This window comes from Pecten maximus, chromosome 5, assembly GCF_902652985.1.
Source record: "Pecten maximus chromosome 5, xPecMax1.1, whole genome shotgun sequence".
In the NCBI taxonomy this organism is placed as follows: domain Eukaryota; kingdom Metazoa; phylum Mollusca; class Bivalvia; order Pectinida; family Pectinidae; genus Pecten; species Pecten maximus.
This window is the reverse complement of record NC_047019.1, coordinates 26,164,870-26,279,826: the sequence shown is the minus strand read 5'-3', so window position 1 is coordinate 26,279,826 and position 114,957 is coordinate 26,164,870. Positions and strand designations below refer to the sequence as shown.

The following is a 114,957-nucleotide window of genomic DNA, read 5'->3' as shown; positions in this document are numbered from 1 at the left end:
CTGGCCATCTAACTGTGATTTACTTTTGGTGTGAACCCACTGGTGGTTTTTGACAAGATCACAAAGTAGATGATATATTCTTATTCTAGACTTATTCAGCTTTTTAGCCCACCATCATCAGATGGTGGGCTATTCAAATCGCCCTGCGTCCGTGGTCCGTGGTCCGTCCGTCCCTCCGTCCGTCCCTCTGTCCGTAAACAATTCTTGTTATCGCTATTTCTCAGAAAGTGCTGAAGGGATCTTTCTCAAATTTCATATATAGGTTCCCCTTGGTTCTAGTTATGCATATTGCATTTTGAGACCGGTCGGAAAACAACATGGCCAACAGGCAGCCATCTTGGATTTTGACAAGTGAAGTTTATCGCTATTTCTCAGAAAGCACCAAAGGAATCTTTCTCAAATTTCATATGTAGGTTCCCCTCGGTGCCTAGTTATGCATATTGCATTTTGAGACCAATCGGAAAGCAACATGGCCGACTGGCAGCCATCTTGGATTTTGACAATTGAAGTTTGTTATCGCTATTTCTCAGAAAGTGTTGAAGGGATCTTTCTCAAATTTCATATGTAGGTTCCCCTCGGTGCCTAGTTATGCATATTGCATTTTGGGACCAATCAGAAAACAACATGGCCGACAGGCAGCCATCTTGGATTTTGATAATTGAAGTTTGTTATCGCTATTTCTGGGAAAGTACTGAAGGGATCTTTCTAAAATTTCATATGTAGGTTCCGCTTGGTGCCTAGTTATGCATATTGCATTTTGAGACCGATCGGAAAACAACATGGCCGACAGGCAGCCATCTTGGATTTTGATAATTGAAGTTTGTTATCACTATTTCTGAGAAAGTACTGAAGGGATCTTTCTCAGATTTCATATGTATGCTCCCCTTGGTACTTAGTTATGCATATTGCATTTTGAGACCAATCGGAAAACAACATGGCCGACAGGCAGCCATCTTGGATTTTGATAATTGAAGTTTGTTATCGCTATTTCTGAGAAAGTACTGAAGGGATCTTTCTCAAACTTCATATGTAGATTCCCCTTGGTGCCTAGTCATGCATATTGCATTTTGAGACCAATCGGAAAACAACATGGCCGACAGGCAGCCATCTTGGATTTTGATAATTGAAGTTTGTTATCGCTATTTCTGAGAAAGTATTGAAGGGATCTTTCTCAAATTTCATATGTGGGTTCCCCTTGGTGCCTAGGTATGCATATTGCATTTTGAGACCAATCGAAAAACAACATGGCCGACAGGCAGCCATCTTGGATTTTGACAATTGAAGTTTGTTATCGCTATTTCTCTGAAAGTAGTGAAAGGATCTTTCTCAAATTTCATAAATAGGTTCCCCTTGGTGCCTGGTTATGCATATTACATTTTGAGACCTATCGGAAAACAACATGGTCGACAGGCAGCCATCTTAGATTTTGACAATTGAAGTTTGTTATCGCTATTTATCAGAAATTGCTGAAGGGATCTTTCTGAAATTTCATTTGTAGGTTGCCCTCTGTGCCTAGTTATGCATATTGGATTTTGAGACCAGTCAGAAAACAACCTGCCCGACAGGCAGTCATCTTGTATTTTGACAATTGAAGTTTGTTATCGCTATTTTACAGAAGGTACTGAAGGGATCTTTCTGAAATTTCATATGTAGGTTCCCCTTGGTCCCTGGTGTTGCATTTTGGGACCAATCCGAAAACAACAGACAGCCATTATCGCTAAATCTTAAATTCTATGTATAGGTTACCGTTGTTTGAAAAGCACTAGAGGGCTGTTTCTGAATTTACACAGATTAGTAAGACTTAGAGGAAGGGAAAAGTAGAGAAAAGATCAATCTAACATGGAACCTATAAAGATCATTCAATGGTGGGCGCCAAGATCCCTCTGGGATCTCTTGTTCTTATTCTTGAGGAAATATAATCATGTCAGACTGCAATAATCAAGAAAAAAAAATGATTACATAAGTATATTGATTTTTAATTTTGTTTCTCATTGGAGACCATTAGAATTTAGTTTTTTCACGCCAGTTGTTATGAATGTATACTGTTTATGAATTTCATTTCACATCTGTAAAAATTGTTGTTGGAATTTTGTATTGACCATCGGTCAAATTGTCATTTATCAAAATTCTTTTATATAATGCAATGAAGTACATGCAAAAAGTCAAAAAAACAAAAAAAAACAGTTTCAAGAAAGTATGTACAGTACATGTATTTCAAAAATTCACAGTTTACTTTCAAATCCATACATGTCTGTAATAACTTAATCTTTTTGTCAATGAACTGTAATACCAGAGTGTTTGAACTCCCGAATGCAATTGTCCAGAATGTCTGTCTCAATGTGCTGAAAGCCCCTAAATCAATTTATTTATTAATGTTATACAAGTATAGGTACCGATGTACAAGGCTAGCTAACTACACACATGCCTTGGTGGTACCTATTATCATACATTTTGATGTCCAGTGCTTCTGATCTGTGATGTAATTCCCAAATTTTTTTCTATGTCGTCAATGTTTTTGTATTTAAACTCTAAAAAGTGCAAAAATATTAAAAATCCAAATTTATGAAAACTGTTTTTAAGTTGTTTTTACGGTCACCTTTAAAAGGCTTGTTTACCTATTCAAACAATACCCACATAGTCTAAGGATTTCTGGCCATCTAACTGTGATTTACTTTTGGTGTGAACCCACTGGTGGTTTTTGACAAGATCACAAAGTAGATGATATATTCTTATTCTAGACTTATTCAGCTTTTTAGCCCACCATCATCAGATGGTGGGCTATTCAAATCGCCCTGCGTCCGTGGTCCGTGGTCCGTCCGTCCCTCCGTCCGTCCCTCTGTCCGTAAACAATTCTTGTTATCGCTATTTCTCAGAAAGTGCTGAAGGGATCTTTCTCAAATTTCATATATAGGTTCCCCTTGGTTCTAGTTATGCATATTGCATTTTGAGACCGGTCGGAAAACAACATGGCCAACAGGCAGCCATCTTGGATTTTGACAAGTGAAGTTTATCGCTATTTCTCAGAAAGCACCAAAGGAATCTTTCTCAAATTTCATATGTAGGTTCCCCTCGGTGCCTAGTTATGCATATTGCATTTTGAGACCAATCGGAAAGCAACATGGCCGACTGGCAGCCATCTTGGATTTTGACAATTGAAGTTTGTTATCGCTATTTCTCAGAAAGTGTTGAAGGGATCTTTCTCAAATTTCATATGTAGGTTCCCCTCGGTGCCTAGTTATGCATATTGCATTTTGAGACTAATGGGAAAACAACATGGCCGACAGGCAGCCATCTTGGATTTTGACAATTGAAGTTTGTTATCACTATTTCTCAGAAAGCACTAAAGGGATCTTTCTCAAATTTCACATGTAGGTTCCTCTTAGTGCTTAGTTATGCATATTGCATTTTGAGACCGATAGGAAAACAACATGGCCGACAGGCAGCCATCTTGGATTTTGACAATTGAAGTTTGTTATCGCTATTTCTCAGAAAGTGCTGAAGGGATCTTTCTCAAATTTCATATGTAGGTTCCTCTTGGTGCCTAGTTATGCATATTGCATTTTGAGACAAATCAGAAAACAACATGGCCAACAGGCAGCCATCTTGGATTTTGACAATTGAAGTTTGTTATCGCTATTTCTCAGAAAGTAATGAAGGGATCTTTCTCAAATTTCATATGTAGGTTCCCCTCGGTGCCTCGTTATGCATATTGCATTTTAGGACCAATAGGAAAACAACATGGCAGACAGGCAGACATCTTGGATTTTGACAATTGAAGTTTGTTATCACTATTTCTCAGAAAGCACTAAAGGGATCTTTCTCAAATTTCACAAGTAGGTTCCTCTTGGTGCTTAGTTATGCATATTGCATTTTGAGACCGATCGGAAAACAACATGGCCGACAGGCAGCCATCTTGGATTTTGAAAATTGAAGTTTGTTATCACTATTTCTCAGAAAGCACTAAAGGGATCTTTCTCAAATTTCACATGTAGGTTCCTCTTGGTGCTTAGTTGTGCATATTGCATTTTGAGACCGATAGGAAAACAACATGGCCGACAGGCAGCCATCTTGGATTTTGACAATTGAAGTTTGTTATCGCTATTTCTCAGAAAGTGCTGAACGGATCTTTCTCAAATTTCATATTTAGGTTCCTCTTGGTGCCTAGTTATGCATATTGCGTTTTGAGACAAATCAGAAAACAACATGGCCAACAGGCAGCCATCTTGGATTTTGAAAATTGAAGTTTGTTATCGCTATTTCTCAGAAAGTAATGAAGGGATCATTCTCAAATTTCATATGTAGGTTCCCCTTGGTGCCTCGTTATGCATATTGCATTTTAGGACCAATAGGAAAACAACATGGCAGACAGGCAGCCATCTTGGATTTTGACAATTGAAGTTTGTTATCGCTATTTCTCAGAAAGTACTGAAGGGATCTTTCTCAAATTTCATTTGTAGGTTCCTCTTGGTTTCTTATTATGCATATTGCATTTTGGGACCGATCAGAAAACAACATGGCCGAGAGGCAGCCATCTTTGATTTTGACTTTTGAAGTTTGTTATCGCTATATTTCTCAGAAATTGCTGAAAGGATCTTTCTCAAATTTCATTCGTAGGTTCCCCTTGGTCCCTGGTATTGCATTTTTGGACCAATCTGAAAACAACATGGCCGACAGACAGCCATTATCGCTAAATCTTAAATTTGTTATATAGGTTCCCTTTGTTTGAAAAGTACTAGAGGGCTGTTTCTGAATTTACACAGATTAGTAAGACTTAGAGGAAGGGAAAAGTATAGAAAAGATCAATCCGACATGGAACCTATAAAGATCATTCAATGGTGGGCGCCAAGATCCCTCTGGGATCTCTTGTTCGATTTTTAAATGGTGCATTAAATGTTGCACACTGGAAGTCTATCTCTGGCCTGGCCTTGATCTACAGTTCTTGATCATGTAATGGTAAATTTCTTATCAAGTTCTTTTACTTCTAACCTCAGCTTGGTTCCTTTATTAAACGGTCAAAGTTTCTTCACAGGCCTACGTGTATGTTATCAATCTGTCCATCCAGATCCTCGGCGGTACCCCAACTGACAAGTGTTCAAAGTGTTATCACTATTTCTCAGAAAGCACTAAAGGGATCTTTCTCAAATTTCACATGTAGGTTCCTCTTAGTGCTTAGTTATGCATATTGCATTTTGAGACCGATAGGAAAACAACATGGCCGACAGGCAGCCATCTTGGATTTTGACAATTGAAGTTTGTTATCGCTATTTCTCAGAAAGTGCTGAAGGGATCTTTCTCAAATTTCATATGTAGGTTCCTCTTGGTGCCTAGTTATGCATATTGCGTTTTGAGACAAATCAGAAAACAACATGGCCAACAGACAGCCATCTTGGATTTTGACAATTGAAGTTTGTTATCGCTATTTCTCAGAAAGTAATGAAGGGATCATTCTCAAATTTCATATGTAGGTTCCCCTTGGTGCCTCGTTATGCATATTGCATTTTAGGACCAATAGGAAAACAACATGGCAGACAGGCAGCCATCTTGGATTTTGACAATTGAAGTTTGTTATCGCTATTTCTGAGAAAGTACTGAAGGGATCTTTCTCAAATTTCATATGTAGGTTCCTCTCGGTGCTTAGTTATGCATATTGCATTTTGAGACTAATGGGAAAACAACATGGCCGACAGGCAGCCATCTTGGATTTTGACAATTGAAGTTTGTTATCACTATTTCTCAGAAAGCACTAAAGGGATCTTTCTCAAATTTCACAAGTAGGTTCCTCTTGGTGCTTAGTTATGCATATTGCATTTTGAGACCGATAGGAAAACAACATGGCCGACAGGCAGCCATCTTGGATTTTGACAATTGAAGTTTGTTATCACTATTTCTCAGAAAGCACTAAAGGGATCTTTCTCAAATTTCACATGTAGGTTCCTCTTGGTGCTTAGTTATGCATATTGCATTTTGAGACCGATAGGAAAACAACATGGCCGACAGGCAGCCATCTTGGATTTTGACAATTGAAGTTTGTTATCGCTATTTCTCAGAAAGCACTGAAGGGATCTTTCTCAAATTTCATATGTAGGTTCCTCTTGGTGCCTAGTTATGCATATTGCGTTTTGAGACAAATCAGAAAACAACATGGCCAACAGGCAGCCATCTTGGATTTTGACAATTGAAGTTTGTTATCGCTATTTCTCAGAAAGTAATGAAGGGATCATTCTCAAATTTCATATGTAGGTTCCCCTTGGTGCCTCGTTATGCATATTGCATTTTAGGACCAATAGGAAAACAACATGGCAGACAGGCAGCCATCTTGGATTTTGACAATTGAAGTTTGTTATCGCTATTTCTCAGAATGTGTTGAAGGGATCTTTCTCAAATTTCATATGTAGGTTTCCCTCGGTGCCTAGTTATGCATATTGCATTTTGAGACCGATCGGAAAACAACATGGCCGACAGGCAGCCATCTTGGATTTTGACAATTGAAGTTTGTTATCGCTATTTCTGAGAAAGTACTGAAGGGATCTTTCTCAAATTTCATATGTAGGTTCCTCTCGGTGCTTAGTTATGCATATTGCATTTTGAGACTAATGGGAAAACAACATGGCCGACAGGCAGCCATCTTGGATTTTGACAATTGAAGTTTGTTATCACTATTTCTCAGAAAGCACTAAAGGGATCTTTCTCAAATTTCACAAGTAGGTTCCTCTTGGTGCTTAGTTATGCATATTGCATTTTGAGACCGATAGGAAAACAACATGGCCGACAGGCAGCCATCTTGGATTTTGACAATTGAAGTTTGTTATCGCTATTTCTCAGAAAGCACTGAAGGGATCTTTCTCAAATTTCATATGTAGGTTCCTCTTGGTGCCTAGTTATGCATATTGCGTTTTGAGACAAATCAGAAAACAACATGGCCAACAGGCAGCCATCTTGGATTTTGACAATTGAAGTTTGTTATCGCTATTTCTCAGAAAGTAATGAAGGGATCTTTCTCAAATTTCATATGTAGGTTCCCCTTGGTGCCTCGTTATGCATATTGCATTTTAGGACCAATAGGAAAACAACATGGCAGACAGGCAGCCATCTTGGATTTTGACAATTGAAGTTTGTTATCGCTATTTCTCAGAAAGTACTGAAGGGATCTTTCTCAAATTTCATTTGTAGGTTCCTCTTGGTTTCTTATTATGCATATTGCATTTTGGGACCGATCAGAAAACAACATGGCCGAGAGGCAGCCATCTTTGATTTTGACTTTTGAAGTTTGTTATCGCTATATTTCTCAGAAATTGCTGAAAGGATCTTTCTCAAATTTCATATGTAGGTTCCCCTTGGTCCCTGGTATTGCATTTTTGGACCAATCTGAAAACAACATGGCCGACAGACAGCCATTATCGCTAAATCTTAAATTTGTTATATAGGTTCCCTTTGTTTGAAAAGTACTAGAGGTCTGTTTCTGAATTTACACAGATTAGTAAGACTTAGAGGAAGGGAAAAATATAGAAAAGATCAATCCGACATGGAACCTATAAAGATCATTCAATGGTGGGCGCCAAGATCCCTCTGGGATCTCTTGTTCGATTTTTAAATGGTGCATTAAATGTTGCACACTGGAAGTCTATCTCTGGCCTGGCCTTGATCTACAGTTCTTGATCATGTAATGGTAAATTTCTTATCAAGTTCTTTTACTTCTAACCTCAGCTTGGTTCCTTTATTAAACGGTCAAAGTTTCTTCACAGGCCTACGTGTATGTTATCAATCTGTCCATCCAGATCCTCGGCGGTACCCCAACTGACAAGTGTTCAAAGTGTTATCACTATTTCTCAGAAAGCACTAAAGGGATCTTTCTCAAATTTCACATGTAGGTTCCTCTTAGTGCTTAGTTATGCATATTGCATTTTGAGACCGATAGGAAAACAACATGGCCGACAGGCAGCCATCTTGGATTTTGACAATTGAAGTTTGTTATCGCTATTTCTCAGAAAGTGCTGAAGGGATCTTTCTCAAATTTCATATGTAGGTTCCTCTTGGTGCCTAGTTATGCATATTGCGTTTTGAGACAAATCAGAAAACAACATGGCCAACAGGCAGCCATCTTGGATTTTGACAATTGAAGTTTGTTATCGCTATTTCTCAGAAAGTAATGAAGGGATCATTCTCAAATTTCATATGTAGGTTCCCCTTGGTGCCTCGTTATGCATATTGCATTTTAGGACCAATAGGAAAACAACATGGCAGACAGGCAGCCATCTTGGATTTTGACAATTGAAGTTTGTTATCGCTATTTCTCAGAAAGTGTTGAAGGGATCTTTCTCAAATTTCATATGTAGGTTCCCCTCGGTGCCTAGTTATGCATATTGCATTTTGAGACCGATCGGAAAACAACATGGCCGACAGGCAGCCATCTTGAATTTTGACAATTGAAGATTGTTATCGCTATTTCTGAGAAAGTACTGAAGGGATCTTTCTCAAATTTCATATGTAGGTTCCTCTCGGTGCTTAGTTATGCATATTGCATTTTGAGACTAATGGGAAAACAACATGGCCGACAGGCAGCCATCTTGGATTTTGACAATTGAAGTTTGTTATCACTATTTCTCAGAAAGCACTAAAGGGATCTTTCTCAAATTTCACAAGTAGGTTCCTCTTGGTGCTTAGTTATGCATATTGCATTTTGAGACCGATAGGAAAACAACATGGCCGACAGGCAGCCATCTTGGATTTTGAAAATTGAAGTTTGTTATCACTATTTCTCAGAAAGCACTAAAGGGATCTTTCTCAAATTTCACATGTAGGTTCCTCTTGGTGCTTAGTTATGCATATTGCATTTTGAGACCGATAGGAAAACAACATGGCCGACAGGCAGCCATCTTGGATTTTGACAATTGAAGTTTGTTATCGCTATTTCTCAGAAAGCACTGAAGGGATCTTTCTCAAATTTCATATGTAGGTTCCTCTTGGTGCCTAGTTATGCATATTGCGTTTTGAGACAAATCAGAAAACAACATGGCCAACAGGCAGCCATCTTGGATTTTGACAATTGAAGTTTGTTATCGCTATTTCTCAGAAAGTAATGAAGGGATCATTCTCAAATTTCATATGTAGGTTCCCCTTGGTGCCTCGTTATGCATATTGCATTTTGGGACCAATAGGAAAACAACATGGCAGACAGGCAGCCATCTTGGATTTTGACAATTGAAGTTTGTTATCGCTATTTCTCAGAAAGTACTGAAGGGATCTTTCTCAAATTTCATTTGTAGGTTCCTCTTGGTTTCTTATTATGCATATTGCATTTTGGGACCGATCAGAAAACAACATGGCCGAGAGGCAGCCATCTTTGATTTTGACTTTTGAAGTTTGTTATCGCTATATTTCTCAGAAATTGCTGAAAGGATCTTTCTCAAATTTCATATGTAGGTTCCCCTTGGTCCCTGGTATTGCATTTTTGGACCAATCTGAAAACAACATGGCCGACAGACAGCCATTATCGCTAAATCTTAAATTTGTTATATAGGTTCCCTTTGTTTGAAAAGTACTAGAGGTCTGTTTCTGAATTTACACAGATTAGTAAGACTTAGAGGAAGGGAAAAATATAGAAAAGATCAATCCGACATGGAACCTATAAAGATCATTCAATGGTGGGCGCCAAGATCCCTCTGGGATCTCTTGTTCGATTTTTAAATGGTGCATTAAATGTTGCACACTGGAAGTCTATCTCTGGCCTGGCCTTGATCTACAGTTCTTGATCATGTAATGGTAAATTTCTTATCAAGTTCTTTTACTTCTAACCTCAGCTTGGTTCCTTTATTAAACGGTCAAAGTTTCTTCACAGGCCTACGTGTATGTTATCAATCTGTCCATCCAGATCCTCGGCGGTACCCCAACTGACAAGTGTTCAAAGTGTTATCACTATTTCTCAGAAAGCACTAAAGGGATCTTTCTCAAATTTCACATGTAGGTTCCTCTTAGTGCTTAGTTATGCATATTGCATTTTGAGACCGATAGGAAAACAACATGGCCGACAGGCAGCCATCTTGGATTTTGACAATTGAAGTTTGTTATCGCTATTTCTCAGAAAGTGCTGAAGGGATCTTTCTCAAATTTCATATGTAGGTTCCTCTTGGTGCCTAGTTATGCATATTGCGTTTTGAGACAAATCAGAAAACAACATGGCCAACAGACAGCCATCTTGGATTTTGACAATTGAAGTTTGTTATCGCTATTTCTCAGAAAGTAATGAAGGGATCATTCTCAAATTTCATATGTAGGTTCCCCTCGGTGCCTAGTTATGCATATTGCATTTTGAGACCGATCGGAAAACAACATGGCCGACAGGCAGCCATCTTGAATTTTGACAATTGAAGATTGTTATCGCTATTTCTGAGAAAGTACTGAAGGGATCTTTCTCAAATTTCATATGTAGGTTCCTCTCGGTGCTTAGTTATGCATATTGCATTTTGAGACTAATGGGAAAACAACATGGCCGACAGGCAGCCATCTTGGATTTTGACAATTGAAGTTTGTTATCACTATTTCTCAGAAAGCACTAAAGGGATCTTTCTCAAATTTCACATGTAGGTTCCTCTTGGTGCTTAGTTATGCATATTGCATTTTGAGACCGATAGGAAAACAACATGGCCGACAGGCAGCCATCTTGGATTTTGACAATTGAAGTTTGTTATCGCTATTTCTCAGAAAGCACTGAAGGGATCTTTCTCAAATTTCATATGTAGGTTCCTCTTGGTGCCTAGTTATGCATATTGCGTTTTGAGACAAATCAGAAAACAACATGGCCAACAGGCAGCCATCTTGGATTTTGACAATTGAAGTTTGTTATCGCTATTTCTCAGAAAGTACTGAAGGGATCTTTCTCAAATTTCATTTGTAGGTTCCTCTTGGTTTCTTATTATGCATATTGCATTTTGGGACCGATCAGAAAACAACATGGCCGAGAGGCAGCCATCTTTGATTTTGACTTTTGAAGTTTGTTATCGCTATATTTCTCAGAAATTGCTGAAAGGATCTTTCTCAAATTTCATATGTAGGTTCCCCTTGGTCCCTGGTATTGCATTTTTGGACCAATCTGAAAACAACATGGCCGACAGACAGCCATTATCGCTAAATCTTAAATTTGTTATATAGGTTCCCTTTGTTTGAAAAGTACTAGAGGTCTGTTTCTGAATTTACACAGATTAGTAAGACTTAGAGGAAGGGAAAAATATAGAAAAGATCAATCCGACATGGAACCTATAAAGATCATTCAATGGTGGGCGCCAAGATCCCTCTGGGATCTCTTGTTCGATTTTTAAATGGTGCATTAAATGTTGCACACTGGAAGTCTATCTCTGGCCTGGCCTTGATCTACAGTTCTTGATCATGTAATGGTAAATTTCTTATCAAGTTCTTTTACTTCTAACCTCAGCTTGGTTCCTTTATTAAACGGTCAAAGTTTCTTCACAGGCCTACGTGTATGTTATCAATCTGTCCATCCAGATCCTCGGCGGTACCCCAACTGACAAGTGTTCAAAGTGTTATCACTATTTCTCAGAAAGCACTAAAGGGATCTTTCTCAAATTTCACATGTAGGTTCCTCTTAGTGCTTAGTTATGCATATTGCATTTTGAGACCGATAGGAAAACAACATGGCCGACAGGCAGCCATCTTGGATTTTGACAATTGAAGTTTGTTATCGCTATTTCTCAGAAAGTGCTGAAGGGATCTTTCTCAAATTTCATATGTAGGTTCCTCTTGGTGCCTAGTTATGCATATTGCGTTTTGAGACAAATCAGAAAACAACATGGCCAACAGACAGCCATCTTGGATTTTGACAATTGAAGTTTGTTATCGCTATTTCTCAGAAAGTAATGAAGGGATCATTCTCAAATTTCATATGTAGGTTCCCCTCGGTGCCTAGTTATGCATATTGCATTTTGAGACCGATCGGAAAACAACATGGCCGACAGGCAGCCATCTTGAATTTTGACAATTGAAGATTGTTATCGCTATTTCTGAGAAAGTACTGAAGGGATCTTTCTCAAATTTCATATGTAGGTTCCTCTCGGTGCTTAGTTATGCATATTGCATTTTGAGACTAATGGGAAAACAACATGGCCGACAGGCAGCCATCTTGGATTTTGACAATTGAAGTTTGTTATCACTATTTCTCAGAAAGCACTAAAGGGATCTTTCTCAAATTTCACAAGTAGGTTCCTCTTGGTGCTTAGTTATGCATATTGCATTTTGAGACCGATAGGAAAACAACATGGCCGACAGGCAGCCATCTTGGATTTTGAAAATTGAAGTTTGTTATCACTATTTCTCAGAAAGCACTTAAGGGATCTTTCTCAAATTTCACATGTAGGTTCCTCTTGGTGCTTAGTTATGCATATTGCATTTTGAGACCGATAGGAAAACAACATGGCCGACAGGCAGCCATCTTGGATTTTGAAAATTGAAGTTTGTTATCACTATTTCTCAGAAAGCACTTAAGGGATCTTTCTCAAATTTCACATGTAGGTTCCTCTTGGTGCTTAGTTATGCATATTGCATTTTGAGACCGATAGGAAAACAACATGGCCGACAGGCAGCCATCTTGGATTTTGACAATTGAAGTTTGTTATCGCTATTTCTCAGAAAGCACTGAAGGGATCTTTCTCAAATTTCATATGTAGGTTCCTCTTGGTGCCTAGTTATGCATATTGCGTTTTGAGACAAATCAGAAAACAACATGGCCAACAGGCAGCCATCTTGGATTTTGACAATTGAAGTTTGTTATCGCTATTTCTCAGAAAGTAATGAAGGGATCTTTCTCAAATTTCATATGTAGGTTCCCCTTGGTGCCTCGTTATGCATATTGCATTTTGGGACCAATAGGAAAACAACATGGCAGACAGGCAGCCATCTTTGATTTTGACAATTGAAGTTTGTTATCGCTATTTCTCAGAAAGTACTGAAGGGATCTTTCTCAAATTTCATTTGTAGGTTCCTCTTGGTTTCTTATTATGCATATTGCATTTTGGGACCGATCAGAAAACAACATGGCCGAGAGGCAGCCATCTTTGATTTTGACTATTGAAGTTTGTTATCGCTATATTTCTCAGAAATTGCTGAAAGGATCTTTCTCAAATTTCATATGTAGGTTCCCCTTGGTCCCTGGTATTGCATTTTTGGACCAATCTGAAAACAACATGGCCGACAGACAGCCATTATCGCTAAATCTTAAATTTGTTATATAGGTTCCCTTTGTTTGAAAAGTACTAGAGGTCTGTTTCTGAATTTACACAGATTAGTAAGACTTAGAGGAAGGGAAAAATATAGAAAAGATCAATCCGACATGGAACCTATAAAGATCATTCAATGGTGGGCGCCAAGATCCCTCTGGGATCTCTTGTTCGATTTTTAAATGGTGCATTAAATGTTGCACACTGGAAGTCTATCTCTGGCCTGGCCTTGATCTACAGTTCTTGATCATGTAATGGTAAATTTCTTATCAAGTTCTTTTACTTCTAACCTCAGCTTGGTTCCTTTATTAAACGGTCAAAGTTTCTTCACAGGCCTACGTGTATGTTATCAATCTGTCCATCCAGATCCTCTGCGGTACCCCAACTGACAAGTATTCAAAGTGACCCATATTTATGTGGATTTTGACGTGACCGCCAAAATTTGATGGCTAGCCAACTTTACCATGGGTGTCCAATTATTCCCATTTTATTTAGTTCCAGACATTCTGGTACCAAGTGTCTAATCAAAATACAGTACCTGCATTTTGACCACACCTAATGAAAGATGCCATGTATGGGATTTAATCTTTTAACCTTATAAACAAGACTCATCGGTGAATTCAGTCACATTTGTCAACACCTTTTAAATTATCTATTACGCAATTTATGATGATGACTAATATGAAAGCCTGACAAAATTACTACCAATATAACAACGTAATGCTACATGAATTTATTTTTTCGTGTGTTTGTATAATACATATTATATTAGAAATATACAAAGCCACAGTTACATTTTGGAATACAATTTGCCCTAATACAAGGTCTTACTCTACGAGCTTCTCTGTAACACACCTTTCATTGCATTACATCACACTAAATAAAACCATTATTTAATATTATATATTTAAACATAAAAGTATTACCTAGTAAAATATCCATGGTGCATTGTATTCAAATATATCTATAACTGTACATTCTTGGGGGAACAATAGGCTGTCGAGCTAATGCTATGCCATCCGAACTGTCACTGTGAAACAAAGGGAAGCAACTCTGATAGAACGGGGCACATTAAACTACAGATAACCAATATCCTGCATAGCGTTACACCAGTCTCTGGCCCAACCATCAAGTCATCGGAGAAAAACTTGAGAGAGAAACGGAGATATGAATTAGAGAAAGAATCGGTGACGTAGAGTATAAAGTACAGAGGGGGAAACTGAGATGTAGAGTATAAAGTACAGAGGGGGAAACTGAGATGTAGAGAATAAAGTACAGACGGGGAAACTGAGATGTAGAGTATAAAGTAGAGACAGGAAACTGAGATGTAGAGTATAAAGTATAGAAGGGGAAACTGAGATGTAGAGTATAAAGTACAGACAGGAAAACTGAGATGTAGAGTATAAAGTACAGACGGGGAAACTGAGATGTAGAGTATAAAGTAGAGACAGGAAACTGAGATGTAGAGTATAAAGTAGAGACAGGAAACTGAGATGTAGAGTATAAAGTAGAGATGGAGAAACTAAGATGTAGAGTATAAAGTACAGAGGGGGAAACTGAGATGTAGAGTATAAAGTACAGAGGGGGAAACTGAGATGTAGAGTATAAAGTAGAGATGGAGAAACTAAGATGTAGAGTATAAAGTACAGAGGGGGAAACTGAGATGTAGAGTATAAAGTACAGACGGGGAAACTGAGATGTAGAGTATAAAGTACAGAGGGGGAAACTGAGATGTAGAGTATAAAGTACAGAGGGGGAAACTGAGATGTAGAGCATAAAGTACAGAGGGGGAAACTGAGATGTAGAGTATAAAGTACAGAGGGGGAAACTGAGATGTAGAGTATAAAGTACAGAGGGGGAAACTGAGATGTAGAGTATAAAGTACAGACGGGGAAACTGAGATGTAGAGTATAAAGTACAGAGGGGGAAACTGAGATGTAGAGTATAAAGTACTGACGGGGAAACTGAGATGTAGAGTGTAAGTACAAAGGAAGAAACTAAGATGAAGAGTATAAGTACAGAGGGAAAACTAAGATGTAGAGTATAAAGTACAGAGGAAGAAACTGAGATGTAGAGTATAAAGTACAGAGGGGGAAACTGAGATGTAGAGTATAAAGTACAGAGGGGGAAACTGAGATGTAGAGTATAAAGTACAGAGGGGGAAACTGAGATGTAGAGTATAAAGTACAGACGGGGAAACTGAGATGTAGAGTATAAAGTACTGAGGGAAAACTAAGATGTAGAGTATAAAGTACAGAGGAAGAAACTGAGATGTAGAGTATAAAGTACTGAGGGAAAACTAAGATGTAGAGTATAAGTACAGAAAGGGAAACTGAGATGTAGAGTATAAAGTACAGAGGGGAAACTGAGATGTAGAGTATAAGTACAGAGGGGAAACTGAGATGTAGAGTATAAAGTACAGACGGGGAAACTGAGATGTAGAGTATAAAGTACTGAGGGAAAACTAAGATGTAGAGTATAAGTACAGAAAGGGAAACTGAGATGTAGAGTATAAAGTACTGAGGGAAAACTAAGATGTAGAGTATAAGTACAGAGGGGAAACTGAGATGTAGAGTATAAAGTACAGAGGGGAAACTGAGATGTAGAGTATAAAGTACAGAGGGGAAACTGAGATGTAGAGTATAAAGTACAGACGGGGAAACTGAGATGTAGAGTATAAAGTACTGAGGGAAAACTAAGATGTAGAGTATAAAGTACAGAGGAAGAAACTGAGATGTAGAGTATAAAGTACTGAGGGAAAACTAAGATGTAGAGTATAAGTACAGAAAGGGAAACTGAGATGTAGAGTATAAAGTACAGAGGGAAAACTAAGATGTAGAGTATAAAGTACAGAGGAAGAAACTGAGATGTAGAGTATAAAGTACAGAGGGAAAACTAAGATGTAGAGTATAAAGTACAGAGGAAGAAACTGAGATGTAGAGTATAAAGTACTGAGGGAAAACTAAGATGTAGAGTATAAGTACAGAAAGGGAAACTGAGATGTAGAGTATAAAATACAGAGGAAGAAACTGAGATGTAGAGTATAAAGTACAGAGGGGAAACTGAGATGTAGAGTATAAAGTACAGAGGAAGAAACTGAGATGTAGAGTATAAAGTACAGACAAGAAACTGAGATGTAGAGTATAAAATACAGAGGAAGAAACTGAGATGTAGAGTATAAAGTACAGAGGGAAAACTGAGATGTAGAGTATAAAGTACAGAGGGGGAAACTGAGATATAGAGTATAAAGTACAGAGGGAAAACTGAGATATAGAGTATAAAGTACAGAGGAAGAAACTGAGATGTAGAGTATAAAGTACAGAGGGAAAACTAAGATGTAGAGTATAAGTACAGACGGGGAAACTGATATGTAGAGTGTAAAGTACAGAGGGGGAAACTGAGATGTAGAGTATAAAAAAACAGAGGGAAAACTAAGATGTAGAGTATAAAGTACAGAGGGGAAACTGAGATGTAGAGTATAAAGTACAGAGGGGAAACTAAGATGTAGAGTATAAGTACAGAGGAAGAAGCTGAGATGTAGAGTATAAAAAAACAGAGGGAAAACTAAGATGTAGAGTATAAAGTACAGAGGGGAAACTGAGATGTAGAGTATAAAGTACAGAGGGGGAAACTGAGATATAGAGTATAAAGTACAGAGGAAGAAACTGAGATGTAGAGTATAAAGTACAGACAGGGAAACTGAGATGTAGAGTATAAAGTACAGAGGAAGAAACTGAGATGTAGAGTATAAAGTACTGAGGGAAAACTAAGATGTAGAGTATGAAGTACAGAAAGGGAAACTGAGATGTAGAGTATAAAATACAGAGGAAGAAACTGAGATGTAGAGTATAAAGTACAGAGGGGAAACTGAGATGTAGAGTATAAAGTACAGAGGGGAAACTGAGATGTAGAGTATAAAGTACAGAGGAAGAAACTGAGATGTAGAGTATAAATACAAACGGGGAAACTTGGATTTAGAGTATAAAGTACAGACAAGAAACTGAGATGTAGAGTATAAAGTACAGACAAGAAACTGAGATGTAGAGTGTAAAGTACAGAGGGGGAAACTGAGATGTAGAGTATAAGTACAGAGGAAGAAACTGAGATGTAGAGTATAAGTACAGAGGGGGAAACTGAGATATAGAGTATAAAGTACAGAGGAAGAAACTGAGATGTAGAGTATAAAGTACTGAGGGAAAACTAAGATGTAGAGTATAAGTACAGAAAGGGAAACTGAGATGTAGAGTATAAAATACAGAGGAAGACACTGAGATGTAGAGTATAAAGTACAGACGGGGAAACTGAGATGTAGAGTATAAAGTACAGAGGGGGAAACTGAGATGTAGAGTATAAAGTACAGAGGAAGAAACTGAGATGTAGAGTATAAAGTACAGAGGGGAAACTGAGATGTAGAGTATAAAGTACAGAGGGGGAAACTGAGATGTAGAGTATAAAGTACAGAGGAAGAAACTGAGATGTAGAGTATAAAGTACAGAGGAAGAAACTGAGATGTAGAGTATAAAGTACTGAGGGAAAACTAAGATGTAGAGTATAAGTACAGAAAGGGAAACTGAGATGTAGAGTATAAAATACAGAGGAAGACACTGAGATGTAGAGTATAAAGTACAGACGGGGAAACTGAGATGTAGAGTATAAAGTACAGAGGGGGAAACTGAGATGTAGAGTATAAAGTACAGAGGAAGAAACTGAGATGTAGAGTATAAAGTACAGAGGGGAAACTGAGATGTAGAGTATAAAGTACAGACGGGGAAACTGAGATGTAGAGTATAAAGTACAGACGGGGAAACTGATGTAGAGTGTAAAGTACAGAGGGGGAAACAGATGTAGAGTGTAAAGTACAGAGGGGGAAACCAAGATGTAGAGTATAAAGTAGAGACAGGAAACTGAGATGTAGAGTATAAAGTACAGACGGGGAAACAGATGTAGAGTGTAAAGTACAGAGGGGGAAACCAAGATGTAGAGTATAAAGTAGAGACAGGAAACTGAGATGTAGAGAATAAAGTACAGACGGGGAAACTGAGATGTAGAGTATAAAATACAGACGGGGAAACTGAGATGTAAAGTATAAAGTACAGACGGGGAAACTGAGATGTAAAGTATAAAGTACAGACAGGAAAACTGAGATGTAGAGTATAAGTACAGAGGGGGAAACTGAGATATAGAGTATAAAGTACAGAGGAAGAAACTGAGATGTAGAGTATAAAGTACAGAGGGGAAACTAAGATGTAGAGTATAAGTACAGAGGGGGAAACTGAGATATAGAGTATAAAGTACAGAGGAAGAAACTGAGATGTAGAGTATAAAGTACTGAGGGAAAACTAAGATGTAGAGTATAAAGTACAGAGGAAGAAACTGAGATGTAGAGTATAAATACAAACGGGGAAACTTGGATTTAGAGTATAAAGTACAGACGGGGAAAACTGAGATGTAGAGTATAAAGTACAGAGGAAGAAACTGAGATGTAGAGTATAAAGTATAGAAAGGGAAACTGAGATGTAGAGTATAAAATACAGAGGGAAAAACTGAGATGTAGAGTATAAAGTACAGAGGAAGAAACTGAGATGTAGAGTATAAAGTACTGAGGGAAAACTAAGATGTAAAGTATAAAGTACAGAGGAAGAAACTGAGATGTAGAGTATAAATACAAACGGGGAAACTTGGATTTAGAGTATAAAGTACAGACGGGGAAAACTGAGATGAAGAGTATAAAGTACAGAGGAAGAAACTGAGATGTAGAGTATAAAGTACAGACAGGGAAACTGAGATGTAGAGTATAAAGTACAGAGGGAAAACTGAGATGTAGAGAATAAAGTACAGACGGGAAACTGAGATGTAAAGTATAAAGTACAGACAGGAAAACTGAGATGTAGAGTATAAAGTACAGACAGGGAAACTGAGATGTAGAGTATAAAGTACAGAGGAAGAAACTGAGATGTAGAGTATAAAGTACAGACAGGGAAACTGAGATGTAGAGTATAAAGTACAGAGGGAAAACTGAGATGTAGAGTATAAAGTACAGACGGGGAAACTGAGATGTAGAGTATAAAGTACAGAGGAAGAAACTGAGATGTAGAGTATAAAGTACAGACGGGGAAACTGAGATGTAGAGTATAAGTACAGAGGGGGAAACTGAGATGTAGAGTATAAAGTACAGAGGGGGAAACTGAGATGTAGAGTATAAAGTACAGAGGAGAAAACTGAGATGTAGAGTATAAAGTACAGAGGGGGAAACTGACATGCAGAGTATAAGTACAGAGGAGAAAACTGAGATGTAGAGTATAAAGTACTGAGGGAAAACTAAGATGTAGAGTATAAGTACAGAAAGGGAAACTGAGATGTAGAGTATAAAATACAGAGGAAGAAACTGAGATGTAGAGTATAAAGTACAGAGGGGGAAACCAAGATGTAGAGTATAAGTACAGAGGGAAAACTAAGATGTAGAGTATAAGTACAGAGGAAGAAACTGAGATGTAGAGTATAAAGTACAGAGGGAAAACTAAGATGTAGAGTATAAGTACAGAGGAAGAAACTGAGATGTAGAGTATAAATACAAACGGGGAAACTTGGATTTAGAGTATAAAGTACAGACGGGGAAAACTGATATGTAGAGTATAAAGTACAGAGGAAGAAACTGAGATGTAGAGTATAAAGTATAGAAAGGGAAACTGAGATGTAGAGTATAAAATACAGAGGGGGAAACTGAGATGTAGAGTATAAAGTACAGAGGAAGAAACTGAGATGTAGAGTATAAATACAAACGGGGAAACTTGGATTTAGAGTATAAAGTACAGAGGGGAAACTTGGATTTAGAGTATAAAGTACAGAGGGGGAAACTGAGATGTAGAGTATAAAGTACAGACGGGGAAACTGAGATGTAGAGAATAAAGTACAGAGGGGGAAACTGAGATGTAGAGTATAAAGTACAGAGGGGGAAACTGAGATGTAGAGTATAAAGTACAGAGGGGGAAACTGAGATGTAGAGTATAAAGTACAGACAGGGAAACTGAGATGTAGAGTATAAAGTACAGAGGGGGAAACTGAGATGTAGAGTATAAAGTACAGAGGGGGAAACTGAGATGTAGAGTATAAAGTACAGACGGGGAAACTGATACTTGATGCATTAGTTTCTTCTTTTGTACTTCTATGAAGCATAAAGTGCAGGGGGGAAATTGATGCATCATGGTTTAAAAAACAAAGGGCGGACAAAGATATGCCGGTACGGGTTGGCAGCTAGGTATTTTCCTCTGGTAATGATATAATCGTGATTGTGATTGTGATATACAAAAATATCGAAATATTCTGTCATACTCGTGAAATATTTGTTATATTAAACGGGGAACCTTTCAATATCCTATATTCATAATAATACTAATATGCCATCGTCTACTTCCAAATGATACCACGGATATCACTTGATCCGGATGATAAACAGTTAGCCCAAAGTTATCCTAGACCCACATTTTATTGCTTTTTATTTCCATGTCTATTTTATGCATCTCTACAGACCCGATCTTTCTTTTACAGCAAAAATGCATCCCTTTCGTCCCTATTGAAACAAGAGATCCCAGAGGGATCTTGGCGCCCACCATTGAACGATCTTTATAGGTTCCATGTCAGATTGATCTTTTCTCTATTTTTCCCTTCCTTTTACTTATCTTTGTAAATTGAGAAACATCCCTCTAGTACTTTTCAAACAAGGGGAAGCTATATATGAAATTTGAGAAAGATCCCTTCAGTACTTTCTCAGAAATAGCGATAACAATCTTCAATTGTCAAAATCCAAGATGGCTGCCTGTCGGCCATGTTGTTTTCCAATTGGTCTCAAAATGCAATATGCATAACTAGGCACCATGGGGAACCTACATATGAAATTTGAGAAAGATCCCTTCAGTACTTTCTGAGAAATAGCGATAACAATATTCAATTGTCAAAATCCAAGATGGCTGCCTGTCGGCCATGTTGTTTTCTGATTGGTCTCAAAATGCAATATGCATAAGTAGGCACCAAGGGGAACCTACATATGAAATTTTAGAAAGATCCCTTCAGTGCTTTCTGAGAAATAGCGATAACAAACTTCAATTGTCAAAATCCAACATGGCTGCCTGTCGGCCATGTTGTTTTCCAAATGGACTCAAAATGCAATATGCATAACTAGGAACCAAGGGGAACCTACATACGAAATTTGACAAAGGTCCCTTCAGTGCTTTCTCAGAAATAGCGATAACAAACTTCAATTGTCAAAATCCAAGATGGCTACCTGTCGGCCATGTTGTTTTTCGATTGGTCTCAAAATGCAATGTGCATAACTTGGCACCAAGGGGAACCTACATATGAAATTTGAGAAAGGTCCCTTCAGTACTTTTTCAGAAATAGCGATAACAAACTTCAATTGTCAAAATCAAAGATGGCTGCCTGTCGGCCATGTTGTTTTCCGATTGGTCTCAAAATGCAATGTGCATAACTTGGCACCAAGGGGAACCTACATATGAAATTTGAGAAAGATCCCTTCAGTACTTTCTCAGAAATAGCGATAACAATCTTCAATTGTCAAAATCTAAGATGGCTGCCTGTCGGCCATGTTGTTTTCCGATTGGTCTCAAAATGCAATATACATAACTAGGCACCAAGGGGAAACTACAGTTGAGTGTAGACTAAAGGTTACACAAAGTGCACTCCGAGTGCACTCCGTTTGGACTCGGAGTGCACTCCGTTTGGACTCCAGGTAAACTTGGAGTGCACTCCAAGTGCACTCCAAGTTTACCTGGAGTCCTATCAGGCCCCAATCCTACCTGGGTCCACATGTATCACATGTACATATATACATAATACTTATAGATAGATGTATACTCTTATACATTTTGACTCCTTAAACATGTAACAATAAGATATTTGTTACTTTTTTATCTTTGTATATATCATCTTATTATTTTGTTGGTTCATTTTTAGTTGGTTAACTAACAATATCTAATATAATTGATTTTTTTCTAATATAAAATTATATAAAATGAATAAATCTGGCACTTCATTGAAAAATGTATGATAGCATTCCTTTTATTTGAAGTTTTAACAAGCCACGTCAATTAGTAGAAAATTGGCAATAAACAAAAATGTAGTTGTTTGTGGTCTCTCAAAAGGACTGTTTTTAATATATTTCAAATACTTTTCTTCTAACAGTTTATATTTATCTTAACATACAACAAAAAAGAAAGGTTTTTTTTATCACATTGATAGCGTATTCCAGATCTAATGTCTAATTTTGATTTACAGTTTAACATCAGACTTACATTCCTATTTGGTAAACCAACGTTTTTTTGTTACCCCTGCCTCATCATCCTCCCTCCTCCCCCCCCCCCCCCCCCCCCCCAACTTCCAGGTCATTATTTACCTGTATATCATGCGTGAATATTTACCTGTATATCAAGCGTGAGTGATTACAGGGGTGTGGAGAAAAGACAGACTTACACTGTCTGTGATAAAAATGACGTAGAGGATGAAGTGCATTTTGTACTTCTCTGTCCGGCATATTCCGAATTAAGGGCGACATACATCAAAAAGTATTTTTATTGTCGACCAAGTGTGTATAAGTATATTGAATTATTCTCGAGTAAAACTGTTAAAATTTTGAATATGTTGGGTAAGTATTTGTTTCGTGCTACAGCGAAAAGAAAAGCCCTGCTTGCAAGTAATTAAATTGATCTTAGTTTGTTGCTATTATTGATTCATCATTTTTCATCAGTGTCACTGTTGCTTCTGTAGCTTTTTATATAGTATGACGTCATCCGTTATGACGTGTCGTTACTATGTATGATGTCACGGTTTTGTCATATTAATTCAATAAGTTGAAACTGGTGAGTTTACAGTGTATATTGATAACACAATGTAGTTACAACATGTCTTGTACATCTCATTACAGTAGTATTGATGGTAATATTGTCCTCCGCCATCTTATACTTGTCTATGTCATGATAATTATGAAAATGTTTGTACTGTTCCCTATATGCTTGTTTTGCATTTGGATGAAATAAAAACTTAACTTGTTTCGACCCCAATAATGACCCCTTCCTCCAAGTTTACCTCATAAGGTGTGAAGATCTGGACAGGTGTACACACAGTCATCTAGCTAACTAGATAAAGACCCCTTAATTGTTAGATGGAAACTGGTCATCACACCTTACCTTAACATAGCCCGAGTTTCCTCTGGCATTGACACCATGTCTGGTATGGTGTCAGGGCTAGAGGAAACTCAGGCTGACCTATACCAAGGTCATAAAGAATATAGGTACATACTTGTGACGGTCGATATCTGACACTTTTGAAATTATATGATTGTCCATTCCTATTACAGTATTATAATATTAAAACAGTTATAAGTCATTAATATAAAAAAAAAAATATTTCAAACTGGGTGTACTTTTACTTTATGTCTTTGATATTATAATGGAAGCATGTATAGATTATTAGAGGTCAATATGTAAATCAACATAGATTAACATAATTTTCATGTTTGAGTTAAGTAAATACAATGTAATTCCATACACAAACTGCAGCGGGCCTTATGCAATTTTTTTTTAAAGTTTGAACATTTAACTTTATTATTTTATAATTGGCTTGAACAACCATTGTACATTCATGACCTGTATCTGTTACATATAATGAATGAGTGACACATATCATGATAGATATTGACTGAATGGGAACAAACTTCAACAGGTCAGTTTTACAGGTAAATGGTACATAGGTTGCTGTGTCCAACTGCCCTGAGGCAAATTTTACCTCAGGCTCTATAATCTTATTTCCTGGATGAGAACAATGTGTACTAATTACGGGTATAAGGCTATAGGTTGGTTTTGGGAAATGGTGAATTTACATTCATTATACCATTTTGAATTACACTGAAATATTTTTTTTTATTTTAATCTCTTTCTTTACAATTAATTTTTTAAAGCAATGTTTTTATATTTTTGAACATAACAAAATAAGAACTGCATCATTTCTTAATTTGATTTGCATTAATTTTTTGGAACTTATATCATTCAACATTGTACCTCTACATACCGGACACCTGCATAAACCAGCCAATACGTTTGATCTCAATGACTTACAGTTTAGACAGGTTACAGTGTAATAAGAAACAGCTTATTTTTACTTTCTAATTTCAGTAAAGAATGACTTCATTTCAATAGAGTTTGTCTTCTTAAACCTGTTAACCAATTTGTTAATGGTTTTACAACTTATCTTGACATTTCCATCTTAATTACACTGGTATTTAGTTTATACATGTAATTTTGGTCTGATGAAGGTCTCTCAAATGGAGAGCTACAATCCTTTCCTTCAAGTCAGGAGATAATCTTACTGTCCTGTTAATTGGCCTGAGGTTATAACACACCCTGCTTTGCACAGCTTCATCATTTGAAGCCATACAGTGACAAAATTGACACAGGTATTTCGGTGAACCCAGGACAGTACCTGTAGCTGGCTCCTAAAACTCACCTGGCACAGTACCAGGGGTGTCAGGCCAGAGTCAGTCATGCATGGCCAATAATAATAGCAATTAAACGGATACTGTCATTTATTATGGGTAGTCCAGAACTACATACTTGTGTGTATGTTATGTCAGAATATTAATTTAACTAGGTAATGCTTGTAAATATGTACAGTTGTAAATATATATTTTTCTAATGATACATTTAAATATATAACCTATATAAACTAAAATGATTGTTTATTGTATAATTACCTGCCTGAATTGAGTACATATATGTAGAGAATGTCTTATATAATAATAAAAATTCATTAAATACTGTAAACTTTCAATATTATGAATAATCAATAACATAATATAGATATATTATCTGAACTTCCTTTACAGTCATGATATGTGTACAGTAATAAATATTCTAATGGAAATAATTTTCAATTCCTTAATAAAATGAAATACAATTTACTTAATCTTAATGAAATATGAAATAATAAGCAATTAACTTTCATAGAAACCTGATTATAGCATAAATTGTATAACTGTCTTTTATGGATCTTAATAAAGATAAATTTAACACGTAGGCATTATAACCATGTATTAACAATAAAAGAAATATTCCTAGTAGACTAAACAAATGTTAATAGTAATATTAACAGAACAAAAGTAATTTGTAAATATCTATTTATTTATATGTAAATTATATTAAAAGCATCAAAGTATTAATATATATATATGATATACATATGTAGTCTGATTATAGAACTGGGGTAGGCATGGTGTCTTATAGGACTCCAGGTAGACTCGGAGTCCACTTGGAGTGCACTCCAAGTTTACCTGGAGTCCAAACGGAGTGCACTCCAAGTCCAAATGGAGTGCACTCGGAGTGCACTTGGGTGTAACCTTTAGTCTACACTCAACTGTACATATCAAATTTGAGAAAGATCCCTTCAGTACTTTCTCAGAAATAAAGATAACAAACTTCAATTGTCAAAATCCAAGATGGCTGCCTGTCGGCCATGTTGTTTTCCGATTGGTCTCAAAATGCAATATGGATAACCAGAGACCTATATACTAGTATATAGGTCTCTGGGATAACTAGGCACCAAGGGGAACCTACATATGAAATTTGAGAAAGATCCTCATGATGGTGGGCTAAAAAAACAAAGGCAGTCTGCTAGGGTCTGCTAGATTGCCTATCGATCGTAGCATCGAAGGATCGCTAGTTCGAGGCTCAGCACGTGTGCTGGCAGGTTTTTTTCACAACTTCGTTTTATATTCAATATGTAACAAAAATAAAGCTTTAGCCTAGATAGGCCTAGATTATCTACTTTCATTTTTAGGTAGCTTATAAATCTACCTGCAGTCGATCACCTCTATAAATAGAAAATACACCTGCAATATTTTTGTTCACGGACGTTATCATCTTCAGGTAACGAAAGATTGCGAGTACTTCCGGAAAGAAAGAAAACCCAGGAAAGGCGCCACCTATCGCCAAAGTGCGAACTTTCTTCACACGGGCAGGGTGTGAACGAAGAACCTGTTTGGACTTTTAATGTTTGATTTAGGAAAATGGTTGAAAATGCGGCCAACGCGATAGCAAAATCCAGGGAGATGTGATTCGTATAATTAACTCGATATTTGGCGTCCACAAACGTGTTAACCACATTCAACGTTCCAGTCACAGAACAGGCGTCGGGTGTGTCTGTTGCTGAGTCTGAAAATCCGCAACCTCTCAAACAAGCTCTGTCACTCAGTGTATGTTTTGGGTGTGACTTCGGGATATTAGCCACTCTGCCGAGACGCCATGGAGCCGATAGGGTTTGAAATGCACACTGGTCAACAGGGTAAGTTACTAGTTTGTTAATGTCGGTCAAGTTACTTAGACCTAGTTCAGTAAACATGCGATGAACATTATTGTTTTCAGTGTCTATTGGACCGTGACATACTGTAACGTTTTGTATAATTTTAGCCTACAGCGGTACACGGAGACATGCCTACATATATTGTATATTACTTCATGCTTAATTTTGGTCGTTATTACTCTAAATATATTCCGATACAAAAGAGTTTTATGAACAATCATTTGCCAGGAAATAGAATAACAACAACTATATTACCTAGAAATTCTTGTAGAATATAAAGTTAAATTCTTGTAAAGTTTGGTGCCAAGATTGTATTTGTCACACAATCATTGTGAAATACATCACAGACAGTGCATAGCAGACGTATATTTCTGAACTGTTTTGTACTGAACTTGTCACAAGTCATCCATGGAGAATCTGCGACACATTATTTCATGAGGAGTTAAAACAAATTTAAACTTAACTAATTACAGGCTCATCAATTCTATACTGTACCAAGTCTCAGCACTTCTGGAGCTTTGTATCTTGGGATTTAAGTGTGTGTTTTTTAAGTCTTTCAAACATTTGAACAAATGATATATAATTTCATATCTATTGTTCTGAAATAGAAAAAAAACAAAACAATAAGACATGTGTACTATAATAAAATGCAATGACTTTGTCATGTTGTGATGTCATATGTCTCAATATAGAATTGTGCATGACATTCAGCTATTGGTCTTGATCTATGTAGGGGAATGACATGTCGTCACGATGTCAATGACTGGAGAAGGATTGGCAATGTACTTATCATTATGTCAATGTACATAGTGTTGATTTCAACAAGAGTTTATTTGATTTGCATGAACGTTAATAATTTCCAAAGGTTCATTTTGTATAAAATTGATAAACATATCTTCGGCAGTATGCTTCAATGAGGTAGCACTATATGACGTCAGCATCAGTTCCACATTGTTACAAGGAGACAAATGCACGAACAAACCTCAGCCTTGAAAAAACCCAAAACACACTGTCACAGATGCTCTAACCACATGCATTTATATACTGTACATCTTTCACACAGGGGAGGATGTCCTTATTAAATGACCATAGCTATTTTGATAGAACATTAAACAATAAAAACCAAACATTACATGAACTTTCATGCTAAATCCTCTGTGATATGGACAGTTTCTGTTCGTCTTTTTTGTATAATGGACATTTTACAAATTGTTTCACTAAAAAATCTACTTCCATATTGATGATATCATGTTATTGTGGTTAATTGGGTTCAACACTTGAATCTGAAGTATATATATGCTTTCTTCTTCCTGGCGTTAGCTTGAATCAGCATTTAATTGACAATAGTTGTGGGTGGAGAACGACAAATGTCATCAACCACTTTTCCTTGTTATTGTGGTGCAGAATCCTGTATTCCTGTGTAATTATATTTGTATCAACATGTTGCCAATACAGGTTACCAGATTTACAAAGTGCAATGAGATTAATTCATCATATTCAGAACGTTAGATAATTTACCAAATTATGCAATTATTAAACACATAGGATCTAATGTATGTCATCACAAAAAACATTGTCTGTTAATTGATATGAACTATGTATAATGACTATAGAAAAAAGTCTGAAGGTTCATTTTATCTTTTGTATTAGCAATAATTATGCAAGAACATGTTTAAGTTTATATTCTACTTATTAGGTCATTTGACCCGTGTGTTAGTATGGTCATCTTGCTTCGCCTGTCTTTGTTTGTTAATTGTCCGCTATATGCATAAATGATCCTGATGACGAATTGTTGTTATTTTTGGATCATTCAGTAATCCAAGATGGTGCCATGGCCAACATACAGTATATATACATTGCACAATCCCTGCACAATCCCAATTGTTGTCTACCACTATGCTCCTAGTGAGTATGCATAAACTACAAAAGTAATAGGGTCTATTTAAATCAGTTGACTGTTAAGGCCCATAGCTATATATAGGCCTCTTGTTTATTTAACCAAGTAAGTTGATATAAAACTCACTCTGTCTTTTCAAATACTAAGACATAACGTGTACCTTAAAAAAAACAGGAAATGCTTTCTGTGTTAAAAGTTTAAAAAAAAATGATATCATTGTTTGATTAAAATGTGATATTGATCGAACTGTCTTTTTGTTATTTATATGTATAAATTTCCTTTATACATATATTTTTGTTATTTATATGTATAAATTTCCTTTATACATACATATATGTATAAAAGAAATTTATACATATAAATAACAAAAAGATAGTTTTATATATAGTACTGTTTAATATTGATAAAATAAATACAGATAATACTTTGAACTGTCAATTTATCAAATGTCATTCAGGAAATGTGACTTCCATATGCACACTTGTGAATTTAATGACTCATTATCAACTTTTTAAATAACTGACTATGTATATATACTGTACAGTGTTAATCATTCATGTAAGAAGTCTGTAATGCCATATTTGTTCTTTAAAACACAGTCCATGTAAAGCTATAGAGCCAAAAACACCATGTCTTACCTTTCTATATTTTGTCGTTATATAAATACCTTAAAAGAAGACACAGATTTTATCAGACAGCCATAACAGGTCTAGCAAGTTTAACAGAGATTGTTTAAAAATGGAGGAAAATTAATTTTTAAGTTGTAGTCTTCAATCACATTTTGGTGGTACACATGCATGCTACCTTCTTTTGTCAATTTATTATACATGTATTTATAAAGGCAGGGTAATTTTTTCACATGGATGAGCTGATGTAAATATATACAGTGTAAATTATTAGAATACTATTGAAATGTTCATTACTTATGTCTAAGCTTGTATTCAAATTATAGAAACTTTTGCTTATGATATTTGTTGTATATTTCAAAGTGTGTTTGTGATGTTAAGATTCAAATCTTGAAATATTTTAGGGTTTCAAATTACATGGCCAAATATGAACATTAATTGTGTATATATATAAATGTTATGTTAGTTTCAGAGTAATTTGTTGTTATTTATGGGCTTATAACACTAATAAGATCGTAAAGTTTAAATTTTGTACAAGCCAGATTTGGGATGATATCATGTTTGGTTTCCATATGTTGTTGTAAATTGTCTCTTTGATAAGTTATAGATTTCTATCCTCTTACTTATGCTGGGGTATTCAGCTCCATTTTTTTTTCTGAAAATGAACTTTAAAAATGTACCCGTGCACTTTACACACAAATTTACGGTAATAAAAGCCAAAATGGCTAAATGATTTCAGTCATTTCTGAATAGTGTTTGTCTGATGTGTACTGTTTTTATCATCCAGTGTAATAATGGACATTTTATGAAATCCAAAATCGAAAATCTAAATAAAGATTTTTTTGTCACAAACCTTGGAATAATTTACCCTCTTTTAGTCAGCTTATATTTATATACCGTATTTGACCTAATAAGGGCGCCTGCCCTAATAAGGGCACCTGCCCTAATAAGGGCACCCCTACCTTTTTTCAAGGAAATAAATCTTCGACTGAGTGTCAAAATGGTTTCAAAATAGTGTTCAAAAGTAATAATTCATGTGAAATATTTTGCTACTTTATGTGTTCAATTTTCTTCAGCAAATTAAGTAACTGGAACACATGTTTTCACCACATTTTGTGTATTCCTACAGGCTACAGATGACATGTCAGTGCAAAGAGCACCCAAAACTAAACACACATACAAATAATAACTTACCATCTTTATTTGAAGATAAAGTAAAGACTTCATTCTTGTTGATAAATAACTTTTGTCCAGAACAGAAAGCTAGTAAAAGACATTGTAAATCAATTATTAGGTCAAAGAAAACGATGTCTGATATGATCTGGGAAATCACCTGTTTCTATAAATAGAACACAAAAGAGTTCCATTTGAACATAAATGGTGGAACACACATTCTCTGGTCTAAAGATCAGCTGGCATGGTTTACAAGTATTCAAGTGATGTTTAAGCTTAATACATGTATATGATAATGAATAGATATCTTCATCTGGGATATTTTTATGACTGAATATTTTACCGTTTCCACAACCTTTGGTACATTGTATTCTGCTATAAGGTATAGTCTGTTTTATAAAACTTCAGAATAACTCATCTTAATAAGGGCGCCCCCACTGTCAATTACCCGCGCCCTGCGCCCTTATTAGGTCAAATACGGTATATAGTTTCTATGAGAAAACCGTGACAGCTACAGCTAATTATCTACGAGCCGCCAGGACTTGTAGATCTCTTTATAATGGCAACCCTGTACATGTACAATGTCACACAGCATACATATATTCATGTATTATTAATCATTGAATAACTGATTTGGACATCTATATGACTATGACATTTTCTCTGTATCTCTACCATCAAAATATTTGTATTGGGAATATATAGTCATAGAGTAACTGAAAACTGTAGGAAATTATTTATTTATGATCATGAAATCGGATTGATATTACTTATTGTAAAATGATTAAGCAAGATTCATATGCAGGTTTTAATTGATTACATAAAAAAATGTTGATACCAGTATTTCACCAATATTCATTTACTACATTAATTGTTCCATATCATAGAATTTTAAAGTAACCAAGAAAATGTAAGCAAGTGGCCTGCATTCTTTTTGCCCCAAATATTTATGACTTTATCTGCAAAATAACAAAAATTTGTACAAAATACTGTTCTCTAATATCTATAGTATTGATTTCAAAATGTATTGAATGAATTCTTGCTGAAAATGCAAAGATTTATATGTAGTAGGAGTGGAAAAATGCACTGCCAGACCGGGGTTCGAACCCGGGACCTCCGAACACTAGCCGGATGTTCTACCGATTGAGCTACCTGGTCGCCGACGATCGACATGGTCCAGTTCCGCTACATATATACATGTACATTTAAAATTGTGATAAAATATCAGGCATAAGGGGAGATAATTCAGCATCAGGGAATGAGTACCACTAAAAATACCAATGATTTGAACTAGGAATTTCTATATACATATATAATAAAAAAAAAAAACCAACAGAATGTTAACACACATTTTAAAGGGTCAGCATGGATTAACATTAGGTCAAAACGTTCAACAATTATAAAGCCTCATACACTGTATGTATTTTCCATTTGCTGAAAACATAAGTTTGTAAGAAACCTGTATTGATACCAGGCCTTGATTCAGGAATAAGACCCGTCCTTTAAAATTCCTTTATTTCTTAATAGGGGATGGGGGTGGGGCTACAAAGTACAAAGGAATTTAGAGATAAGTAACATTTAGGTAAATGCTTTAGTGATGGATAGAACAGGTAAAAATATAATGAACTAAGGGGATATAACTCTTCTAAAACAGAGGAATTATGGCTATTGAATGTGTATTGGAGTATAATACACCCTTATAAGTGTGTATGGATGTATACAATTGTGGATGGTGATGGTCATATTGCCTGATCATTTGGAATGTCCACTGACCAGAACACTGGTCACTTGAGCTGTAATGGCATTGATTTGTGTACATGGCACTGCCATGCCTGAAGGTCAGCTACAGAACTATTGTACTGGTCATCAGGTTTATAAAGGTCAGTGTGTAAATGTGACATATCACTGCATTAGGACACTTACTATTAGTGGGAAGGTCAGTTTGTCATAAAAATGTCATTGGAAGTGTACAGCTTAATATTTCTTCGCTATGAAATGTCGAAAGGTTATGACAGCTGCCGTAAATATCCTGTATAGGCTAGCTATTAACATTATAATAATGATATGAAAATATAATTTTATGTTAGTGGTTATCTAATACTGATATTTAATTTGTATGGTATTCACTATGTGTTTTGTACACTTAAATGAACAATGATTCTGTAATTTTGTTTGTTTTGTTTGCTGTTATCATGATCAAAACAAGACACTGTTAGCATGATCAAAACAAGACACTGTTAGCATGATCAAAACAAGACATTGTTAACATGATCAAAACAAGACATTGTTATCATGATCAAAACAAGACATTGTTAATATGATCAAAACAAGACATTGTTAACATGATCAAAACAAGACATTGTTAACATGATCAAAACAAGACACTGTTAGCATGATCAAAACAAGACACTGTTAGCATGATCAAAACAAAACATTGTAAGCATGATCAAAAGAAGACACTGTTATCATGATCAAAACAAGACACTGTTATCATGATCAAAACAAGACATTGTTAGCATGGCAGGATTGGAATATCAATGTGACATGACAATGGTTTTTTTTGCCTTCAGACATAACATCATTCATAGTTACAACAGTTGGGAATCCCCCTTCTCAACCCAAGATAAAGAAATCTCACACTGTGTATATGCCTGTTCTGACAGGGTATAGCTATACAGGAGTGAGCATGCACATCTCCTACAATGAAACGTAAAAAACTATGTATCAGTACACCTAGCCTGTCCATGGTAAAAATAACCTTGTCCAAAACCTATTCAATGCTTATGTAATTTTATTGATTTTGAAAGTATTTGAAATTATATTGACAATATATGTAGTAGCTCTACTGTGTGTGTTGCTTTAAGTACAAGCAATCTTGGAAATCTACAGTGTACATGAAAATCTAGTAGGAATACAGATAGTGGTATATGGTTTTGATGTGTTTCTGGAATTTGTATTTTTTGTATGTACACACACATGTATTTTAAACTTGATTTAAGATATTTTAAACTATGATTCAGCATCTAGCAATATCAAACATGGTCTATAGCTATGTGATGATAAGCTAAGGTTTAAGCCTGATGCTATTTTAGAAAGATAACAATGCTTTATATAACATACATATAAACAGATGATGATTTAGGAGTGTTAAAGGTTCCACAGGATGCCTGCAGCTTTATCTATAGTATATACACATTGGTGTCAGTAGAAGTGCTAACAGAATAAGCATAATCTGTTTACACAGAATCTGGCTAACATACAATGTTTATTATTAATCTAGGTCCACACATTAGCCCTGAGGCTATCAGTATTGCTCATGACAATGCCTTGTGTGGAGAACACCACTGGAAACATATTTATGACTTCTGACAATGGACTTTTAGTTTTACTATAATTTTCAAGAACAAGCCAACATTGATTCTAGAATAAAACTAACTGTTTCATATTCTTCAATAACTAGCTATATAGCTTCAACACTGTTTTGTACATTTACTTCCTAGACAATTTCTGTATGGCTAGTTAGGTTTAGGATAGTTTGAAAGTACGTGGTACATTGACATTGTATGTATGATGCTTTAAGGCTGGTTATATTTGAGGGATGCATATAACTCATGTATTATGAAGATACATGTACTTTTATTCATTAAATGTAAATTGTTATGTACAATTATGTAATGTACGTACTTTCGAAGCAAAACTATCATCAGTCTATGTTGCTATACTATCTAGGTAGGGTCAGCCTCCATCAAACACCAGCTGAACTTGTGTATCGCCTGTTTCGTGTGTATCACCTGTTTCAGGAATTAATTCAGAGGTCTATACTACATAAACATATATATATATGTCTTTGATATTGAGAGATGGTTGCTGTTTTACATATTTTTATCTGCCATCCCGTATGAGGCTTTCCAGTATATACCTGTATACCACTACGAAATGTATCCATAAGACTATAAACTCAGTGGGATATATATGTAGGTATCACTTTAATGCTTCTCAGAATTCCTGCTGCCTCGAATATTACAAGTTGATTTGGTATATAATTAGGTTGTTCAAGAATATTGTTTGTATTAATAGTACATGTATACTGTTCAATAAGATAATAACATTTATATCTTCGTTCTCCAATACCTGATCATGCTAATTAAGCCTTGTAACATTTTAAATCTCTCAGCTAGGCCATAGATTAATTTCCTAACTTATGGAAATTCCTTAATTTTAAATTTTACTTGGGAATGCATTACAAAAAACTTACCAGAAAAAAAGAAAGTTTAAGAGTTTTCCCTTAATTAACTCCTGCAATAGTTCACAGTTTACAAATTACGTACAATAATGATAAAAAAAAATCAATTTAATTATGATTTTTCTTGAAATTAAGCAATGTTGATGAAACCGGGGGCCAGGGAACATGTTGTGTGACTTTAAAGTGACTATATAACTATATATAAATTTAAAATCATTGTTGGAGAATATTATCAAGCTTGATTTAAAAAGAAATATATAAGAAACTATGAAAAATAGAAGTGTCTGTAACCATTCATTTTAAATGCTTATATCAGTGCCAAACAGTAACATTACAATACTGAAGATCCTACAAGAATGCATATATATGTTAACACTTATAAGCAGAAAGCTGTGTAAACTTGTCACTTACACCAGCACCTTGTATGTTACTCCATTTGGTTTGTTTACAAACATCAATCCATAGGTAAACAGTGTTTTAAAACCCATAAACATATATTTATAGATAATGTTTTTGATATACCGGTAGGCTTGTGTATGACTATGCAGAAAAAGAAATCACTTTTTAAAGATTGTGAAATTTAGTTATGAATGCATTATTTGCAACCACTGTGTTTTAGAAACAACTATACTAGTAATGAAGTATAATTTAATATTAATCTGTAGTTTATATATCAGTAACGTTAATTATGTTGTGATAGTAAATGGAGTATGCTTTCCTCTTCAGATCAGCCTACCCATGTGTCCCAAGTAAACGTGGAATACCCGATGAACTCACCAGCTGGTAAGTCTAAATGATGGAACGCCCTTTTATATCAATAATACAGCCAAACAATAAGGTGTTGCGATCATACAGGTGGATTTATCAGGTATGAGTGCCATTCAACGCCCTCTGTGAATATGAACGTGGAACGAAGCGAAGGTTACTGTTTGTAAATCACAAGTGCATAATTGGCCTACGCCTCAATTTTTTATCAGTGTTCATGTTGGGTGTCAAAGCGGAATGGCAACTGGACCAAAACAGTTGTTCAGATTTGACAGGGTTTAAATTATTCAGGTTAGTTTTACATTGGCATTTCTACAGGATTGGTTTAAATAAATCATACAGGTATGCATGGGGCCCAGCATATTTAAATTAAAATTCATATATTCACAATGTTGTTTTTTACCTGGTAAATATGATATAAAGTGACAAATAAATTACTTATTCATGGATTGTTATGTAATTACCATGCAAAATGTTCTTATTAAAATTTCAATCACATGACAATTTAAACAAGGAATTTTAGTTCAGCTTCTTTATAAATGTATATACATTTGATGTGTACATGTGAATATATATATTTGAATAGATTTGTACGTCCATATGTAATAAATCTTGATTGAATATGAAACATAAATGTTCAGATATTAGTAAAATGTACATTGAAATCATAAAAACTCACAAATTGACTTGATTTTACTGAACATACTTATTTATCAATTAGTTCCAGGTTAAAGTAACAATGGTTATTTGTTCACATCAAACCTGTCATTGATTGAATGATGTAATTGTCAATCAGCTTCAGGCAATTAATTATCCAAAAAGATTTCAGATTGCTTGAAGCAGTATAAACATGTAGTGTGTATCAACTGTAAAAATGAAATTGGCCAGCTTTTGAAATTATTAATCTGTCTGAATGTAAACAAACCTCCCGATATGATTTTACATGCAATATCAGTATAGGGAGTTACAGCCCTCGAATTCCTGTTATCAGTCAGACAGTTGTTAGGCAGGCACAGGTATAAGTCAGCAATGTTTATAGTGACCATCGTGTTATCTACATTGTATATTACCTCTTATCCTACTCTTGTACTCCACAGAAATATATCTTGCAACGAAATATGTCTTGCAACTTTGGTATGTCCTAATACTACTAAAAATAGTTACATCTGTGTGTCCGTGGGAGTCAAGTATAGTGGATAATTGACGCAAAAAATATTGATATTGTGGTAGATTTTATTACAAATGATCACTTTAGACAGGTATTTATATATCTGATGATGAAAGTTGACAAAGTTTCCAGGGGCCGGTTCTTGTTATCTATGCAAATGAGTTGACTTTATAACATGTTGATGGTTTTGAAGGAGTTTGTTCTGACAGCGAGATATTTCATTTTCTGTGAAATTGGTCCATTAAATTAATTCTGGACTGTTTGATACCGTGGAAATGTATCATAGTTTAACATAACATTGTTGGATGCTATTGGATATTGGCGTGTGTGGACTATTTTCTCCTGTTCTGTGTGTGGTGTTCTTTGACATGCTTGGAATTCTCAGTACAATTTTGTGTTAAGGAGTGTACATCAGATAAAAACTATGTGATAATCATAATAGGAAAATTCTGGTGTGAGTTTTGGACAATTTTAGTATGTCACGTAAGTATTTTGATTTATATATTAGGTAATTGAATGTTGTACCAGAAAATGGTTGTGATTTAAAAATAGATTTAGGTTTGAAAATGTTCGACTGTCAAAGAGGGTGTCATAAAAGACTTAATCTCACTTATTCAGGCCTAAATGATTGCTGATATACTAAAAAAGAAAAGATACATAGTTGCAAATGATAATGATATGGGTATTAAAGCGATGTGAATCCAAATTTCATTTTAACAATTCTATTACATCTTTATATCCTGTTTGGAAAGTCATATAAGTCACTGAGACGAAAAAGAAATTTAAACATACATGTTTAATTAAATATTTGTACAAAAATAGGTAAACAGGTTTCAACTGCAGTGGGAATAACAGAATACACTTATTGGCTGACAGAATTTGGTCAATGTGTGATTGGAGTTTTACAAGCTGATTATTTGAATACAAGCTAACAAAGCTGATGAAATGTGTAAATTCTACCTATAATACATATTTTAGTGATACACAACACAAGTTCAAAAGGTGATGGCAGTGACAAAATGACAGATTATAAACTTATGTAGTGCAAGGGCGGGGTCACAGTTTGAAAATACATGATGTACCTATACAGGTACACTGCATGTATATATAGATTTGTTTACATTTGATAGAGAATTAAATGTGAATCATTGACTCTAATCACCTAGTGATCATGTACGTATGTCAAATGTAATATAGTATATACTGGAAAAAGTAAGGATGGTAAAGACTGACGTTTGTTTACAATCAAGAAATTAAATGTCTTAATCAATAAAAAAATTCATGCAGACCTTCTTTACCACATGGCTTGCGTGGGATTATTTTTCAAATCCAAAGGTCGAAGGTCAAGGTAAATTTTCTTATAATAGAAAATTTGTTTCCATGGGATAACTGAAGTTCCCTTTGGCTGATCAAACTGGGACTTCCTGTAGGTTTTTCTTACCAAAAGTGCTTGCTTGGGATTGCTTTTCAGGTCAGAAGGTAAAAATAATTTTTTTTTTCCCTTTTGTTAACTTTTGTTAAGTTCTTTTCGGCCTACCAAACTCAATTTTCATTGCTGGTTTTTCTTATCATATGTCCTTGCTTGGGAGTGTTTGTGACTGGTCCAAAGGTTAAATATTAAGGTTACTGTTACTAAAAATTAGTAAAAAAAATCTGTGCAATAACTCTTGTAAACATCCACTTGTATGGAATTCTTGTATTATATAAGAACAAAGATGGTGTAGTGGTATAAGATGCAGGTATTTCTAGCTAGGCAATTAGGTGCAGTAGATGGTGACTGCGAGTTTGAGGTCCAGGTCATGAAATTGTCTTCCTTTGTCATCTGTGTTTCCATGTTATGTACCTAAATGTGGAATACAAAGACGAAACAGAAGCAAACATGGATGGAAAAATGAACCATAAAGTATAGACAGCAGGATTGAGCTGTGTAGCATTATCAATAGGCTTGTTGTCCTCTACATGTGGCACTCACAGAGATTTCATGGTTATGCATAGGATTGTGGAACGATTTTGCAGATACCAGGAGCTGTATGATGTAGTCTATACCCCCGGTAATTAGATTGACATGAACCGCTTAAGGACACAAAAATGAACAAAAAAAGCAATTCTGGAGAAATAGGTTTGCAGGATGGAGAGGAGGCAGCAGACATATATATGAGTCATGATTTTATCATCATCATCATCTAAACGTGATTTTATTTTATTAAAGCAAAACTGGCTTACCAGAGAAAAGTAGCTACATATGAGGGTAATTCTGTTCTAGGGGTCTGAATGTTCCTTATTGTAGACTGGCACTCAATAAACCTTAAGGTCATATTAAGGAATTAAGTATTTTTAATGAAATTATAGTTCACTGCTGCCGAAATCTTTCATAGAGATTAAAGGGCATAAAGAAATTTCTTGTCATTTTGAAAATAAACTACAGAAGGTCAATCTTTTATTTTCTTGATGGGTTTTAGAGGTTTCATTTTTCATTATTGTCCAGGGAAAAAAAAATGAAATATAGATAGTCACACCTTAAAAGTGAAAAATTATAGAGGAAATTATAGTCAGTTTCACAATTTCCATTAAATATGTTTTGTTTCATATGTTTAGTAAAAGAACGAAAGTTTGAATCATTGAAAAAGTTTTTGCAATATATGAATATTTTAAACATCTTAAAACGTCAGATAAAATATACGACTTTCTTCATGGCGGTACATTTTAGTAGTGTCCAGTATGAGGAATAATTCCCTCATTAGGGTAAACAAACTGTGCTGTAATGGTGTTGATAGTAGAAGATGGGTATGTAAGTTATCTGAGGTATTTAGTCTATGGTTAGAATGTAGTAGATTACCAGCCTGTACTGAAAACAAATGGTGAAGTACTTGTATGACACTACAATTGTAGTTCACGGGAAACATGCTGGTAGTATATAGTAGGCCACACTTACTACAGTAGGTAGTGTGTTACATGTACACAAGACTAACAATATATTGTACACTTTTGCTGTCTGTGAGTTTTCTGATGGAAAGGGATAACACATCAAGTTTCATGGCGACAAGCTGCTAGATTTAACTTTGTAGATTGTGGTACCATGGCTCTGCCCTGTACCTTGGTGATTAACCCTTTTGTCCTTAAGTACTGTATGACCCAGCATCTCCTGCATGACACTGCAATGATTGTTACTAAGATACAGTGTCAAGGTCAAAGAGATTTTGATTGTTATGTGTAGGTTTTGGTACGTGACCTTCTGAGAAAGCTGAATGATATTCATCTGTCTGCTTTTGTGTAGACATTTTCTTTTTTTATGACATTTGTTTGTTGTGTTATATGTTGCACAAGATTAGCACACATCACTCTCACTATAGTTAAATGTCAGCTGCTCTCTACCAATTATAACTTGGCAAGGAAGAATTTCTATTTAGCTCTATGGGTGGAACACTATGGTGGAAAGCCTAAATAGATCTATGGGTGGAACACTGTGGTGGAAAGTCTTAGATCTATGGGTGGAACACTGTGGTGGAAAGTCTTAGATCCATGGGTGGAACACTGTGGTGGAAAGTCTTAGATCCATGGGTGGAATACTGTGGTGGAAAGTCTTAGATCCATGGGTGGAACACTATGGTGGAAAGTCTTAGATCCATGGGTGGAACACTGTGGTGGAAAGCCTTAGATCCATGGGTGGAACACTGTGGTGGAAAGCCTTAGATCCATGGGTGGAACACTGTAGTGGAAAGTCTTAGATCCATGGGTGGAGCACTGTAGTGGAAAGTCTTAGATCCATGGGTGGAATACTGTGGTGGAAAGCCTTAGATCCATGGGTGGAACACTGTAGTGGAAAGTCTTAGATCTATGGGTGGAACACTGTGGTGGAAAGCCCTTACTCCATGGGTGGAACACTGTGGTGGAAAGTCTTATATCCATGGGTGGAACACTGTGGTGGAAAGCCTTAGATCCATGGGTGGAACACTGTGGTGGAAAGCCTTAGATCCATGGATAGAACACTGTGGTGGAAAGTCTTAGATCCATGGGTGGAACACTATGGTGGAAAGTCTTCGCTCCATGGGTGGAACACTATGGTGGAAAGTCTTAGATCCATGGGTGGAACACTATGGTGGAAAGTCTTCGCTCCATGGATAGAACACTGTGGTGGAAAGTCTTAGATCCATGGGTGGAACACTGTGGTAGAAAGCCCTTACTCCATGGGTGCACGTGGAACACTGTGGTGGAAAGTCTTAGATCCATGGGTGGAACACTGTGGTGGAAAGCCTTAGATCCATGGGTGGAACACTGTGGTGGAAAGTCTTAGATCCATGGGTGGAACACTGTGGTGGAAAGCCTTAGATCCATGGGTGGAACACTGTGGTGGAAAGTCTTAGATCCATGGGTGGAACACTGTAGTGGAAAGGAACACTGTGGTGGAAAGGAACACTGTGGTGGAAAGGAACACTGTGGTGGAAAGGAACACTGTGGTGGAAAGGAACACTGTGATGGAAAGTCTTAGATCTATGGGTGGAACACTGTAGTGGAAAGTCTTAGATCCATGGGTGGAACACTGTAGTGGAAAGTCTTAGATCCATGGGTGGAACACTGTGGTGGAAAGTCTTAGATCCATGGGTGGAACACTGTGGTGGAAAGACTTAGATCCATGGGTGGAACACTGTGGTGGAAAGTCTTAGATCCATGGATAGAACACTGTGGTGGAAAGTCTTAGATCCATGGGTGGAACACTGTGGTGGAAAGTCTTAGATCCATGGGTGGAACACTGTGGTGGAAAGTCTTAGATCCATGGGTGGAATACTGTGGTGGAAAGTCTTAGATCCATGGGTGGAACACTATGGTGGAAAGTCTTAGATCCATGGGTGGAACACTGTGGTGGAAAGCCTTAGATCCATGGGTGGAACACTGTGGTGGAAAGCCTTAGATCCATGGGTGGAACACTGTAGTGGAAAGTCTTAGATCCATGGGTGGAGCACTGTAGTGGAAAGTCTTAGATCCATGGGTGGAATACTGTGGTGGAAAGCCTTAGATCCATGGGTGGAACACTGTAGTGGAAAGTCTTAGATCCATGGGTGGAACACTGTGGTGGAAAGCCCTTACTCCATGGGTGGAACACTGTGGTGGAAAGTCTTAGATCCATGGGTGGAACACTGTGGTGGAAAGCCTTAGATCCATGGGTGGAACACTGTGGTGGAAAGCCTTAGATCCATGGATAGAACACTGTGGTGGAAAGTCTTAGATCCATGGGTGGAACACTATGGTGGAAAGTCTTCGCTCCATGGGTGGAACACTATGGTGGAAAGTCTTAGATCCATGGGTGGAACACTATGGTGGAAAGTCTTCGCTCCATGGATAGAACACTGTGGTGGAAAGTCTTAGATCCATGGGTGGAACACTGTGGTAGAAAGCCCTTACTCCATGGGTGCACGTGGAACACTGTGGTGGAAAGTCTTAGATCCATGGGTGGAACACTGTGGTGGAAAGCCTTAGATCCATGGGGGGAACACTGTGGTGGAAAGTCTTAGATCCATGGGTGGAACACTGTGGTGGAAAGCCTTAGATCCATGGGTGGAACACTGTGGTGGAAAGTCTTAGATCCATGGGTGGAACACTGTAGTGGAAAGGAACACTGTGGTGGAAAGGAACACTGTGGTGGAAAGGAACACTGTGATGGAAAGTCTTAGATCTATGGGTGGAACACTGTAGTGGAAAGTCTTAGATCCATGGGTGGAACACTGTAGTGGAAAGTCTTAGATCCATGGGTGGAACACTGTGGTGGAAAGTCTTAGATCCATGGGTGGAACACTGTGGTGGAAAGACTTAGATCCATGGGTGGAACACTGTGGTGGAAAGTCTTAGATCCATGGATAGAACACTGTGGTGGAAAGTCTTAGATCCATGGGTGGAACACTGTGGTGGAAAGACAAGGGTTTTGTGGTTTTATCCTTAGTGGAGGCATTGAATCATGATGTCCTATGCTGTATCAATACCCGTGTAGGGACTCCAAAGGAAATATTCACAAAAAAGTATACAAAACATTGAGCATAATTATTAATACTTACAGTGCAGAAAACTTGAGAATGTACTGTTAAACCATAAAGGATAGAAACATTGCCATAGTGTAAAGTACTATAGCTGCTATGTACCAAATTAGCTATAGGAAACTTTCTCTTTAGCACAGTCAGTGAGTCTAGTAAAAAGTCAGAGGTCAAGCCCTTGATCAGTGCATGTGATGGCACCGACAGCATTGCAAGGACCTGTATTTTTCATGTCACAGGATGGCATAACAAATGACAATTGTAATTGACATAGTACTCAAAGATATAAGATCATTTTCATTTGAATCACATGCATAAGTGATTACAGTATATGCACAACACACTCTACACTGTGTTGAACTTGAAATTGGAAAAAATAATGAAATAAACAAGCTTTAGAAAAAACAATATATAGATAATGTTTTCAATATTATTGAATTTTAGTAAACAATTAAAGAAGCTTGATGACCTCCCAATTTACTAGGTCTGAATATAATGTGTATCCAAATCAGTTAACAAAATGTTACACGACAGATTTATTTTCCACAGGTGTGAGTCCTGCTGATCCTAACGAGGGCAGTCTATATCCCACCATGGATAAGGAACCAAGTGGCCCAGCGCCCATTGGATTTGAAGGTCATGGTAAGTACTATCACTGAGCTGCCTATCTGATGTCAGTCACTTACCTCATATTGTCTCGAATTCCTTATGATGTACATCTGTATAATTGCTGTTTGTTATATTAATTGTCTCCTTGCCCATAGTCATGCTTTTCAATACATGCCTGTACTCTATAGATATTTTTGAACAAAAATTGAACTGTTCGTTTATGTAATTACTGTAGAAACAGCAATATAAAATGAAATGCAGAATAACTACAAAACAAATGAGAGAATGTGAATTAGCTGTCTTGTATTCATACTATAAAGTTCAGTTAAAAACCTGGTCAGTTTAGGAAGCAATTGTGTTGTGATTTTCTTCATTTGTAAGAGTGGACTAAAACGAATTGGTTTTACATTGTTCAACCAACTCCAATTATTAAATGTATTATAACTTGAAAGACTCTGATTCTGGCTGTCTATTTCAAGAGCTTCAAACTTACAATGCATTGCATGCAGTGCGTGTCTAAGATTCAATCCTATTCTTCCATGTTAACATAAGTCCATATTTATATATATATGTATATCCATATATTTATTAACCTCTTCCTCTTTTCTCCCTTGCTTACTCTCCCTTTCATATGGACATTATCAAAATAGAAAGTATCGGAACTGGAGTAGGTTGTTTAGATAATGGAACAGAATTTGTAGGAAATGGAGGACAGTTTGTAGTGGGAGGTGGAGCAGAAATTGTAGAGGATGAACCAGAATTTGTAGAAAGTAGGATAGATTATGTCGAAAATGGAGCAGAATGTGCCGAAATTGAAGTGGAGCAACAGAATGGAATGGCTTTACCGAACGTGGACAAACAGGAAAATGGCATTGTGAACTTTGATTTCCCAGGACTCACTAAATTAGGTCAATAGATATTCATTGTTGAAAAAAAACTATGCATGCTTCAAATTATAGCATTAAATGTTTTGCAGTATGATTTTTTTTATGTATGCATGGTTGTCAGATTAATGTCAAACATACATTTATTTTGGGAAACATTGTAAAACTAGTTTAAATTCTGTTTGTGTTAATATAGATGGCTATAATAATGATTAAAATAGAATACAACGTTTCGTACTTCTGAGAATTACTCACTGCAAATTTAACATAAAACCTATGTCGAGAAAACCAGAGAGAGCAAATTGATATGTCCTATTTTACTCTGTTTAGGCATCAGTCAAACAAGATAATATTGTAATTTGAGTTTATTTGAAGACAAAAATATGATGGAAATCAAAAGGCAGGTGGTTTTGAACAATTTTTTTGCTGAATTATACTGATTTATAAGATAAGGGACACATTCATCTGTACCTGGAAAGCTTATTACATTATTAATGTTTACATGACCATAGACTTGACAGTTTAATGTTGCTGGTCAATAGTATATATCCATAGTGACAAGATTATAAATAACCTCTCTATGTAACAGCTGTACTACAATTTTACTACAAACTCACTAACAAGCTAAAAGGACAGAAAAACTGTGATTTGTCATCATTTTCTGTCCCACATATCCCCAAACCTTCCAACTCCCGAAAACTTAAGGTCATATATATTTTATCATTGTTGTAAGTGATTCCAGTACTGATGCATGAAACCTGTAAACAAAATCAATCGGTCAGAAATCAGAATGGCCTAGCCTGGGTAATGGCTGAATGTTGACTGCCAGACAGTTGTGTCAACAAAGCAATACAGTGGAACTGTTTGTTCTTTTGATCGCAATTTAAAATCACCTGTCTACCACTAGGGATTAGAAAAGTGGAAATTCGCTCGCCAAAGTGGAAATTCCTACCACTTTTGGCTTAACCTACCAGAGGTTTTTAGTAGTTTCCACTTTATTTTTTATATTTCCGCAAAATGTTTCCTATTACCACTGCTTTAATAGTCTTTCCACGGATTTATCATTCTTACCACTAGCTGTTTATTCTTTCCAGTACAATTTAGTAATTACCACTAATTATATATAATTTGGTTTAATTGGTAAAAGTAGACCGCTAGTAACTATAAATCGTTCATCTGTTTCAGAATACTTGCCGATGGCCTCGTCACGGCTGAGCGCGTTCACCTGTGTGTCAAACGTGCCCCGTGACGATGGCAAGTAAAGGCTTCATACAGTGAACGCGCTGTAAGTTTAGCTGAACCATAGCTCTTGACGACCATGGAATTATTAAATGTATATGAACCAACTGATTTATGGTTGTTTTGTTTTCATTTCCATCCACTATTTTTACAGTTGAAATCAAAATCCTTTGATGTACAGCCGGGGACGTCGTCCCCGATTCAGCGCTGCGTTTGCTGTGGGTACATATCGGTAGGTATCTAGATGTGCTGCTAAGTGAATTAAAATCACCTTGTAAAACCATATGACTATCTTCTGAGAGATGTATTTACCTGAATTATTAAAATGTCACACACAAAGTTGTATTACGGTGTTTGTTTTCACTTCCAACGGAGAGATCTCGACATATGTGTCTGTGTATTGATAGCAGGTCGAGAGCACCAACACTGTTACGTAGGTGTGACACGTGGGAACACACTGTAAGTTTAGCTGAACCATAGCTCTTGACGACCATGGAATTATTAAATGTACATGAACCAACTGATTTATGGCTGTTTTGTTTTCATTTCCATCCATTATTATTTTAGTTGAAATCAAAATCCATTGATGTACAGCCGGGGACGTCGTCCCCGATTCCGCGCTGCGTTTGCTGTGGGTACATATCGGTAGGTATCTAGATGTGCTGCTAAGTGAATTAAAATCACCTTGTAAAACCGTATGACTATCTTCTGAGAGATGTATTTACTGGAATTATTAAATGTCCCACACAAAGTTGTATTACGGTGTTTGTTTTCACTTACAACGGAGAAATCTCGGCATATGTGTCTGTGTATTGATAGCAGATCGAGAGCACCAAAACTGTTACGTAGGTGTGACACGTGAATCTCGGCCGAGTTGTGTGCGCTAGACTTTATATTTTGCTGAAACTGTAATAGATTCTACTGGATTATTCGATTTTAAACGACAATACATTGTAGATATGTTTTTACCGTTTTGCATGACTTCTGCATGTACGGACTATCCGCGTTGTCTTTGATGACCTTTCACCTTCAATAGACGGCGCTGTGTTTAATAACTTCAGGAAGTCTACACAACGGTCACGTTTATAAGGCAAGATTTGGTTTTTTGATATTTGTAGATTACAGCAATTCGACTGCTAGGCCTCCAACCACGGACTTGGTATTTAGTCCTTGAAAAATACGGCCAGCGACAGCGAGGATGGGATATCTTACGATATTTGTTCTCAATTCATTTCAGAAGGATCGTCAAACTAGAGACCTGTTATTACACGTGATTAACTGATATATGCACGTCGATGGTCAAATAAGTGAAAACAATAGTTTGTCTTCATTACATCCATGGGTTAAGTCATTTCGTAGATCATATGGGTGTCGGACCTAAAGTGTATATAGGTCCTATATCACATGTGATGATTTTGGTAAAAGTAGGCGTCTGAAAGTTTACCCGCGGCGACTCGATTTTCAAGATGGGTTATAAGTTATCAAGAAAGTTTTTTGTTTTAATAACAAAACGATTATTGTTTTTGTTTGTTCTCTTTTAGCGTTTTAACTATGTAAAAAGCGGAATACATTCCTCATTCACCCATTAAATATTTGAAATAAATTGTGTATCAAATAATGTATAGTCGGTTTTTAGCAAGTTTTCTCCAGAAGTATTCTATATCTATGTCCCTGGTATAACTAAATAATAACCCTGCTATAGTCCTATTACACACGTATCTTGCTCGGTCGGGTACGGACTCGTCTTATAAAAGTGTCAGCTGTCAATCAAGTTAACTGATAAACGTGTGATAGTCCGTTATGAACCAAGATTCGTAAGTCTACCAAATTAACTATTACGGTGGGTTGACAGACATATTTTCAAAGATAGTATTATTGCAATCTTTTTACATGTTACAAAATAATTTGATTGTTGAAATTTGGATACACCGAAGTAACCAAGTGACCATAAACTCGTCAAAAAATAAAAACACGATTTAAATCACATTACAGTGGACCCGCGATAATCCGGACGCCGATAGTCCGGAAAACTCACAGCCCGGACGGAAATGCACGGGAACGGATTTCCGTAACGTTATTTGTACTCACCAGTGGGAAGGGAACGTACTTTTCATTAGTAAATTTCCCTCAACATATGCATTATACAGAAAAATTAGAAATATTATATTACCAATAGACCTTCAGTTGAAATTGTTTGATGCTTTAATCTCCCCCATACTTTTATACTCGTCTGAGATTTGGGGGTTTGAAAATGCTAAGGTGTGTGAGAAGTTGCATGTACAATTCTGTAAAAAAGTTTTAAATGTTCGTAGTTCCACAGAAAATATAATGGTATATGGTGAAACGGGTAGATATCCTCTAAATGTTGAAATTAAGTCTAGAATGATAATGTTCTGGTATAAATTAATTACAGGTGAAAATAAATTATCAAGTCTAATGTACAAGCTTATACTGAATTTACATGTAAATGATTTTTCTGGTTTCAAATGGATTTCTTATATAAAGGATATACTTAATAGTACAGGGCTAAGTTACGTTTGGTTACATCAAAATAGCTGCACTATGAATAAAAATTACCTCAAATTACGGTTCAAAACTATCCTGCACGATCAATTTATACAACAGTGGTATACTGATATTGACAAATCTTCCCGTGGTAAAACATATGCAGTATTTAAAAATCAGTTCCAGATTGAAAAATATTTAACCATGCTTAAACAAAAAGATAGAATAACAGTATGTAAATTCAGAACTAGTAATATATTTCTTCCGGTAGAGACAGGGCGATGGACCGGAACGTCTCGTCAAAATAGGATTTGTCCGCTATGTTTTACTGGGGTTGGATGCGAGTACCATTATTTATTTTTATGTTCTAGTATATATGTAAATCAAATTCGTAGAAAGTATATACCTAGTTATTATACATGTAACCCATCTATTCATAAAATGAAAGGATTATTATCATTATGCAATATTAGAGTATTATCAAATCTATCTATGTTCATCCAATTACTAGAAAAACATCTAAAAAATAATATGTGAATTTCCAACATCAAATTCTAAAATTTATATAGTGTATACAGTATTGTAAAAATATTGAAATTATATGTTTTAAAACATAATGTTATATAATAAGTACTACTGTATGGTTAAATATACCATCCTGTATTGAACGAACGTTTCATGCAGTGTACACTACAAACTTTGTCTCAATGTATGTTTCACTACTCTGTATAGAATATTATATATTGTATTATGATGTTGTAATTTTTGTTGACCTCTTGTCGCACACAATAGTGTGCCTGAGTGCTAATAAAGATCTCTCTCTCTCAATAATCCGGACGATTTTTTCACCACGAGGAGAAAAAAATGTCGGGCCAAGTCACCCGTGTCGACAGCTGTACAAACTATCGCTTGACACTGTGCGTAGTCATAGCGACCGCTGCCAGGTCATAGCCCCGGGTGTTTACCTGTGTTACAATGTGTAGCTTTTGTTTTTATAACGGTACATTGCTTTTTCTCTACGACCTAAATGTTACAGAATTTATGCACAATCATACATTACGTGATACGATAATTGATTAATCTCAAATACATGTAATAAATTTATGATCGGAAATTAAACACGGATATCGGCTTTGTAACACCGTTACGTGAAACGACGACTCATTGAAAGATGCATGTTATTAATTACATACAAATTTACGTATTAAGCAGTGATCACAAGAACTGGGTTGATTACACACAAATTAGTCAAAAGTCGTCTGATACTTAACTAAGCGTCACATTGTTAAGTGAATACGGGTTTAATAATTATCGGACATACCTAGGAAATCAGATATCCAAACACATGCATTCTGTTGTCCACGTTATATTGCAAGGTTCCCGCCATTAAAAAATAGTCGGCTGCTTTAGTGGATTTCATTTTTTTTTTTTTTTTTCTAATTTTCAAAATGCATCGTCTTAAATTTTATCATTGGTTTAAAAATGATCTCTCCATTGGATTTAATGTACAGTACCAGCAGAGACCTATATACTAAATATATAGGTCCCTGGTACCAGGGTATACATAAACGACCTATTATAATTAACGCAACGGAACTTTTCTAGTAATTTCATGATGTTATTACTTACCATTATAGGGTACAAAAAAATGGCGACGTCAGTCATTTTCATCATCCCACGAAAGATAACAATGAGTTCTTACCTTTCTGTTTTCACAAGATGTCTGGTAGCGACTTGTGGGCAGATAGGTCTACGAAATTAAATGAACTGAAGTGACACTGATTTGTTAATACCGCTGGAATTGATATTTTTGGTTTTATTAACATTCATTTAACTTTAAAGGTAAACACCATCATTTGTACCAGGTCCATAGACGTAGAAATGTATTCACTTGTTTAACGCCTGTCGATTTCAACAACTTATACTATGACCAGTATACAAATCTCGCGTGGACCCACCGTCACCTGTTAATAAAAAAGATCTCCAGAAGAACCGTCTAATCACAATGAATTACAACGAAAGACAGAGTCCGCAATCAAAATGGGATTATCAAGAGGCTTATTATCATTGGTACCCACTTTTATCAATTATTGCAAGCAAAGAAGTGTTCGGTGACCAACTAAGGTAAGATGATTTGACCTATATTGTTTCTACTGGAAAGGCTTGAGTGATCGGATTTGAATTGGTCCCATGTGTTTATCAGTATTTTTTTGTTCTAAACTGTCATTCTGTAGCAATATTTAAATTGCTGTAGTTAAAACAAAACATGTACTAGAAGGACGGGTACGTGATTAATACTCCAGCATATATTAAAAAACTACAATCAGTTGTCATATCGTCATGCCCAGAAACGTAAATGTGTCCATAACGTCACGTGTAGATCATTCATCAGCGCATTTCGCAATTTTAATATATTGTACCATTCATTGTGATGCGATAATGGCAGAAAGATTTATCAAATGATTCATATCCTAGATAGCCAAATTACATTGAAGTACTTATATCCTTGCACTAAGCATGCACCCGTCGTCTTGAGCTACGACATCGCAACTTATGTAGGTCCCTCAGTTGCGGTGGATTGATTTGAGAAAGAAAAAAAATCTTTTAAGAACCTCCTAGGTTGATATCATAAGGATGAATGATTGTCAATGAAACACGTGGCCATTAAAATGACGATTGCCTTCGGTTGTTAGTTCATTTGTTTATTACAGCGCTGTCGGTCGACTGCTAATCAGCGTATCGGTCAGTCACGCTGATTTTGAAGTCTATGACGCCACAGGTTTAACAGTAACTGAAATGGTGGCCAGCAGTATATAGACGAACAGTAACAACACAGCATGTCTGAATACGATCTGGACACGAGATTTGAGGTTGATGATTTCGGCGAATATTGCCGACAAGAAGTCGAAATCCAGTAATATCAGTTTGAGCGTTCAAAAAGAAGAAGATTTTAGTGAAATCGACTCTCAAAATGACCGCTTGGGTAACAAAGAATAATGTATCATACCAGGGGCAAACAGATGCCATACACGACCCAATAATCGGTCAATCACCAATAAAGGTATATTAGTTATGTGTTTACCATTTCTTCCTCGTTACTATAAAAGGAACACGGCATCAATATTTCTTTTAATAAAATAATGTGCTATTTTATTCGCAAATTAATATTCAAATAAGCATACCACAAAAATACAACAGTTCTGGATACTCTGGTTTGTGAGAAAAGACGAAATACAAAGGTACAGTAAACTTATGCGTTGTATTCTATACAAAACCCTCTTTTAGTCATGAAGGATACTTCATTCAGAGAGTAATATATTGTATAGATCATGATCTACAATAGACTAAATCTCTCCCGAATGAAAACCCGTGTTGAAGCCTCCAACACACTTCTAAATAATTATACAGATTTTATCCCTTATTTTACATGTCACTGTCTCATGGATTATCGACGATTAAATGCTTGAGAAAGATATAATCTATGAATTCGCAATGGTTAAAGTGTATGACTTTTTGTAATTGTGTAATAATCGTGAATTGATTGAGATCCTTGTAATTTTACTTTCAATTCGTGTGTCGCAAGTCAACAGACTTTAATAAATAAACAAACATGCTCAGAGAAACAATTGCCAGGTGTGAGATTACGCTCGTCACACCTGTCTCTTACACCACAGGTGTCTGTGATTTCTGGCGTTCTAATTGGCACGCGCCGATAATTACTTGTGAGTTGACGCGTTTGGTTTCCGTGCACTTCAAAAAATTCCGAAAATATGCTTATACAGGTTGTGCGTAAATTTAACTTGAATTCTGTTAAGAATTGCGTTTATACTATAGGGAATTCATGTTGATGAAATCAAACGAATTTTTTTTTTTTCTTTGTATAAAATATGCATGTCTTTGTACAGACACTACAGTACCATGATCAAGAACATCTATCATACACTTCCTGATAAAAAGTCATTGAGAGACTAACCCGTTAGCACACTCAGCTAAAGTAACCGTATTACCAATATTGGGTGAATATTACAGCCTTGACTTTCGAGCTTGTATTAGTTGAAAATAATACATGGTTTTAAACGAATCAAAACTGGCGTTGCATAGTAAACATAGTAGAATCAAATGTTACAAGTTATAAACAACCTGTTATGATAAGAAATTAGTAAGATGATACTCGTTGTATTTGGCCCGTTATAATAGAATATTAGTAAGATGTTACATGTTATATTAATATGGCCCGTTATAATAGAAACTTATATATGTCCCTGGTTTCGGTAGCACTTGTTAATTCACAAAAGTTTATTCAGCACTTACATTATTGTTGTCTAATTCGCATTTATTGTTTCTATATTTTCCTATATGGCGTCTCTGATGTAATGTCACCGAATCAGTCCGTGTTTTTTTTTTCGTTTTGTTGTTGTTGATTTTGTTTACATTAGTTTACTTACGATCAGTCCATGATTTTATGATTCTTACGTAAGTTAAAAACCTGAAATAAAAGACCCGGTAAAGAAGCTAACATTGTCACACAGGTAAACACCCGGGGCTATGATCTGGCAGCGGTCGCTATGACTACGCACAGTGTCAAGCGATAGTCTATACAGCTGTCGACACGGTTGACTTAACCGGGCATCGTCCGGATTACTGGGTGAATTTACTAATGAAAAGTACGTTCCATTCCCAAAGTAGGGTTCCGGAAACGGAATCCGAATTTCCAGACTGGTGAGTACAAATAACATTACGGAAATCCGTTCCCGTGCTATTCCGTCCGGACTGTGAGTTTTCCAGACTATCGGCGTCCGGATTATCGCGGGTCCACTGTACCCTGATTGAAAATAGTGGCAAAATGGGATCCATTGATTTTATTCACACGATAACTTAGCATAAAAGTCGAAAGGGAAAGTGTTTTTCTCTTAATGAAGATATTTTAACTAGAATCTTGATACCTATTAACGCATACTTATTACAAAACCTGAATTTTGCAAATTAATCTATATCTGACATAACATCTTGTGAATATTGTTTTTTTTTTTTTTTTTTTGTATTTTTGGTTTTTCAATCTCTATCACTGTGTGTGCATGTACACTATTGGACAATACATGAAGTAGCACACACCATAGAGACTCCCCGGACGGTCAAAGCTTCCGACAAAACCTTACAAATACTGTATACTGTACCTCGTGGGAACAGTGATATCCTTTACTGTCTGTCCAGTGTAACCGGTTGCTTAGACCCGGGGCAGTAAACGGACAACCATAGGAACACATATCAACACATACACATTTTTTTTTCTCTCACTCCTTTTATTTTTTTTTAATATGCACAAAATATATTTCTATACTACATCTTGTTGATCTTCTTAGCCCTGATCGCCCTCCCACGACAGTAACACACTAACATGTTTTTGGGGGCCGATTTTGGGTAGAATTTTGGCCCCATTTCCCATGGTAAAATTGGATATTTTTCCCAATCCGACCAGTTAAAATTCCCAATCGAATGATCTATAAAACAATTGTCTTTATGAATGCGGATGGTGCCGTCCCGTTTTTTTATTTACCAAAAGCCCTAAGGCCTTCAGGTATACAAGATATATAACATTAAACAAATACTGAGGTGTACAGGAGAGTGTTGCATACATGTACATGAAAATTGTTCGATATATAATCAACACTAATCAATTTTGTCTTTTGCTAGCCAAGTAGAGATATTTACCTTTTGACAACTCTCTAACATTATTAACAGATAAGAGTTGGATTAATTAATAAAAACGGTGGTCTTTTGTAGTAACATTGCTTTATATATTTTACCCTCAGATCTGTATATAATGGACATACCAAAATAAAATGAAACTATGGACCCGTCGTCATCCAATTTCCAGTTCCTGAAGTAAAATCTATGACACTTCTGATTATCAACCATACCTTTTTTTCCCCGGTGGCATATTTCATTCAAAATAATAATAAGAAACTATCAATAATCATTGGATTGCATGTCCGTCGCAGATAATCCTATTACCCGTACACTTCGTATCCGAGAGGATGATGTAGACTAACCTACAATAAAAGTACCAATCTGTAGTTACTGCTAACCACATTTACCTCAATCCGGGACGTAGAATCTAGTTCACTTTTATCATGGAATTCTTTACAATACCGTTAATGTAGTAGTCTGATTGTTGTACCAAACAAATTTCAATACAATATCGCGCTACCGCACTATTTCACAAAATATAACTCGAGAAAAAAGCACACAAACGTTCCCAATCACAGCGCCATCTATTGAAGGTGAAAGGTCATCCAAGACAACACGGATAGTCCGTACATGCAGAAGTCATGCAAAACGGTAAAATGATATCTACAATGTATTGTCGTTTAAAATCGAATAATCCAGTAGAATCTATTACAGTTTCAGCAAAATATAAAGTCTAGCGCACACAACTCGGCCGAGATTCACGTGTCACACCTACGTAACAGTTTTGGTGCTCTCGATCTGCTATCAATACACAGACACATATGTCGAGATCTCTCCGTTGGAAGTGAAAACAAAAACCGTAATAAAACTTTGTGTGGGACTTTTTAATAATTCCGGTAAATACATCTCTCAGAAGATAGTCATACGGTTTTACAAGGTGATTTTAATTCACTTAGCAGCACATCTAGATACCTACCGATATGTACCCACAGCAAACGCAGCGCTGAATCGGGGACGACGTCCCCGGCTGCACATCAAAGGATTTTGATTTCAACTAAAAAAATAATGGATGGAAATGAAAACAAAACAACCATAAAACAGTTGGTTCATATACATTTAATAATTCCATGGTCGTCAAGAGCTATGGCTCAGCTAAACTTACAGTGTGTTCCCACGTGTCACACCTACGTAACAGTGTTGGTGCTCTCGATCTGCTATCAACACACAGACACATATGTCGAGATCTCTCCGTTGGAAGTGAAAACAAACACCGTAATACAACTTTGTGTGGGACATTTTAATAATTTCGGTAAATACATCACTCAGAAGATAGTCATATGGTTTTACATGGTAATTTTGATTCACTTAGCAGCACATCTAGATACCTACCGTCAGATATGTACGCAGCAAACGCAGCGCTGTATCATCAAAGGATTTTGATTTCAACTGTAAAAATAGTGGATGGAAATGAAAACAAAACAACCATAAATCAGTTGGTTCATATACATTTAATAATTCCATGGTCGTCAAGAGCTATGGTTCAGCTAAACTTACAGCGCGTTCACTGTATGAAGCCTTTACTTGCCATCGTCACGGGGCACGTTTGACACACAGGTGAACGCGCTCAGCCGTGACGAGGCCATCGGCAAGTATTCTGAAACAGATGAACGATTTATAGTTACTAGCGGTCTACTTTTACCAATTAAACCAAATTATATATAATTAGTGGTAATTACTAAATTGTACTGGAAAGAATAAACAGCTAGTGGTAAGAATGATAAATCCGTGGAAAGACTATTAAAGCAGTGGTAATAGGAAACATTTTGCGGAAATATAAAAAATAAAGTGGAAACTACTAAAAACCTCTGGTAGGTTAAGCCAAAAGTGGTAGGAATTTCCACTTTGGCGAGCGAATTTCCACTTTTCTAATCCCTAGTGTACTCTTTCACACCCCAGTGATTTCCTGATTATTAGTATAAGGACACATTTTTAAAATTGATTCAATGACAAAAATGTTCATAGTATGAAAAGTCCATCAGAGCAGCTACAGCTCTATAAATGGTCTTTTCCACCCATAGAATTTGTAGTGGTATTCAACTTGTAGCAAACATGTGATATTTGGAAAATTTCATATCACCTTCTTAAAATTGTTGTTTCTGGAAGATTTGTGGTAAGCGATTGAATTTTACTAGCTGATGTACTGGCCATTTTTTGTGAATCCCTTGCTTGAAACATGTTCCAGATGCTTAATATAACCGTGAATGGGCGTGTCATCTCAACATGTCTGCTAAGTGGAGGGATATTGATTGCATTGTCATTAAGTTTTAAATCATACACGGCCATGTCTGTTGACAAAATAAACTGACAACCAAAGGCGGCCCTGCAGGTAGGGCCTAATAATTGTGCCTGCTGTCCCCTTCGCATGATCGTAAAAAGCAACTAAATTGGGGATCTTATCTTTCTCGTCTTTGTAGCAACTTCATTCTTCCTAATGTCTCCTTTGTCACTGCCTCACTTTTGCCCCTAAGTTGAGCATTCACCTCTGTGAGGAAGGCTTGGGTTTCTGTTCCCTGGTCGAGACATACCAGAGTCTATAATAAATGGTAGTTACTACTCCTGCTTAGCGCTCAGCATTTGAGGATAGGACAGTTGGTTCACACATTGTCAGTATAATGTGACCGGGTGGGGTGTCCTGCTGGGTGACTGTCAGTATAATGTGACCGGGTGGGGTGTCCTGCTGGGTGACTTTTGCAGTATGTTCCAGTGAGGCAGTACTACAGAGTTGACATCATTTGAACATACTGCAGCTTCCCAAAATACACAAACATACATCTCATACACAGGGGAGACTATCCTGACATGACCTTAGCTGTTAATAGGACAGTAAGCAATACCAAACCATCCAAAGGCATTTAACAGAGTTTAAATCTTCAATCCATGTTTCTATTTGATAAAATATTATGTTTTTGAATAAAATACATTTGAAAAAATTTTGACACAGCAATGACCTAAAATATTGAGTTTGTAAAGTATAGTAAAGTTTGGTTTGAAGTACGCATAATCTATAAAAAAAAAAAAAAACCACAACTAGCTTTGTGCAAAAACTCCATGAATCTTTTTTTTTTTTTTTTTTTAATCTCTTAAAAAAAATATATAATCGGTTGTAATAGTTGTTACAATTGATCAGATGTATCAATTAAGTAAGACTAGTGTTCTAATCAATCTTGACTTCCTTTGATGGATCATTTAAGTTTGACTAGAACCTAAAAACATGTAAGAGTTGAATTATTGAGGTTTGGAGAAGATTTCAAGTAATGATTAAATGGACAACTCCCTTATATGTATAAATGTTCCCCTGCACTGTGACAATATTTATTTTATTCTGTTCATTATTTAAGTAGTGACTGTTTATCACTGCGGATGTTTTGAGTGATTTACAACATTTCTTGGAAGTGTGATATTGTGTATGGTATTGTTTGAAATTATCTTTATTTAAAGTGCATGTACAACCGTCACATCTCAATAAATGTAATTCACTTCACGTAGCGATTGATCATTAAAATGCGTATCACTTCAATGAAATATGCTTCCCACACGTTATAACTATTGGTATTAATGCTGTAGGGAAAACCTGTAGAGGCTGTCTGGTTTTTGATACTAATTGATAAACAGATTACTCTCTGGTTTACATTGGACAGCTGCCTTTTGTTTAAAAGCAGATATGTACATGTTTGTTACACTGAAGCCTTTGAAGCACAGATATTTTATATTAATGACATACCCAGAATTAAAAACATAAACTTGTTTTACAACAACAACAAAAAACAAAAAAAATGAATTTGTCAAATAATTATTTTGTTTTTGGTTCAGTTAGTAGTCACAGGTCAGCTACATGCTACGATCCAATTTTGTTTATTAGTATCACTATGGTATGAAGGTTTATATAGGTGCCTTGTAGCTTGGATGTGTATTTACTAGGTAGAGTCAGTCGTGCATGAATTTGAACTTTGCGTTTCTCATCATATGTTGTTGTATAGATTTACCTGTGTGTTTCTTATCATGTGAGCCCGCATATACTCCAATGTAAAAAGTAGATCGACCTTCGTGTATTTATATATCGGAGAGTCTGTATATATACAAATCACAGAGGAATGTCTGACACTGTACCACTGAATCCGTCTAACCAGGGGTACGGAGCCATCTACCCCGACCCTCAGTCCCAGGAGGGCGGGGCAGGGTATGAGGATGCGGTGGATATGCCTAGCGGTATGGGTATATTTTTGCAGGTTTTTAAGATATCTACCACGGTAAATCTTGTAAAGATTTCTGTCACAGATGTTTTGTTACCTTGGTGTTGGTTCATATGATAGGTGTATATTATCTAGTACAGTTGCTTATATAATATATTTATGTCAGTTAAAACTTGTCTAGTACATTAAATAAGAGACCATATGTGGAAAGATTAACTGAACAATTATTGTCAGATTTAATGAAGGGTCAGTAAATATTATCATCAGATACTTCTATTACAAGGTATTAAATTGTAAGGAAACTGTTGGTGTACTAATTACATTCTGAGAAAGAAAATCATCAGTTTGCATTGAGTTTTAGGTTGAAACATATCAACATTTAAATCACAATACACAAGATAACTATTCATGGGTTTTGAAGCATTTAGTTTCAAGTATAATCAGAAAAACTGTTTGAAAACTGATTTTACACAATTTTGAAAAGTATGCACTGTCAAATTGTTGTCTACATACTGATGAAAACAGGTCATGAAGCACAGTTTGTCAAAGTGGTTCAGTCTACTGTCAAGTAGGAGATAATTTGTCTCCATTTTGTTTTAATTATATAGGCAGTCAGACCTCTGATGCTTCCTGTTTCACCCAACATAAAGGGGATAATTATAATCACTATTACAAAGTCCTCCCTGTGTCAATTAAATGTTGTCACTAACATTTATTACCAAGCTTCCTTTTGGGCGTGGTTACTTCCATATTTTGCAATGATACAGTTTAAGCCACAAAGTATATTTAAAACATGATATACAAACTCAAATTTTAGGTCACTGGTACGAAGTCCAAGCGAGCTATTGCTATTCCCCTGGCATTGTCAGTAGACAGCTAGGTTAAAGTTATATAAAGCAGTGTTGTGTCAAGACCTTTCCATTGGTCCTAGGTTTGCAGTCCTTCTGACTTTGAATGTGACCTTTGACCTAGTTTTGATAAACATCCTTGGCCAGGGTATATTAACTATACGAGATAGAGCTTTGATATTTGTCATTTGTGAAAAGACATTTCAATTGATAATACATTAGCAGACTTGCTGGCATCGACCGTGACCTTTAATAAACTTTCAAAAATCCAATTCCAAATTTCAACCAAGTCAATGAGCGATGATGCATGTTGGGTCACCATGATATAAGTTTGAGTGACATCATACCAAGTTTAATGATATATGGTGCCGTAAGGACCTGGAAACATCTTAAAATACCAGAAAAAAATAAATATTTAGGGCAAAACAGTCCGAACAGAGGTGTCTTGTTCAATGCTCCTTTCGACCTGTGTTGAAGCTCGGTATCAGAAACTGAGAAACAGGCTGGTCTGTACATGTGCTACTGCTGTTATGGTTGTGTTCTTGGGCTTTACTGTAATTGCTCTAGATGGCATCATAATAAAAAGACATGTTGCTTTCCACAAAACTGTACTTACTAGTATGAAATGTGTATGAATGTAATTGTGGAATGAATAGTCACATGTAGATAAATCTCTTCTATAAAGAATTTTTGCATGTTAACGTTATTGTCTTCTATTTTCTCTGTCCTGGCTGGACAGTCGAACATTGCAGCAAGATTTCTAGGCACTGATCATGACTGAAAGTCAGCTCTGAAAAGAAATGTACATTTAATGATTATTTTGTTATTAAACTGATAGGAAGAATCAGAGTAAGGAAGAATCGGAGTAAAAACTATTATGACCTTCAGAAAGTTAAAAGTTTTGGTTTTGGATGTTTAAGTCACAATGATTGTAGTGTATTTTTCACGGGCATGAATTGTTTTATCATACCACATTTACTTCAATATAATGTGATTCTGCTGTATACTTTTTTTGAAAAATTCTTTTGAGGAAATTTTTCCTATTGTTATTTACCAAGAAGGAGATTACATGCAATGTACATATTTGAGGCTCTCTCTATATATATGTATTAGTTTGGTGAAGGTATGGATTGCTTAGCCTTTTATGTTGTTTTTGTCATAGGTTGTTGACATATATAATCTTTTATTACTGTGGAATAATCAATAAAGTTTTTATTGTTCTAGCCAATGGCGGCCCTGAAGATGGAAGAGAAGAGAGTACAGCTGTAGATATAGAGAAAAGTCCCGAGGTAAACATCTCCTGATGATTAGTCACAAAAAAGTTATTTATTATGCTTCCGTAAAGAATCATATATGCCTTAGTATGTTATTTTGTAAACTGAATTTAGGTTTTGATAATTTATATATCAGAGCCATTTTTTTCGCTTATCCTGGTTGACTGCGATTGTCGATGGGCAGTAAGACAATTTGTAATACAAAAATCAAATCTTTAAAATCATTCAGGTTTCATGAAGCTTGATTTTTACTTAGATTATATTGATTTAACGAAGAAAAAAAATAACGAAAACAATTGTTTGGTTTGTATGTTGTAAATTTCAGAAAGATGTAGTGGAATTTGGATTTTTATATCGACACCCAACAAAGGGAGGTGATATTTAACCTTTCAGCAATTACATCTAGGATTTGAAATAACAGGTTGTCTTAAGAGATGTTTTCTTTAAAAAATAAAAACAAAACAATATATAAGATGCACATGTTGCCATATCTTGTTCATGTTCACGTGTTGTGATAGTTGATTATTCAGAAATGATACATAACCCGGCAATAAGTTTGATCAATATTACAACATAGGAATTCCTTCTTCTCCCACAATTTGAAGTAACTGACATGCAAAACAGAAATTGTTAGCATGTATAACATTACAAATAATGATATGGATCGAAGTAAACAATATAGAGAATGATATTATAAGTAAGCAGCTAGGCTTAATATAGAGTGGTAAGGAGATATGGGGCTTTAAATATCGTGGTTACATTCTGATGGGGAATACATTTTGGAAAATGTAAATCTTACATCTTCATCTGTCTTATGATATAATAAACTAAAAAATATCTTTCCAAATTAATTCAAAACTTTTATTAACAAAAGCACACTTTTGAATTTTCTAACTGCTTGATTTTAAATATTGGTTCTTTTTTAATTCTTTATCATAGGAAAGACAACTTGTAAGTTTTACTGAAGAGATTTTTTTTAACATTTAGAATTCTTGCTTCCTAATAAAAAAGGCACATGCTATATCCCATACTAACCCAACCAAACTGAGATATTATCATCTGTTTTGATATAGTACTAATAATAAGGGTTTTCAGAAGCTACTTCTGTCTGCATGGTTGTGTGAAAAAGAGTGTGACTTTGGATTATACATCAATCAAAAATATGTCATTAGAAATAAAAAATAATAATTTTTGTAATAATTTAAAATAAAAAAGAATTAATTAGAATAAAAATAGATTGATATTCATTTCATTATGAAAACAATATGTAGAAATTTTGTGATACAAAATTTGCAAGTCATTTTTGATAATTCAGTCATATAGAATTACTTTATATCGGTCAGTGGTAACCAGTATATTATAAAATGTTATGCTCTGATGTATATTGTAGTATATATGTCATAGTTTCTGGAGTAGGAATTCTATGACTTACTGGTACTTAATTGGGTTTTGCTCCTTTATTTGCTATCAATAGGAGGGTGAAGGTGTGGAGGAGGTAGGTGGTCACGCCTTGTGCTTCTTCTGTGTTGTGATTGTTCACTGTGTGTAAACTGTTACACACACATTCGAGTAGCTCTCAATATATAGATATACTACACTTTATAAACTGTTATACAAATCTGGATATATATATTTATATTTCCCTATAAACAATCATATATATTATATACTGCGGATTAAGTATATTAATACACAGTGTGAAAACTGTTACACATAGATTTGGATAGCTCTTTCTTTTAACTAAACTTCATGTATATATACTTTATACTGTCAATCTTATATATTAGACATTGTAATCCCAAAAAGTATTGTTATTAATGTTTCATATGCTATTGCTGTCACACTACTTTAACCAACCTTGAATCATGCTGTCATAGTTTCCAGCAGGTACAGGTATATTTTGGGGTTAATTCAAAATCAAAATCTTATGACTGAGAAACTTTTGTAATACTTTACAATCATGTCTCTTCAATTTCATTACCCTAACCCATGTATAAGTATTTAAAATCTTTGATTGATTTAACAGCCTTAAACAGCTACTAGGTTTATAAAATGTTGTTATAAACTTGTTTAGCCTTTTGTCTAGATCAAACAGTAAAGATACAGATGACAGTATGACTGTGTGCATACACAGGCCCAGTGGGACTTTTGTCCTGAAATAGTTTTTCCATGTCAACTATAGTCATAATTCAGTGCTTAACTGTTGGCATTAAAATTAACTTACAGAAAAAACATATATTTTGAACAGTAATTATAAATCTACACTTTCAATACAGCTTGTTACATTAGTTTGTAGACATCCTTTTGTATGAATAATAGTTCTCTTGGATATGTTTATTTCTACTATGGTTCCTTTCTAATACTGAATTAAAATTACAAACTATTGCCTCCACGTCTCCCATTGATTCTCTAGGTGAATTTGCAGTGTAGTGATATACAGTGTCAACAGGTCTATCTCACTGTTGTCAGATTTCAGGAAGTTCTGCATTGGGCGGTAAATCAATACTCTTCTGGCTCCTGAATATTTCTGTGTAGAGACCCAGTCTCACTAGTTACTACAAAATGTTAAGTACCATTTACTGGACAGCATCTATAGGACAGACTCGCTGTCTTTCATGGGATTTTGTATTTCCCTATTGGGGATATTTTTAGGCAGCTTTACATTTGCATTCTCTGTCCATAAGTCTGCCTGACTATCGTTAAAGTCATTTTGTCTAAGTGAGTCTTATTTAATGTTTGACCTGATATTGACAATATATTACCCAATTTGAGTACTTCTTTGTGATGGCAGATGATGTTGCATATTGAAATGGGTCTTGTGTCACATGTTATACAGAGTTGTGGCCCTTCATTAAAGTTCTGAACAACCCAATTTGTTGTTTCCTCAAGACATGTAACCTTTAACCTTAATTAGTTACCCGAGTGCACATGATTAGTGGAAACCCCTGAAGATAATCATGTAATTTTGTATGAACACATTGTATTGAGTTGACATCATGTATGTTATGATTATCATGAACTGATCAATTGAAATTCTCAGTGATAATAATAGGGAATATTTGTTCATAAAGATTGAGTTTTAGATGCAACACTTCCATAAAAATGAATTGATTCACAGTCACAAAGGAGACAGACTGTTATTCAGAGCCAGATTCATGGCAATCCTTGGCCATAAAAAGGTATAGAACCAGCAAATATAACCTTATAGCCTTAGCAACATGATACCTATATGATTCCTTGTTTCAAAATATGACTACAATAAATCCCTAGCAACAGTATATATGATCCCTGGTATCAATAAATGACTACAATATTAAATTTGATAATAAATCCCTAGCAACAGGATATATGATCCCTGGTAACAAAAACCTGGCATCATTGATTCCTATTAATTTCATTCTCCCTATCAATATAAGTGGCATCTACCAACATATCACATAGCAGAGAAATACACACAGGCTTACATACTATTGGGAACAAACTCAACCAGGGGCAATAAATTATTTGTTAAAATTCACTGATGGGAAAACTTTTTTACCACAAATTGATACTTCATTGCTGCAGATATAAGATAATCTGATGATAGTTTTTCCCTGTGGACTGATAATTTCCTGAAAAAAGGTCTGTGGTATTATGAAAGGCAGATGTAGTTCATTTTGAATCTCATTTAGTATTTGTAGTTTTGGATTTGTTTTGTATAAAATTCTAAGCTAAAATTTCAGTTATGCTTTAAATAGATTTTTCTGTTTGTATTAGGACTTTTCCTACCTATATTTTTGTTTTATTTGTAAACACAATTTTAGCTGGCTGCTCATGATCAAGGAGAAAGTCTGAGAGTAATACAATTTCTCAAGAAAAACTATCGTGAATTGCCTTTTATTTCATGTTTTATCCTGTCTCGTTTACTAGATTTACCAGGTAGATCTTGGATCTAAGATTCTGTGAAGTACTACAACTGCCATTAATTTGCATGGAGCCATTTTCTATGCCCACAAGGTTGCTAATTATGAGCTGTGCAGACATTTGTCCAAAGATTCTTGTTATGGCATGGAGTGTTTACATGTTTTTGGGGCAGTTTGGCTTATTTAACAGAACATGTGATGTGTTATATGCCTATCTTAATTTATCTGATTTGGTATAAAAGCTCATAATCTGTAGAAGTTTGAAGCTGATCTTGATTAAGGATATTAATAAACCAATGTTAGACAACAAAGTGTAGCACAGAAATTAATACACCAATGTCAATGTAAGTGATATTTCCAATTATACCCCTATTGGAACAAAATTGGAGGTATCTGGTATATGCAGTGTTCACTTTGTTGATGTTCAAAATTAGATCAAACATTAAAATGAAAGTAAAAAACCCGTTGCTATTTAAAGCATGACCGTAATTATTGTGGAAATAAATTAAACCTACTTAAGTGTAATGGTAAATGTTGTACACATTTAAAGCAGGCAGACACCTCACTGGGAAGGGAGGATATATCTAAGGAGGAGGCAAAATTGCTGCTTGAGCAACAGAAGGTGAAAGTGAAAGTAGATCAAATCTATTTATAGCATCATCTCAATGTTGTTAAAATATATGTTGATGGACAGTGAAATGAACATGGTGTTTGTACATTTGTAGATAGTAGTAGAACCTGTCTTATCATATACAGATATTTGATCAAATTTCTTTTCAAAAGTTTTGATACCCAATTGGTAGTGTGTTTGTCTTGATAAAACCATTCTGCATGTTTATAGAAGTGTTTTTGTTAAATGTTGTTAATTATAAGTGTAACCAGTGTGTGGTTTATGAATATCAGTATTTAAGATATTGTTGTGATTAAATTTCCAAAAAGTTTATTTATAAACAGAAATAATAAATAACAATACAGGAAAATAGAAAAAGAAACATGATGATCAGAAAATTAGAATAACTATCAAATTAAGATAATTACATTTATCATCTCTCATGAAATCTTCTCTAATTTCATATTTTGCCATATTAAACAGAACTACATGACATGCAGAAAAAACATTCATATTATTAAATTCCTTTGTTTAATTATATTTACATTAATTAACTGGTCTTAACTTGTCATAATATGTGTACCATGAAATCAAAATAGGTTATAAATATCTGAAAATTTAAAAAAATGAAACTGAAGAAAATTAATGAAATCATGTAATGATATAAAAAGTAAAAACATGTTGAAAACATTTTTTTCTGTAAAGTATGACTAAGACAGGGTTCTACATGGCTTGCTTATTGTCCCAAATAACTACCTGCATGCTGAGAACACAGCTCCATGTTGACTTTGTTTTTACAAGCTGTGGAGCTAATGGTGTTTTTGTGTGTGCTGAATATGTAAATGATAAAATTATATAATTTAACATGCATGTATGAGCAGTCAGCACAGCCCCATTGCCGCATTGTGACAGTGATATTTGTTATTGTAGACAGATTTATGGCTTGAATATGAATCCCAGATGTTGTATTGTCTGTATTTATTACTTTTTGTTTTTTGTGGTTACCTTCATTGGTTATTGTGACATTCTCTTGTTAAAATTTCTTTTTTAAACCATAAGATTATACAAACTAATTATATCACCTTGCAATAGTGATAAACACTTCTTAAATTTGCTTTCAATGGTTTACTTTTGTCTTCACTAGCTCCATCTTATTAGAATGTGTCGTAAATGCCATATGTTTGCATGTTTGATATTTCTCTGACCCTTTGTCATAGGCATTACAGAGTTATGGCCCTTTGTTTACGTGTGTTTGGGATTTGGTTTTATATTATTTAATTTTCTATCAGCAACTAAGGTCATTTAAGGACAGCTTGTATTATAATATACAACTTGATTTGGCCAAGTATTGGCGTCCTAAAATAAAGCCACTCTGCGTCTTAAATGAAGAGATATGTCCATTTTTTATTTTTCTTACATGTAAAGTAAAAAAATATTTTTGCAGATAGTGTTATACCAAACATTATAAACATAATTCAATATTGACAGAACTATTGCCCTTTCTTTAGGGGACATGCAGTTCCTTTATTGTTAGACATTACTAGGATCAGTACCATTGACACAACGCCTGCTCATCTGAACTCCAGCTCTCATCCTTTCTGAGTTGTTGATGAATATCATCCTTTACCATTGCTGCCTTTGTATAATACATTTGTATCTGATTCTTATTAACATTCTTTAATGAACAAGTATTTACACTGAAAGGAAATTACCTGGTTTATTATTGAAAAGATGTTATAGACCTGGTTTATTATTGAAAAGATGTTATAGAATGCAATGATGGTGTTATTGAAAGATAGGGAACCACTCTGTCGTCTATGAAAATTTCAAATGTTATTACATATATTATTACATTCTATAACATCTTTTTATTTCTCATAAACTGGGCAATTTCTAATTGTGTTTCTTTTTTCTTTTGGTATTTCTATATCTAATGAGTTCAGATAATTTTTATCAGTAATCACCTTTAAGTAAAATGTTGTATACTTTATATCCATGTTTCATTTCATTGTTTTGCCTTACTTGTGGCTTTACGTCTGTTGTCTATCAAATCCAGTTTAATGCATATATATACATGTAAAACAAATTACAATGTGTATTCTGAAGCTATAATCCTACTGAACAGCCAAGGTATATGTTTGTATGTTTATAATAGTCTCAAACAGGATGTCAGTAGACATTCTACTTCCCCAGCTTCTCTGTATAGTGTTGATAAATAGGTATCATTAATTAAGTTTTAATACATTTGTATCAAAGTATTAGAAAATTTACTAAAGTAGCAAAGTAGAATTTTATATAGAGGCCAAACGTACCAAATATGGAGGAAGATGAAGGGTTAAAAAGGGAGATCTGTAATGCTATAGAAGATGGATTTAACTTCAGTTCAGTCATAGACAACAGTTCAATAACAGATGAAGGCATCGACAAAGAGTCAAATACTGAAGACAGAGATAGTGACAATGTAGAGACTAAGGATGTAAAGTTGTCAGGATTGATATCGGAGAAGGATCTCACAAATCTGAGAGTGGATCCCCATGAAGACATTTTGACAGCTGATCAGTTAGAAACACATGGAGATCCTAGTAGTGAGAGTAGACAGGAACTGCTGACAAGCTCGCAGGTAGAGGTGGATAATCGTCGCCGATGATAATGTATTTAATCCAGCAATAAGCCAATGTCTGGTAATAAGCCCACTCATGTCTGCCGAGTTCAGTAAGAAGTTAAAAAATCCTGATTCAGATTTCCCTGCATTAAGTGCACTGTTAACCATGTAAAGAGTTTGTGTTAACTTTGTTGCTGGATCGATTGACTGGTAATATTAGAGGATAAATTTCAATAACATGTGAAAACAAGTTTATTTCCTGATTGTGAGGCTCTCGCCGTTGACCTCTGAATTCTCTCTTCAAAAACCCAGTCTCTTGGACTCGATTGGCTTGAATTTCTTTTTAGCTCTTATGATTTTAAAACCTTTATTATTTTAAACTTATATTGTTACAGATATTATCAATACATTCAAGCTCTTGTTCGTAGAATGTATTCAAGGATTGGCTTGAATTTCTTTTTAGCTCTTATGATTTTAAAACCTTTATTATTTTAAACTTATATTGTTACAGATATTATCAATACATTCAAGCTCTTGTTCGTAGAATGTATTCAAGGATTTTTATTTTTTAAAAAGAGGGTGAAAAATGCACTCAGTTTAAAAATTTTGAAATTACTTTATTTTTATTAGTTTTCTGTTATTAGTACTTTCAGACGAATCATCACAAGATTTTGTTATGTTAAGTTTGCACCTATATATCTTATTTACGGCTTGAACAAGCATGAAGCATAAGCAACAAAGGGAACCCATATCTATATCTTCTTGTTACATGTACTAATGTCTGTATCCAAGGCTCAGGATGATTAAGTTTGCATGATTCATACAGCATAACTATTTAACATGAACTTTAATGTTGGCCAGTAAAAACCTGAAGTTTATATGTTGTGCTTTAGGCAAGCTCTGAAAGACCTAATAAACTGTAAATGTAGGATGTAAATGTAATGTACGTATGTACCTAACGCCAAAGTTTGTCAGCACTCAGCGGCTTCATTCCTTAAGGGATTTTGATCAAACTTCACACAATGATAAAGGACCATAATATCTCAGACAAGTTTAAGGTTCAGGGATTTTGGGTCAAGATCAAGGTCACTATAACTATTTTTAGTGGGGGCTGGAAGTGGGACATGTGTTGCTTTAGCAATACCCAGTATGCTTGTTAACTATTAAAATTATCTGTTTTTGATGAATTTCTAAAGGCAAGCAAGTTGTTAAAAGTTGAGCTTGATTAATTCAGACAGATTATTTCAATAAAATAATGATGAGGTTGAAGTATTCATGAAAACTTTCCTTTATTTAAAAGTCAAGGTTAGGGCCACTGAAGTTTTTTAATATTTTTTTTTGCAAGGTTCTGCAGTATGTGTCCACATAAGAACCCAAATTAATATGCATGCTAATTACAACATTTAAATGTTAACACAGATTTGCTGTACTTATAGTGTAAATACATGGAATGAAATGCATGAAAAACATTGGTTGTGTGTCTTCTATTTTCAGCAGGTTTTTTTCCTCAATGAGGCTTTATCAATATTAATACTCTATTGTTTTAGTCATATGGAAATTAATCAAATAATGCTTTAGTAGGTATTAAATCAAATTTTGTAACTTGATTAATTTTTCTGTGTTTTGCTTTGACCTGCTCATTAAAAACAATCTTCTAATTCCCTTCTTTATAACAGATTAACAGACACTGCCCATGCATCCTCTACCTGCTTAAAATCAGAAATATTAAGAATGTACGTTTTTCCTCAAGATCATGTAAAGTTTGTTTTCTCACCTTACAGATTGCTAATGAGGATGCCACACTGTTTTTCCGAGATGGCAAGAGAAAGATAGATTATGTACTGGCCTATGAACCAGGCTCAGCCTCGGAGCATGAAGAAAAGAAAAGGGAACGTAGGAAAAATTTTGAAGATAATTTGCGAAAGGAAGGTCTAGAACTGGAATATGAAGGAAAAGAGGTACCAAAATTTCTTTAAAAACTGAATTGGAAAATGTTCCTGTAGATATATAGTGTATTTTCTCTTACACTTTGTGTGTTCATTGTTACTTTCATATTTCATGTATTATACATAGAGGTTGTGTTCTGTAATGATATTCAAAATAACACTACAATGACATAAGGATAATTTGCAGTGTTATGTTTCAGTGACTGATCAACTATTCAAATGGGAACCATCTTTTCAGGAAGTAGAAACAATAATATTAAATGTCTAATGTATGATCCTTTCATTGTCGAAAAGTTTATCTGACTTATGTCAATGACTGCTGTTTTTTAGTTTGATTTTCTAAAACATTCAGCTTTCTTAAAATATCAAATTACCTGGTATATTCAAGTAAGCATGCAAATTTTTGTAAATCAATGGAAAGTATTAGCTTTTCTTGCATTAGATATGATACAAGTGTTTAGCCTTATATAAAACTATGAAGCTATTTGAATTCAATTCCAGAAGTCGTCCAAGGTATAGTGTCTGTATGTCCATCACTATGGCCAATATGGATGGCATTTTGTCTCCTTGCTTTTACTGTACAATGCTGTATATATTTTGTATTGTTGACCTGGCTTCGTTGTGTAAATAGCCTCATTTGTAATAAACAGCACTTTTTGAGTTAAAGAAGTATGAAGTGGTAAAAAAAAGGCAGATTAAAAAAAATATATCCATAACAGAACATTATGTTTTACCAAACTTTTTTTTATATATCTATACATATACATGTAATATATACATGTATATTGGAATAGTCAATGATCTTTAAAAAGTTTAAATCAAACAAAATAATGGAGAGTTTTAAAAACCATATATAGTTAAGGCTGATTGAATTTACTTTCTCTAAGTTCAGATTACAATTAGGAAAATCAACAGGATATTTACTTTCTCTTAGTTCAGATTACAATTAGGAAAATCATCAGGATTTTGGCATTGTTTGTAAATAAACATATATACAGCTTATGGGTGTGGATTGGGCAATTACTGAAAAGCAATGCTGGGAGTTTCTATTCGTTTTGTTTTGGAAGACACCATCCCATGCCTACATGGTCAATATCACTAAGGCCAAACCCTTCACCAACCAGAAATCCTTGTTTTATTGTAGGGAGCACATTACTAAATAGTACTCAGAAATAAGTTGAGAAATTTTCAGGCTAAACTCTTATGTGTTTTACCAAATTTTATAACTTATAATAGCAGGCTTTTAATGCTGTTATCCTGATGAACATTTGAACGTACTGTATGGTAATGTACAGAATATCCCACAAATGTTTAAAATTCAGTTCGGAAAGAGATGTATATATATTGTTTGTAGATTATAGATATAATCTGTAATTAAAAAACTTATACTTTGTAAAAAAAGGAAAAGAAAAGCCAAGCTGATAATGCTACAATTCAAATTTAGATAAAACATTTCAGCTGAGTGATGCCATTTAGTGATGTGCAACCCCATTGTTCCTTATCCTTTTGTTAGAATTATCCCCCTTTTCAGTGTGTTATCTCCCTTGATTTAACCCCCTTATCACAGTGAGTTATCTCTCTTATCACAGTGTGTTATCTCCCTTGATTTAACCCCCTTATCACAGTGAGTTATCTCCCTTGAATGATAATTCACAAATCAACAAAATTGTAACTGTTTACAGATTAAACTTGTTTTCGTTTGTTTAACTTATACATGTTAGGTCCCTGAATCATAAAATCACATGTCTAAATAACAAGCATACAAAATGTTGATGGGAAGAATGACCCAAGTTACTTATTTGACTATTATATATGTGGCTGGTGGCTGGTAGCTGGCAGCATGGGGTTAACATATTTATTGTAATTAATGCCAATGGGGTTTTACTTTTAACGATTACAAGAAAAATAAATCATGAACTAGGGAATTGGTTATACTTGTATATACACAGGAACAATGCATTGATGAGAAAAAGAAGTTAAAGCTGTTAAACTGTGCAGGAATTCAGAATGTGCTATTTATAGATGATTAACTCCATGGAAACTGTGTTTACTTCTATGAATTGTTGCTTGGATTTGCCTTCGGATCAGATACCCTAATGAGTCAACTTAGTATTAATGTGGAGTAGTCAGATTTTCTGCCATGGGTTTATGTTAAGTATATTTGAAAAGTATATTCTGCTCCAAGTGTCTTTGAAAGTGAATGTGAAATTAGGATGAAGAGAAAAGAAATTTAGATCATGGCAGTAATAGCAGTGAATAGGTTGAAATAATGACTTGCTGTCAGTGACAAAAGAAAATAGTTGTCAAGTTATGCTTTGTGTTGTTTGGTTGTGACCAGATAACTGTTTTTAGTTGGAATACATAGGCAATAAGAATGACAGGGGCAAAGGCAAATTCTATAAAGTACATTGATATGCTATTAGGTCTAGCTGTTTAGCAGTGCAATTTTTGTAACATAAATTTAGGGAAAACCTCTTTAATATTACCTTAGTTTCAGTTAAATTCAGGATATTCAATATTAACAAGAATATTGTAAGTTCCCAAACATGGGCCTTTGTGTAGAATGTGTCTCTCCCTGTTCTCTATCCTACTTACTTGGTTTGATATTGATCCCAAATGTCAGGAAGACTTTCTGGTGATAAGAGACTGAAATTGTTGTTTGTTTCTGTTCATACTAATCAATAACTTTTGAAATAACAGCATGATGAAATTGAATTAATAGAAATAATTGAACTTTTATCCAATTCAGGATCTGAAAGTCTCCTGCTTTGAATGCACTATGAACATTTATATTGACTTTAAATTAAAAAAACTACTCCGGATAACATTTCCATTTCCTCGAACTAACAGTGATATTTTTTTGATATTGATTTTTTTTTTCTGATCTGAAAACAATTATATCATACTTACATAGCTAACAGGCAGAACTTTACACTAAGATATAGTAATCTCTCAACCTATTGTTTATATTTTATGAATTGAAAAAAAAAATACTATAAAAATTATATAAAATATATGCTGATGTTTTATTACTCTGGCCCTGATTTCAATATTGATCCCTAAAAATTAAATGTAAAGTATAAAGAAACTTATGGATGGATTTATCCTATGATAACTAAAAAGTTACAGCTTATAAAAGCAAGATTGTGAAACAATTCTGAGGATACATTTATAATGGTAAGACATTCCTCATGATGTATAACATATAATATCAGTGTCCACTATAGAGGAGTTGTATATGACAGTCTGGCTCAAGGATCGTGAAAGTTTTAAAGGGACATCACGGTAAACCAATTTTTATTTTGTATTTTTTCATATTATTGGGTATATCTTTAAAAAAAATATCCTTATGAACAATAACCATTCGAATTTGATGATATATGTATATAAAAAACATCAATTAATAATTATAAAAAGGTTATCACAATTCGTTGATCAATAGTCTGAATATGCAAATTTTGTGACATATACGATAACACGCATGCGCACAACACACTAAAACACCTGAAAACAAAAATGGCTTCCAATGTGAATCGACTGCGGTTGAAAACAATAACAGCTTCCGCAATGAAGAGAATAATTGGAAAATGGGTCAAACACAATCCTAGAATTAAACTGGGGAAGCAGTACAATACAGTTCAAACATGAAAACAGCAGTAATACGGACGCTGCTCGTATTCTGCTTGATTGCTGGATAGTAGGTCATGTCAATCTCGGTAATATTTACACAAACTCGGTAATATTTATACAGTCTGTACCAGTACATCGCTACTGTCACTATACTATACGTACAGTGTTTACACTTATTTACACATAAATATATGTGCCGGAATATATACAGAACGTGTTATTTAACATTTAAACCACTGTATAATATCGTTGTCCAACTAATCCAATTCGCCTTGTAAACTATCGTGTGTTTGTGTTGCCTCGATTTCAAAACAGTTACGTGATGATTTAAAAATAATTTCCGCGCTAAATTTAGAGGGGGATTCCCAACTAAATCAAGTGGTCAAGCTGGACATGAGGATCGACTGTGAACATTGGGACAGCACAGAAACATAACTGGAAAGGAACAAAACACGTACATTCATTGAAAATTACAACGTTTTTACCGTGATGTCCCTTTAAGTTTTGTCTCAGCCAATCACAGGAAAATAACAGTATGAAAAGTGAAGTTACATGAATGAATAAGCCAAAACCATAGTTATTTCCTGGTTCTAGAGACTACATGGGCTGTAATTCATTTTTGCAAATCATCATAAGCCAAATATTATTGTAATTGTTTGAAACCTCTCCGGTAAAAATGAAGTCCTCTTCAGTTAAGGTCCTCATAATCAGATTTAACTGTAATTATTTTGTATACATTTCTTATCCAATTATCATGAAAATTAATATTCAAAACCTACTTTGTGCAAGATTTGTTAGTTCACTAAAGAAACTGAACTAAGTAGGCATTTACAAACCTTCTATCTCTTCTACAAATATATGTATAGGTTATTGAGAGGTGAAAATCAAGTACATTTTCATTTTAGAATATTTCTTGTAAAGATGAAAGAAATTGAGTAATTATGGCAAGAGGCTGTACAATACCCTCATATCCATGAAGTCACTATTACTTCAAATATCATTTTGATGTCTTTGCTGTAACAGAAAGACTAGGAACTGGAAGTATGAAGTACAGTGCATTCCACTTAATCGGGTAACGCTTAATCGGGTATTTCGTTTAATTGGGTAAAATTTCAAAAACCAAAACCATTTTCTCTTAAATCATGTTAAAAAAATTCGTTTAATTGGGTTGGAAAAGTCGTATTTTTCGGTTATTCGAATAGAACAATCGGGACAAAAAATAGAAATGCTCCGATTTTCACGAAAGTCATCGCGTATTTCTTTAAGTTTTAGACATTTATCAACAAATAGTTTAATTTTGATGGTTCAAATGTCAAAAAACAGTTAAATATTACCTTAAACGGTAATGTTATGTCGGAGTTTTGTCATGTTCAGAACTGTTGTTGTTGATTCTGCCTCGTGTGGTTTTTCCCCAACAGGAAGTCGACTAAGAATTGTGGGTAAAATTAAATGTTATTTTTAGAGTCAGCAGCAGGCAAAACGTAATGGGGTTTTAAAAGCATAATTAAGCGACTAGACAATTAAACTTTTACGTCTGGGATGTAAAATCTTCGAAGCAAAAACCAAAACAATAGGTTTTTACCTGGGTCTGATATTGCTACAGATCGATTGATATCACCGCTTACTGTATGTGGCGAATCCAAAGTGAGGGGTTCGCCACGGGGAAATGTGACGACACCGATACACAGGTGAGTTAAAAATCAGTAGCGAGCAGTAAAAGGACAGACGCCCGACGTTAGCTCATAATTCCTATTCAGGTTAGGATTAGAACTGGTTAATAAAAAACATTACATTGGATTTCGTGTTGTTTTATCAGTGACTGCCAGTGTCAAGTTCGTATAAATTTATACCACAGGAAGCAACCTAAATAAACTTGGTTTCTCCGATCTCTGTGCTTTGGTAATTGGAAATAATATGGAATATTTTAAACTTCAAAGCGAACATAAGAATGTCTCTATGATAAACATAAATGATTTTAGATGTAATTGTCGGCGAGTCCTTAGATCGTATGTCAAATTAGGAACACACGGATGAAACAGGGATGTATGACCCCCCGATTTGAGGTGCTACGATTGTACTGTGCCGCGAATAAGAAAATCATTAAGGTTTTGTTATTTTAATACACACATTTTTATACAATTAGTAATAGTAATCTGACAATTTGACATCAGTAAAAGCACAAACAAAAACACCGTTTATTAACAATAATAACGCAAATATTTTCATCCAAAATCGACCCAAGTCTGACTACCATTACGGACCAAATCCAAGATGGCGACGTGCATTTCGGCTTATCGGGTAAGTCGGTTAATCGGGTAAAAAGTCCCCGCAAATAGGCAACCCGATTAAGCGGAATGCACTGTATACCAATATTTGTCTCTCCTATAACAGAAAACATTGACGATTAGATACTGCACCACATGAAATTACTAGAACTATTGACCAGAGGTGTAGTAAAACCAACATATGATACAAAAAGTTACTTGTGCTGTTTTTGTCTTATCCATTGTCACATTGCAAATTATATAAGCTGTATCCAATGAAAGGATGCTACGACTGACCAGTTAAATATATAGGACAGAGTCCAGAGATGGGGCATGATGTTAAGTGTATACTGTAAAAACAGTCCTTGTGATTGACCACCAATTTCGTTTTACAGGCATCCAGAAGTGGAAAGACCTGTTTTGTGAAGATCCACGCTCCTTGGGATGTCATGACCAAATATGCTGAACTTACTAACCTCAAGATGCCCTTAGCGGTCAGTATGGGTCATCATGCAGAATATGTTGACCAGTGTTGAAAATATATCTACTGGCATAGCTTTCAATAGCTTCTGTTTGGTTATCATCTTATAATAAGCTGATACCCTCTACTTTGTATGAAAGTTGATGTGTTGGCCCCCAGGGGCAATTACAGGATGAATATAGTAATATACAAATAGTTCAATAAATATCTAATCAGATTTATTAGCTCACCTGCATTGATCTTCTGTCCTTCGCCAACTATTGTCCTTTAAATATCTTCATTTTCAATGGCTGAAAGGCTTTGAATCATTAAGGAAGTGAATAACAGGGAAGTAATGCAGGCCCATTGGACCTGTTATATTATTAAAGTATAGTCATCTGGCTGTTTTTATTAACAGGAAAACGACTTGGAGTTGGAGCTTGAATCTTACATGGAATACTGCTGGAACATGTTCCCATCTGTCTTTGAACTTGATGAGGATATCGTCAAACCAGAGCCGAATTACTTTACAGCTCCATTTAACAGAGAGAGACAAGATCAGTAAGTAATTCGGGTACTGTAAGTTATCAACAATAACTATATGGGGATTTTTTTTTTTACAGATTTTGAAATTTTAAACCTAATTGTCTACACCAGATTAATTACCTGAAATTTGGATTTTTCATCTTAACTATTAAAACATTATTGCATATTGTCCAGTATATAAAAAGTAATCAATGAATTTTAAATATTTTGTTTTGTAGTGAACGATGTTCACTTATAAAGTATTCTTGCCAGATGTGGAATTCATGTGGAAAAATGAAAAAAAAAAATTCATGAGATTTTGAATCCAGTTAAATTACAGTTAATTAATGTTGGTGAAGTTGTGTGGTATAATGGTTTTCATTTTATATGGAAGTTGGGATTTTATTTTTGTATCTGAAAGTAGAGATTTATATCCATAAAAAGTAGGTTAGTTGTTCTATCTATTGATCATTGAATTGCTTAGCTGTGTCAACAAGATTATTGTTTATTTAATACATTAAATTAACGTTAAAAGTGAACATGAGCATTTCAATTATAAGAATACTTTGCAGTACGACGTAGTCATTAATTGATCGATGTCTCCTTTTATACAATTTTAAACTCTGGTGTCCTGGAAGGTTGATATCACAATTTTAACAACAGTTGATGCCAGTAGTAATTTCGAAGACTTTTTTCCCCAAATAAATCTTACATATACTGTGTAACATTTGGAATAAACATATAGACTAACTATATAGATTATTGATAACGATATTCCTGAAACTACAGTGATATTTTCATTTTCACTCATAGTCTAGTACTATTACATATGTAAGGTGTTGTGCACTTGGTGGTTTGTAACTTTTAATATTTGTTTATTTTGTTGAACTGTCTAATAACTTGCACTATCATCACCTACTTCAGAGATTTTATTGTTGGTTAACACAATTTCAGTTTGGAGATATTCCAATTTTTTCTTCACCGCAGAAAATGTATAATGCTTATTCGTCTTTATCCTGTTTGTAAAAATGTTGATGATAGAACTGCTTTAAATTGCCCTTTAATATTAAGATGTACATCACCTTCCAAATTTCCCCTGATTGATTTTGTTATATAGTTCATAGACTTTTTCTGTAGTTTGTAAACTCAATGAATTTTATTATTTTTCCCCTTTTTAAGTCCACCTATAAGACTATGACTTCAGTAGTCTCCAGAGAGATCATACTTTAGAACAGAAAAACATTTTCTAAATTGTGGGGCTCAGAAAAAACATTTTAGAATTGTGGATTTTAGGGCTCCTGTCCTTCTTCAGTCCAGCTTATGTTGTTTAGAATTTAAAAAACAAACAAGGGAGTCAATCTTGATTTCCCCAACTTTTTCATTCAGTTTTTTTAAATGATTTCTTTAACTATCAGATTTCTTAAGACCTTTAAGAAGATTGAAGCTGTCGATCACGATGACCCAGCGTTGGTATTTTTGTTTGCATGATAAGTTTATGTTTCAGAAATTGTTTTAAAGCTTTGATCCTGTGTTCTGTTTTGTTGTCACATGTTCCTCCTTAACGAATGATGTTTTACAAATTGGCTGCCATAGATCTTGCTCCTCATTTTAATCTTAGAAGTGTTCATAGTATTTAAACAGACTTTGTTTAAATCTGTGCATGTTGAATATTTGTACCTAAGATTATAAAAAAAATCACTTTCAAATAAGAACAGAATGTAGCATTTCCCCCTAGAAATATATTATGTAATACATTTATTTTAAAGCCAGAATCAGAATTTTTAAGTGATATCTCGTAAAGTGTGCAGACTTTTCAAATTTCCAGTTTTTATTTTATAAAATGAGAGAATATATTGCATGATGGTGCACATTGAGAAAAGATAATATGATGCTTTATTACATGCACTTGCAGTACTGCTGGCTGTCTGCACGACATAAAAATTGGCATTTGCATGGCTTTCAGTGGTCAGTATCATGCTATCAACATGCCATTGTTCTGGAGAAGTTGTTCAGTTCTGAACCCCTTAAGACAAGCTGAAGATAGAAAATATTTAATGCATGTGCAAGGAATTTTCAAATTTCAATTGCAGGGATTATATTTTCATTAAAATATTAGACCAGAAATAAAGGCTCATCTCCATTGTTTGGTAATTCTGCCAGGAAGGTCAACAAGAACTTGTGATTTTAACCAAACATTAGTACCTCATAAAAAAATTATTTCCTTAAATTTTTTATAATTTTTATTTTGTTATATAACAAGGTATGGTAATGTACAGAATGGAAAGACAAAAATTAACATAAATGAACGACATATTTCATGAAAATGTGAGCAGATCCATGTTGTGTTATTATTTTAAGTGTGAATAAAAGGTTCAAGGAATGTAAGACAGATCTCAATTCAAATCTAAATGTTTACAAATTTTGATGTATCAGAATTTGATTGGATCTGTATGATATATAACATCATGATTTGACTATTTCTAAAAAAAACTTCAAATGATTTTCAGCAATACTTTAAACTTGTATAAAAATGACAAGATTTTCATTATCCTGGAATCTTATGTCACTTAACATTTGTTTTAGAAATATTTTTACACAATATGGATTTGCACAGTCACCTATAAGCAAATTTAATTTTGCAATTTCAAATATTTGGAAAAAAATGAATCCTTTTTATGCCTACCATCATCAGATGGCGAGCTTTTCAAATTGCCCTTCATCCAGATATTTCTCAAAAATTTGTCAGCCATTTTGTTTTCCTGATCGGTCTCGAAATTAAGTGAGCACAACTTAGGACCAGGAAGAACTATTGGTTTATTTATTAGAATTTACCTTACCTTGTCTATCGGTTTATTTGTTAAATTCATTTTCAGGTTCATCAATAGTTACTCTGAGAACAAAAAGATTGTTATTAAACAGATCATCACAGTGTAAAAAATCCTTTACATGTTATACAGCAGTTGGTGAAATATTGGTACACTTGTACATAAAGTATGTATATCAGAAACAAATTGATATAACAATATTTCAATTTTGAAGATTAATTAAACTTCTTGATTTGAATATAAGAGAAAAGGTAAATTAAACCATACCAAACAAAAATTTTCAGGTGTGATGGCTTGATTAATGATAATTTTAAATTTCATTTCATTTTATGTGATCTTATTTTTAAAATATATACATTGTATATGTATATAAATAAAATTCTAATATATTTTCAATTTCTTTTTTCCCCACGAATTTCATCAACTCACAATCAATACTACAGAGGCCTGTAAGAAGCTTTGCTTTTTTTTGCATATTGGACGAGAAAATTCCACAGTATATTATATATGCATAGCTCTGCCTGCATATGAGGTGTTGGTGGCAAGTTATTACTAACCCGAGCACAATCTAGTATCATAAAAGAATATCGACCTGGCTGATATTTCAGAAACTTGTGTCACACACTTTCCTGTTGGTGGCAATTCAATTGGATATTCCTATGAAGTGGGAAAAATGTCCATATTTAATCCATTCAAAATTTGTATCATTTATGTTTTCTTCAGTTTTTTTTTTTTTTTTTTACTTTATTGTACGTAAATTGCAAAAGTCATTATCATTACAATGAAGAAATGAGTTTAAAGTATTTTAAACATATTTAGATACACTTTAGATACAATGTGTAATTTACAAGAACTAGACTAAAACAATCAGATAAAGATACATTTAGACACAGAATGATATATTTATATAGTACAGATTGTATCAACCAGCATACAGAATGACTTAGAATGACTTGTTTAAAAGCATATTGTCAGATATACATTGATGTTATATTGAGAATGACATTGAGCAATTGACAATGCTTGCTCCTTGACATGTATGATTTACATAACGCAGAAGTGTCAAGTTACTTGCTTTTTGAAAAATGGAAAATGCCATTCTTAGATTAAGATTTGTATTTGTAAGAACTATAATGGCCTCCAGCTGGTTAGTGTCCTGTTTGCTTCAAGTGTGAACACTTTTAATTAATATTTCTTTTATTTTAGTCATCAAACTGTGGCAGCATAGTCATTCTTCTGTAAAGCACATTTCAGTTTGTAAAAGGAAACTAAAACTTTTCTCCTTACTTTAGACTGGCGATAATGAACCAGCTTTACTCTGCTTTAGTCAAGGAATAAAGATATTTCTGCAATTCTGTACCTAAACTAGAACCCCTTTTATAGGCAATCATTTCTTTTTATGCTATTTTCATTGGATCTTTTTCCCCCATTAGATGATAGTTTAGAATAAACAGAACCAAAGGAAAACTCTTACTTTTAATCTGTCTATAAGGTTCTCAAAGTTACGCAGAAATCTTTAAACATGTGTGAGTTTAACTATCTTAAGGAATATTGAAGAAATTAGACATTGGTATCATATAGTTTTTAAACAATCCATTAATTGAGTTAATTTATTTTATTTCAATAAAATGATAATACTATTTTCCAGAATTAGTTTGCATATGTTGTATCATTCATTGCATAAAGTATGCAGTAGAGGGTTGTATAGTAGGTCAACGTTTACCAAGAAATGTTGGTGATGCTGCCTGAAAAGTAGGTCATGCTGCCTGAAAAGTAGGTCATGCTGTCTGCAAAGTAGGTCATGCATGATGAATGCTATTTTAAAATCCTTATTAAGGAATCATGCAAAATATTGTAGTCTATATATATATATGTATTATACCAGCATTATTTGGTTTTAACTATGCTGAGCTAGGGAGGGGAATTAATAGTTTTAAAAAGGGGAGGTAATAAGGGATTTAAGCTTGATTTATGAAAATAACCTTTTTTGATGTCATTTGCTATGTCAACAATCAGCATAGAGCTCTATATCGTTTTACTGTGATGCCACAAAGGAAACAAATGCCATTTTGAATGTTGGAGGAAAAGTCCCGAGGAAACCAACGTGCCTTCATTAGTGAAAACAACCAATGCATCAAACATTATCCCCTGTCATGATAGTAAACTGTTAAGGCATCACAGCTAAAGAGGCACCCAAAAGATCATATTCCAAAAGGGACTTTGTCTGATAGCGGTGTTCAAGAAAGGATGGTCTGATTAATGAATATCGCTTACAAGGGCCATTTTCTTTTTTGCTGTCCAAACGGTTAGACTACTTGGCCTTGGACCGGTGTTGTTCATTTATGAAATAAAGACGGACCTGGTGATTTTATACTGTTTTCAGACAAGCCTTGACAAAGACTTCCAAGGCCTGTATTAACATTAGAAGGTCTGTCAAGATATATATGTTTGAAATATTATATTTAAAAACTGACGAACCGGTTTGTCCACATAAACGAACAGGCCCCTAATGTGAAGGGCTGACTGGTTTTCAGGAAAGGGAGATAACGAGTTTTAAGTTATATTGGAATGATTCATATAAAAATCTTTCCTGCATGTGATATAGCTGTCAATAAAGGCGGCTGAGTTTATCACAGGACATGGGCTATATAATGTGGCTGGGGATGACAATATGACAGTTTCATCACATGGTTTATTAAGAATGGGACGTAATGAAATAAATAGTGGGTTTGTTACTGAACTTTGATTTATTCTGGATAAAATTAAACACTATTTCCAGAATTTAAAACAGTTGCTTTTGGGGAAATCAACATTTAAAGATTTGAAATAGATTCTGACCCCTTTTGGGTTTTTTTTTTTTTTTTTCTAAATTTGCATCTGAAGCATCTTGCATGAGAAGAATATGGTTGATATTGTTATAAACTATACAATATCCTCGTCCCTGTTACCTTTAACTCCCTCCCAAATCCCTGAGAACTAATGATACTGTATCTTGTTTTGTTGGATACAGAATGATGGATCTGTAAGTTTTAATGTATTACCAGTGATAAGCAGGCTTTCCTCATGTGGTCTTGTGAGCTGAAATTGATCAACGCAATTAAAACTGCTCAAATTAAAGTGTCAGTGATAATGGCTTAGAATTTATGAAAATATTGGTTTAAATGTATTTTTGGAAACAATTAAATTGTCCAAAATTGTCATAAATTATCTTGCTGTTGCACTTTTACGATTACAATGTTGTCAATGACAGAGCTATTCCAATTTTCTGTTTCATTTGCTGTTTTATCAGATTTTACTAAAAGAGAAGGCTTTATTTGGCAACAAAATGCAGAAAAATATGATCATACACTACAAATGAAGAAGCATAACAATTCAATATTTCTTTAGAATCACTGAATGACTTAACAGATGGAAAGCCTGTATGATATTAATGTTACAAATCTAATATCATTTACATTTTCAATACCGGTACATAATTGGGATTTCACTGGATAATCTTTGAAGATATACACTTTTATATTATGATACCTATATTAGGGTTTTGTACAACTTATACAAGTGGCTGGTATGATATGCATTGTTCTGTTAGTGATATCAGTTACATGGTATGCATCTAATTATGTTTTGTGATTTTGTTTCCATGGCAATTTAAGGTTACTATTCCTTCACATTGATACCTTATTTGTTGTCTTCTTGGGAGATTTTCTATTTTCTGCTTAATTTCTCGAATCTGCTTTCATATCTATCTCAGAACAACAAAAATTATTTGGAAATATTGAATTTTAAGTTTATATATCTGATTTGTTGGTGGAATGTACAAGCAGAGAAACATTGTCTTGTAATTTATTCTATTTGTTATAAATCATATTAGAGACAGTTTTTGTGTTAAAGTAATTGAAGGGGGAGGATCTAAAGCATATTTGATTCTCCAGTATTAATACAAAGAGACTATGTGAGAATTAATTTGATCAAATATCATTAAATTGAATAGTTTTAGAATTAATGGGTAGAAATATTTCATATGCAGCCAATATGATACCGTTAAGTAGAAAAGAAAAAATAATAATATTTAAAAAAAAAATGAAAGACTTTTGGTTTTCAAATCTTATCAGAAGATTATTTCAAACATATTTCAGTTGTTGATTTTTCAGTATATAAATTTGTAGATTTTAGAAATGTTCTGTACAAAAATTTGAGAATCCATGTCCTTCATTGTTGAATAATATAAAATGCTGAGAGTTTGAAATACCTTATAGTAGCTAAGGGATAAATATGGACCATTTCTGTAGAGGACCATAATTAGCTCATTGTTGTGTAAATATCATTATGTCATATTCCGACAAAATAGGCCACCATATATAAAGTCATTTCACAGCACAAAAAAGTTAAGCCAGACATCTTTTTAAACTTGCTAGAGACCAAGGATCTTCATCATAGTCTGTGGAGCTAGAATATGATAAAATATGTATTGAATGAAAAAAATGGAAAAGAAAAATGAATGATGCTTGAATTCATTTATTCATGATTTTTAAAAGGCTAGTCTTTAACATGAAAGTAGATTGGCAAGTGCGTAATTTAAATTGGTAAAGCTGAAAGTTCAATTAATTGATAACCTATAGATTTACAAACTTTGATAATTCAAAGATATAAGGTTTCCATTAATTTTAAGGGTATTGTTCAGTATTGACTGAAAGTTCTTAAAGCATTAAGGATAGATTTATAGCCTACAGATTGTTATGTGTTGTATCAGTCAAGCCCTCCATCAAATACTAGGGTTTCTACCCTGCCTTATTCTATGTAGATAATTATATAAATTATTAGATTCATACAATAAGTGTGTTTAATTGTGAAATATTGCCAAAAATTTGTGGCATTAAATGTAAAACTTAATTGTAGGTAAGCTTGGAAATATCATTCAATAATCTTTAAATATGCATGCTCTCGAAAGTTATTATAGTATTATAAGTATGTAATAATTGACATGAAATTCATCTTTTTCTGTTTGTCTCACACAGATTTGTCATCACAGATAAGAATACATTCTTTACAAACGCTCAGAGGAGTCGGATGGTACATGAAATTCTGGTTCGTACAGTGTTTGACAGAGAAGAGAGTGATAAGGCAAAACACAGATTTGGTAAGTTGTTACAAATGTTTTCTTTTAAAAATATTGTCTGTACAATGAAAAGAATCCTAAATTAATTTTTACATCTGTACATTTTAAAGTAATTGTCTTTGTGAATAGTGGGTTATCTTTTGGCATAAAACAATTTTCACAGTTTATTTGAAAATGGTTTTTGTGATTTTTTTTTTTTAAAGTTAAATGAGACGAGTTATACACCAGTCCCTGATATTAGAATGTGTACATTTGTTTGTTATGTTGAAAATTTCTGTTTTTACCTGTCCAGGTGTAACAAAGATGATTAATGGCGGGATCTACTCAGCTGCATTCCCTCTGCATGATGTAAGTGGTTGATAAAAAAATTACTTTAAGTTAGTGTTGGGTTATTGTTATCAATCCTCCTCATTCAGGTTGTTCTTGATTAAAAAATGTGATTGTGGTACTATTTCTCTGAAGATTTTATTATACAGACAATTAACCTACATTGATATGGCCATAGAATGTTGTGTAGGTATCCAATTCCTAACACATAAAAAAGGCTGAAACTCTTTATTGGGAAAGTATTCTCTGTGAAAAAGGCTGAAACAGACCTGATTCTCTGTGAAAAAGGCTGAAACAGACCTGTTTCTCTATGAAAAGGGCTGAACATGACCTTATTCTCTGTGAAAAGGGCTGAAACAGACCTGTTTCTCTGCGAAAAGGGCTAAAACAGACCTGTTTCTCTGTGAAAAGGGTTGAAATAGACCTGATTCTCTGAAAATAGCTGAAACCTAGACTCATTATTGGGAAAGTATTCTTTGTGAAAATAGCTGAAATCTAGACTCATCTTTGGGAAAATATTCTCTGTGAAAATAGCTGAAAACTAGACTCTTCATCGGGAAAGTGTTCTCTGTGAAAATAGCTGAAATCTAGACTCATTATTGGGAAAATACTCCCTGTAAAAAGGCTGAAACCTTAGTATCTTCTTTGGGAAAGTATTCTCTGTGAAAAAGGGTTGAAAACTAGACTCTTAATTACTAGATACTTGCATGAGTAATCTTTCTGGTTTACCCATTCATCACCCATTTCACTTACACATATTTGAGTTGTTATACAAATGTATATTTTTTGTGCACTCCAATTGCAGTGCTTTATCACATATTGTCATAAATTTTCTCAATGAAGTATTGGAGTACCAGATACTTGCTGTACAACCAAACATCCAGAAATTGCAATAAGTGTTATCATAGTTTAACTCAGAGTTTTGAATTTAGTGCAAGAACTACCAAAATGAGCTTACGAGTAAAGAGGCACATTCACAGTAATTGAAGCTGTTACCTGGATACTTACATGTTCTTTGTTTAAACATTGCCAATATTTATGTTTCTCTAAAACACTAAGAGATGGATTTTGTTAATTATCGTTATCTTTGTTACAGGGTCGATACTCAAGTGAACATTCCTTGCTGACCAGAGGCAAAGCAAATGACCGACACGTAAATATGCTTAATTAGTATGGATTGATCTCCATAACAAGGATATTTATCTTGATAAGGTTTTATGGAAATTACTTCAGTTTTATACATATTAAGACACACAATGTAAGGAACCTTTCAATAGTATAAGAGCATCACATTGATGCAAATTATCACAGCTGTTTTTAGAATTTTGGAACTTGTGTAAGACTTGTTATCCTGTTAACTGTCTCTTTAGATAGGTTTGACTGTAGAAGATGTCCTTTATAGACAGGATTGACTGTAGACTATATATATTAGTATGGGTTTGACCATTTCCAATCTCATTGTTTCAATACTTTTTAATATGTTGTTGCAGCTGCTGTACGAGGTCTGGGCAAGACCAGGAGCATGGTACAAATACCAGCCTTTAGACGAAATAAGGTAAACAATACATTTAGATTTGGTCATTGGTCTACCCATGTGGTATAGACTTGGTTATCGGTCTACCCATGTGGTATAGGCTTGGTTATGGGTCTACCCATGTGGTATAGATGCGTCAACTTGGTTATGGGTCTACCCATGTGGTATAGATGCGTCAACTTGGTTATCGGTCTACCCATGTGGTATAGGCTTGGTTATGGGTCTACCCATGTGGTATAGACTTGGTCATTGGTCTACCCATGTGGTATAGACTTGGTTATGGGTCTACCCATGTGGTATAGGTTGTGTTATGGGTCTACCCATGTGGTATAGGCTTGGTTATGGGTCTACCCATGTGGTATAGACTTGGTTATGGGTCTACCCATGTGGTCTAGACTTGGTTATGGGTCTACCCATGTGGTATAGGATTGGCTATGGGTCTACCCATGTGGTATAGACTTGGTTATGGGTCTACCCATGTGGTATAGGATTGGCTATGGGTCTACCCATGTGGTATAGGATTGGCTATGGGTCTACCCATGTGGTATAGGTTTGGTTATCGATCTACCCATGTGGTATAGGTTTGGTTATCGGTCTACCCATGTGGTATAGACTTGGTTATGGGTCTACCCATGTGGTATAGGATTGGCTATGGGTCTACCCATGTGGTATAGGTTTGGTTATCGATCTACCCATGTGGTATAGACTTGGTTATCGGTCTACCCATGTGGTATAGACTTGGTTATCGGTCTACCCATGTGGTATAGGCTTGGTTATCGGTCTACCCATGTGGTATAGGTTTGGTTATCGATCTACCCATGTGGTATAGACTTGGTTATCGGTCTACCCATGTGGTATAGGCTTGGTTATCGGTCTACCCATGTGGTATAGGCTTGGTTATCGGTCTAACCATGTGGTATAGACTTGGTTATCGGTCTACCCATGTGGTATAGGCTTGATTATCGGTCTACCCATGTGGTATAGGCAAAACAATTCTATTTCACTGTCCTGCAAGAAGGCTACCCCCTTACTTAAGTATAATTTTTTGTTTTTACCCCATTGGCTTGTATATTGCTGGATAAATATTAAATGAAGAAATAATTTATAAGACACCTGTATGAATTGTTAAATATGATATTTCAGATCTTACTTTGGTGAGAAGGTTGGTATCTACTTTGCCTGGTTGGGTTACTATACCTCAGTCCTGATCCCTGTAGCCATCTTAGGTGTGGTCGCCTTCATCTACGGCCTCGCTACATTCTTCAATGATGAATACAGGTACGTTTATTCATTTTATAAACAGTAAAATTTCATTATATTGTACAAATTGTTCAGTGGAATCACTTACAACATTGTGTAATGAGTGGCAGCACTGGAAAACTATACTCCATAATATCATGACAGAATGAATCTTAACATTGATCGTCTCTGTACATATGTACTCGGATATAACAGAGAGATGAATGGGGAAATGTTTGTATATGTCAGGTAAAATCTGTACATAGTATGAAAGTTGTAGTTAAAATTAAATTTCTTTTCAATTGTTATTAAGATCTTTTATGGGTTGTTTTCAATTCAGCTGTGATTCACAAGAGTTTTGTAAAAGATGGTATAGTTTATGGGTTGTTTTCTATTCAGCTGTGATTGACAAGAGTTTTGTAAAAGATGGTATAGTTTATTATATATTTTTTAGAGATTTATTCCTTAATTGTTATTAGGTCTCGACCAGTGTAATATATGACCAAACCTCTTTAACCCAGTCTCCACAGCTTTAGTTTTACCCTAAGAGATCAGCCTTACTTATACGATCATTCTTTGCATATTTCAGTTCCCAGATTTGTGACAAGTCTGGGTTTGGAAACCTGACCATGTGTCCACTGTGTGACAAGCGATGTTCCTACTGGAAACTCTATGACAGTTGTAATTACTCGCGAGCAACCTACCTGTTTGACAACTATGCTACTGTTGCCTTTGCTCTTGTCATGGCATTATGGGGTGTGTAATTTGTCCTTAACATTTTAAAATTAAAACCTGTATAAACCAGACCCTGTATAATATGTAAACCTGTATAAACCAGACCCTGTATAATATGTAAACTTTTATAAACCAGACACTGTATAATCTGTAAACCTGTATAAACCAGACTCTGTATAATCTGTAAACCTATATAAACAAGATACTGTATAATTAGTTACATGTATAAAACAGACCTTGTATCATCTGTTAACCTGAATAAACAGGACCCTGTATAATTTGTAAATCTTTGTAAACTTGTAGTGAATTTACATTCATATTCTGTTTTACACTTTGCAGTATAGATAGCTCCAATTTAGAAAATAATGTGACAAATTTGAACTCTTCTCCATCAGATATCAAACATTGAAAGCTGTGACATTCCACCTTTAAAAATGTATATAAGAACATGTGTCTTGTTTGTAGCCTCATTTTTCCAAGAGTTCTGGAAGAGGAAGGCCGCAGAACTGGAATATGAATGGGATGTGGCAGACTTTGAGCTTGAAGAGGTTTGTAATGATCATGTGATACAGAACAGGTTTTTAATTATGATTTATAATAGGTTTGGTGTAAAATAGTGAACATATCACAGAGGCGTTCATGTTGCTGTGGGTACTGATGATTCTGAAACTTTACAGACTAGTGTTTTAGATTTTTTCTAGAAAACAAATTCTAGAAAACATATTGATTAAAGATTTGATTAAAGATGAAATTGACTGCATTTCTCTCAATTCATTGTAAAACCTTGATGGAACATTTCTCTTGTCACTTATCTTACCACTCGATATTTCAAGATCCATATTTTATAACCTTTAGTATAGCCGGAGAAATCACAGCAGTAAATCAAAGTTTCACTGTTTCCTAAGGTTACATTTTTACTTAGTTATTATTTTATTTTTATAAAATCACATTCATTGACTAATGATAAGTTTAATTAAATATTTATATGGAACTTTGATGATCTTTTTAAGGAAACGGTCAGACCAGAATTTGAAGCTGGAGTTCAACACAGAAAAACTAATCCTGTCACTAAGGTAACAAAATAGGTTCCACTTACAGCACTGGTTAATGTAACACTTCACTTTATATCACTTTTAATAATGTAAAATTTCCTTAATATCACTATGGTTAATGTAACATTTCACTTGAAATGCCCTTTTCCTCTGACAAGTGCATTGGAGTATACTTACTTGTTAAAAGATGTATATTATTTTCCAATAAATACTCACTGATGGCTGTGACAAGAATTGTTGTCCTCTTTATTCTTTCATTAATACACCACCAGAAAAAAAGGCTACAAGTGTGCTATTAGTATCAAATCATATGGAAAGCAATCGTAAAAGCTGTTTTATGCTTTGAAAGCTCCATACTTCGCCATCATTTTTATCCTGTTGTCAAACTCTTCACGCCGTTTTTTGTTCTTTTTTTTTTGTTCAGAAAGATGAACCATTCCTACCGGCCTGGAGCAAATGCTGTCGCTACAGTACCACTTTTACGATTTTACTGTTTTTCGTGAGTAAATACAACATTTTACAGACAATTCTCCTTTGAAGACCACCTCCATCAGGAGCCCACTTCCATGAAGACACCATCTCCATTCAGACACTACCTGTGTTAAGAGACCACTTTGAAAACTCTCCGTTAATTTCATGTTTATTAGGGCCCCGCATCGAGAGATGCGGGTGCCCTATAGTAATCAGGTTGTCCGTCTGTCTGTCCGTCCGTCCGGCCGGCCGTCCGTCTGTCCGTTTTTTTTCTTCTGCACAAAAATGATTGAAAGAGATGAAGGATTTGTATCAAATTGGAACTGATGATTCCTCATGCATCCTAGATCAGATGTGTAGTATTTCATGCAAATCGGATTCAAAATGGCTGTTAGGCGGCCATATTGGATTTTAACATTAACATGAAAATACTGGATCTTTGTTGTTTTTAACTGTTCACTATTCGATTATGCAAAGTTGTCAAGAAATAAACCAAGAGTTAACTGACAGAATGATCAAACTCATAGTTCAAGGTCACAAGTTCAAAGGTCAACGGTCAAGGTCATCCTGGGTCGGCTTCAAAATGCCAGTAATCGACCCTTTTGGATTTTAGCAGTCAAAACAATTTTGACATTTTCTTATCAATGAATGATCTTGTTTTTGATATGCTTTTATATAAATTTGAAACATTAGTTATAGCAGGTTGTCCGTCTCAGTCCGTCTGTCTGTCCGTCTGTCCGTTTTTTTCTTTTGCGCCAAATTATTGACAAGAGTTGGAGGATTTCGGTGAAAATTGGTACATAGTGGTATTTAGGGAAGCCAAACACAATGGTACCACTTACAAAATCGTCTGTTGCCATGGTAACAAATAGAGGTTTCTGATTGGTTGAAATTTCGATATTGTTCCATTTCGGTGAAAATTGGTACATAGTGGTATTTAGGGAAGCCAAACACAATGGTACCACTTATGAAACCGTCTGTTACCATGGTAACAAATGGAGGTTTCTGATTGGTTGAAATTTCGATATTGTTCGATTTCGGTGAAAATTGGTACATAGTGGTATTTAGGGAAGCCAAACACAATGGTACCACTTACGAAACCGTCTGTTGCCATGGTAACAAATGGAGGTTTCTGATTGGTCAAAATTTAGTTATTGTTCGATTTTGGTGAGAGAATTGGTATATAGGGGTTTTGAGGGAACAATGGTTCACCTTTCCAAAACCTGTGTTGTCATGGGAATGAAACAGAGGCTTCTGATTGGTAGAAATTTTGATATTATTTGATTGCGGCAAAAATTGGTACATACAGGTATTGAGGGAAGCCGATTTTCAATACACACATACATATACAATACTATTACAGTCTTCCATTAGCATAATTTATGACTTATGCAAAGTTGGTCACAATCAAACAAGATATCAACTGACCAAAGTTCAAAGTCAATGGGTCATATGTTAAGGTCGGATTGACATTTTTTAAATGGTAAATCTTAAGTTGGTCACAATCAAACAAGGTATCAACTGACCAAAGTTCAAAGTCAATGGGTCATATGTTAAGGTCGGATTGACATTTTTTAAATGGTATTAAAGATTTTGTTATGACATTATGAAGGTAAGTTGGTGTCAAGCAACCAAATTTTGAAGTTGATTGGGTCTAAATATAAAAAGTTTTAAAACAAAAAAAGGTGAAAAAAGTACTGGTTTGAATTTCTTATACCTCAAATGACAAAAAAAGGACATGATTAAAATATTTAAAAAAATCCTTTTTTTCTCCCCTTTTCTTCACATTTGGTATGTTTTGTTTGTCAGAAAACCCTCTCAAGTTTACCTTATTAGAATAACTGCATTGAGTTTATATCAGTTTGTGTGCTCCTTGATATTAGATTTGAAACAAATTTGAAAAGTGTAATGCTTGTAGATTTCTTTTAGCTAGCTTTTCCATACAATAATAATAAGCAGTATTGTCAGTGGCCCTATTAATGCTAACATTAATGAAACAATAGCAAAGGTTAATCAAAAACATATATCTAATAGTTTCATGTCAATATATTACAATCAGTGTTTTTCCTGGGTATTTTGGGAAAACTTCAATATGCCAAATTGGGAAAATTTGAGCGCAAACTGTAAATTACACCCAAACACACACATTGAATTTTCTATGCTAACCAATTTTACAGTGCACAGTGTATTCCTAAAAACAAAACTGGGAATTTTTTCATTGATAGTGAAAAGTCGTCATACAAATGTTATTTGGAATTTTCGAGTTGATTTTGGGAAAAAATCAGGCTAAAACGCATTGAGAATGGGGTCGTTTGGCGCACCCAGTTATATAGGCAGGAAAAACACTGACAATAATTATTACATTTACCCTGAAGGGTCAGACACATAGCGGGGCCCTTTCTGACGTGTCAGTGTTCTAGTTGAACCTGTATTAAGAGACTGTTTATATACAACCCCTGAATATTTAACAGACAGGAATATATATTGACAGTGTTATGGGGATCAGGCCTTACTTACAGTACATAGGAAATCTGAAGCTGAGCTAAATCCTAACTATCACAAATAAATTTATGAAACATGTTTCAGTATTCATAACAAATAAAATGAGATGAAAACAATTTTCCTTTTAACACAGCTTATGAAATAGTTTAAATTAATATCATAAATATTTATAGATTATGATAATGATATATAATAAATTTAATACATATTGTTTAAATATTTATTTAAGAACCAAAGGAGAAATGCTGCTAGTCAATCGTGATGTCATATATACCTTATGATGTGACAACAGTTGTCAGTGCACAAGTTTTAGGAAGAAGAAATGATTTAATTTATTGTGTTTATAAAAGATGGATTACATTAAGGTTTTCTAGTCTATGATTAATATGCTGAGATGTCAAATTCGGTTAAAGCAGATAACACATCATGGAAGCAATAAGTTTGGGAATTGTAAACAAATCTTATCAAAGTACATGGTTTTTGTTGTAGCTGTGCATCGTATTAGGAGCAGTGTTTGGCGTCATCTTATACCGAATTGTCATTGTCTCAATCCTGTACGCCAACCAGGAGGGAATCATCAAGTCCAGAGCCAGCTTCATTGCGACCACAACAGCAGCCTGTATCAACTTGGTCATCATTCTCATCCTCAGTTTTGTAAGTAACCATGGCAATACTACACTGTCATCATTCTCATCCTCAGTTTTGTAAGTAACCATGACAATATGAAATAATTATTAGCATATTATTCTTGCATGTGACCATGTTTTTTTGTCTTAGTGAAATTAGTCCTTGTTTGCTATAAACAAAATTGGTCCATTGCATAATACAAGTATTGTGTTACATTACCATCACAGAAAATGAATCATGATTATTTTCAAATTTGAACAAAGGGTGTAGATCTATTTAATCATGACTAAAAATCTTTATAAAAGATTTCAACACTTTAAAACCTGAATATATATTTGTTTGTAGATCTACCAAAGAATTGCTCTGTTCTTGACAAACCTTGGTAAGTACATTGTAATAAAATCAACAATATTTTGTAGAGATGCAAATTCCGCAATTGATGGCTGATTCTGCAGCAGGATACTTCCACTATAAAACATTTCTCGGCCTCATCTCTTTAGCAACCGCTAAATAAATTATTTCATTCCTCTCTAACCAGTGGGTTTTGGGGAGAAATGGTTCTAAATTCTTTTCAAAATACTTTTCAAAATATTCACCTTGCAATCCAAGTACTGTAGCTTGGGACAAATCTAGTTAGTTTAACAAAATTAGGTCCTTGTTTGAATTCAGCTGAAAGATAGACTCTTGAGAAGTTTATTTTCATACATCTGTATTAAGATATTATCAGGGTGAATTATTAGAAGACAAATTTTGCAACAATCTGATTTCACAGCATCACTCTAATGTTTGAAATGCATATTAAAATAAATATCTGCTTGAATTACATTTTGTGTTTGGATAATTGATAGCATCAGTCTGGAGTTAAAACATTCTACATTTCCAGAACAACATCGTACCCAGACAGAATGGGAAGACGGCTTCACTTTTAAGATGTTCTTGTTCCAGTTTGTTAACTACTATTCCTCAATCTTCTACATTGCTTTCTTCAAGGGCAAGTAAGTATTTGGTTCATCTGAGGTGTCAGTCACATCACATTTACAAAGTTCTCATGGGAAAAGGTCACATACTAATTACAGGTCTTAGTGACAGTCTTGGTAAGGAATTGACAACCTACTGATAACCTTAGAAAAAAAGGTCACAACCACTGTACAGATGACAAAATATTAATACAAGGTCACAACCCCTGTACATAGGTCACAGCTTGATATCAAGGTCACAACCCCTGTATAGAGGTCACAGCATTAATACAAAGGTCATAACTCCTGTACAGAGGTCACAGCCTTGGTACAAATGTCACAACACCTGTACAGAGGTCACAGCCTTGGTACAAAGGTCACAACCCCTGTACAGAGGTCACAGCCTTGGTACAAATGTCACAACCCCTGTACAGAGGTCACAGCCTTGGTACAAAGGTCACAACCCCTGTATTGATAGGTCACTGATAGGATATCAGTGATATGAATGGTTTACATATAATGAATGAATTGCACAAGAAGCTGTCCAAATGAGATGGTATCATGCTTATGGTTGATTATTACAAGGAAATAATGCAGTGCTGTCATCAGTGAGACATAGTAATAAATGTTGATTTTCTTACCTCTCCTCTGTTAGCCCACGCTCATGATCAGCAGAGATATATTTGCCAGGGTGTATATACCTCCTTAATTTTTCATTGCGACAAATACATCAAGTTACCTAGTATGTTGCGGGTATTTATAATCGGATAGCTGTGACAAAAATCTGTTCACAATAACTGTTTCTCTTGTGTTTCAGGTTTGTTGGTCGCCCAGGTGACTATAACTACAGCCTACTGGATAGGAGACAAGAGGAGGTGAGACAAGGATTGGTTTGGTTGTCATAGTAACATAATAAACTGTTCACAGTGGACAGTTAGGGGAATTTTACCAACTTGATAGTTGCTTGATATTTTGTCATTTTTTCTCAAAGCATACTTGTGGAGTTGTTTGTCTCCGGTGTATTTTGCAGCTGTGATGGTTTAAGTCAGCATGAAAACCAAACACAAACTGCTTCTGTCCGAGGAGTGGATCACTTGTCACTTTGACCACCACAGGTTTTGGCAAATGTGATTTACGTCATTGTAATGTTTGATTTGCATGCACTAACAAGTAAAGGTTTAAGTATTTTCGAGATTCAGATTAATTAAATTTATAGCACAATGTCAAGACAGATGATCTGTAGTAGGTCCACAATGTCGTGTCAGATGATCTGTAGGTCCACAATGTCATGTCAGTTGATCTGTAGTACATCCACAATGTCGTGTCGGATGACCTGTAGTAGGTCCACAATGTCGTGTCAGATGATCTGTAGTAGGTCCACAATGTCGTGTCGGATGACCTGTAGTAGGTCCACAATGTCATGTCAGATGATCTGTAGTAGGTCCAAAATGTCATGTCATGATCTGTAGTAGGTCCACAATGCCATGTCAGATGACCTGTAGTAGGTCCACAATGTCATGTCAGATGATCTGTAGTAGGCCCACAATGTCATGTCAGATGATCTGTAGTAGGTAATACCGGTTCTTTGATAAAAAAAGACAATATTTCTTTAAACAAAACATTACAATTTTTTAAGTGTTTCTATGATCTCAATGCTTCAAATAGTTATGGAATTTCTATGATGTACTTATGTCAACAAACATTTGTATATAGCTGCGATGACATAAATCTGAGACGATCTGACATTTTGTATATGTTTTGCAAGCATTTCGTAATTACAAAGTGTCGCTTCTTGTGTATTGAATGAATAATGAACAATGAATAAGAACTAGAAAAAGTCATCACTTTCAATTTTCTGCTCTAGCATTTTCTTTCTATGTTTTTCTTTTACTTCTTAACCGATGTGATGATTTGAAAAACACTTTCAAGAGAGGGATTCAGCTTCCAGTATAGAAGTAGACAGAATTATACACACGCACCAAAAACGTCTTGTCTATCTATGGTGGGCGGCTTTAATGTCACACTGACATGTAAAAGTAAAACACTAACTAGTGTGATATTTTCTGTTCTCATTTTGATTCTTTATAGTAAATGTGATGTCTATTTTCAGTGCGACCCGTCTGGTTGCCTGATAGAACTGTGTATTCAGCTGGCAGTAGTTATGATAGGCAAACAGGCCTTTAACAACTTCAAAGAGATTATCCTACCGTAAGTCAACAATATAGAAATTATTGTAAAATTATTTTCTATCATTTACGCTATCTTTTACCTTATCTATGAAATAAATTTGAGTTGTGAAAAGGAATATAGAATGTTCAATTAGAACAGAACCAGTAAAATAAAATAATTAGTTGATTATTATTAAAGACAACTTTCAATCCCTTATTGTTTACAAAGGTTTTGATCTGTCACAGGAAAATGATGGTGTGGTTTAAGTCTCGGTCAGTGAAGAAAGACCCCAATGAGGAGAAAGTGTACTCTAGGTGGGAGCAGGACTTTAATCTGGCCGACATGCCAAACCTTGGACTGTTCGATGAATACCTGGAAATGGGTAAAATCAGTTTAATGTGTTGTTTAAATTGGGATTAAACAGTGTTATTCCGTCCATTTATAGATACAATATATAACATCACTGTGCTAGCATTAGCCAACCATTTAGTTTGGTTTGGATTGTTTAACGTCCTATTAACAGCCAGGGTCATTTAAGGACGTGCCAGGTTTTGGAGGTGGAGGAAAGCCGGAGTACCTGGAGAAAAACCACCTGCCTACAGTCAGTATCTGGCAACTGCCCCACATAGGTTTAGAACTCGCAACCCAGAGGTGGAGGGCTAGTGATGAAGTGTTGGAACACCTTATTCACTCGGCCACTGGGGCCCCTACTGCTGTGGCAAAGATCATAGATGTAAGGAAGTTTGGTCTGGAACAACAACCGAGTGATTTTATTAATTTTTTCAATATCCTTGCCAATGGAAGTGTGTTGGCTATAACTAAGGTAACAGATTTACCTGTGTGTAAGCTGTAACTAAGGTAACAAATTAACCTGTGTGTAAGCTATAACTAAGATAACAGATTTACCTGTGTGTAAGCTATAACTAAGGTAACAGATTTACCTGTGTGTAAGCTGTAACTAAGGTAACAGATTTACCTGTGTGTAAGCTATAACTAAGATAACAGATTTACCTGTGTGTAAGCTATAACTAAGATAACAGATTTACCTGTGTGTAAGCTATAACTAAGATAACATATTTACCTGTGTGTAAGCTATAACTAAGGTAACAGATTTACCTGTGTGTAAGCTGTAACTAAGATAACAGATTTACCTGTGTGTAAGCTATAACTAAGATAACAGATTTACCTGTGTGTAAGCTATAACTAAGATAACAGATTTACCTGTGTGTAAGCTATAACTAAGGTAACAGATTTACCTGTGTGTAAGCTATAACTAAGGTAACAGATTTACCTGTGTGTAAGCTGTAACTAAGGTAACATATTTACCTGGTTGTAAGCTATAACTAAGGTAACAGATTTACCTGGTTGTAAGCTATAACTAAGGTAACAGATTTACCTGTGTGTAAGCTATAACTAAGGTAACAGATTTACCTGTGTGTAAGCTATAACTAAGGTAACAGATTTACCTGTGTGTAAGCTGTAACTAAGGTAACAGATTTACCTGTGTGTAAACTATAACTAAGGTAACAGATTTACTGGTGTGTAAGCTGTAACTAAGGTAACAGATTAACCTGTGTGTAAGCTATACTACGGTAACAGATTTACCTGTGTGTAAGCTATAACTAAGATAACAGATTTACCTGTGTGTAAGCTGTAACTAAGGTAACAGATTTACCTGTGTGTAAGCTATAACTAAGATAACAGATTAACCTGTGTGTAAGCTATAACTAAGGCAACACATTTACCTGTGTGTTAGCTGTAACTAAGGTAACAGATTTACCTGTGTGTAAGCTATAACTAAGGTAACAGATTTACCTGTGTGTAAGCTGTAACTAAGGTAACAGATTTACCTGTGTGTAAGCTATAACTAAGGTAACAGATTTACCTGTGTGTAAGCTGTAACTAAGGTAACAGATTTACCTGTGTGTAAGCTATAACTAAGATAACAGATTTACCTGTGTGTAAGCTATAACTAAGGTGACAGATTTACCTGTGTATAAGCTATAACTAAGGTAACAGATTTACCTGTGTGTAAGCTATAACTAAGGTGACACATTTACCTGTGTGTTAGCTGTAACTAAGGTAACAGATTTACCTGTGTGAAAGCTTACAGGGGAACACATTTACCTGTATTTACATCAATCACATCTTGTCTGTACAACAGGTAGTAAGACTTACACACTTACTTGTGTATATATACAGTTGTACCTGTAGACTTGTGTGACCTTTCTCACCTGCATCAATCATCAGAGTGTAGTTAAGTTGTAAAAGGCTGTACTTTGGTGTTAAAGAAAAAGTGGATGTAAGGCAGATTGTACACTTCTTATAGTGAAAACTGAGGAAATCAAAGCCCTGTTGATAGAAATATCTGTTTATGTTTGATCATATATTTATCATCATCATAGTGTATTGATATGTTTGTTTATGAATGTCACTATGACCTTGAGATTGCTGCAATGTCGATTCTGTCGATACATTGTCAGAATACAGTTATAAATGCTATTTTCTGGTCTGCTGTAACAAGTTTGCCTGTCATTTCCATCTACTGTTATGTTAGAGTAACAACTATGATTATTAAAATGCTATAGTGGAACCTGGGTAAACTGGCAGCCTGCTAAAGACAATTGCTATTTTCACTACATTTTCAGCCAACATGGCAAAGTACAATAAAGCATTTCATGTGTTTTGGCTGGCACTTCCTAAAGCTAATAAGTTTCCAATCAGTTGGTGCATATTTATACCAAACTGATGTGTCTCATTCTGAACACTATAAATGACTGGTTGTTTTTAGGTGCTTTGAAGTGCTGTGAAACAGCAACCTTAAGCGGTCATCGCCAAATTTCGCTAGAAATGTTCATTCAGAACTCTCGGGGGAATCAAAATGTCGCTTATTTCTATGATAAATCCTGTTGAGTTCAGGATGGGACTGGAAATAATTCTTCCCAAAATACGTTAACAACACACTAGACAATCTTTAGTATTCTCAAGTATTTGTTTGTGATTAAGTAATATGATTTATGCTTTCATATGTTTGAAGACATTTGTTGAATTTAGATAAATTATAGAAAAACAGCTTAAATGGTACACAAAGACCTGTTTTAGGGCTGAGTATTCCAAACTATTTTCTGTGCAAATTATTACGCTTGCTTCCTGGTTTGTACGAGGGGAGGTATACACTCTAGTTGATGGAACATTGGAAAGTCACCTCAAGCTCTTGGGTTGATAAAAATGTAGTCTTGGATTTTCCGATCGGAAATTGATAATTCAATTTCTGCGATTGTTTTTATGTTCGATAAGAAAATGAAAGAAGAATACTTCCAGTTGGTTCATCATTTCCGAGAAATATGCCACACAAAAAATGGCTGTGCTTGTTTAGTTGGTTAAAGTGATTATGAGGCGAAACCTAATGTTATCTTGTTTCCGCAACAGAGATTCCGATAGCAATAAAGAGGTTACATGCTTTAAATCAGTTGATAGTGAAATGCTTGCACAAAGTATATAACATGAACATGCTATTTAAAAAAAATGTAACCAGAACAGATACGGTAGACCAATTCATCGTCCAGGAACAAATTTCCATGATGAGTTTCTTCTAACAAAAGTTGTCAGATCTCTAATCAGGATACAGATCAGTTATAACACGTAGAGAAGTCGATTGAGTACACTTTAAAAACCTAGGAACCAAAATAAACTGTGAGAGTAATTTATAGGAATCTAATATGTAGGGAGTCGCGATGTGGTTTATCAAGAAATATGACAGACAACACAGATTAATCGTTCAAAGAATTAAACTTAATCATAGAATACCAATTCAAGTGCGGTTTAAAAATGTAATTCTTCACTGTTCATCACAACTTTAACGCAACCACAGTCTTTTTAAAGTAAATACAATTCCTTAAAATGACATAGGATAATTGTCAGTAAAACATTCAGGAAGACACTTAAAAAACGATCAAAATGTCTTCTTATTACATGCCATTACTTAAAAAACGATCAAAATGTCTTCTTATTACATGCCATTTTATATTTATATAATGTTTGCTTTTCTCCTGTATTTCAATCCCTCATGCACAGCACCTATAAGTTGACACTTTTTTTACAGTGATCCAATATGGCTTTGTCACCATCTTCGTGGCTGCCTTCCCGTTAGCTCCTCTGTTTGCCCTTATCAACAACATCTTCGAGATCAGGTTGGATGCCTACAAATTTGTTACACAGTGGAAGCGACCAATGGCAGCTAGAGCACAAGACATAGGTATGTTATCAATACTATCGTTGACTCTTACAAACATGGAAGTTTTCTAATTGATGTTTTTCTTGGGGCTGCAATATCTAAGTTTGTTAGAGCATTGACCTAGGTAACCACAAATAAAGATCTGAGGTGTGTGGTTCGATGCTCCTGTCCCCTGGCAGTTTGTGTTTCTCGGGAAGCTGAAAAACAGGCGGGTCCGTGGTGCCGTGGCTGTGTCCTCAGGCAAGACACTCAACCCCAATTGCTTTGGATGTCATGTGAAAATTTTTGTATATCTTCCTTTTCAATATTTTTAAATCATTCTGAATCACAACTGTCAGTGAGGTTTACTGCACAGCTTAATTCTACATTAAGATTTTGTTTGTTGTAAACATATGATCAGTGACCTACCTAACGATCTGTGACTAATCTCTGACATCTTAAGTACCTTGTACTTCTCCAACTACTGACATGGTCTCTTGGCGTTAGAGTCGGCAGGTTTTAATGTAGACACATATATTTGGTGCTGAATGTTTTCTTTTCTTTACAGGGATATGGTTTGGGATTCTCAGGGGGATATCGGCCATAGCAGTGATCTCTAACGTAAGTTCAAAACAGGCTATCTTTGTATCATACATAATTAGCTCAGGTGAAATTTTCTAGGTCAATGACTTGTAAATAAGGAAAATTAAGTTCATTATCAAATTTTAAATCAACCAATGTTTGAAATTTTGGTTTAACTGTGCATTTACCTCAATTTATGTTTCATAAACATTCATAACAGCATATAATAATCACCTTTATATCAGACCTATTCCCCTATAACAGGGTGTGGTAATCACCTTTACATCAGACCTATTCCCCTATAACCGGGTGTAATATCACCATCATATTCGACTTGTTCTCTTATAACAAGGAGTGATAATCAACTTTACATCAGACCTATTCCCCTATAACAGGGTGTGGTAATCACCTTTACATCAGACTTGTTCCCCTATAACCGGGTGTAATATCACCATCATATTCGACTTGTTCTCTTATAACAAGGAGTGATAATCAACTTTACATCAGACCTATTCCCCTATAACAGGGTGTGGTAATCACCTTTACATCAGACCTATTCCCCTATAACCGGGTGTGGTAATCACCTTTACATCAGACTTGTTCCCCTATAACATGGTGTGGTAATAAACTTAATGTCGGACTTATTCTCTTTTAACAGGGTGTGATAATTGCCTTCACATCAGAGTTCATCCCAAAGCTGGTTTATAGATATGGTTACAGTTCTGACCAATCGATGGATGGCTACGCCAATTTCAGTCTGTCTGTCTTTAATGTAAATGATTACCAGACTGAAAGCACACCGGATGACCCTCAAATTGATATTTTCGGAAATGTTACATACTGCAGGTAAAGAAAATTGGCTGTATTTTTGAGCTCTTATTGAACATATGGAAAAATCAATGAGACAATTTCAGCAAATGTTATAAAATAACTACTTAATTTACTAAAAAATAAACAATTGCATTTTTTTATAGATCAAAAGTTTATTCTGGAAAAAAAAAGAATACAAATAGAATTTGTCAAAATGATTTACATTGAAAGTGATCATATATATGTAACTCCAAAGTTTATCAGCACTCTAGCATCATTCTTTGAGTGATTTTGGTCAAACTTCGTTCAATGATAGAAGACCATAATATCTTGGGCAAGGTAGAGTTTCAGGGATTTTGGATGAAGGTCACTTTTTAGTGGGGGCTGGTAGGAGACATGTATTGCTTTAGCAATACCTAGTATTCTTGTTTGTATCTAGACTGTATGTGTAAACATATGTATGCTAATAAGATTTGAGGGATGCTGATGATTGACAAATAAGATTTGAGGGATGCTAGTGATTGACCAATAAGATTTGAGGGATGCTGATTATTGACCAATCATTCTATTTTGTCTACCAGTACTCAGTCTTATTTTTTTGTTGGATTTTAGTTTAGATATTTAATTCTTGAGGAGTTCTATCCCCAATCTTATAATAATGTAATATCTTTTCAGGTTATTTTTAAGCTTCTCTCATATGGTTGAGGGTCTAGCTAACATATTCAGCATCTCTCATATTGTTTAGTGTCTTGCTAGTCATTGAATATTATATTTCTTGTGTAGCTTCTCCAGAGTCGCACACAGAGTCTAGTGGCTTCTCTGGAATCATCCAGGTTCTATAATGGCTTCTCTGGAATCGTCCAGGTTCTATAATGGCTTCTCTGGAATCGTCCAGGTTCTATAATGGCGTCTCTGGAATCATCCAGGTTCTATAATGGCGTCTCTGGAATCATCCAGGTTCTATAATGGCTTCTCTGGAATCATCCAGGTTCTATAATGGCTTCTCTGGAATCGTCCAGGTTCTATAATGGCTTTCTTATTACATGCCATTTTATATTTATATAATGTTTGCTTTTCTCCTGTATTTCAATCCCTCATGCACAGCACCTATAAGTTGACACTTTTTTTACAGTGATCCAATATGGCTTTGTCACCATCTTCGTGGCTGCCTTCCCGTTAGCTCCTCTGTTTGCCCTTATCAACAACATCTTCGAGATCAGGTTGGATGCCTACAAATTTGTTACACAGTGGAAGCGACCAATGGCAGCTAGAGCACAAGACATAGGTATGTTGTCAATACTATCGTTGACTCTTACAAACATGGAAGTTTTTCTTGGGGCTGCAATATCTAAGTTTGTTAGAGCATTGACCTAGGTAACCACAAATAAAGATCTGAGGTGTGTGGTTCGATGCTCCTGTCCCCTGGCAGTTTGTGTTTCTCGGGAAGCTGAGAAACAGGCGGGTCTGTGGTGCCATGGCTGTGTCCTCAGGCAAGACACTCAACCCCAATTGCTTTGGATGTCATGTGAAAATTTTTGTATATCTTCCTTTTCAATATTTTCAAATCATTCTGAATCACAACTGACAGTGAGGTTTACCGCACAGCTTAATTCTACATTAAGATTTTGTTTGTTGTAAACATATGATCAGTGACCTACCTAACGATCTGGGACTAATCTCTGACATCTTAAGTACCTTGTACTTCTCGAACTACTGACATGGTCTCTTGGCGTTAGAGTCGGCAGGTTTTAATGTCGACACATATATTTGGTGCTGAATGTTTTCTTTTCTTTACAGGGATATGGTTTGGGATTCTCAGGGGGATATCGGCCATAGCAGTGATCTCTAACGTAAGTTCAAAACAGGCTATCTTTGTATCATACATAATTAGCTCAGGTGAAATTTTCTAGGTCAATGACTTGTAAATAAGGAAAATTAAGTTCATTATCAAATTTTAAATCAACCAATGTTTGAAATTTTGGTTTAACTGTGCATTTACCTCAATTTATGTTTCATAAACATTCATAACAGCATATAATAATCACCTTTATATCAGACCTATTCCCCTATAACAGGGTGTGGTAATCACCTTTACATCAGACTTATTCCCCTATAACAGGGTGTGGTAATCACCTTTATATCAGACTTATTCTCCTATAACAAGGAGTGATAATCACCTTCATATCAGACCTATTCCCCTATAACAGGGTGTGGTAATCACCTTTACATCAGACCTATTCCCCTATAACAGGGTGTGGTAATACACCTAATGTCAGACTTATTCTCCTATAACAGGGTGTGGTAATCACCTTTACATCAGACTTATTCTCCTATAACATGGTGTGATAATCACCTTTACCTCAGACTTATTCTCCTATAACAGGGTGTGATAATAAACTTAATGTCAGACTTATTCTCCTATAACAAGGTGTGGTAATCACCTTTACATCAGACTTATTCCCCTATAACAGGGTGTGGTAATCACCTTTACATCAGACTTATTCCCCTATAACAGGGTGTGGTAATCACCTTTACATCAGACTTATTCCCCTATAACAGGGTGTGGTAATCACCTTTACATCAGACTTATTCTCCTATAACAAGGTGTGGTAATCACCTTTACATCAGACTTATTCCCCTATAACAGGGTGTGGTAATCACCTTTACATCAGACCTATTCCCCTATAACAGGGTGTGGTAATCACCTTTACATCAGACCTATTCCCCTATAACAGGGTGTGGTAATCACCTTTATATCAGACCTATTCCCCTATAACAAGGTGTGGTAATCACCTTTACATCAGACTTATTCCCCTATAACAGGGTGTGATAATCACCTTTACATCAGACTTATTCCCCTATAACAGGGTGTGATAATAAACTTAATGTCAGACTTATTCTCCTATAACAAGGTGTGGTAATCACCTTTACATCAGACTTATTCCCCTATAACAGGGTGTGGTAATCACCTTTACATCAGACCTATTCCCCTATAACAGGGTGTGGTAATCACCTTTACATCAGACCTATTCCCCTATAACCGGGTGTGGTAATCACCTTTACATCAGACCTATTCCCCTATAACAGGGTGTGGTAATCACCTTTACCTCAGACTTATTCTCCTATAACATGGTGTGGTAATAAACTTAATGTCGGACTTATTCTCTTTTAACAGGGTGTGATAATTGCCTTCACATCAGAGTTCATCCCAAAGCTGGTTTATAGATATGGTTACAGTTCTGACCAATCGATGGATGGCTACGCCAATTTCAGTCTGTCTGTCTTTAATGTAAATGATTACCAGACTGAAAGCACACCGGATGACCCTCAAATTGATATTTTCGGAAATGTTACATACTGCAGGTAAAGAAAAATTGGCTGTATTTTTGAGCTCTTATTGAACATATGGAAAAATTAATGAGACAATTTCAGCAAATGTTATAAATTAACTACTGAATTTATTAAAAAATAAACAATTGCATTTTTTTATAGATCAAAAGTTTATTCTGGAAAAAAAAAAGAATACAAATAGAATTTGTCAAAATGATTTACATTGAAAGTGATCATATATATATAACTCCAAAGTTTATCAGCACTCTAGCATCATTCTTTGAGTGATTTTGGTCAAACTTCGTTCAATGATAGAAGACCATAATATCTTGGGCAAGGTAGAGTTTCAGGGATTTTGGATGAAGGTCACTTTTTAGTGGGGGCTGGTAGGAGACATGTATTGCTTTAGCAATACCTAGTATTCTTGTTTGTATCTAGACTGTATGTGTAAACATATGTATGCTAATAAGATTTGAGGGATGCTGATGATTGACAAATAAGATTTGAGGGATGCTAGTGATTGACCAATAAGATTTGAGGGATGCTAGTGATTGACCAATAAGATTTGAGGGATGCTAGTGATTGACCAATCATTCTATTTTGGCTACCAGTACTCAGTCTTATTTTTTTGTTGGATTTTAGTTTAGATATTTAATTCTTGAGGAGTTCTATCCCCAATCTTATAATAATGTAATATCTTTTCAGGTTATTTTTTAGCTTCTCTCATATGGTTGAGGGTCTAGCTAACATATTCAGCATCTCTTATATTGTTTAGGGTCTTGCTAGTCATAAAAAAAAATAATCCCCATACACTATCATTGTATTTAAATATACTTATGATGATTGGGGTTACATGATGATAATTCCTTATTTCTGTTGTCTAGATACCGTGACTTCCGTCAGCCACCCACGAATTACGTAGGAGATGGTGGAGTAGGGACCGGAGAGGAGTACACATTTACCTTGGTGTACTGGCACATTCTGGCCGCCAGATTGGCATTCATCGTCGTGTTTGAGGTGGGCATACTAAGAGTGTGTTGAAACAAATTTGACTGGCTGCATAGTCACTATGTCTTCAAGAAATTTTCTTATTTAAAGTGGTTTTTGCTCTATATAATTCTATGTAACAAAGTTATTGAAAAAAAAAAAGAGTTTTCTATCTAATTCTTTGTGATATTGCCTGTTTACAGAATCTGATCGTATTTGCTACCTGGTTGGTAATGTACCTCATCCCAGATATGCCGGGGTCAGTGAAGCTTCAGATGCTGAGAGAAAATTACCTAGCCAAGGAAGCTCTCTACACCGCAGAGACTGTCGTGAAAGCGAGACAGGGTGGCAACAATGACAGAACAGCCTCCAATACACAATTCTGATGACAATTTGATATTCTGTTTCCAAGACAAGAGATAACCCAAAAAAGATCTGATGGCAATGAGATGTGTATGTCCGCATTTCTTGACAGCAAGCAGGACCATACATTCAGTATTGCAAGATTTTGGGACGATTTGCAATTTTCTTGTTGTACAGTTATATACATCTCCAAAGCAGCTGTAAAACTAAAGATTTTGAAAAGATTCTGAGGATATCATCAATATAATTACATTGTTTACAATGTTCTTTGTCAGATTCTCAAATTGACAGCAAATTACAGGATAGTGTTTTTATATAGGGCCTCTAATAGATATTTTCCATATAGAATTGCTCTGAGGACAGAATATGTAGCTTTCCTTTTCACTTCAGAGTACTAGTATATGTTAGATATTGTTATCAAATACCTTTCAGGTTGTAGTTATACTACCTAAACCAAAGTCTTAAGATTAATTACTTGATATAGATTTAGAACAACTGAACTGTTGTAGGATTTATAGATTTATATTTCTATGATAAATATAAAATATAATAAAATTCTATATGTTTGTTATAGTAAAAATCTAAAAAAAAAAAAATGTACATGTATATAGCATGTGTTATAGTAAAAATGTTAAAAAAAAATGTACATGTATATAGCATGTTCTTTCTTGGAAGATAAACCATAATTTCATTCAATTATTAATTTATTTCTTTTATAGTTTATATATAGTAATGTTATATTCTCCTGTAGCCTTATGAAATATAATCTTATACCAAATAATGTATTTTATTAATTAGTCTTAGAGGGAGAGAGAAATGACAAAATAGTGCTATAATACGTTTATTTTCAGTTTAAAACTACTTTAAAGAAACATGGAATCTATTGTTTTATTATCTTTAGTCATTGTCTTTTAAGGATACAGTGTCAAACATCATCTTTATTGTTATATTTTGGTCCTTTTACACACAGGTGCTTTAACTTTTTTATTTTGTAGTATTGAAACGAGCTGCTAAGAACAAATAACTCAATGGTTAGTGAATATTACAGTTTAGAATTCTTGAAGATAATGCCATGTCTTTTATATAACCATTTCCTATTGGAGTCTTCTGTCTTGGGAAATTGTTGAAAAAAAGCAGAATTCTGCTTCAGTTAACTTAGCAAATGTATTTGTTTTTCTATATCATACCTGATCTTAAATCTAGATAGATGTTTTTATTCTGTCTTCAAAATACTTGTTTTGAAAAATAATTACTCTGATACAATCCCACCTTATAATGTATATAAACTTTATATATACCCAACTTCATTTCAAATTAATTTGGGTTTTTTCCATTCAATTTATGGAAGTGTTGTGATATTTATGTCACAATGGATGTACACATAAGTGTACAAATATTTTCATTTTCCCTACAAGATTTACGGGTTTCTGAAATATCAGACCAAGATATTGTTAGATAAGAAAATTAAGATATAAGGTGCATTGTTACAAGTTGTGATTTATCAGAGATATGTTTGTTAGCTGGGTTAATCACCCTGTCAATATCCAGGGTCATTCAAGGTGGACCGGTCTTGTAGTAGCTGGTGGCTACCTCACTAAACAGCATATTAGAATCCCTGTTGCATTCCATCCAGAGCAATTGAGGTAAATTTTCAAGTGTCCTTCTCAAGGACACAAATGTAACACAGCTTGATCTCAAGCTTCCTGAGAAATGTAGTTGTCCCAGATATAGATCAAATCAAACATGTCTGACTTGGGGCTACCTTGTCTGATGCTCTAATGACTGGGCATGAGCTGTCATAGCCCTGATGGATTTCTAAAATAAGAATTTTTGAATTGCATATTTCAAAAGCTATGAAAATATAATTGCACAAAAAATTGTAAGTTCTTCGACACAAAATAAAAATGATATGGCAGCATAAAAATGGATATGGCTAAAGCAAGGTTTTCCCATTTTGAACAGTTTTATGAAAGCACAAAAAATATTTAATGTTTTAACATATATTCCTTTCCCCAGAATCATTGTTCTAGTACCAGCTGTGTAGATTTCTCAATATTCCTTTCCCCAGAATCATTGTTCTAGTACCAGCTGTGTAGATTTCTGTCTCCTGTCTAACACTGTAGTACAGTTGTAAAAACTGGTACATACCATACGTGTTAGTGTATAAAGCTTTTTTGTTGAAACGTAAAACAGAATTAATGGATTAGATTCTTATAAACTTTATGTTATAAGAAAGAAAACTGTACATGTGTCAGCCCGAGTTTCCTCTGGCCCCACAGCAGATGTTAGACATTTGGTGGACATATTGGGCTAACCCTGTATATGTTTGCAGGTAATTGAAATGCTGTAGATTCTATTAACATGTATTTAGGTGAAGTGAATATGCTATATTATCAAATGATATTCATAGATTACTGAATATTATATTGAATATTCATACACTTTTATTCAAAACATAATTGTACATTTTTATTCATGATGAATAAACATTTGAATGCTACTTCTTTTCAGTTTGTGAGATGAATGTTCATTCAATAATTATTAATGGAATATACCATGATATGAACAGTTTTTAAAAATCAGGGTTCTCACTGCTGATAAACATATAGATTATCTTTAGTCATAATTTTCTATGACATTTGAACAATTCATTCTCTTTGTTCTTTGTGTGTGTTTTCTTCTTTTTTTTTCTACTTAAAATATACTTACATGCAATTTGTATACGTGTTTACCTATTTTGATTGTGAAACCAGGTTTTTCATCAATATTAGTTTGTTTTTTTACGTTGTGTTTAAGTATACCAAGCTTAATCTTGAGTAGGAATGTATTGTTTGTGTTGTGACATTCACGTATTGTACATTTGTGTTCTTGGCTCTGATGAAATATGTAATATTTATTTTGATTCCTTGGTACAAAAAAAAGAAAATATGTTTATAGTAAATTTTTTGAAATTATGTTTTCATTTTTACGTTTATCATAAGTTTTTAATTTTGTTGTGATAAAAATGAAGATATACACATTCTGATCCATTTGAAACATAACTTCAGATTCCAGTTTTGTTAAATTGTGACTTTTAATAATAAAACAATGCTTCTTATTAAAACAAAGCATTAATTTTGATAATGGGGAGTGATAATCTGATTGTTATAAGATTTAATCACAGAAATATTTTTATGAACAACCTTTATAAAACCAGGAGTGATATTGTAATGGGTCACATTGGCTTATTGGAGAAACAAGGAGACAAACTGTAATAAAAGTTCTTCACCTTCAATGTGGGTTATTCTTTGCTTCGATATATGTATATTAAAAGTATAAATCATCTTTACTTTGGCGGTGTAGGAATATGTTTGAAAAAACTGTTACTGTAGAAGATGTAGTAGATTTTTGTTATCAAATGTTTATTTCTAAGAAAATTCATATCTCCTATCTATGATACTTAATGACTGTTTAATAGAAAACATTTTTTCCATATCTTTAAAAGCTCAATTTTTTACGTGAATAATTTTGTGTTTTTTTGTTTTAATACTTAATTGATATTTATTCATTAGCGTAGATGTTAAATTTCTCTGTTAGTTCCATTAAATCTATGCTTTCTTCTCTTTCAGACATCAGAACACAATACCTGACAAAGTTTTCCATTTGTTTTTGACAGTAAGAATAATTTAAGCACATTGTCATTTTTGTACATTAATTGATGAATGCAAAAAAAAAATAACTTTGTACATTTTTTTATGTGGTACATGTAATCTTCAGAGAAATTAAAAAGATTGTAGAACCTTAAATTGACTTCCTCAGTAGTAAGTTATGTTGAAGGGATAAAACACCCTGGAAAAGAATAGAGGGCGTTTATGAGGAATGGAATGCTAATTGGATTGAATTTGGTTAAACTATTGTGACATGTAAAATATTAGATTAATTTGTTCTTAATCTGTTTTATGACAATCAAGAAACGGTATAAAATGCCTGACTTTATTATATACATAAGTAAGTCTCTTTTTCTAAAGAACTCGAAGCCTAATTTGAATATTAAGATAGTTGATTACTTTACCTTGGGATAAAACTCTGTTAAAGAATTTAGCATATGGTTTGAAGAAATAGTATGGCTGATTCAAATTTTGTACTAAAACTCTGTAATAAAGTGTAAATTTTGTAAAAGAAAAGATTGAAGTGTTTAAAAAGAAATTGCTTCAAGGAACACTTAAAATGTTGATTTGAAATGTGTTATAAATGTATATTATTACATGGTGAAAGTGCAATTTTCTTAGTTAAGTTTACAGTCCCTTAATACATATAATTTCTGTTTTGTATGTTGGTATTGTTGTGGTCGAACGCTTACTTTGTTAAATCTGTAAGTGTATTTTAATATTGTTTAATGACTGTGTGTTACGGTGAAAACCAGCGATGTACTGGTGTTTATTAAATCTTGACATACAATAGTAAAGTAATAAAACTGTTTCTATGTACAGTATATCACTCATTCATCAGATTTATTTTGTAATTTGCCAAGATTACGCTAACTTCACAAAATTAACAAGTTTTAAAAATTTAATTTTGGTGATTTCAATACAAATTAAAAAAAACAAAAAAAAACCAAAAGATAATATATGTTTTTGATGTATATTCTGGTTATTGAAGTCAGAGAACAAGAAGGTGTTCATTCTTTCATTGCAATTTGAAAATTTTCTTTTTGATGGACTGATAATATTTTTGAGATCAACATTAGTTTGTTGTGCCTTAGACTTGAGATAACGAGTATATTTTAATGATTTTTTAGATAATGAAAAATATTTTGATAAGATTGTCTTCCAGTCTGATTCATTTCATATTCATTAAATTCCGTGTGTAGAATAATTCTCAGGACCCTTTGACGCTGCTGTAGTCATAACTAACCGTCATATAAAAAATACACACCATCTTTTTATTAGGAATTTAATTTTATGTTGTTATATATTCGATGTAGTATTGGAGTTAGATTCTTTTGATCAAATTAGAAGATTAGATCTGAAATATTACACAATGGATATTTTAGTGATAATAACACCATGATATTGATTATTATAACATGATACTATGATAATTGTAATACATGCTTAAGAGATTCTATCTGTTAGTGAAAAAATAGAAAAGGCAAAATGCTATCTCATTCGATAGAATCCAAATTTTATATAAAGTAAGTCAGACAATCGAGTATGTTAATTATGTTGAGCATAATGTCTTAAAAAATTAATGATACAGCAATGTCTACGGAACTGAAATATTTCTTCAAATTAAATACAATATGATTTAGAACAAATATCATATCCAAGTATTCACAAAAAAATGTATCAAATCTCATTTTTTTTACTATTTCATTTTTGTTGATAATTTCAAAATATATACAGATATAAGGTAAATTTAGTTTTACAGGGTAACAGGGTAAATTTTGATTTAAGATGGATTTCCATGGTAATGACATCTTCACTATGAAAAGATTAAAAAAAATGATGATGATTTTTACTGTAAAAGATACTAGACCACATGTGAAATTAAAACCAAGACAAAAATCTCAGAATATCAAAGATTGGTTATAATGACCCTGACACACATTAATCCAGACATCTTAACAAACTTCCTATTTGGTCTTATCAGTGTACTTAGTGTTTCTGTACGACAGAAGTTTTGTTTGTCTTACTTCCTAAATGTATTCATATATTGTGACTGTATCAAAATATTTAGGGGAATATTTATGCGTAAAAAAATAGTTCTTGCTATAGATGAGAAAGTACATTCAATATATATGCCGTACATGTACATCTGTGTAATTACTGTGTTCATTATAAGATACTGCTTCTGAAGGTTTAGTGGTACATTTAATGTTAAAACAAACGTAGCTACTGCTTCAAATAGTATGTTTTTTCTTCTTTTTATATATTGAGAAAGTGCAGAAATAAAATGTATTATAAATATATTTTTCTTCTCTTTTTTTTATGTTACGGTATATATCTAACCATATTGAAATTACTTGCTATCGTCATCCACATACTTTTCAAGTGAAAACATTGCTAGGATTATCTGGCAATAAGCTTTTCCCTGGTAAGAAGCACCTCCCATTTGCTAAAGAAATAACAATTTTATTTGGAGTTACTTCCCCTCTCATGGAACATTGTTTTCAGGTTTATTAATTGGACCTCTGCTTTCCAATTTTCCAATTTCATACAGTCATAATTATTCAAAATAAATCATGATGTGATTGATAGAGAAGTTTTTCATGCTCAGTTCTAATCTCAAAGTAAGCTATATTTCATCAGTAAACTCAAAAATTTGTTGACGGCACATCATGGCCATTGGTGAAACTTGCTAGAAATATGTTTACACAACAAGTGACATTTGTTTAATACTGTCCTCAATATCACAAACTTCCCTTAAGCTTATATTTGAGATACAGGCATCGTAAGTCATAGCCCCAGTGTGGACATGATATTTTCCTAGTCCAGGTGCTTGCTTGAGTCAGACATTGAAGTAATTGCTCGAGATAACATGGGAAAACACTATGTTCTTCAATGACATACCCAGCCACGAGCTACCATTGTGAGACTTCATTAATATACAGAGGTTAACATACCTTATAACCAGGCAACACACATTATACTAATGACATCACCAGTCAACACACATTATACTAATGACATCACCAGTCAACACACATTATACTGAGGACATCACCAGTCAACACACATTATACTGAGGACAACACACATTATACTGAGGACATCACCAGTCAACACACATTATACTGAGGACATCACCAGTCAACACACATTATACTGAGGACAACACACATTATACTGAGGACATCACCAGTCAACACACGTTATACTGAGTATATCACCAGTCAACACATTATACTGAGGACATCACCAGTCAACACACATTATACTGAGGACATCACCAGTCATCACACATTATACTGAGGACATCACCAGTCAACACACATTATACTGAGGACATCACCAGTCAACATACATTTATACTGAGGACATCACCAGTCAACACACATTATACTGAGGACATCACCAGTCAACACACATTATACTGAGGACATCACCAGTCAACACACATTATACTGAGGACAACACACATTATACTGAGGACATCACCAGTCAACACACATTATACTGAGGATATCACCAGTCAACACACATTATACTGAGGACATCACCAGTCAACATACATTATACTGAGGACATCACCAGTCAACACACATTATACTGAGGACATCACCAGTCAACATACATTATACTGAGGACATCACCAGTCAACACACATTATACTGAGGACATCACCAGTCAACACACATTATACTGAGGACATCACCAGTCAACACACATTATACTGAGGATATCACCAGTCAACACACATTATACTGAGGACATCACCAGTCAACACACATTATACTGAGGACATCACCAGTCAACACACATTATACTGAGGACATCACCAGTCAACAAACATTATACTGAGGACATCACCAGTCAACACACATTATACTGAGGACATCACCAGTCAACATACATTATATTGTAGACATCACCAGTCAACATACATTATGCTGAGGACATCACCAGTCAACATTCATTATACTGAGGACATCACCAGTCAACACACATTATACTGAGGACATCAACAGTCAACACACATTATGCTGAGGACATCACCAGTCAACATTCATTATACTGAGGACATCACCAGTCAACACATATTATACTGAGGATATCACCAGTCAACACACATTATACTGAGGACATCACCAGTCAACACACATTATACTGAGGACATCACCAGTCAACACACATTATACTGAGGACATCACCAGTCAACACACATTATACTGAGGACATCACCAGTCAACACACATTATACTGAGGACATCACCAGTCAACACACATTATACTGAGGATATCACCAGTCAACATACATTATACTGAGGACATCACCAGTCAACATACATTATACTGAGGACATCACCAGTCAACACACATTATACTGAGGACAACACCAGTCAACACACATTATACTGAGGATATCACCAGTCAACACACATTATACTGAGGACATCACCAGTCAACACACATTATACTGAGGACATCACTGGTCAACACGCATTATACTGAGGACATCAACAGTCAACATACATTATACTGAGGACATCACCAGTCATCACACATTATACTGAGGATATTACCAGGCAACATAGTAAAGTATTTGATGTTTAGAATGAGGGGCAATGTATGACAAAGGCACACAAGAGGACCGCTCAAAACATGCCATCGAAAAACCGGGTACCGTTTGTCGATCTTTGATCTTATTTCAGCAAAAATAATGTCAGAAACTCATGAAACAGCGAAAACGGAATGTGAAAAAACTGCATTTCATTTTTAATGGTATAGGGTCACGTGGACGGCCGATCGCAGCTTCAGGTACAGTGCGAGGGATTATTGATAAGTTGTGAGACTGATATTGAAGGATTTGAATTTTGCCGGACCTATTGCATTATTTTTCAACATAATCCCCTTCAGTATCTATACACTTTTGCCAGTGGTGTTTAAGGGCCTAAATGTCACTTTTATAAAACTTCTTTTCTTGGCTGTTCAGAAAGTCATCCACTGCATATATTACGACATCATCGGACTGAAAGTGGGTGCCTGAAATAGCTGTTTTCAGTTTTGGACATAGATGAAAGTCTGATGGAGCGAGATCAGGTGAATAAGGCGGATGCTCAATCAATTTAAAGCCACAATCGTGAATGGCAGCCATAGCAATGACAGACTAGTGAACAGGAGCATTGTCCTTATGGAATAACACACCTTTAGTGAGCTTTCGCCGGTGTTTAAGTTTAATATTTTCCCGTAACTGCCTCAGAAGTGAAGCATATTATGTGCCATTAATTGTTTGTCCCTTTTGGAGATAATCTATCAGCAGAATACCATCTGCATCCCAGAAAACCGAGGCCATAACCATCCCAGCTGATGGAACAGTATTTGCCTTCTTTGGCGGGGAGAGCCAGGGTGCTTCCATTGTTTCGAATGTTTGGCCTCTGGGGTAAAATGATGGAGCCCATGTTTCATCCATTGTTACAAATCTCTGAATAAAGTTGGCAGGATCTTCTTCAAAAAGGATTAAGATAACACGCGATAATGTGCGCCTAGTGTGCTTCTAATCAACTGTCAGGTCAGAAGGCTTGGTATCCATCGGGCCGAAAGCTTTCTCATTGCAAGATCCTCGGTCAGAATGGAATGTACTCTTTCCTGTGAAATGCAAACTCTGGCTATACTACTAGCTATATATCTTTCTGTGACTTCGTCTGTCAGTCATATCATGAACTTAATGACCATTTCTGGGGTTGCAACATTGACAGGCCTTCAGG

The 114,957-nt window shown here is 34.8% G+C and overlaps 1 protein-coding gene across 13 annotated transcripts; it reads left to right on the top strand.

Annotated features, from left to right (window-relative positions):
• The first annotated feature begins 26,215 nt into the window (after positions 1–26,215).
• LOC117327678 (anoctamin-4-like) lies at positions 26,216–111,501 on the top strand. 13 transcript variants are annotated; one of them, XM_033884768.1, is made up of 31 exons: positions 26,216–26,567; positions 35,251–35,307; positions 43,027–43,119; positions 59,725–59,789; positions 61,249–61,269; positions 64,227–64,298; positions 68,670–68,846; positions 69,336–69,347; positions 75,124–75,222; positions 75,607–75,749; positions 78,982–78,987; positions 83,554–83,675; positions 83,947–84,002; positions 85,078–85,134; positions 85,472–85,536; positions 86,659–86,793; positions 87,344–87,510; positions 87,955–88,037; positions 88,500–88,562; positions 88,966–89,040; positions 92,004–92,168; positions 92,487–92,523; positions 93,025–93,136; positions 93,915–93,972; positions 95,208–95,305; positions 95,512–95,648; positions 99,369–99,521; positions 100,048–100,100; positions 100,720–100,907; positions 105,086–105,218; positions 105,392–111,501. In XM_033884768.1, the coding sequence occupies exons 1-31, from the start codon at positions 26,528–26,530 to the stop codon at positions 105,572–105,574; spliced, it is 2,925 nt and encodes a 974-aa protein (XP_033740659.1). In that variant the 5' UTR covers positions 26,216–26,527; the 3' UTR covers positions 105,575–111,501. The 13 variants fall into 13 exon arrangements, with proteins under 13 accessions (XP_033740659.1, XP_033740656.1, XP_033740658.1 ...); XM_033884765.1 differs by lacking the exon at positions 78,982–78,987 and adding an exon at positions 77,129–77,179; XM_033884767.1 differs by lacking the exons at positions 61,249–61,269; positions 78,982–78,987 and adding an exon at positions 77,129–77,179.
• The last annotated feature ends 3,456 nt before the right edge of the window (positions 111,502–114,957 follow it).

Coding starts and splice junctions, on each gene's coding strand:
- LOC117327678 (XM_033884765.1), top strand. CDS start 26,528: ATGGAGCCGATAGGGTTTGAAATGCACACTGGTCAACAGG. Junction 77,180..83,553: donor GTCGATCACGATGACCCAGC/GTTGGTATTTTT, acceptor TGTCTCACACAG/ATTTGTCATCACAGATAAGA. Junction 87,511..87,954: donor TCTTGTCATGGCATTATGGG/GTGTGTAATTTG, acceptor TCTTGTTTGTAG/CCTCATTTTTCCAAGAGTTC.